The following is a 141,636-nucleotide window of genomic DNA, read 5'->3' as shown; positions in this document are numbered from 1 at the left end:
TATTGATAATGATGATAATGATGATGATGATGATTTTTGTGAGAAAAGAGGGATTATAAAAGACTGCTCCTAGCCAACCTTTTGCCCATGAGGGAAATCTACAGGCTCAGTCCTTGTGAAGCTGGGGTTTTGGGTTCCCAGAGGCCTCAACCACTCCTTTTCCTGTGATCTTGTGGCTGGGATGACAGTGCATCAGCAGAGGATGGATCGTTTCCTGCAGGCTCAGCCCACACTCCGTGTAGCAATCTTGGGGGATTTCTGTCTGGAAAACAGTCTGGCGGTTCAATCCACAGACAGTCCCCCAACCTTCCTCTATATCTTATAGAGGAGGTGGGAAAACGAGGAACACTTGAATGAGAGGCCGTGCATATACGAGTTGCCTACAAAATCTGTCATTTTTGGAGGTATTATTTGAAGGGAACGTTTATTTATTTATTTATTTATTTTGAGACAGAGTCTTCCTTTGTCATCCAGGCTGGAATGCAGTGGTGCAATTGTAGCTCACTGCAACCTTGATCTCCTGGGCTCAAACCATCCTCCTGCTTCGGCCTCCTAAAGTGCTAGGATTACAGGCGTGAGCCACCACACCCAGCCATTAAATTTATAATGAAACTTTGGCCAGGCTCGGTGGCTCACGCCTGTAATCCCAACGCTTTGGGAGGCTGAGGCTGGCAGATCATCTGAGGTAGGGAGTTCGAGACCAGCCTGGCCAGCATGGTGAAACACTGTCTTTACTAAAAATACAAAAATTAGCTGGGCGTGGTGGCAGGCGCCTGTAATCCTAGCTACTCGGGAAGCTGAGGCAGGAGAATCACTTGAACCTGAGAGGCAGAGGTTGGAGTGAGCCAAGATCACACCATTGCACTCCAGCCTGGGCAACAGAGTGAGACTCCGTCTCAAATAAATAAATAAATAAATAAATAAATAAATAAAATAAAATTAGCCGGGTGTGGTGGCAGGCACCTGTAATTCCAGCTTCTTGCTACTTGGAAGGCTGAGGTAGAGAACTGCTTGAACCCAGGAGGTGGTGGTTGCAGGGAGCCGAGATCATGTCACTGCACTCCAGCCTGGGTGACAGGCAAGACTCCATCTCAAAAACAAAAAAAAAAGCCAGGCATGGTGGCCCACGCATGTAATCCCAGCACTTTGGGAGGTTGAGCTGGGTGGATCACGAGGTCAAGAGATTGAGACCATCCTGGCCAATACGGTGAAACCGCGTCTCTACTAAAAATACACGGCATTTTCTGTTCTTGTCTTTACAAATTATCCCCTGACTCATGATAGATACATGACTTGGCCACATCCTTTGCTGTGTGAGCCACTTTTTTTTTGAGACAGAGTCTCGCTCTGTCACCCAGGCTGGAGTGCAGTGGTGCGATCTCAGCTCACTGCAAGCTTCGCCTCCCAGGTTCACGCCATTCTCCTGCCTCAGCCTCCCGAGGAGCTGGGACTACAGGCGCCCGCCACTACGCCTGTCTAATTTTTTTGTATTTTTAGTAGAGACGGGATTTCACTGTGTTAGCCAGGATGGTCTTGATCTCCTGACCTCGTGATCCGCCCGTATCAGCCTCCCAAAATGCTGGGATTACAGGCGTGAGCCACCTTGCCCGGCCGGCAGGAGAATCTCTTGAAGCCGGGAGAAGGAGGTTGCAGTGAGCCAAGATCACGCCATTGCACTCCAGCCTGGGTCACAAGAGCAAAACTCTGTCAAAAAAAAAGAAAGAAAGAAAGAAAGAAAATTTAAGGCCAGGCACGGTGGCTCACGCCTGTAATTCCAGCACTTTGGGAGGCTAAGGCGGGTGGATCACTTGAGGTCAAGATTTCGAGACCAGTCTGGCAAACATGGTGAAACTCCATCTCTACTTAAAAAAATATAAAAATTAGCTGGGCGTGGTGGTGCATGCCTGTAATCCCAGCTACACATGGGGCTGAGGGAGAATAATCACATGAACCTGGGAAGTGGCGGTTACAGTGAGCTGAGATCTCACCACTGTACTCCAGGCTGGGTGACAGAGCAAGACTCTGTTTCAAACAAAAGAAAATTTAGGCCAGGCACAGTCGGCTCACGCCAGTAATCCCAGCACTTTGGGAGGCCGAGGCAAGTGGTTCATGAGGTCAGGAGTTCAAGACCAGCCTGGCCAATATGGTGAAACCCTGTCTCTACTAAAAATGCAAAAATTAGCCAGGCAGCCAGGCTCAGTGGCTCATGCCTGTAATCCCAGCATTTGGGAGGCCGAGGCGGGTAGATCACAAGGTCAGGAGTTCAAGACCAATCTGGCCAAGATGGTGAAGCCCCATCTCTACTAAAAATATAAAAATTAGTTGGCCGTGGTGATGCATGCCTGTAATCCCAGCTACACGGGGGCTGAGGCGGAAGAATCACTTCAGCCTGGGAGGTGGAGGTTACAGTGAGCCGAGATGGAGATTGCAACACTGTACTCCAGCCTGGGCGACAGAGCAAGACTCTGTTTAAAAAAAAAAAAGAAAAAGAAAATTTAGGCCCGGCTCAGTGGCTCATGCCTGTAATCCCAGCACTTTGGGAAGCCAAGGAGGGCGGATCATGAGGTCAGGAGTTCAAGACCAGCCTGGCCAACATGGTGAATCCTCGTCTCTACTACAAATACAAAAATTAGACGGGCATGGTGGTGGGCAGCTGTAATCCCAGCTACTTGGGAGGTTGAGGCAGGAGAATCGCTTGAAGCCAGGAGAAGGAGGTTGCAGTGAGCCAAGATCACGCCATTGCACTCCAGCCTGGGTGACAAGAGCAAAACTGTCTCAAAAGAAAAAAATAAAAAGAAAGAAATAGAATTTAAGGCCAGGCACGGTGACTCACGCCTGTAATCCCAGCACTTTGGGAGGCTGAGGCGGGTGGATCACTTGAGGTCAGGAGTTCGAGACCAGCCTGGCCAACATGGTGAAACCCCATCTCTACTTAAAAAAATACAAAAATTAGCTGGGCATGGTGGTACATGCCTGTAATCCCAGCTACACAGGGGGCTGAGGCAGAATAGTCACTTGAACCTGGGAGATGGAGGTTACAGTGAGCGGAGATCACACCACTGTATTGCAGCCTGGGCGACAGAGCAAGAATCTGTTTCCAAAAAAAAAAATTTAGGCTGGGCTCAGTGTTTCACGCCAGTAATCCCAGACCTTTGGGAGGCTGAGGCGAGTGGATCAGGAGGTCAGGAGTTCAAGACCAGCCTGGCCAAGATGGTGAAACCCTGTCTCTACTAAAAATACAAAAATTAGCTGGGCGTGGTGGGTGGTGCCTATAATCCCAGCTACTCGGGAGGCTGAGGCAGAGAACTACTTGAACCCGGGAGGCGGAAGTTGCAGTGAGCCTAGATCGCACCATTGTGCTCCAGCCTGGGCAACAGAGCGAGACTCCACCACAAAAAAAATTAAAAAAAAAAAAGAAAATTTAAAATCTGGTAACACGCAATAGTAAAAAAAAAAAAAAAAAAAAAAAGAAGACAAAGCTGAGAGCAGTGGCATATGCTTATAGTCTCAGCTACTCTAGAGGCTGAGGCAGGAGGATACCTTGAGTTCAGGAATTCAAGTCCGGCCTGTGCAACATAGAGACCCCTATCATATCTAAAAATAATAAAATTGAAGACAATCTATCCATCAATTGGGAAAAGTTAATTAGATTACCATAATTAATACTATGGGATACTATTCCACCATAAAAAGCGTGAGTTAGATCGAGTTAGATCTGTATGTCCCTATGGAAGAACTACCACAGCATTGTTGAGTTAAGAAAGCAGGCCAGGTGCAGTGGCTCACGCCTGAAATCCCAGCACTTTGGAAGGCCAAGGCGGGTGGATCACGAGGTCAAAAGATCGAGACCATCCTGGCCACCATGGTGAAACCCCATCTCTACTAAAAGTACAAAAAAAAATAGCCGGGCGTGGTGATGCACACCTGTAGTCCCAGCTACTTGGGAGGCTGAGGCAGGAGAATCACTTGAACCTGGGAGGCAGAGGTTGCAGTGAGCCGAGATTGCGCCACTGCACTCCAGCCTGGCAAAAGAGCGAGACTGTCTAAAAAAAGAAAAAAAAAAAAGCAAACTACAGTATAAAGTGGGTTACAGAAAGTCTCAATGATGTATTCATATGTAAAAAATTAAAGGAGCTGCACACTTAAATGTGCACTATTTATTGTAAGTTATACCTCAATAAAAGGTTTTCTTTAATCTTCATAAAATTTTGGGGTGTGTGTGTGTGTGTGTGTGTGTGGTTAGAATGCAGTAGCTCGGCAGGGCGCAGTGGCTCACGCCTGTAATACCAGCACTTGGGAGGCTGAGGTGGGTAGATCACCTGAGGTCAAGAGTTCAAGGCCAGCCTGGCCAACATGGTGAAACCCTGTCTCAACTAAAAGTACAAAAAAATTAGCTGAGCATTGTGGTGGACGCCTGTAATCCCAGCTACTTTGGGAGGCTGAGGCAGGAGAATCGCTTGAACCTGGGAGGTGGAGGTTGCGGTGATCCGAGATCGCGCCATTGCACTCCAGCCTGTGCGACAAGAGCCAAACTCTGTCTAAAAAAAAAAAAAAAAATTGCAGTGGCTCACACCTGTAATCCCAGCACTTTGTGAGGCTGAGGTGGGAGGACTGCATGAGTTCCAGACCAGCCTGGGTAACGTCTCAAGACCTCATCTCTATTAAAAAAAAAAAAAGAAAGAAAGAAAGAAAAAAAGATCTAGACAGATGAGTAACACATTTTTAACAGCAGTTACTTAGTTATCCCTGTGCAATTGCATGAGAAAGTGAAGGAAGATTCTTTCACTTTTTGCTTTATACTCTGTCACATTATTTACAGTTTAAATAAGCATATTTTGCTTTTGTTATCAACAACAAAGAAATAGAAAAAAAAATCCTTTGTCTTCTGTGGGGTTCCCTAAATCACTCCATTGACATTCCTGCTGCCTTCAATGGCTCTCTGTGGGAAAAGAAAATGAAGTGAACATCTGTCAAAGGCTTCATGCAAATTGTGCCTACTCCAGATAATGTGATTGCTGATTTCCCTCTAATTTACATTAAGGAAATTGAACTTTTGGTTGAAGTCGGTCTTCTTTGAAGAAGGAAGCAGACGACATTTAATGCTATGGGCCTATTGTCACTTCAGCACTGCTCTCAGGAAAGAATTGGGATCTGGTGGCAAAGATCGGCGTGAACCGTATCACTTTTTAAATGCCTAAAGGCTGGTTTTGAGAGGCAGCTAGTGAGAAAGCTGCCTCTGCAGCCAGGCCCCTCCCTGGCGGCCCGAGGCTCCGTCCGGTCCCCTGTGTCGTCGCTGGGGCAGCTGGCGCCCTCCGGCGAGGTAAGGCCAGGACCAACCGGAACAGCGCCCTTCCTCTGCAGCCCGCCTACTGACGTGCAATCCAGGATCTACGTGGGTATAGAGGGAAGCTGGGCCCACGGAAGGCAGAATGGCCAAAGAGATGGATATAAAGTGGAGCGGGGAAAGGAGGACACCCTAACAGTTTGGCAGCTCACTGTGCCAAGCGTTCATCTTCCAGAATAATGTAACTAATGTAGGGTATATGTTCTCCATTAGTTCATAAAGGAGGGGTGTCACACAAAGTTTACCTTCTTCCCCCAGCCCCATGAAAATTTCTTTAATATTTTTGTTTAATTTAAAAAGTAACATATGCCAGGCACGGTGGCTCACGCCTGTAATCCTAGCACTTTGGGAGGCTGAGGCAGACGGATCACGAGGTCAGGAGTTCGAGACCAGCCTGATCAACATGGTGAAACCTCGTCTCTACTAAAAATACAAAAATTAGCCAGGCATGGTGGCGCGCGCCTGTAGTCCCAGCTTCTCAGGAGGCTGAGGCAGGAGAATCGCTTGAACCTGGGAGGCAGAGGTTGCAGTGAGCTGAGATCAGGCCACTGCACTCCATCCTGGACGACAGAGCGACTCCGTCTCAATGAACAAATAAAAAGTTACATATGTTTGTGTAAACTATTAAAACAACACAGAAACAAACCCATACAGTTGGCTTATTTTACTTAGCATGATGTCTTCTAGGTTCATCTATGTTGTAGCATGTGTAGAATTTCTTTCCTTTTTAAGTCTGAATTATATGGATATTTATTATGTTTATCCCTTCATCTGCTGATGGACACTTGGGTTACTTCTACCTTTTGGCTATTGTGAGTAATGCTGCTATGAACCTGAGTGTTCTATAAAGAACTTTTATTTGTCAAAACTATGTCATGCCATGCCAGGCGTGGTGGCTGACCCCTGTAATCCCAGCACTTTGGGAGGCTGAGGCAGGCTGATGATTTGAGGTCAGGGGTTTGAGACCAGCCTAGCCAACACGGCAAAACCCCATCTCCACTAAAAATACAAAAATTAGGCACATATGCTTGCTTGAACCCAGGAGGCGGGGTTGCAGTGAGCCAAGATCCTGCCACTGCACTCCAGCCCAAGGTGAAAGAGTGAGACTCTATCTCCACAAAACAAAACAAAACAAAACAAAACAAACTGTATCATGCCATAGGTTAACAAAATAGTAGGTTAGGGAGTTTCTCTTAATAGAATTCTTCCAGGCTGAGTGTGGTGGCTCATGCCTGTAAGCCTGTTTCTCTACCACTCTACCTTCCCAGGAATAACTATCACTAACAAATGGTACTTGTCAATTCACACTTTTTGTTGTTGTTGTTGAGACGGAGTCTCGCTCTGTCGCCCAGGGTGGAATGCAGTGACACCATCTCAGCTCACTGCAACCTCCGCCTCCCAGGTTCAAGCAATTCTCCTGCCTCAGCCTCCTGAGTAGCTGGGATTACAGGCGCACGCCACCATGCCCGGCTACTTTTTGTATACTTAGTAGAGATGGGTTTTTGCCATGTTGGCCAGGCTGGTCTTGAACTCCTGACCTCAGGCGATCTGCCCACCTCAGCCTCCCAAAGTGCTGGGATTACAGTTGTGTGCCACCATACCCGGCTAATTTTTGTATTTTTAGTAGAGACAGGGTTTCACCATGTTGGCCAGGCCAGTCTCCAACTCCTGAACTCCAGTGATCCGCCATCCTCAGCCTCCCAAAATGCTGGGATTACAGGTGTGAGCCACTGAGCCCGGAGACTTTTTATTTTTATTATTATTATTTTTTTTAGGGTTGTTCTAGGTATGTTGCTCAGGCTAAACTCCAACTCCTGGAGTCAAATGATCCTCCCACCTCAGCTACTGAGTAGTTCTGACTACAGGTGCCAGCACTGAGCCCTATGTGCACCTTTTTTTTTTTTTTTTTGAAATGGAGTCTAGCTCTGTGGCCCAGGCTGGAGTGCAGTGGCCCGATCTTGGCTCACTGCAACCTCTGCCTCCTGGATTCAAGCAATTCTCCTGCCTCAGCCTCCCGAGTAGCTGGGATTACAGGTGCCCACCACCATGCCTGGCTAATTTTTGTATTCTTAGTAGAGACGAGGTTTCACTGTGTTGGCCAGGCTGGTCTCGAACTCCTGACCTTGTGATCCGCCCACCTCGGCCTCCCAAAGTGCTGGGATTACAACCGTGAGCCACCGTGCTCGGTCCCCCCGCTTTTTTTTTTTTCTTCGAAACAGAGTCTCACTTTGTGGCCCAGGCTGGAGTACAATGGCCAGATCTCAGTTCACTGCAACCTCTATCTCTCAGGTTCAAGCGATTCTCCTGCCTCAGCCTCCCAAGTAGCTAGGATTACAGGCACATGCTACCACGCCCAGCTAATTTTTGTATTTTTAGTAGAGACAGGGTTTCACCATGTTGGCCAGGCTGCTCTCGAACTCATGACCTCAAACAATCCACCCGCCTTAGCCTCCCAAATGGTTGGGATTACAGGGATGAGCTACCGTGCCCAGCTGCATCCAGACTTTTTTTTTTTTGAGACTGAGTTTTGCTCTTGTTGCCCAGGCTGGAGTGCAGTGGCACGATCTCGGGTCACTGCAACCTCTACCTCCAGGTTCAAGCAATTCTCCTGCCTCAGCCTCCCGAGTAGCTGGGACTACAGGTGCCTGCCACCACGCCCAGCAAATTTTTTTTGTATTTTTAGTAGAGATAGGGTTTTGCCATGTTGGGCAGGCTGCTCTCAAACTCCTGACCTCAGGTGATCCGCCCACCTTGGTCTCCCAAAGTGCTGGCATTACAGGCATGAGCCACCGTGCCTGACCCAAACTTTTTAATGTAAATATTGTATACACAAATATAGACACTGTATGTCATAGTGGTTAAGAATACAGGCTAACAATCAAACCTCCACATTGGTTTCCTCTAAGGTATACTGGGATAATAACAGATAATTAGATAGCTATTATTCTTTTTTTTTTTTTTTTTTTTTTTTGAGATGGAGTCTTGCTCTGTCACCTAGGCTGGAGTGCAGTGGCACAATCTTGGCTCACTGCAAGCTCCACCTCCCGGGTTCACGCCATTCTCCTGCCTCAGCCTCCCAAGTAGCTGATAATACAGGCGCCCGCCGCAACACCCAGCTAACTTTTTTTTAAACAAAGATGGGTTTATGTCACATAGAAGGTTATGTCAATGTACTATTTAAATGTTATTTTTAAAAATATTTATAGATTCACTGGAAGTAGCAAAAATAGTACAGAGAGTTCCAGTGTTCCCTTCATCCATTTTCCCCCAATGGTTACATCTTATATAATTATAGTATAGCCCGGCGTGGTGGCTCATGGCTGTAATCCCAGCACTTTGGGAGGTCGAAGCAGGCGGATCACCTGAGGTTGGGAGTTTGCGACCAGCCTGGCCAACATGGTGAAACACCATCTCTACTAAAAATACAAAATTAGCCAGGCGTAGTGGCGCATGCCTGTAATCCCAGCTACTCGGGAGGCTGAGGCAGGAGAATCGCTTGAACCCAGGAGGCGGAGGTTGCAGTGAGCCGAGATTGTGCCATTGCACTCCAGCCTGGGCAACAAGAAAGAAACTCCGTCTCAGAAAATATATACATAGTACAATGTCAAAACAAGGATATTGTCCGGGCACAGTGGCTCACACCTGTAATCCCAGCACTTTGGGAAGCTGAGGCAGGTGGATCACTTGAGGTCAGGAGTTTGAGACCAGCCTGGCCAACATGGCGAAACCCAACACGATATCTACTAAAAATACAAAAATTAGCCAGGCATGGTGGCGGGCACTTGTAGTTCCAGCTACTTGGTAGGCTGAGGCAGGAGAATTGCTTGAGCCCGGGAGGCAGAGGTTGCAGTCAGCCGAGATCGAGCCACTGCACTCCCGCCTGGGTGACAGACGGTGATCCCGTCTAAAAAAAAAATAAATTAGGAAATTGATGTTGGTACAATGTGTGTATATAGTTTTATACCATTTTATCATATGTACAGATTCCCGTAACCATCACCATAATCAAGATACAGAACTATTCCATCACCACAAAGATCTCCCTCATGTCATCTCTTTAGAATCACACACATACACCCCTATCTCCCTAAGCCCTGGCAATTACTAATGTATTTTCTGTCTATAATTTTGTCATTTTGAGAATGTTATATAAATGGAATTGTATAGTATGCGACCTTTTGAGATTGACTTTTCTGGCCAGGTGCGGTGGCTCATGCCTGTAATCCTAGCACTTTGGGAGGCCGAGGCAAGTGGATCATGAGGTCAGGGGTTCGAGACCAGCCTGACCAACATGTTGAAACCCTGTCTCTACTAAAAATACAAAAATTAGCTGGTCGTGGTGGTGGGCGCCTGTAATCCCAGCTACTCAGGAGGCTGAGGCAGGAGAATTACTTGAACCCGGGAGGTGGAGGTTGCAGTGAGCTGAGATCGCACCACTGCACTCCAGCCTGGGCGACAGAGTGAGACGCCATCTCAAAAAAAAAGAGATTGACTTTTCTCAGTCATGTAATTCCCTTGAGATCCATCTAAATTGTGTGCGTCAACATTCGTCCCTTTTATTGCCAACTAGTATTTCATTCTGCAATGTACTTAAACATTTTTTTATTGTAGTAATATACATATAATGAAAATGCTTTTTTTTTTTTTTTTTTTTAGATGGATTTTTGCTCTTGTTACCCTGGCTAGAGTGCAATGGTGTGATCGCTCACCGCAACCTCCACCTCCTGGATTCAAATGATTCTCCTGCGTCAGCCTCTGGAGTAGCTGGGATTACAGGCATGCGCCACCACGCCCGGCTAATTCTTTTGTATTTTTAGTAGAGACGGGGTTTTTCCATGTTGGTCAGGCTGGTCTTGAACTCCTGACCTCAGGTGATCTGCCCGCCTCGGCCTCCCAAAGTGCTGGGATTACAGTCGTGGGCCACTGTGACCAGACTCTGTTTTATATATATATATATATTTTACCAAGGGATTCTACCCACATTGGTAGAATCCCTCAGTATTTGTCTTTTGGAATACTGGCTTATTTTACTTAGCATGATGTCTTCTAGGTTCATCTATGTTGTAGCATGTGTAGAATTTCTTTCCTTTTTAAGTCTGAATTATATGGATATTTATTGTGTTTATCCCTTCATCTGCTGATGGACACTTGGGTTACTTCTACCTTTTGGCTATTGTGAGTAATGCTGCTATGAACTTGAGTGTTCTATAAAGTACTTTTATTTGTCAAGACTATGTCATGCCATGCCAGGTATGGTGGCTCACCCCTACAATCCCAGCACTTTGGGAGGCTGAGGCAGGCTGATGATTTGAGGTCAGGGGTTTGAGACCAGCCTAGCCAACATGGCAAAACCCCATCTCCACTAAAAATACAAAAATTAGCCACATATGCTTGCTTGAACCCAGGAGGCGGGGTTGCAGTGAGCCAAGATCCTGCCACTGCACTCCAGCCCAAGGTGAAAGAGTGAGACTCTATCTCCACAAAACAAACAAACAAACAAACAAAAAAACTGTATCATGCCATAGGTTAACAAAATAGGGAAAGTTTCTCTTTTTTTTTTTTTTTGAGACGGAGTCTCGCTCTGTTGCCCAGGATGGAGTGCAGTGGCACAATCTCAGCTCACTGCAAGCTCCGCCTCCTGGGTTCACACCATTCTCCTGCCTTAGCCTCCCCAGTAGCTGGCACCACAGGTGCCCACCAACACGCCCAGCTAATTTTTTGTATTTTTAGTAGAGAAGGGGTCTCACCGTGTTAGCCAGGATGGTCTCAATCTCCTGACCTCGTGATCCGCCCACCTCGGCCTCCCAAAGTGCTGGGATTACAGGCGTGAGCTACCACGCCTGGCCAGGAAATTTCTCTTAATGGAATTCTTCCAGGCCGAGCATGGTGGCTCATGCCTATAATCCCAGCACTTTGGGAAGCCAAGGTGGGTGGATCACTTGAGGTCAGGAGTTTGAGACCAGCCTAGCCAACATGGTGAGACATGGTGAGAACCACTGCACTCCAGCCGGGGTGACAGAGCGAGACTGTCTCAAAACAAAACAAAGCAAAATTAATAAAAGTGATTGTGGCGATGGACAAACAACTCTGTGAATATACTAAAATCCATCGATTCGTACTTTTTAAATGAGTGGATTGCATGGTATGTGAATTTTATCTCAATAAAGCTGTTAAAAATGATATTTAAGAAGCATAACAATCAATCACAATGTATGAACCCTGTTTACATTCCGATTCAAAAAACTATTAAAAATGAAGTTTATAAGACGATTGGAAATTTGAACAATGACTAGATATTTGAGCATATTAAGGGTATATTACTTTTTGTTTTTTGTGTGTGTGTGTGAGACAGAGTCTCGCTCTGTCTTCCAGGCTGGAGTGCAGTGGCATGATCTCAGCTCACTGCAAGCACCGCCTCCCGGGTTCATGCCATTCTCCTGCCTCAGCCTCCCGAGTAGCTGGGACTACAGGCATCCGCCACCACGCCCGGCTAATTTTCTTTTTGTATTTTTAGTAGAAACGGGGTTTCACCATGTTAGCCAGGATGGTCTCGATCTCCTGACCTCGTGTTCCACCCGCCTTGGCCTCCCAAAGTGCTGGGATTACAGGCGTGAGTCACCTCGTCCAGCCTGGGTTTACTACTTTTTAAAGCATGATAATAATACTGTGTATGGTTATGTTTACAGATGAAATGATATCTGGGATTTACTTCAAAATAATATAAAAGGTAAGCAAGTGGGCCGGGTGCGGTGGCTCACACCTGTAATCCCAGCACTTTGGGAAGCTGAGGTGGGTGGATCACATGAGTTCAGGAGTTGGAGACCAGCCTGGCCAACAGGGTGAAACACAGCCTCTACTAAAAATACAAAAATTGCCGGGCAAGGTGGCTCACACCTGTAATCCTAGCACTTTGGGAAGCTGAGGGGGGTGAATTGCCTGAGCTCAGGAGTTCCAGACCACCCGGGTCAACAGGGCGTCTCTACTAAAATACAAAAAATTAGCCAGGTGTGGTCGCGTGTGCCTGTATTCCCAGCTACTCAGGAGGCTGAGGCAGGAGAATTGCTTGAACCTGGGAGGCAGAGATTGCAGTGAGCCAAGATTACGCCACTGCACTCCAGCCTGGGCTACAGAATGAGACTCTGTCTCTAAAAAATAAATAAATACACTTTGGGAGGCGGAGGCGGGCGGATCACTCGAGGTCGGGAGTTCGAGACCAGCCTGACCAATGTGGAGAAACCCCGTCTATACTAAAAATACAAAATTAGCTGGGCATGGTGGCACATGCCTGTAATCCCAGCTACTCCGGAGGCTGAGGCAGGAGAACTGCTGGAACCTGGGAGGTGGAGGTTGTGGTAAGCTGAGATCACGCCATTGCACTCTAGCCTGGGCAACAACAGCGAAACTCAGTCTCAAATAAATTAAATAAATAAATAAATACATAAATACATAAATAAAAATACAAAACTTAGCCGGGTGTGGTGGTGGGTGCCTGTAATTCCAGATACTTGGGAGGCTGAGGCAGGAGGATCACTGGAACCTGGCAGGCAGAGGTTGCAGTGAGCCGAGATCACGCCACTGCACTCCAGTCTGGGCAACAGAGCGAGACTCCATCTCAAAAAAAAGAAAAGAAAAAAATGTAAACAAGTGGAAGTATTAATGAAACAAGACTTCTCACAGTTAGTAATTGTTGAAGCTGGATAAGGAGTGCATGAGAGCTCACTGTAATACATTTCCTCTACCTTTGTATATGTTGCAGATGTTCCATAATAATAAAAATGTATATCATAAATATCTTTTGTGTCAATACATGGAAACCTGCCTCATGCTCTTTGATAGGGGCATAGCCTTCCATATTTATTTAACTAATTCTCTATTAGAGAACTTTTGAATTTTTTTTTTTTGAGATAGTGTCACTCTGTCGCCCAGGCTGGAGTGCAGTGGTGTGATCTCGGCTCACCGCAACCTCTGCCTCCTGGGTTCAAGCAATTCTCCCGCCTCAGCCTCCAAAGTAGCTGGGATTACAGACGTCTGCCACTGCATCCGGCTGATTTTTGTTTTTTTGTTTTTTGTTTTTTTTTGAGACGGATTCTCGCTCCCAGGCTGGAGTGCAATGGCGCGATCTCGGCTCACTGCAACCTCTGCCTCCCAGGTTCAAGCAATTCTCCTGCCTCAGCCTCCCATGTAGCTGGGACTACAGGTGCCCGCCACCATGCAAGTCTCTTTTTTTTTTTTTTTTTTTTTTGTATTTTTAGTAGAGACGGGATTTCACCATCTTGGCCGGGCTGGTCTTGAACTCCTGACCTCGTGACCCACCCGCCTCTGCCTCCCAAAGTGCTGGGATTACAGGCGTGAGCCACCACACCCTGACTTTATTTATTTATTTATTTATTTGAGATAAAGTCTCACTTTGTCACCCAGGCTGGAGCGCAGTGGCATGAGATCTTGGCTCACTGAAACCTCTGCCTCCCAGGTTCAAGCGATTCTCCCCACCTCAGCCTCCTGAGTAGCTGGGACTACAGGCATGTACCACCAAACCTGGCTAATTTTTCTATTTTTAGCAGAGACAAGGTTTTGCCATGTTGCCCAGGCTGGTCTTGAACTCCTGAGCTCAAGCAATCCTCTAGCCTTGGCCTCCCAAACTGCTGGGATTACAGGTGTGAGCCACCGCACCCAGCCTTGAATTATTTTCAGATATTCAATATTCTAAACAATACTATAGGAAATATTATTGTACAAAGGTTTGTGCCCAATTAACTGTTTCCTTAGAATAAATTTCTTTTTTTTTATGCTTTTTTTTTGAGACAGAGTTTCACTCTTGTTGCCCAGGCTGGAGTGCAATGGCATGATCTCTGCTCACCACAACCTCAGCCTCCCAGGTTCAAGCGATTCTCCTGCCTCAGCCTCCCGAGTAGCTGGGATTACAGACATGTGCCACCATGCCTGGCTAATTTTTTTTTTTTTTTTTTCCTGAGACAGTGTCTCACTCTGTCACCCAGGCTGGAGTGCAGTGGCGCGATCTCGGCTCACTGCAAGCTCCGACTCCGGGGTTCACGCCATTCTCCTGCCTCAGCCTCCTGAGTAGCTGGGACTACAGGCGCCCGCCACGACGCCCAGCTAATGTTTTGTATTTTTAGTAGAGACAAGGTTTCACCGTGTTAGCCAGGATGGTCTCGATCTCCTGACCTCGTGATCAACCTGCCTCAGGCTCCCAAAGTGCTGGGATTACAGGCGTGAGCCACTGCCCCTGGCTAATTTTGCATTTTTAGTAGAGACCGGTTTTCTCCATGTTGGTCAGGCTGGTCTCGAACTCCTGACCTCAGGTGATCTGCCCGCCTGGGCCTCCCAAAATGCTGGGATTACAGGTGTGAGACACTGTGCCTGGCCTGTAATAAATTTCCAGAAGTGAAGATGCCAGGTCAAAGAATGTGCAGGTTAAAAAAAAAAAAGTTTTTTTTGCCAGGCGCGGTGGCTCACGCCTGTAATCCCAGCACTTTGAGAGGCTGAGGCGGGTGGGTCACAAGGTCAAGAGTTCAAGACCAGCCTGGCCAAAATGGTGAAACCGTGTCTCCACTAAATATACAAAAATTAGCCAGGCTTGGTGGCGGGCGCCTGTAATCCCAGCTACTCGGGAGGCTGAGGCAGGAGAATCGCTTGAACCCGGGAGGCGGAGGTTGCAGTGAGCCAATATCCTGCCACTGCACTCCAGCCTGGGTGACAGAGTGAGACTCCGTCTCAAAAAAAAAAAAAGGATGTTTTTAAATTTATGCTGAGATTGTTCTCTAGTTAAATTCTTGGAATTACTTGTTTTCTGATGCTCCCAGTAATACACTGGTCCTTATCAATCCTTTTCTTTTCTTTTTTTTTTTTTTTTTTTTTGAGACGGAGTTTAGCTCTTGTTGCCCAGGCTAGAGTGCAATGGCGCGATCTTGGCTCACCGCAACCTCCTCCTCCCTGGTTCAAGCGATTCTCCTGCCTCAGCCTCCCAAGTAGCTGGGATTAACGGCGCCAGCCACCACGCCCAGCTAATTTTTGTATTTTTAGTAGACAGGAACTCACCATGTTGGCCAGGCTGGTCTTGAACTCCTGACCTCAGGTGATACACCCGCCTTGGCCTCCCAAAGTGTTGGGGATTACAGGCATGAGCCACCACGCCCGGCCCCTTTTCTTTTCCTTTCAACCTCTTTTTTGAGGTATAACTTACATGCCATCAATTTCATTCATTTTAGGTGTACAATTCAATGATTTTTTTTTCAACACAGGTTGTAGTGAGCTGAGATTGCACCACTGCACTCAGTCTGGGGGACAGAGTGAGACTCCATCTCACACACACCAAAAAAAGTGTGTATGTGTATGTATATCCCCTATTGAAGGATATTTAAGTTGAGGAGTTGAGGTCCATATTGTTTTTTGTTTTTTTTTTTTGAGATGGAGTCTTGCTCTGTCACCCAGGCTGGAGTCCAGTGGCGCGATCTCAGCTTACTGCAACCTCCGCCTCCCGGGTTCAAGTGATTCTCCAGCCTCAGCCTCCCGAGTAGCTGGGATAACAGGCAAGTGCCACCACGCCCAGCTAATTTTTGTATTTTTTAGTAGAGACGGAGTTTCGCCATGTTGGCCAGGCTGGTCTCAAACTCCTGATCTCAGGTGATCCACCCGCCTTGGCCTTCCAAAGTGCTAGGATTACTGGAGTGAGCCACCGCGCCTGGCTGAGGTTCATTTTTTAGCACATTAAAAATAGTAGAATAGGGCGAGGCATGGAGGTTCACGCCTGTAATCCCAGCACTTTGGGAGGCCGAGGCAGGCTGATCCGTTGAGGTCAGGAGTTCGAGACCAGTGTGGCCAACATGGTGAAACCTTGTCTCTACTAAATATACAAAAACTAGGCCAGGCGCGGTGGCTCACGCCTGTAATCCCAGCATTTTGGGAGGCCAAGGCGGGCGGATCACGAGGTCAGGAGATTGATACCATCCTGGCTAATACGGTGAAACTCCGTCTCCACTAAAAATACAAAAAATTAGCCGGGTGTGATGTCGGGCACCTGTAGTCCCAGCTACTCGGGAGGCTGAGGCAAGAGAATGGCGTGAACCGAGGAGGCGGAGCTTGCAGTGAGCCGAGATCGTGCCACTGCCCTCCAGCCTGGGCAACAGAATGAGACTCCATCTCAGAGAAAAAAAAATACAAAAACTAGCCAGGAGTTGTTGCAGGCGCCTGTAATCTCAGCTACTGGGGAGGCTGAGGCAGTAGAATTGCTTGAACCCGGGAGGTGGAGGTCGATTGCAGTGAGCCGAGATCGTGCCACTGTACTTCAGCCTGGGCAACAGAGCAAGACTCTGTCCCAAAAAAAAAAAAAAAAAAAAAAGTAGAATAAATTCCTAGATGTAATATTGCTATGTCAAAGGATATGCAAACTGAAATTTTCGATAGATATTAACAGATTATTTGCTAAGGAAGTTGTACTCATTTACATCCCCCACCAACAGTGTTTCCCCACACCCCCAGAACATCCCTCATCATAAATGAGGTCATGCATAATTAAAAAAAAAAAAACAACCAGGATCTTTCTCTGTTGCCCAGGGTGGAGTGCAGCTGCATGACCATGGCTCATTGCAGCTTCGACCCCCTGGGTTCAAGCAAACCTCCCACCCTAGCCTCCTGAGTAGCTGGGATTACAGGTGCATTCCACTATACCCACCTAGTTTTTTGTTTTTGTTTTTGTTTTTGTATTTTTTGTAGAGACAAGGTCCCACACTGTTGCCCAGGCTGTTCTAAAACTCCTGAGCTCAAGTGATCCTCCCACTTCGGCCTCCCAAAGTGCTGGGATTACAGGCATGTGCCACAGTGTCCGGCCAGGCATTATTTTCTTTTCTTTTCTTTCTTTCTTTTTCTTTCTTTTTTTTTTTGGATAGGGTCTCACTCTGTCACCCAAGCTGGAGTGCAGGGGTATGTGATGCAATCTCAGCTTGTAGCAGGACAAGCCACAGACAAAACCTCTCAGACACCAAGTTGTAGAAGGGCTTTATTCAGCTGGGAGCATCAGCAAGCTACTGCCTTAAAATCCGATCTCCCCGAGTGCACAATTTCTGTCCCTTTTAAGGGCTCACAACACTAAAGATTTCACATGAAAGGGTCGTGATTGATTTGAGCAGGCAGGCGGTACGTGACAGGGGCTGCATGCACCGGTGGTCAGAGAGAAACAGAACAGGGCAGGGAATTTCACAATGTTCTTCTATACAATGGCTGGAATCTATGAATAACATCAGTTTCTAAGTTATAAGTTGATTTTTAACTACTAGGTTTAGGCCAGGCAGGCCCAGGCCTGGTTTCAGGCCTGGTGCCGGGCTGCCTGTCTTTGGTTTTACTTCTTTGTTGTTTTTTCTTAAAACAGGTACTGAGTATAAAATAATATAAAACAATATGAGAGGGTCTCTCTCTTCCCTCATTTACCCCCCTTTGAGACTCTCACTTTTTATTAGTGGGAGTTCTCACTTTTGTTTTTGCTACTTATGTCTTTTTGTGCAATAGATTGATAGTGATTTACATAGTATGCTTGTGCTGAAGCATTTTGGTGAACTAAGGTAGCAACGAAGTTTTTTATCATTTGGAGAAATACAGGTATAAGACAAGGGAGCAGTAAGCAGGTTCCTGTTACTATTATTATTTTTATTACAAGAGTTTTAAATTTTCCTATTGCTGGGAACCAATTTTCAAACATGGCTCCCGGACTGAGTCCATGCCACACTTGCACAGGTACATGTGCCAGTTTTGTTATATCTTTAACTGTATTCTCAACTACTTGCCCCTGATCATCTATGTGTAGACAATAATTAGTAAGGTTAAATTTTCTACAAACTCCTCCTTCAGCTGCTACCAAGTTGTCAAGAACTATTCTATTTTGATAGATAGCATTTCTCATCAGAGTCTCTTGCTGGGCAAGAACGGTCAAGGCTTGGCCGGTTTTATTAGTAATAATTTCTAAAACAGCTTGCAACTGTATGATTCAGTTGAGCATGTAGATAGGGGTTCGATATCCTCATGAGCCTTCTTGTGCCTAAGTGGCGGGTCTATAGTATTGTATGATTCTTTCAGAGGGCCATTCATTATTTTTCTAATCACTTATGGCTATGCTTCATTTTTTGCAGGAAGCATAGACTGGGAAGCCTAGAAGTTCACCTGTTTTTATGGGCAGTAAGAAGAAAGATGGCTTAATGGTGCCAATTATACAGCTGCCTGTCCTGATCAGGCAGCTTAGCATAAGCTCTGTGTCCACATATCCAGTATAACCTGGTGGGGGCCGTCCAGTCCTGGTGGAATTCTGGGTGGGCCCAAACAGTCTGCAACTTTGGAAATTTGCTGAATGGATTCCTTTCTGTGTGATTGGAACTCTACCATGTAACTGTTTTTGTGGTACCATTATACAGCTTTTGCCTAAGACAACTAAGCCACCTTACAGGATGAGTGAATCCTTTTCCTTCTCTAGCTATGCAATGCTGTCCAATAATTGAGACTTTTAGAACCCAAAAATTGTCAGGGTGGTTCTTTTGGGCTGGGAATTCATCAGGAACTGGGTCTGTAGGAACTAATTATCGGGCTTCCCATGGCCATTGATCTCTTGTTACAGTTCCTCCACAGACATAACATGAGGTGACTTGTAGAGACTGGGCTACATGTTCGGCTAATGGCAAAAACAAATTTTTAGTTTTTCCTGGAATCTCAGGTACTGGCACATTTAGTTCATCATGAAATACTGAAATACTGGTAGAAAATACTGGTAGAAAGTCTGAAATACTGGTTCTGGAGAGCGTTTTTGAACCTCTCCTTTTATTAGGATGCTTACACTAAGATCCAGCCCTTTTCCATCAATGCCTAATGTTACCTTTTTTTTTATTTTACTTGGGTCTGAGGGGTTTGTGATTATCAATTTTAAAAGGATGCAGCTCCCACTTGTGCAGGAGGGGCTGACTTTTCATTTTTGGAGCCAAACAGGATCTTTTTTTATTTTCTTTTTAAGTAGCCCAAATGACACAAGACCAGTATTGACACATCTCGCATAAATATGATTTTTGACAGATGTACTTATTTTCTGCTGTGTAACTTTTTTTCCAATCTAGAGAACCGCATCTTATCCCATGCTGTTTACTATTAATAGCAGCACAAGCATCAAATTTTAAGATTACATTTTTGGGGACCCCTTTTTCTTCTGTTCTAGCTATTACTTTACTTGTGTCACCTAGAAAAGGACCAGTCCTTAGTCTTACTTCAAAGACAGTGATCTTGGGAGGTTCAGAGGAGTCATAGCACACAATGGGCTGGTCACTGCCTGGATTACCTACTTTATACTGAGTGTTATTATACAAACAGGTTCCTTTTGGAGTTCTTAGGCATTCATAATAACTATAAAATAATATGACTGTAGCAATCTTTTGTCCTACCTCAGTGACCTGATGTATATACTGGGAACAGTTCTCAGTCTGAGGAAGGTCAGTTGAAGTCCTTACTGTACAAGTCCAAATTTTGAGGAAAATGAGTCCCGCAATGAGTTTCCTCATGCTTCGGCCATGTGTGTACAAGTCAGCTTCCGGGTGTGACTGGAGCAGGGCTTGTCATCTTCTTCAGAGTCACTTTGCAGGGGTTGGCGAAGCTTCTCCTATCCACGTACAGCTCCTAGTCTACTGATGTTTAAGCGTGGTCTCAGTGGTTGGGCCTACTAGAATAAACTGAGTCCAGTACTTCTACACAGTTATGTTTAACTGGGCTCTCTGATACCGGGAGCAAGGTGGCAGGGTTTAGGGTGTTGCAAACTTCAGTGGTTATGCGGCGATTTTCACAGAGCAAGCTTTGGTATCTAGTTAGTCTAGCATTCATTAGCTAATGGTTTCCTTTGTTATTTATTAAAATCACCATAGCATGGGGGGACTTTATGTTTAGGTTTTGTCTAAGAGTTAGCTTATTTGCTTCTTGTGCTAACAGGGCCCTTGCTTCCAGGACCCTTGGACATGGGGGCCAGCCTTTGGAAACCCCGTCTAGTTGTTTTGAGAGATAGGCCACTGGCCTTGGTCAGGGCCCTACATTCTGGGTTAAAACCCCAACTGCCATTTTTTCTCTTTCTGACACAGAGTGTAAAGAGTTTTGTCAGGTCAGGTAGCCTCAGGGCTGGGGCCGACATGAGTTTTTCTTTTTTCTTTTTTTTTTTTTTGGTTGATGAAATGCCAGGGTGAAAGGGATAGCCAAATGGACTAAAGCACAAGTGCCACACTAGTTATTTGGCAGAGTGCCCAGTAAAGGTCCACCACAATACCACCACACATCCACTCGGGGATGAACAAGGGCTGACTGATTGATAAGCTCTTGAAAATTCTTAAGCTCACTGCATCCCTTCAGGTCTCCAAGGAATGCTAAGTTTCCTCTCTGCCGTGAGAGACACGAAGTGAACTTAGTGTTGGGAGACAGAAGCTGCATGGCCCTCGGGGGCTGACCCACAGAGACTTCAGGATATAGCAGAGAGAGCTTGGCATGACTTATTACTCCAGGCTGTAGAATCCTGGAAAAGAGCTACCATGCAGTCCACGCCTGGTCGACTAGAGGACCACCTTAGTGGAAGGGGGACAATCAGGGCCTCTGGCCTGCCATGTGCACAAGCATAACAATTGCTTTTGTTTAATGTGCAGATGGAATATTTGATCCATTTCAACCAGGAATTTGCATCTTGGTATGCTGTCTTAATAGTACACAGGAGGCCTTATTACTTTTAAATTATACAACATTTTTTGCTTAAAATTTTTTTAATAAAATTTTTTCTTTTATGACTTTTGCAGACAATTTTTTTAACATGTTTTAACTTTTTGACTTATTACAAACATTCTTTTCTTTAAACAACCAGTTAATTTATTTCAGGACAAGAATTTATCATATAACTCTTTTTATATAAATTCTGCCTCTCCCCTTTTTTTTTGAAGATAACCATTCTTTTTTTAAAGCAAACTTTCTTTATGTGTTTGGACTAGACTGTCTAAGGCCACAAGATTAGAAGTTACCATAATACATGTTACACTGTTAACTTTTAGCAAACTTCACTTTTGTTGAAAACCTTATAAGTTTGTGATTTCAATTATCCTTTGCTATTAATAAGACCTTGTTTAGTCTAAATTAACTTAGAATTGGTATAGATGGCCTTTTTTTCTCTCTGCTGGTCTTTCCTTGCCTCTGCCAGCTGCTTATGCTGCTGTTCTCTTAACTACTGTGGGGAGGGGGGGAAGGGGATCTAAAACCAACTGTAACTGTCTATGTATAGAAACTGGTCTGGGTGCTTTGGCTTACAGGTTACCTTGTGCCATACCTTTGAAACAAGGGACCTCTCCAGGCTTTCTTCTGATAGCCAATCCACCTCTAATGCTAGCCAGTCTATTTCACACAAAGTTCTAAGTTTTTCTGGTGTCACAGTAACACCGTAATCTCCCTTAAATCTTGAAATTTTTTTTTAAACATAGTTCCCAGTGGGGTGGGCTTACTTTGCGCCTGACCCATATTTTTTTCTTCCGAGACAAAATACCATGCTCACACCACACATACTCACCACAAGACAAAGAATGGGTAAAGAGGGTACACACACACTTTTACCGTTTATACCAAACCAAAATCATGAAATTCAAAATCTGAATACCAAAAAATTTAAGCCAAGTGAAAACCAAAACTAAAGTATCCAGCAATTCAAGTCAAGTCAAAACCAGAACAAAAGTGCCAATGCAGGTACACCGTGGGTGATCAGGCCACGCTTCCACTCAGATGGAGTGGGGCAAGTTCCAAAGACTAGTCTTACCAAGTTTCAGATGTCCGGACTCCCAAGTGCCAGTTCCTTCCCGGTGTTCAGCCACTGTGTTAATCCTCCGCGGGGGCCTGCTACACGCTGCTCTGGCGAGGCATTCCACCAGGGCAATGTCCTACCCGGGAGCGCTCTTTGGATCGCGTCACTCAGGCTGGCCGGAGTCCCCCACAGGGACGCTCCACAGGGCAGGCTTAAGCCGCCTAAGGGGCTGCCTCGGCCGTCTGTCAGTCACCTTGCTTCCCGGTCAGGGAACCAAGAAATGTAGCAGGACGAGCCATAGATAAAACCTCTCAGACACCAAGTTGTAGAAGGAAGGGCTTTATTCAGCTGGGATCATCGGCAAGCTACTGCCTTAAAATCCCAGCTCCCTAAGTGCACAATTTCTGTCCCTTTTAAGGGCTCACAACACTAAAGATTTCACATGAAAGGGTCGTGATTGATTTGAGCAGGCAGGCGGTACGTGACAGGGGCTGCATGCACCGGTGGTCAGAGAGAAACAGAACAGGGCAGGGAATTTCACAATATTCTTCTATACAATGTCTGGAATCTATGAATAACATCAGTTTCTAAGTTATGAGTTGATTTTTAACTACTGGGTTTAGGCCAGGCAGGCCCAGGCCTGGTTTCGGCCTGGCGCTGGGCTGCCTGTCTTTGGTTTTACTTCCTTATTGTTTTTTCTTAAAACAGGTACTGAGTATAAAACAATATAAAACAATATGAGAGCGTCTCTCTCTTCCCTCAAGCTCACTGCAACCTCCCCTCTGGGTTCAAGCAATTCTTCTGCCTCAGCCTCCCAGGGATCTGGGACTACTGGCGCATGCTACCACATCTGGATGCTTTTTTTGTATTTTTAGTACAGATGGGGTTTCACCATGTTGGCCAGGCTGGTCTTGAATTCCTGACCTCAGACGATCTACCCACCTCGGCCTGCCAAACTGCTGGGATTATAGGCGTAAGCCAACCACACCTGGCCCCAGGCATAATTTTCATAGGTTTATTGGCCACTTGTATTTCTTGTTCAGAGACTTGCATGCCTGTATCTTTCTGAACTTTGGTTTCTTCATTTGTAAAAATGGGGATATAGACTCCTGGTAATCCTAAGCATGAGAATTAGAAGGTCAAGAATGAATTTCAAAGCTTGTGCAGTTCCTGCCTGCTTTTCTCCTACCCCCTGTGAGTGATAGTCTCATGCATTTTGGCTTCCTTTTTGAAGAGGGCTTCTGATCCTGGAGGGAGGACACTAGGAGCTTTTGCTCTGAGTGGTCTTTGGGCCCTTTTGGTAACTCATCGGAAGCCCTCAGCCAATGGTAGCAGTGACAACCAGGATCCTCATTTGCCTGTATTCCTAGGTCACAGCTTTATAGGGATGGCCAGAGATTCTGCTAATTAAAAACAAGAATCATTGAGAGGTATTGTAGGAGGCTCTAAATCGGACCCACCCACCCCCTCTCTGAAGATGCGTGTTTAAGAGGCAGGGTTGCCTACTGGGTGGAGGCCCCAGCACTGCCACTTATTTTGCTGAGTAATATTGGGCAAGTGGCTTCCCCATCTCTGAGCCGAGTGCTTTTATCTGTAAAATGGAAATAATAATGGCACTTACCCAATGGGATTGTTGTAGGCACTGATGAGCAAATGTATGAAGAGCACTAGGCACCTAACTAGGTAACTATTATTCTTCTTTAACAAAAGGTTTTATAACTTCTCTGCAACTAGCTCACTTAACATTGCTGTCAGTCAGTAAATTCCCTCTGGCAGTCTAATTGCAATCCCTCCTACTGCCATTTCAGGTCATTCACTTGAGTTCTGTAGTGAGGGGAGGTCATTTTTAAGGTCCTCCTATAGCTTTTTCTCTGTTCTCCCTGGTTCCAGGAATGGTCTGTCAAACTCTCTGGGGAGGGGAGGGCAGCACAAGGAGGGTACTCTTGGGGGCATCTTCCATTCTTTCTTTGCCCTGAACCTATCGCTGGAGACTCAGATACTATCTGCTGACGGTGGGGGTTGGGGAGAGGGGCAACAGGCGGCAGGGGTGGGATGGGGTTGGGGGTGGGGTGGACGAAAGGCCCACCTGGCCCAGCTTTAGTGTGTGGCTTTCCCTATTCCACTGGGGATTTTCACACGTCTCCTGCCAAAGGCCCAGGGGGCCACTGAGCCTTTCTAGAGAAGGAATGATTTGGCCAAGCTTGGAAGTGGGCCCCTGTCTAGGGCCTAATAATCATCAGAAAGGCCTTCCTGGCTAGGCTCCCAGGATCCCTGGAGCCTCCTAAGGGGCTTTCACATTCAGGATCTTCAGGCCTCGTTTGATCACTCCAGCCTGAGCTGGGGGTCTAGGCTGGGCCTCCACAGGCAGCCAAGCAATGCATAACAATGGCCTCCTGGGACTCAGCGCTCACCACACTCAGGGCCACATCTTAAGTACTTTGTAATAATAATAGCTTGCATTTACTGAGTGTTTATTAGGTACCAAACTCCTCACAACTATTCTGGGAGGAAGATACTGTTACAGACAAGGAAAAGAAAGCTGAAGGTTCTCAATTGCTCAAAATGATAGCACCACAAAATGCCCGTGCTGGGGCTCCAAAACCAGTGCTCCCCATCTGCCCATTCTCTTCCTCCTGTTGGCACTTTGGCCCCCCTGTCCTTCTGTATCAATAGTTTTCTCCAGGCCCCTCTCTCACCTCATCTCTGCCCTCCCGCCACACAACTGGGATTTTCAATACCCCCCACCATCAGTCATTGTCCCTCCAATTATTGAAGACACCCCTGAGGTCACAAAGGGATTAGATCCCCAGTCCCTCCCAGTCCAGCCACCCTGCCATCCTTTCAGGTGCCGCTGCTAGCCAACCCACCTAGAGATCAAAGGTTACTAGTGCTGAGAAGGGGCTCCGTCCATGCCTTCCTCATCCCAGGGTCAGCTGCTGGCCCTGGCCAGAATGTGGCTCTTCGAGAAGGTTGGGAAATGGCCTAGACTGAAGCTTTAACCCTCTTTTGTCAATTTCTCCCCAGGGTGGCCAGGTCTGGTCGACCCAGGCAACCCAACCAGCGGGGCTGAGGGTGGAACAAAAAGCTCTGGCTCCTCCACTAGCTAGCTGCATGGTCTTGGCCAAGTCACTCGTCTTCTTTGTGCTTCAGTTTCCTTAACAATAAATTAGGACTAAACATGACACCTTCTCCCTCAGGCTTTGGTGATGTAGGATACAATAAATTCCTCTTCAAAGCTTTTAGCCTGTTAACCTCCTTTAAAATTCAATAGGTGGAAAATTGTTAAGTACAATGAGTTCGTCTTCAAAGAACCAATATGTCAGTGTGTTCAACTTCCCTGTTCTTTTTTTTTTTTTTTTTTTTTTTGAGATGGAGTCTCACTCTTGTTGCCCAGGCTGGAGTGCAGTGGCGTGATCTCGGCTCCCTGCAACCTCCGCCTCCTGGTTTCAAGCGATTCTCCCTCCTCAGCCTCCCAAGTAGCTGAGATTACAATTTTTTGCATTTTTGGTACAGATGGGGTTTCACCATGTTGGCCAGGCTGGTCTCGAACTCCTGACCTCAGGTGAGCCACCTCCCTCAGCCTCCCAAAGTGCTGGGATTACAAGCATAAGCCACCACACCTGGCCTTTTTTTTAAAATAGAGTTTCACTCTTGTTGCACAGGCTGGAGTGTAATGGCACGATCTCAGCTCACTGCAACCTCTGCCTCCCAGGTTCAAGCAATTCTCCTGCCTCAGCCTTCTGAGCAGCTAGGACTACAGGTGTGTGCCACCATGCCCAGCTAATTTTTTGTACTGTTTTAGTAGATATGGGGTTTTGCTATGTTGACAAGGCTAGTCTCAAGCTCCTGACCTCAGGTGATCCACTCGCCTTGGCCTTCCAAAGTGCTGGGATTACAGGCGTGAGCCACTGTGCCCAGCCTAACTTTTGTATTTTTAGTAGAGACAGGGTTTCACTATGTTGGCCAGGCTGGTCTCGAACTCCTGATCTCAAATGATCCGCCCGCCTCGGCCTCCCAAAATGCTGGGATTACAGGTGTGAGCCACCGTGCCCAGCCAGATGCTTTCTTATTCTTATGCAAATGTACCTCCAAGACAAGTCCTCCAGGGACCCCTTTCCACCAGATGGGCCCCCTTGGTATTCCCTGGCACCCCAGGGGCCTGAGCTACCTCCTTTGGAGGTGCCAGCTCCTCCCCCAGTCTTTCTTTCTCCTATTGTCATCCCAGTCATTTCCCCTGTGCTCCCCTCTCCATTGTCTTCCGTTCAGGTGATGGACCCAGGCTATCTGTGAGAGGGCAGGGTGCCCATCTAGGTTCAAGGGGTCTATGGAAGATAACTACAGACATTTAATAGGGATAGTTCACATTTGTTGGGGAGATTGCAGAAGGCTTGTAAAATGAGCTTTGCTTCTTCAATAGCATCTTGGGTAAATAGCATCAGGTAAATATTTATTGATCACTCCCTACAGGTCATGCATGGCACTAAGCACTCTTGTAGCATCATCTGATGCCAGTCTAGGCTTCCAACCACTGCACTACATTGCCTACTCCTAGTTCACTTAACCCAGTTACAGCACGTCTCATGCCTTTTCCCCATGGTTTACTTGTCTCCCCCCATTAGACTGTGAGTCCTAAGAGAGAAAGGATGACGGGTTGGGTGCGGTGGCTCACGCCTGTAATCCCAGCACTTTGGGAGGCCGAGGCAGGTGGATCACCTGAGGTCAGGAGTTCGAGACCAACCCCGTCTCTACTAAAAACACAAAAATTAGCCCGGTGTGGTGGCAAGTGCCTGTAATCCCAGCTACTCGGGAGGCTGAGTCAGGAGAACTGCTTGAACCCGGAAGGTGGAGCTTGCGGTGAGCCGAGATCACGCCACTGCACTCTAGCCTGGGTGACAGAGAGAGACTCCATCTAAAAAATAATAATTAAAAAAAAAAAGAGAGAGAGAGAGAAAGGATGGCATTACTGCGGTACTGTATCTGCCCCGTATATCTGTCATCGGTTAGCCCAAGGTCTGGCACACATGTTGCTAAACACTAGGATTGAGATGGTTGGGAAGGGGTTTTCTATCCTGTGTCCCTCCCCTCTCTGAGGTTGGCCTAGTTGAGCGGAGGCTTTGGATGACCTGACTGGGAGACTGAAGGTCTTTGGGCATAGGCATGTGCATATTAGGTTACTGATAGGGTTCTGCTGGGATCTACATTTAGTCCTCACAGAGGCTGCCAGCTCAAACCCTCCATTAGCCTGCATTGCCCCTATCTGACTGGCCTCCTCACGTATACCTGCCTTTGATTTTCAGGGCACCTGATGCCAGTGGGCAGGTGATTAAGAGGCACCCATTCCCACAGCTGAAAATACTGCCCAAATGAGTGTGTGCAGTGCCTGCCCCCAAGAACCTATAAACCAGTTCTTTTTTTTTTTTTTTTTCCTTTGGGCTGGCGGGGGAATGGAGTTTTGCTCTTGTTGCCCAGGCTGGAACACAATGGCGCGATCTCGGCTCACTGCAACCTCTGCCTCCCGGGTTTAAGCGATTCTCCTGCCTCAGCCTCCAGGGTAGCTAGAATTAAAGGCATGCGCCACCTCGCCCGGCTAATTTTTTTTTTTTTTTTTTTTTTGAGACAGAGTCTGGCTCTGTCGCCCAGGCTGGAGTGCAGTGACGCAATCTTGGTTCACTGCAAGCTCTGCTTCCTGGGTTCACGCCATTCTCCTGCCTCAGCCTCCGGAGTAGCTGGGACTACAGGTGCCTGCCACCACGCCCGGCTAATTTTCTGTATTTTTAGTAGAGACAGGGTTTCACCGTGTTAGCCAGGATGGTGTCGATCTCCTGACCTCGTGATCTGCCCACCTTGGCCTCCCAAGGCTAATTTTGTATTTTTAGTAGAGATGGGGTTTCTCCTTGTTGGTCCGGCTGGTCTTGAACTTCCGACCTCAGGTGATCACTACAACCTCTGCCTCCCAGGTTCAAGCAATTCTTGTGCCTCATCCTCCTGAGTAGCTGGGATTACAGGTGTGAGCCACCACGCCTGGCTAATTTTTGTATTTTTAGTAGAGATGGGGTTTTGCCATGTTGGCCAGGCTGGTGCTGAACTCCTGACCTCAAGTGATCCACCCTCCTCGGCCTCCCAAAGTGCTGGGATTAAAGGTGTGAGCCACCACACCTGGTCAAGAACTTATAAGTCAGTTCTATCTGGATGCCTGACCTGGTTCCTGGGAGGTGGCCTCCTCGGGGCTTGGACACCTTAGAGAGGTGGGGGAAGTTCTCTTTTTTATTTTTTTTATTTTTTATTTTTATTTCTATTTTTTTTGAGACGGAGTCTCGCTCTGTCGCCCAGGCTGGAGTGTGGTGGCACAATCTCAGCTCACTGCAAGCTCCGCCTCCCAGGTTCACGCCATTCTCCTGTCTCAGCCTCCTGAGTAGCTGGGACTACAGGCGCCCGCCACCACGCCCGGCTAATTTTTTTGCATTTTTAGTAGAGACGGGATTTCACCTTGTCAGCCAGGATGGTCTCGTTCTCCTGACCTCGTGATTCACCCACCTCAGCCTCCCAAAGTGTTGGGATTACAGGCATGAGCCACTGCACCCGGACTCTTTTTATTTTTACTTAAAAATAAACAGTGAGTCTCACTCTGTCACCCAGGCTGGAGTGCAGTGGTGTGATCATATCTCAGTGCAGCCTCGACCTCCTGGGCTCAAGCGATTCTCCCACCTCAGCCTCCCAAGTAGCTGAAATTATAGTCGCACACCACTACTATTTTTGTAGAGACAGCGTCTCACTATGTTGCCCAGACTGGCCTCAAACTCTTGGGCTCAAGTGATCCTCCTACCTCAGCTCAAAGTGCTGGGATTACAGGTATGAGCCACCACACCTTTCTGGGAGCTCCCTTCCTTTTCTCCTTCCTCATCCTCTTCCCGTCCAATATCCCAGCTCACTCACCTCCCCAGCCATCTACCACCAACACACCCTACCCAGAAGAAGGACTATTATTGTCCTTAAAAGTCAGCATAGAGTGCTCAAGAATATCTATAATAATGACATAGTGTCCCTTAGTGTTTCCATTTTGTTACTGGTAAAAGAAGCAGCCAGGCGCAATGGCTCACACCTGTAATCCCAGCACTTTGGGAGGCCGAGGTGGGCAGATCACGAGGTCAGGAGATTGAGACCACCCTGGCCAACATGATGAAACCCCATCTCCACTAAAAATACAAAAATTAGCTGGGCATAGTGGTGCACACCTGTAGTCCCAGCTACTCGGGAGGCTGAGGCAGGAGAATCGCTTGAACCCAGGAGGTGGAGGTTGCAGTGAGCTGAGATCGCGCCTTTGCACTCAAGCCTGGACGACAGAGCGAGACTCCATCTCAAAAAAAAAAAAAAGCAGCAGCAGCAAAGATGTTCTGGGCATCTTAAAACTTTGGGATCATTATGGGGGAGGTGGTGCAGGTGGTATGTGTGATAGGAATGCTTTTATGTTGGGTCTCAAAATGTGAGGAGTGTTTAGGCAGGTAGAAAAGGTGGCAAAGGAGTGTTCAGGCCAAAGCCTGTGATAAAGCACACAAAGGACGTGGGAGATGACAAGAAACGAGATTGAAAGGGTTGTGCATGCCAAGCTAAACGTGTGGACTGATCCTGAGGGCAGTCAGAAGCCACTGAAGAGTTTGGGGCCAGTGAGTACATTCCAACAACAGAGAGAAGTGTTAAAATAGCTGATGTTGGCCGGGCACAGTGGCTCATGCCTGTAATCCCAGTGCTTTGGGAAGCCGAGGTGGGAGGATCGCTTGAGTCCAGTAGTTCAAGACCATTTAGAGAGACCCCAACTCTACAAAAAAATGAACAAAAGTAGCCAGTCGTGGTGGCATGCAACTGTGGTCCCAGCTACTCCAGAGGCTGAGGAGGAAGAATGGCTTGAGCCCAGGTAATTGAGGCTCAAGTGGGCCAAGATCATGCCACCGCACTCCAGCCTGGGCTCCAACCAGTTTCAAGAAAACAAACAAACAAACAAAAAACCGCTGATGCTCACTGAGCCTCTGCTTAGTACTGAAAAAGATGATTTCGTTTAGTCCTTCCAACACTCTTCCAGGGTTGTTAGTATTATTTCCATTGCGTTGTAAGGCAAACTGGGGTATGAGATTGTTTTCTCAAGGTCACTGCTAGGAGTTGGTCCTGGATCCTCTTCCTGTCATCATCCTGTTGGTCTGAGAGAGGGTAGGGGTCAGGGAAGGGCTCTGAGACGATGAGAAGACAGGACGGACAACCAGACGCCATGCCCGTCTAGTTGAGGGGGAGGATGGCAGCGCTCTCGAGGGTGAAGCACAGGTTTCTGACTCGGGCTCCTGGGAGGAGCGGGCAAAGGCGTGGAGATGTGAGCCACAGGCGCCAGCCAGTGGTCCCAGGTCCGAGACAGGACCTGCCGCCCGAGAGGCGTGGGAGCCGCACGGAGCAGCCGCCGCCTGCCTCTCTTGTCCTACTCTGGCGCGAGTCCATCCGGGCGGCGCGGCTGCTGAGAGCAGCGCCCTCTAGCGGAGGCCGGGCCTTGGCCCCGGGCCGGATGAAGTCACCGGCCGGAGGCATGCCGGGAACTGCGCCGCCGCGGCAGTCTTCACCCGCTGGGGGTGGTCTGGGCGCAGCTGCGGCCTGGCCTGTAGGGTCTCTGTCCAAACTGCGAGCCAGTGCACGCGCGAGTGTAGGGCCTCCTGACACGTCACCGAGAGCTCTGCGGTACCTTCTCCTGCCTCCCGCGGCCACGGTGGTCTCAGACCCCTCAGATCCCACATTGGATCCCTTCCTCCCGTCCTCACACTCCTCCGGCTTCTCTTACCACATTTTGGCCCTTCGACACCCTCGTGCTCCCCGCCTCATGCCTCATATCTCCGGGCCAGTATTTCATCGGGTCACCTCCACATCCCACTCGCTTCCCTCTGTCCCAACTGCCTGTGTCTTCATTCATGCCAACATCGACTCCAGGCTGGATGGCCACACCAGTCACCACCAGTCCGGCTCTTCAACGCATTTTTTGCCCTGCAGCTGGAGGAAGGAAATTTATTTATTTTATTTATTTATTTTTTTGAGACGGGGTCTTGCTCTGTCGCCCAGGCTGGAGTGCAGTAGCACTGTCTCGGCTCACTGCAACATCTGCCTCCCGGGTTCAAGCGATTCTGAGTAAGGGTATTTGTAAAGATAATGTTGTTCCTAGGATTGATGATCTTCAGCAGCCTTCCTTTCATATAAAGATCAAACTTCTCGGTCTGACCCACCAGCCTTTGAGGCCTGGACCCTGCACCCTCCAGCCCATCTTTCACAAAGCCTCCCTCTGGGTGGATCCACAGTCATCTGCATCAACATCACTGGTGGAGCTTGTTTAATACACAGATTCTGGGTCCCTGTGCCAGACCCATCAAATCAGAATCCCTGGGAGGGGCACGCATTTTCACCAGCTTTCCTTAGTTGAGACCCGCTTCTTGCAGCTCCGGAAAAATTACAGGGTTACTGTAATCCCAGCACTTTGGGAGGCGGAGGTGGGCGGATCTCTTGAGGTCAGGCGTTCGAGACCAGCCTGGCCAACATGGTGAAACCCTGTCTCTACTAAAAATACAAAAAATTAGTTCGGCATGGTGGCAGGCGCCTGTAATCCCAGCTACTTTGGAGGCTGAGGCAGGAGAATCACTTGAATCCGGGAGGTGGAGGTTGCAGTGAGCCGAGATTGCGCCACTGCACTCCAGCCTGGGCGACGAGTGAGTGAGACTCTGTCTCAAAAACAAAACAAAACAAAACAAACAAAAAAACCCAAAAAGCCAAAAACAGGGTTATCTTCCCTCCTAGCCTGTACACAGCACAGGAGGTGTAGTTTCCCCTTACTCAGACACTACACCTCCTCTGCTTCCTTCACATTGAGATTACAGGTCATCCCTCTCCTGCTCTTCTGAAGCCCCAGGCTTACTCCTAAAACAGCGCTTAAGTGGAGTTTTGCCTGTCTGCTTCTTTGTCCCCCAGTCAGAATGTAAACTCCTTATGGCAAGGGTTGTGTCTGTCTTGTTCACAGAGCAATGTGCCTGGCACAGAGAAGGGGATCAATAAATATGTGTTAAGTATTGAATTAATGAATATCTGGACATATTCCAAGCTTGAGACAATTCTAGCACCTGGCATCTGGTGAGAGAGAAGAGGAACTAGAATAAGCCATCCCTGGGGTGGAGGAGAAGAAGTGATTGGGGAGTATCGGGCCCTTCCAGTCCCCCTCCAGCTGTCACCCACAGGGGTCTAGTTTAAGGATGTATCTCCTCCCAAGGATGCCAAGGAGAACCTGTGTGCATATATCAACTTTCTTCTCTGTGGTCTCTGTGGACCTCTTGACCCATCTCTACCGCTCTACTGGGGCGTTGAGTCCTACCTGTACTATCCAGGGCAGCTAGGAGTGGCAACTTTTTTTTTTTTTTTTTTTTTTTTGAGATGGAGTTTCACTCTTGTTGCCCAGGCTGGAGTGCAATGGTGCGATCTCAGCTCACTGCAACCTCTGCCTCCCAGGTTCAAGTGATTCTCCTGCCTCAGCCACCCAAGTAACTGGGATTACAGGTGTGTGCCACCATGCCCGGGTAATTTTTTTTATTTTTAGTAGAGTCAAGGTTTCGTCATGTTGGCCAGGCTGGTCTCGAACTCCTGACCTCAGGTGATCCACCTGCCTCAGCCTCCCAAAGTGCTGGGATTACAGGTATGAGCCACTGCGCCCAGCTTCAGATGGCATCTTTGTACTCCAGCAGTACCTTGTCTCTCTGATTTTTGACCCATCAGAGAAATCCCAAGCCCAGTCTAGATAAATAAGCCATTACAGCCTCAAGAAAGCCAGGTTCAGACAGCAGGGCCAGTCCCTGCCCAGCCTGTAGGAAACCAGCCAGCTGATGCTGCCTAGAGCCAACACAGACCACCCTATACCCTGTGTTCTGGTCCTTCTCTGGATACAGAGTCAAGGAACTCTGACCCTGACCTCAAGTACGTTTCTCCCCATTTAATTGGGAGTTGTGGGAAGGATTTAAATTGAGCCTTAATTAGAATAAACATGATCATCGCAGCTGTGGTTCTTTTTTTTTTTTTTTTTTTTTTAATTTTTTTGAGACAGAGTTTCGCTCCTGCTGCCCAGGTTCAAGCGATTCTCCTGCCTCAGCCTCCCGAGTAGCTGGGATCACAGGCATGTGCCACCATGCCCGGCTAATTTTGTATTTTTAGTAGAGACGGGGTTTCTCCATGTTGGTCAGGCTTGTCTCGAACTCCCGACCTCAGGTGATCCACCTGCCTCGGCCTCCTATAGTGCTGGGATGGGATTACAGGCATGAGCCACCGCGCCTGGCCGGTTCTTTCTTTCTTTCTTTTTCTTTTCTTTTTTTTTTTTTTTTTGAGACAGTCTTGCTCTGTTGCCCAGACTGGAGTGCAATGGCACAAACTCGGCTCACTGCAACCTCTGCCTCCTGGGTTCAAGGAATTCTCCTGACTCAGCCTTTCGAGTAGCTGGGATTACAGGCGTGTGCCACCACACCTGAGCAATTTTTTGTATTTTTAGTAGAGACAGGGTTTCACCATGTTGGCCAGGCTGGTGTTGAACTCCCGACCTCAAGTGATCCGCCTGCCTCGGCCTCCCAAAGTGCTGGGATTACAGGTGTGAGCCACCACGCCTGGCATTTTTTTTTTTTTTTTTAGATGGAGTCTCACACTGTTGCCCAGGCTGGAGTACAGTGGCGTGATCTCAGCTCACTGCAACCTCTGCCTCCTGGGTTCAAGCTATTCTCCTGCCTCAGCTTCCTGAGTAGCTGGGATTACAGGCATGTGCCATCATGCCCAGCTGATCTTTCCGTATTTTGGTAGAGATGGGGTTTCACCACTTTGGCCAGGCTGGTTTTGAACTCCTGACCTCAGGTGATTCATCTGCCTCATCCTCCCAAAGTGCTGGGATTACAGGTTTGAACCACAGCGCCTGACTGCAGCTGTAGTTCTTACTAGATGCTGACCATGTGTCAAATACTGTTCTATACACTTGACACAGTCTCTTTCACACTTCAAACAATCCCTCTGCAGATTAGGAAACTGAGGCCCAGAGAGGTTAAGCCAGCCCATACACTTGAAGGGATGGGTGTAAAGCAGAGTGATTGAGAGGAGGGAGCCTGGGTGAGTTGGGAGGGATGCACACTTGGTGCAGCCCACAGATCCTCGGCTTTTTGGCTGGAAGGAAAGGTGCATGCCGGGCGGAGTCAGCGGTGATGTTAACGCTCCCTGCCTGCCAGGCTAGGGTGCTTGTGCTTGCTCCTCCAGGCTCCACACCAACTGGTTTCTTCTGTGTTTCTATCTTAGGTGACCAGTGCTACGGCTTAATGAATTGGAGCTGGGAGTCCTGGCTCTGGAACCTTAGGCAGGCTCCTGCACTCTCTTGGCCTCAGTGTCCTCTCTCTGAAAGGAGTGTTGCTCAGGCACTTCCAACCCAGCCCACGGGTCTCTCTATTCATAGCTTCAGAGCATGATTAAGCTCAGATGCAGAAGCAGCTTTAATTAACATCAGCCTTTTCCCAAAATAGCCCCTCCCCTGCCTCACAGGTGCCCTAGAACACAGGACAGGCACAGACGAGGGAGGTAAGAGAGAGCAGAGGCCCTTCTGTCTGCACAACCCTGAGCAGATGAATTTCTGGCCTTCTCATGCAGTCTTGGTTCGTTGCCCTGGTGGGTCTCCAGGCTAAAGAGAGAGTATCTATTCCTCCTTTTCCTCTTTCTAGTCTGTATTCATTCATTCATCCCTCAAAGGGGAGAGCCTTCTCTTTGCCAGGCCTGGGATACAGCCATGAACCAGATAGACAGCTGTCTCTCTCCTCGTCCAACTGGCCACCAGGTGTCACCAGTGCCAGTCACATGGCCTCTTGCAGGCCTGAGAAGTGATGGGCTGGATGGGGAAGTATGGATGAGTGAACCTGGCCAGCTCTGCTCAGCCAGCCTGAATTCCAGTTGGGCACGGTGGCTCACACCTGTAATCCCAGCACTCTGGGAGGCCAAGGCAGGCAGATCACTTGAGTCCAGGAGTTTGAGACCAGCCTGGCCAACATGCTGAAACCCCGTCTCTATTAAAAATAGAAAAATTAGCCTGGCACGGTGGCACGTGCCTGTAGTCCCAGCTACTCGGGAGCCTGAGGCACAATAATTGCTTGAACCTGGTAGGTGGAGGTTGCAGTGAGCTGAGATCGGGCCACTGCACTCTAGTCTGGGCGACAGAGTGAGACTCTGTCTCAAAAAAACTGAAAAAAGCAAAAACAAACGAAAAAAGCAAGCTCCTCAAGTGGAAAAAAAATCTATCTCCTCAATCCTCCCTCGCCATAAAGATACATTCATGGCTTCCTCAACAGCCCAGCTGGCGTGGGACCTTGGGAATTCACAACCTCTGTCCAGTCTGGAATTCTTTCTGCAGACTGTTCCTCATAGAGAGCCCACTAGCCTTCTTGTAAACCCCTTTGGTGACCACAGCTCACTACTTCACAATGCAATCTATGTTATTAGAAGTTTCTTCCTGATTTAAAACAAAAATTTGACATTCACTTTGACTTGTCCTACTTCTGCCATCTGTGTTCATAAAGAGGAAGGCTCTTCTGCCAAACCTGGCCCTGCAGGCAGTTTAAGGGATTGTTCCGGTATCCTGAGTTTGTTCATTTATTTGTTTGTTCACTTATTTGTTTGTTCACTCATTCATGACTCTATACAGAGCATTTGCTGTGTGCCAGGACTCGGGGCCATAGCAGAGAATAAATAAGGTTGAAGCCTGTCCTCCTGTGGTTTACAGTCTGTCCAAGAAGCCAACAACCAAACCAACAGTAATAATAACACATGGACATGGCCAAATAGGAAAGATGTGGGTGGGTGGACCTGGAACAGGAGGCAAGGCCCTCACCCACATGGGGACTGGGAAGACTTCCTGGGGCCATTTCCCTGTGGTTAGGCAGAAGGTGAGCAACTTCCATGAAGTTCAAAGTTTCAAAGAAAAACAGAGTTTTGCTGATGCTCTGAGCTTAGTCTGCTCACTGGAAAATGCAGCATCATGGGAAGGGATGGTGTGTTTGGAGGATGGAAGAGGGATGGGAAGAGCCATCTAAGCAGTGAGAGAGAGTACGGAGTGTCTGGAGGCAGACAAGGCCCAGTCTTGCGGGAGCACACAAGGGAGGAAGAAGCTATTGTGTCCGGAATTGGTTCCTTCCGGTGGGTTCTTGGTCTCACTGACTTCAAGAATGAAGCTGCAGACCCTTGCAGTGTTACGGTTCTTAAAGATGGTGTGTCTGGAGTTTGTTCCTTCAGATGTTCAGATGTGTCTGGAGTTTCTTCCTTCTGGTGGGTTTGTGGTCTTGCTGACTTCAGGAGTGAAGCTGTGATCCATTGCAGTGAATGTTACAGCTCTTAAAGGTGGTTCATCTGGAGTTTTTCATTCCTCCGGATGGGTTCGTGGTCTCGCTGACTTCAGGAGTGAAGCCACAGACCTTCCCAGTGAGTGTTACAGCTGTTAAAGGTGGCGCGTCCGGAGTTGGTTGTTCCTCCCAGTGGGTTTGTGGTCTCGCTGGCTTCAGGAGTGAAACCACAGACATTCGCAGGGAGTGTTACAGCTCAGAAAGGTAGTGTGGGTCCAAAGAGTGAGCAGCAGCAAGATTTATTGCTAAGAGTGAAAGAAAAAAGCTTCCACGGTGTGGAAGGGGACCCAAGCAGGTTGCCACTGCTGGCTCGGGTGGCCAGCTTTTATTCCCTTATTTGGCCCCACCCACATCCTGCTGATTGGTCCATTTTACAGAGTGCTGATTGGTCCGTTTTTACAGACTGCTGATTGGTAAGTTTACAAACATTTGGCTAGACAGAGCGCTTATTGGTGCGTTTTTACAGAATGCTGATTGGTGCATTTACAAACCTTGGCCGGGTGTGGTGGCTCACGCCTGTAATCCCAGCACTTTGGGAGGCTGAGGTGGGCGGATCATGAGGTCAGGAGATCGAGACCATCATGGCTAAAATGGTGAAACCCCGTCTCTACTAAAAATACAAAAAATTAGGTGGGCGTGGTGGCGGGTGCCTGTAGCCCCAGCTACTCAGGAGGCTGAAGCAGGAGAATGGCGTGAACCCAGGAGGCGGAGCTTCCAGTGAGCTGAGATAGTGCCACTGCACTCCAGCCTGGGCAACCGAGCAAGACTCTGTCTCAAAAAAAAAAAAAAAAACCTTTAACTAGACACAGAGTGCTCATTGGTGTGTTTACAATCCTTTAGCTAGACAGAAAAGTTCTCTAAGTCCCCACCCGACCCAGAAGCCCAGCCGGCTTCACCTCTCAATGCCCCCTCTAAACAGGACACCCCAACTGCTGTTGGGAATTGGGCAATGATCGCTCTAGCTACTTCCTGCTGGATAGGGGCGAAGAAGGGGCCTTGCAGTTGTAGTGTCCTCCAGAGGGGAACTCTTTAGGCCAGTGAAAGGGCCAGTGGGTAGGTCCAGGGGTCCTCAGTAGAAGTTGTTATTTGAGCTCATTTGGGGTTCCATTTGTAAGACCATCTGTAGCTTGATGGCTTCGATCCTAGAGGAAACAAATTTGACAAGGTTAAAAATACAGGGCCTGAAGGCGAGTAATAGCAAGATGGCTGCCATGGGACCTAGAAAGGGGAGAAGCCATGTTGCCCAACTCCAGAGGTTGGTATAAGAGTTTGAAAGGCGTTGTCTGATTTCAGAAGCCTTTTCCTGTAAACACCTGGTGGCATCTCGTACTATACCTGACTGGTTAGTGTAAAAACAACACTCTTCCTCTAAGAAGGTGCAGAGTCCTCCTTTCTCAGCAATGAGGAGGTCTAGGCCTCAGCAGTTCTGGAGACTCACTGCTGCCAAATAGTCTATTTGGGATTGTAGAGTAAGGATAGTTTTCGTTATCTCTTGCAAACTGTCTGAGAAATCCTTTGAGAGTGTGTGGTAGTAGGATAATGAAGTAGATAAACTGGCTATTCCAGTTCCTGTAGCGTAGCCATTCCTAACCCTATAAGTAGGGGTATTAGTTGTATGGCTCTGCGCTGATGGACTTGAGCTTTGAGGGGTACTGATAGGGTCTGATTTCCTGGGGCAATGTTAATGTTGGGACTTAGAAAGACTAAGGTGCAGGTGCCTGTCCAGTTAGTGGGGAGGCAGATATAGGTCGGTGTTCCACATAAGAAGAATATACCTCAGCTGGGTAGACAAAACTGGTTGTGTATGTTAAAAAGGTGTGCGAGTTTGTTGTTTTCATTTTTTCATACTTCTAGAGTACTTGCCAAGGTAGCTCCGGTGAGTGGCTGGAAAGGGATGTTGGGAGCAAAGTGAGTGGCTCCATGTGTTCTATTTTATTTTCATCCCAGCAGGAGCTACAGTATATAGTCCTATCGCAAAGAGTATGGTTAGTATGCTGCTTAATAATATGATGAAATAGTAAAAGGATTCCATTAAAGGGGCAAGGAGAGGTGTTAAAGATTATGTAGGTTTTCACTTATCTTTTTTAAGGAGGAAGGGGTTTTTCTTCAGGATCAGTGGTAGGAGCCTTTTTAGTCTGGGATGATTCCTTCCAAAATAGGAGATGCAAGTCCTCCAATGGTTCACAGGTATCAAGGCTGGTCTGGGTGATCTTGGGATTCCTGAGCTGATGGTCCCGCAGGTTCCTCAGGGGATGTCCAAAATTTAACTCGGGTGTGGTGAATCCAAGATTCCACTCCTGCCACCTTAACTGCAGTGGGGGTAGAGAGGATTATTGAGTATGGTCCTTCCCACAAAGAGTCCATAGATGGGGAGGTAGAGAGGAGAGATTTGACCAACACTGGATCACCAGGTTGAAACAACTCTGTTCCCTTTTCTCTGTGACATCCTTCAGGTAGGTTTTTAAGGTTTTGTTGATATTTTGCCAAAGAAGTTATATCTTTGACCAAGTTGGCCATTTCCTGATCAAGTAGGAGGTCATTTGTGAGAAAAGGTCGTCCCTACAGCATTTCATATGGACTGAACCCCATTTTGTGAGGAGAATTTCGGATTCTCAACAAGGCCATGGGCAACAGAGTAGGCCATGGGAGATGAGTTTCTTGTGTTAGTTTCCTTAAGTGCCTCTTGAGTGTTTCATTTGCCTTCTAGACCTTCCCTGAGAATTGTGGCCTCAAGGTGCAGTGAAGGTGATATTGTATCCCTAGCGCCCTGGAATTCCCTGAGTTATCATGGCTTTAAAGGCCAGACCATTGTCGCTTTGTAAGCTTTGGGGAAGCCCAAGTCTAGGAATTATTTCATGAATTAGGACTTTAATCACTTCCTGAGCCTTCTCTGTCTTGCAGGGGAAAGCTTCTATCCAATTTGTAAAGGTATCAACACAGACAAGCAAGTATCGAAATACCTTTGACTTAGGCATATGGGTGAAGTCTAACTGCCAGTCCTCTCCAAGATAGTGACCTATTCTTTGTTCCCCCAAAGGGGCCTTATGATGGACAAAGGTGTGGCACACCTCACAGGCTTTGACTACCTGTAGGATGGTCCGGAGGAGACTTGGCCCTATAAATAGGGATTCGGCCATTTGATGAGTGTTTTCAATACCCATATGAAAAATTTGGTGGAGGGTTTTAAGTATTTTCCACTGGCTAGCTTCAGGTATAAGTATCTTTCCTTCTTCTGTCGTTAACCACCCTGAGGGGAGAAAACTATGCCTCTGTGAAAGTCCCCATTCTGTTTCAGTCGGGGAATACTGGGGCTTAATCTCCTGAAGGGGGTTGTTCCATACCAAGGGTCCTTCCCTAGGTGTTTCTAATGGGAGGTTCCACCTGGCGGCAATTTTTGCCTCAGCATCTGCCTGACAGTTTCCTTCTGCCTTTTCTCCTTCACCTTTCTGATGGTTTTGGCAGTGTAAGACTGCCACCTCCTAGGGTTTTTGCACTGCATGCAATAACTCCATAATTTCCTTGTGGTATTTACTGGGGGTTCCCCCAGAGGTTAGGAACTCCCTTTCCTTCCATATTGCAGCATGGGCATGTAGTATTAGATAAGCATACTTGCTATCTGTATACACATTTATTCTTTTTCCCTTTCCCAGTTCTAAGGCTCGGGTAAGTGCCACTAGTTCTGCTAACTGGGCACTGGTCCCTGGGGGAAGAGGCTTACTTTCAAGTACAGTTATATCACTAACTATGGCATAACCTGCCCTTCGTATCCCATTCTCCACAAATGAACTTCCATTGGTATATAGGTTAAGGTCAGGATTAGCTAAGGGGACTTCTAAGAGATCAGCTCGGGCGGCATAAGTCTGGACTATAATTTGTTGGCAGTCATGCTTGATTGGTTCCCCATCCTCTGGGAGAAAAGTGGCAGGGTTGAGGGCCACGCATGTATGTATTTGAAGCACCAGTCCCTCAAGGAGTAGTGCCTGGTATCTAAGTAGGCAGTTGTCTGATAACCATAAACTTCCTTTGGCAGCTAGTATGCCATCTACATTATGAGTAGTCCAGACTGTGAGATCCTTTCCTTGTATTATTTTGATAGCCTCTGACACTAAGACAGCCACCACCGCAACTACCCTTAAACAGTGAGGCCAGCCTTTTGCTACTACATCAATTTCCTTATTTAAGTATGCCACTAGTTGTGGGTTGTCCCACAAGTCTGAGTAAGGACTCCAAGAGCTATCCCTGCTCTCTCTGTGATGTATAAAGAGAAGTTTTGTCCTGTGGGAAGGCTTAAACCTGGAGCTTGTACTAGGGCCTGCTTTAAGATTTTGAAGGCTGTTTCTGCCCCTGGTTCCCATTCTTCTAGATGAGTATTTGCCCTCTGGGTCTCCTTGATTAGAGTATAGAGGGGCCTGGCTATCTTTCTGTATCTGGGGATCCATAGTCGGCAAAAGCCAGTGATTCCAAGGAACCCCCGCAACTGTTTTAATGTCTTGGGCTGAGGATCAGCCAGTATAGGCTGTATTCTTTCCTTACTAAGGGCCCTGGTCCCTCTGGCTAAGATTAGGCCTAGATATTTATCCTGCTATAGGCAAGGCTGGGCCTTCGACCTAGATGCCTTGTACCCTTGATTAGCTAGAAAGTTCAAGAGGTCTAGAGTAGCCTGCTGGCATGAGGCTTCTGAACTGGTAGCCAAAAGTAAATCATCCACATACTGAAGGACCAGAGTGCCTGGACTTGAGAAGTGGCCTAGATCTTGGGCCAGTGCCTGACCAAACAGGTGAGGGCTATCCCTAAACCCTTGGGGCAAGACAGTCCATGTAAGTTGGGATGTGTGGTCTGTGGGATCCTCAAAGGCAAAGAGAAACAGGGAGTCAGAGTGCAGGGGAATATAGAAGAAGGCATCCTTGAGGTCCAGAACAGTGAACCATTCTGCTTCCTCTGGTATTTGAGAGAGCAGGGTATAGGGGTTGGGTACAACTGGATATAGAGGAATTACTGCCTCATTGATGAGTCTAAGATCTCGCGCTAGTCTCCACTGACTGTTCAGTTTTTGTACTCCTAGAATTGGGGTGTTGCAGGGACTGCTGCATTTCCTTACTAAGCCTTGAGCTTTTAAATGTTTAACAATATCCTGTAATCCTTTATGAGCCAGGCCTTAAGGGATATTGCCTTTGATAAGGAAAAGTGGTGGGGACTTTTAGCCTGATTTGGACTGGGCAGGCATTTTTTGCCCTTCCAAATTGTCCTTCCAATACCCAGATTTCAGGGTTGATTCCTTCCTCAAGTAGGGGACAACAAATGGGTAACTTGTTCCCCATATTCATGTAGATAATAGCTCTAGCTTTGGCTAATATTTCCCTCCCTAATAAGGGTGAGTGTGGGAATTTCAGGCATAACAAGAAAGGGATGTGAAAAGAACAAAGTCTCCCAGTTGCAAGCGAGGAGGTGGGAGAAATACCTGATTACAGGCTGTCCCAGGATTCCTTGGATGGTAATGGACCTTGAGGACCGTCATCCGGGACAGGAGATTAAACTGAGAAGACCATGCCAGTGTCCAAGAGGAAGTCAATTTCCTGGCCCTCAATGATTAAACATACCCAGGGCTCAGTGAGGGTAATGACATGAGCTGGCACTTGCCCTGGGCACCCTCAGTCCTGTTGTTGGATCATCTAGTTGGGGGCTTCTGGCCCAGAGAACCATTGCACTCTGGGGCCTTTTGCCTTCCAGTGATTGCCAGTGGACATGGACGAGGGGGTGGCTTGTTTCTCACTGGACAATCTTTTTTAAAGTGCCCTTGTAAATCATACTGATAACAGGCCCTACTGGGTGATTGGCCTGCTCCATTTTCTGTCCTTTCTGAACCAACAAGGTTTGTTTGTCTGAGGGCCATGACTAAGGCTGTGGCCTTTCTCTGATCTTGCTTTTCCTTTTGGGCCTATTCCTCTTGGTCCCTATTATAGAACGCAGAGGTTACTAAGTTTAATAATGCCTCCAGATTTTGTTCAGGGCCCAGGGCTCGCTGTTGGAGCTTTCTCCTGATATCTGTGGCTGATTGGGTAATAAACTTATCTTTTAGAATCAATTGACCCTCTAGTGAGTTGGGTGACAGGGGAGTATATTTTCTTAAGGCCTCCCATAGCCACTCAAGGAAGGCAGACAGATTTTCTTCCTTTCCTTGAGTTATGGTGGACATCATTGAATAATTCATGGGCTTTTTCCTAATTCTCCTTAGTCCTTCTAGAACACAGGTCAACAGATGTTTACAACTCCAGTCCCCATGATCTGAGTCAAGGTCCTAGTGGGGATCATACTGGGGATGGCTTGCTGACTGGTAGGGAATTTGTCCACTTCTTTAGCTGTCATTCTATCATTTACTTGTCTAAGATACCAGGTATCTCCAAACTCAGCTAAAGCTGCATTCTTTTCATTAAAGGCCAGGGTTTCCTCTAACAATAGCATGACATCTCTCCAAGTGAGATCGAAGGTTTGCCCTAGACCCTATAGGACATCTATGTACTTATCAGGATCATCTGAAAACTTCCCCAGGTCTGCCTTGATCGGCTTTAAATCAGAGAGGGAGAAGTGGACATGTACCCGGGTTGGGCCAAATTCCCCTCCCCCTACAGCTTGAAGAGGACATAACCGATAGCCTGGGGTTTTTTGTGGTCCTTTGGAGATTTCTTTGCTTATTTCCTTCTGGGCAGGGGAGATTAGAGGAGGCTTATCATTAATAGGAAGGGGAGCTATAGGGAGGCTAGGATATGAGGGTATGCTGAAAGGTCCTCCTGTGGGATGTAAATTGCAAGCTTTGCATAGTTGTCTATTCTCCTTCAATGAAAAGAAAGCTTGGACATAAGGTATTTCAATCCATTTGCCTTCTCTCTTATAGAAAAGGTCAAGCTGCAGGATAGTATTGTAATTTATACTTCCCTCAGGGGGCCATTTTTCCCCTTCAGAGAGAATACTGGGGCCACACCATAGTGCAGACAAAAATGAGCTGCCTCTTTTTCAGGGTTTGCAGGTCAAATTGGTCCTAATGACTTAGGATGCATTTCAAGGGTGAGCCTGTTGATGCCTGAGTGTTTCCCATCTGAAAGACAAAACTGCCCATGGTTTTGGTTTGTTTGTTTCTCCCCCTGCCCAAGAATCTGCAGTGGTCCCTGGACACTGCTGATCAGAATAGTTGCACTCACTGACGCAGCAGCAGAAACACCTCTTGCCCAAGAACCCGCAATGGTCCTTGGACCCTGCTGATCAGAATAGTTGCACTCACCAATGCAGTAGCAGAAACACTAGTTTTCCTCCTAGACCACAAGGAGGACTGAGGAAGGTCGGATTTAGTGGCCCTTACCAATGCATTCTCAAAAACCTGCACCGTTGCCTGTCCTCCTAGACCACAAAGAGGACCAAGAAAAATCGGATTTAGTGGCCCTTACTGACGCATTCTCGATAACCTGTTAGAATCCTAAGCATTCTCCTGTTAGTATTGGGACTTTACCCCTGTTCTATAAAGATGCTATGCCCCAAAAATGAAGTGGAGGGCCATACTCTGAGGGAGGGAAGGGATCTCCAGAGTTGGAAGTGTGATGCCTTTTGTCCTCACTTATATGAATAGGAAGGATAAAGTCTCCCCATATCCTAGCTTCTAAGGATATCCTAGCTTTCTAAGGCTCCCCATATCCTAGCTTCAGAAATAGCTTTTGTTAGTCCTGTTTGTCTGAGGAGGGATCCTAAAATTCCAGATATTCCCCCCTACAATGGGGCTTTGGGCAAAAATTATGTCTTTCTGATTGGTGAGACCGGGTGCCTAAAGAAGGGACTCTCGTGAGTCCTGAAGTTTATACTAGAAATCATTCTTATGGGAGAAACTAGAAAAGCACCAGAGATAGGGAGTGATTTTTAGAAGCAGGACTAGCCTCAGAGAAGAGAGGCGAGAGGAAGTTTGTCTGACAGGCATTAGGACCCAGGAGGCAACGGTCAGGATAGATAGGATAGACGGGCGAGTCTCTCTTGGGCGACGCGACTTTCAGAGTTCCACTCATGGCCGCAGGGTCAACCAACTTGTCGGGACCTGGGAGCTGAATGGCTTTCCTCTGTGTTGACCCTTGGCTCAGCCCAGAAGTACAGGAAAAGCGGAAGCTGGTTCCAGGCAAACCAACGCTCCCAACTCTGAAGAGTCGGGGGTTGTCAGAGAGCCCTTTCCCAGAAAGCCTGACACTCTTGTCTTTAGTCCGGCAGCCACGCTATTCGCTTTTAACTGGCCAACAGGTGCCCAGTATTTAGCCCCCAAATTCTAAGGAAAAATAGGACAGAATAGCAAGCGAAAGGGGTCCGATGGTACTCACCACTTGGCGATAGGCGATAGTCCCATCTGGGTAGACAAAATGTGTCTGGAATTGGTTCCTTCTGGTGGGTTCTTGGTCTCACTGACTTCAAGAATGAAGCCGCAGACCCTCACGGTGAGTGTTACAGTTCCTAAAGATGGTGTGTCCAGAGTTTGTTCCTTCAGATGTTCAGATATGTCCGGAGTTTCTTCCTTCTGGTGGGTTCATGATCTTGCTGACTTCAGGAGTGAAGACACGGACCCTCGCAGTGAGTGTTACAGCTCTTAAAGGTAGCACGTCTGGAGTTGTTCATTCCTCTCAATGGGTTCGTGGTCTCGCTGACTTCAGAAGTGAAGCTGCAGACCTTCCCAGTGAGTGTTACAGCTCTTAAAGCTGGCATATCTGGAGTTGTTTGTTCCTCCCAGTGGGTTTGTGGTCTCGCTGGCTTTAGGAGGGAAGCTGCAGACCTTCACAGTGAGTGTTACAGCTCAGAAAGGTAGTGCAGACCCAAAGAGTGAGCAGCAGCAAGATTTATTGCTAAGAGCAAAAGAACAAAGCTTCCACGATGTGGAAGCGGACCCAAGCAGGTTACCACTGCTGGCTCAGGTGGCCAGCTTTTATTACCTTATTTGGCCCCGCCCACATCCTGCTGATTGGTCCATTTTACAGAGTGCTGATTGGTCCGTTTTTACAGAATGCTGATTGGTGCATTTACAAACCTTTAGCTAGACAGAGCGCTGATTGGTGCGTTTTTACAGAGTGCTGATTGGTGCGTTTACAAACTTTTAGCTAGACACAGAGTGCTGATTGGTGTGTTTACAATCCTTTAGCTAGACAGAAAAGTTCTCCAAGTCCCCATCCAACCCAGAAGCCCAGCCAGCTTCACCTCTCACTATGAGGGAATCGGCCCAAGATGAAGGAAGAAGCCCCTTTGGGCCCCTGAATGCCATCTCAATGACAGTGTTCAAGGCCCAGATCTAGCCTGATGTGGGTCACCTCTCTTGCAGGCACTGCATTTCCACTAACATGGCCCAAGGAAACATCAGCCTTTAGTTTCTATTTTTTGAGACAGAGTCTCTCTCTATTGCCCAGGCTGGAGTGCAGTGGTGCAATTTCAGCTCACTGAAACCTCTGCCTCCCAGGTTCAAGAGATTCTCCTGTCTCAGCCTCCCAAGTAGCTGGGATTACAGGCTTGCACCACCATGCCTGGCTAATTTTTGTATTTTTAGTAGAGATGGGGTTTCACCATGTTGGTCAGGCTGGTCTTGAACTCCTGACCTCGAGAGACTCACCTGCCTCAGCCTCCCAAAGTGCTGGGATTACAGACGTGAGCCACCACATCCAGCCAGCATCAGCTTTTTTTTTTTTTTTTTTTCAGACAGAAGTTTGCTCTTGTTGCCAAGGCTAGAGTGTAATGGCACGATCTCAGCTCACTGCAATCTCAGCCTCCCAGGTTCAGGCAGGCAATTCTCCTGCCTCAGCCTCCCGAGTAGATAGGACTACAGGCATGTGCCACCATGCCTGGCTAATTTTGTATTTTTAGTAGAGACAGGGTTTCTCCATGTTGGTCAGGCTGGTCTCGAAGTCCTGACCTCAGGTCATCCACCTGCCTCAGCCTCCCAAAGTGCTGGGATTACAGGCGTGAGCCACTGCATCTGGCCCAGCATCAGCTTTTTGATCATGACTCGAAGTACACCTGTGGCCCTTCAAAGCTCTCAAGGATTCTTCACTCAAACTGCTGAGAGACCAAGATACCCCCATCTTGGGATCACACAGCTGTGTTAATGAACCTAAGACTGAATTTATTTCCATTTTTCTCTTATTCCCTTTTTTCTCTGTTTTGATTATACAAGCAATACACGTTCATTTTAATAAAAAATTTAAAATATAATGTTTATTATCTTATAGTTTCTGAGATTCAGGAATTTGGGAGTGGCTTACCTGGGTAGTTCTGTCTCAGGGTTTCTTATGAGAGTGCAATCAGGATGTCATCCAGGGATGCAATCATCTGGAGGCTTGACTAGGGCTGGGGGTTCACTGCCAAGGTGGCCGGTTCATGGACCTGGCAAGATATTGCCAATTGTTGATAGGAGGCCTTGTAGCTCCACCACTTGGACCTCTTCATGGGGCTGCTTGAGTGTCTTTATGGCAGGGCAGACGACTTTCACCAAAGCAAGTGATCCAAGAAAGAGATCAAAGAAGAAGCCACAGTGCTGTTTAGGACATACTTAGTTCTATATTTGGGAGTGGAATTAGGCTTCCCCTTTTGAAGGGAGAAGTATCAGATAACTTGTGGATTTTTTTTTTTTTGGTAGAGACAAAAATCTCACCATGTTGCCCAGGCTGGTCTCGAACTCATGGGCTCAAATAATCCTGCCTCGGCTTTCCAAAGTGCTGGCATTACAGGGATGAGCCACCTCACCAAGCCTGTAGACTTTTTTTTTTTTTTTTTTTGAGACAGAGTCTCGCTCTGTTACGCAGGCTGGAATGTAGTGGGACGATTCCAGGTTCAAGTGACTCTCCTGTCTCAGCCTCCTGAGTAGCTGGGAGGACTACAGGTGACTGCCACCATGCCCGGGTAATTTTTTTTTTTTTTTTTTTTTTGAGATGGAATTTTGTTCTTGTTGCCAGGCTGGAGTGCAATGGTGTGATCTTGGCTCACCACAACCTCTGCCTCCTGGGTTCAAGCAATTCTCCTGCCTCAGCCTCCAGAGTAGATGGGATTACAGGTACATGCCACCACCCCTGGCTAATTTTTGTATTTTTAGTAGAGATGGGGTTTCTCCATGTTGGTCAGGCTTGTCTCAAACTCCCGACCTCAGGTGATCCACCTGCCTCTGCCTCCCAGAGTTCTTGGATTACAGGCATGACCTACCATGCCCAGGTGTAATTTTTGTATTGTTAGTAGTTACAGGCTTTCACTGTATTGGTCAGGCTGGTCTTGAACTCCTGACCTCAGGTGATCCATTTGCCTCAGCCTCCCAAAGTGCTGGGATTACAGGTGTGAGCCACCATGCCCGGCCTAGACACACCTGTAATCCCAGTTACTTGGGAGGCTGAGGCAGGATAAGCACTTGAACCCAGGAGGCAGAGGTTGCAGTGAGCTGAGATCCTGCCACTGCACTGCAGCCTGAGCGACAGGCTCTGTCTCAAAATAAATAAATAAATAAATAAAACTAAAAATAAAAATTTAAAGGTACAAAAGTGCAAAAGCATATGCAGTTAAAAGTGAGTCTTGGCCAGGTACAGTGGTTCACGCCTGTAATTCCAGTACTTTGGAAGGCCGAGGTGGGCAGATCACTTGAGGCCAGGAGTTCCAGATTAGCCTGGGCAACATGGTAAAACCTCTTCTCTACAAAAGATACAAAATTTAGCCAGGTGTAGTGGTGCACATCTGTGGTCCTAGCTACTCGGGATGCTGAGGTGGAAGAAGCATCTGAGCCCAGGAATTCAAATTCGAGGTGATAGAGTGACCCTGTCTCAAAAAAAAAAAAAAAAAAAAGACCGGGCATGGTGGCCCACTTCTGTAATCCCAGCACTTCAGGAGGCCGAGGTGGGCAGATCACACGAGGTCAGGAGTTCAAGACCAGCCTGAGCAACATGGTGAAACCCCATCTCTACCAAAAGCACAAAAATTAGCCTGGCATGGTGGCACACATCTGTAATCCCAGCTATTCGGGAGGCTGAGGCAGGAGAATTGCTTGAACCCAGGAGATAGAGGTTGCAGTGATCTGACACAGTGCCCTTGCACTCCAGCCTGGGCAACAGAGATTCTGTCAAAAAAAAAAAAAAAAAAAAAAAAAAGACATATAGATTAGTGGAAAAGAATTCAGAATCCAGAAATAAACTCTCACATTTACAGTCAGTTGATTTTTTTTTTTTTTTAAGCTGGAGTCTCACTCTGTTGCCCAGGCTGGAGTGCAGTGATGTGATCTTGCCTCACTGCTAACTCCGCCTCCCAGGTTCAAGTGATTCTCCTGGCTCAGCCTCCCGAGTAGCTGGGAATACAGACGTGTGCCACCACATCAGGCTAATTTTTGTATTTTTAGTAGAGATGGGGTTTCACCATGTTGGTCAGGCTGGTCTCAAACTCCTGACCTCAAGTGATCCGCCACCTTGGCCTCTCAAAGTGCTGGGGTTACAGGCATAAGCCAACGTGCCTGGCCCTGTCACAGTTGATTTTTATTTTCAGCAAGGGTGCCAACATAATTTAATGTGAAAAAGAATAGTCTTTCCGACAAATGGTGCTGGGACAACTGAATATGTACATGGAAGAGAATAAATGTGAATTCCTGTCTCACACCACATAAAAAAGAACTCGAAATGGATCAAATACCTAAATATAAGAGCTAGAACTATTTACACTCTTAGAAAAAGACATGGGCATAAATCTTTGTGACTTGCTCAGGCAAGATTTTCTTAGATATGGTACCAAAAGGACAAATAACAAAAGAAAAAGTAGGCTGGGGGCAGTGGCTCACTCCTGTAATCCCAGCATTTTGGGAGGCAGAGGCAGGCGGATCACCTGAGGTTGGGAGTTCGAGACCAGCCTGATTAACATGGAGAAACCCCATCTCTACTAAAAATACAAAATTAGCCAGGCGTGGTGGTGCATGCCTGTAATCCCAGCTACTTGGGAGGCTGAGGCAGAAGAATCACTTGAACCCAGGGGGCAGAGTTTGCGGTGAGCCAAGATCCCACCACTGCACTCCAGCCTGGGCAACAAGAGATAAACGCTAACTCAAAAAACAAAACAAAACAAAGCAAAAGGTAGATGAATTGGATTTCACCAAAATTAAAAACTTTTGTGTTTCACAGGACACCATGAAAACAGCAAAAAGATAACCCAAAGTAGTGAGACCCCGTCTCTACAAAAAATAAAAAATTAGCTAGGCATGGTGGTGCGTGCCTGTGGCCCAAGTTACTCGGCAGGCTGAGATGGGAGGATCACTTGAGCTCAGGAGTTTGAGGCTGCAGTAAGCCGTGATCATGCCACTGCAACTCCAGCTGGGGTGACAGCAAGATTCTGTCTCAAAAAAATAAATAAAGATTGCTGGGAGCAGTGGCTCACACCTGTAATCCCAGCACTTTGAGAGGCTGAGGCAGGTGGATCACTTGAGGCCAGGTGTTTGAGACCAGCCTGGCCAACAGGGTGAAAGCCCATCTCTACTAAAAATACAAAAATTAACCAGGCATGGTGGTTCATGCCTGTAGTCCTAGCTACTCGGGAGGCTGAGGCAGGAGAATCACTCAGAAAATCTCAGGAGGCAGATGCTGCAGTGAGCCAAGATCATGCACTGCAATCCAGCCTGGGTGACAGAGCAAGACTCTGTCTCAAAAAAAAAAAAAAAAAAGAAGAAGAAGAAGAAGAAAAAATTTAAAACTAATATATCTGATAAGTAACGTATCTAGAATACAGAACTCTTATAATAAAATAATAAATTATTACAACAATAAAAAGATAACCCAATTAAAAAATGAGCAGGGTGTAGTAGTAAGCACCTATGATTCCAGCTACTTGGGAGGCTGGGGTGGAAGGATCCTTGAATCCAGGAGTTTGAGGCTGTAGTGCACTATGATTACATCTGTGAATACCCACTTCGCTCCGGCCTGGGCAACATGGTGAGACCCCCTCTCTAAAAGAAATTTTTTCTTTTCTTTTTTCTTTTTATTTTTTTTAAGACGGAGTCTCGCTCTGTCACTGCCCTGCTGGAGTACAATGGCATGATTTCGGCTCACTGCCACCTCCGCCTCCTGGGTTCAAGTGATTCTCCTGCCTCAGCCTCCTGAGTAGCTGGGATTACAGACATGCACCACCACGCCTGGCTAATTTTTTGTATCTTTTTTTAATGGCTGTTATGCTTTTAATGGTGGCATACACAAAATTCATCAATGCAAAAGATGTTTTACATACTCATAGACATAGTGATTAATGTAAATTATATCTTGACAATGTAAAGTACAGTGTGTTTGGCCTCAGAAAAGAAAGTAGAGAGTTAGCTGCAACTTAACATAACTGGAAAGGCTCTTTATGTTGTTTTTGCTCACCACCTTTATTATGATACTTCTAAATGATATCTGGGGAGGGAATTAAAAAATAAGACAAAGCTCTTTTCAGCTGTGGTTCAAAGAACTCTAGTGAAGCTGTATGGCAATGACATTGTGGGACCATGAAGTTTCCGTAGAAGTATTTCCAATAACAGGCAGTTAAGAAGCTTAATAGTTTCAAAGTCTGGAAAGCAGTAAAGATATCTTAGAGAATTTAAAAACATAAACTCCACTTCTCTCCTACAGAGACATTTTAAAGCATGGACATAACTTTAAGGAGATTGAGAAAACATCAGTAGTTTTCATAAAGCTTCAATGAATACCCCAAGGCACAAGTGTTGAAAACGGCCTGTTCACTAGAACATCACTTTTGGAGATACAGGTATGCTGTGCTTGCAGTGAGAGGACGACTTTATCCCTAGTTTAAAGCACCGGGTGTCAAGCTCAGCTTCCATTTACACAGGATGCACCAATAATCCCTATGATAGTGAATCGTTCAAGTACTATTTCCAATAGGTCTTTTGCCTGTTTGCTTAGTCAGTATTGGGGTTCTTTTAAACTCTGTGGGTCTGAATTTTTTTTTTTTTTTTTTTTTGAGACAGAGTCTCACTCTGTCGCCCAGGCTGGAGTGCAGTGGCGCAATCTCGGCTCACTGCAACCTCCGCCCCCAGGGTTCAAGCGATTCTCCTGCCTTAGCCTCCGGAGTGGCTGGGATTACAGGCACCTGCCACTGCGCCCAGCTAATTTTTGTATTTTTAGTAGAGATGGGGTTTCGCCATCTTGGCCAGGCTGGTCTTGAACTTTTGACCTCGTGATCCACCTGCCTCGGCCTCCCAAAGTGCTGGAATTACAGGGGTGAGCCACCACACCTGGCTGGGCTGTAGAATATTTTAAAAGGTTAGAACTACCTCAAAAATAGTGTTGAAATAATACCGAGCCCTTTTAAAAGAGCTCACTGCATTTTTAAATAACATTTATGGAAAGAAAGAAAGACAAAATTTGCAGTAGCTGAGTTCCTTTCAAGTGAAAAGTAATAATGTAGAACTAACATGTAGGCTAAAATGTTTGGTAATTAATGTCAAAAATTGCCAAGATTATTAATATATATTTTGGTAATCACCATTGGGCAGGTTAATTTTTTGTGCAAAATACACTATATATTAATAGAACAGGAAAATCATTATTTCAGACCACTAACAGAAGAAAACCCACAGCAAGAGAAGCATCTATAGGGCAATTAAATGTTAGGGAATTTACTATCTTTAGAATACATCAATACACTTTGATTAGAGAAATATTTCATTTTTAAAACTAGAGTGTTTTAATGTACTTTTAGTAACAACCCAATCTAAGGAGTCTTGGAGGCTTGTGAAAAAGACATATCCACAAAGATGCTGCATTTCTAGTGTGTGGGTGAATTAATACTTCTGTAAGGAGGAAGGAACTGAATCACCTCAGCATCAATAAACAGCATTTTTCTTTTAAACAATAACTCATAATCTGATGACTCATTTTGCTTTACTAGTTCAAAATTAGGCAGAAGAACTAAGCTAACTGGTCAGACCCAGAAACACAATGATTTGGCAAGCCGCAGTCACTTAGCTCATGATGTGTGATAATCGGCAGAAAGGCTGCTCAACTCTTGTCCAATCCTTCACATCTGTAGAGGAGTTTGATATAACCACTTCTCTTTATCAACTTTAAGCTACATACAGGCAAAGAGATCACAAACTGCAGGGAGGTGGTAATGGTCTCGGGGGAAGTTATGTTTCTCCTGTAGAGGTTAATTAAGTAATACTTCCTGGGTCTTCTTCCAAAGCAGCCACTTGTCTTCTCCAGAGGATAACTGGCTGAGATTGCGCATCTTCTCTCCTGGCAGGACCCAGTCAGCTGTGTTAAAGGGACACCAGGAAGTGCTCATATGGGCTTTTTAAGCTTTTGTTTGCCAGTTCTGTCTTCAGTGCTAGGCACTTCCTTGGGACTTCCTTCTTTGTATAGGGGCCTGATAAGCCACTCCAACAAGGGGTTGTTCTTTATGACTTGGAAGGAATCAGCAATTCTAGAAGGAACCACTGCCTTTGGTGCTTTAGTTTGTTCTATTAATTCTTTTCTAGAAGGACAGAGCCACATATTCAGGGAATCTTTATGCTTCTCAGGCTCAGGTGTGGGTTCCACGGGCATCCCATTTTTATCCTTTCCTTCTTTCTTCAGAAGCCACTTACACAGAGCCTCCTTCTCACAGCTCTCATCACACACACACTCTGCAGAGCTTGTACAGGGCTCATTGGCTCTGCACACCTCTTCTGCCTTACATGGGTCCTGATGGTTCTGGACAAGCCAATCCTCTGTAACCATGCTGGGGGTGGACAATGGTTTCTTGGCCTCCAAGTGGTCATTCAGACACTTCAGATTGCCCAGGTTTTCAATCCCCACACTTTGGGGCTGGTTTCCCTGACAGTTGGTACAGGAGTCAGTCTTGACAAGCCAATCATTCACATTATAGGACTGGAATAAGAGCTTAAACTTCTCACTGGTTTCACAAATGCCATTCTCAGGCTTCCTCAGCTTATGGGATTCCTGGGGAGTCACCAGCCAATCTGATAGGTCCATCTCATCTTGATCAGGAAGCTTTAGATCTTCAAACTTTTCCATTTCAATGGAGAAATGACTAGTAGTGGAATGGCTGTTACAGTTTTGATAACTTGGTTTTTCAGGAATTTCCTGTTGCTGACTCTTGAGGAGCCAGTTTTCTAAGCCCTTTAGGTTTCCCCAGACATTACTGAAGAAATTGCAGGCTCTGGAAGAAGTCTGGCTATTCTCCAAGGTCTGCTTTTGGGTGAGCCAGTCCTGGGGGTTGGTGCTGGGTATGTAAGGAGCCTGATGACCACTGGCAGGTTGGCTCCCAAGCAGCCATTCGCTGAGAGGGACAGCTACAATACTGGATGCTGACTTCTGCTCTGGCATTGGGTTATAGCTTCTCTTGTCCAGGAAGGGCCCAATATTTGATGAACTAGCATGAGCCATGAAGTGCTCAGGAGTCTGAATGATTTTGAGAGACCCAAATGTGGTGATGGTCTGGCGCAGAGCACTTGTGTCAGCTTCAAAGAGCAAGATAGTTGAATCTTTAGGCTTAAGGGTCAAACTGCCCAGTCTCTTCAGGCACGCAGACTTGATTGGCTAGATCTTTGTTTTGGGTACAGTCCAGTTGATGAGTAAGAAAATTGAACTGGCCCAATAACCACTAGAGCTACTGAGCCTGCTGTTGAAGTGTCTCCTCTTTAAGCTGATAGATGAGGTCTACCTGTTCATATAGCCACACCTCACAACTTCTAAGACATTCCAGGTGACAGCTTATGCAACTGTGAATCTGAGCTTTGACCTCTCTCAAGTTATCTTTAATTTGCTGTTCAGCCCGGAGAACTCCACCAATAGCAAGCTCCAAGCCCTCCATGCATCACTACACCTCAAAAGGGGTTCTATTTATTTATTTATTTATTTATTTATTTATTTTTGAGACAGAGTCTCGCTCTGTTGCCCAGGCTGGAGTGCAGTGGCGCGATCCTGACTCACTGCAAGCTCCGCCTCCTGGGTTCAGGCCATTCTCCTGCCTCAGCCTCCTAAGTAGCTGAGACTACAGGCGCCTGCAACCACGCCCAGCTAATTTTTCGTATTTTTAGTAGAGACGGGGTTTCACCGTGTTAGCCAGGAGGGTCTCGATCTCCTGACCTCGTGATCCGCCCACCTCGGGCTCCCAAAGTATTGGGATTACAGGTGTGAGCCACCGTGCCTGGCCTCAAAAGGGGTTCTCTATTACTGGAGCTGCCACTCTGGTCTTAGAAGGTATTCATTCTGCTCACTGCTCCAGGTCCGAGTGCCTCTCCGAGCGATCCGAGGGGACCTTGGGTGGGCTGAGACACGGACCACACAAACCTAGGGCCCAAAGCAATTTTTTGTATTTTTAATAGGGATGGGGTTTGGCCACATTGGCCAGGCTAGTCTTGAACTCCTGGCCTCAAGTGATCTGCTGGCCTCGACCTCCCAAAGTGCTGGGATTACAAGCATGAGCCACTGCTCCCAGACTAAAAAAATTTTTTTCTTTTGTCTATAACCTTTAGATTTATTTTTATATTTATTAAGCAATAAGCAAACAAATAGTAAGAGTTGGGGGAGATTACCTAAAATGGTTTTCTTTTGGAATAGTTTTCTAAAAAATCAAATAACTGTTATTATTTTAAGTTGCATGGGACTGAAGCTGCACCTGGAAAGGAATTTCATTTTCATGACCTGCAAAATTGGTTAGGCAATGAGCTATTATTCCCCCCTCCCTGTGAACACATTTATAAACTTCGATGGGGGCAAATTCCATCTAATACTCTGAAAACCATTTCTCATCTCATAATTTACCCAAATCATGTGCATGACTGCAAGAGGAAATAAACAGAAATCTTTAGGCATACATAAGCCACAATGGATTATTAATCTTGTACAGACAATCCAGCATTAAGGCTAAGTTGATCTTTTAAACATTTTATGGAAAACATTTGACATTTTCACTAGAAAAGCCCACAAGCTATCATAACCCCAAAGGCATACAGCCGTGACAGGCAGGGCTCCATCGGGCTCCTCTTGAACTGGGCACCCCTTCACAGGTAGAAAAGCAGGAACACACACGTCTTCGCTTCCTGCTGCTCTGCACACACATCACAATATCTGGCAGAAGGTGGTTTCTGTCTTCCTTGGAGACATTAAACACTTTCACGTCATTTCTGTTTCTGATTTCTTCTACAACGGCCAGTGACTTTCCTTTAGGGACTGGGATTGTGCCAGCGATTATAGTCCCTGGGGTAGATAGCATCTGACAAACAGCTTGGATGAAAGGCTAACTAAAGAGTTTCATTTTCCCACTCTCATCAGTGACGCACACTCTCTGCCCTGGGCCACTGCTGGAATCTGCATTCCTCAAGATAGGGAGCGCCAACTGCTCAAAATAAGTCAGGTTAACCACATAATGCCCAACTTGGCATCCACATTTTCCAGGTGGAGGCTCTAACCCAACTCTAAATAAAGGCCCCTGGATGCCGGACAACATGATGACATCAAATCCTATTCTCCCTCCCTGTCTGACTTCCTTTCTATAAAATCCACTGGGGTCACGGTCAGGGTTGCAGTAGAGTTGGGGTTGCAATTCAGGTCAGGTCCAGGTCAGGGTCACGATTCAGGCCCTGCTCACCCTGTACCGTAGGCCCCCAGCAATTTTTTTTTTTTTGAGATGGAGTCTCACTCTGTTGCCCAGGCTGGAGTACAGTGGCATGACCTTGGCTCACTGCAACTTCCACCTCCCAGGTTCAAGCGATTCTCCTGCCTCAGCTTCCCGAGTAGCTGGGATTACAGGCATGCATCACCACACCTGGCTAATTTTTGTATTTTTAGTATAGACGGGGTTTCGCCATGTTGGCCAGGCTGGTCTTGAACTCCTGACCTCAAGTGATCCGCCCACCTTGGCCTCCCAAAGTTCTGGGATTACAGGCGTGAGCCACTGCATCCGGCCCCCAATTTTTTTTTTTTTTTTTTTTTTTTTCTGAGATGGAGTCTCGCTCTGTCGCCAAGTTGGAGTGCAGTGGCATGACCTTGGCTCACTGCAACCTCTGCCTCCCGGGTTGAAGCGATTCTCCTGCCTCAGCCTCTCAAGTAGCTGGGATTACTGGCACCCACCACCATGCCCAGCTAATTTTTGTATTTTTAGAAGAGACGGGGTTTCACCATGTTGGCCTGGCTGGTCTCGATCTCCTGACCTTGTGATCCACCCGCGTCAGCCTCCCAAAGTGCTGGGATTACAGGCGAGAACCACCGCGCCTGGCTCAAAATTTTTTTAAAATAAAAAAATAAGATATCACTTCACATACACTAGATGGCTAGAATTTAACAGGCAGAGAATAGCAAATATTGACTAGGAGGTAGAGAAACTGGAACCCTCACACATAACTAGTGGCAAAGTAAAATGGTGCAACCACTTGGAAAGCAGTCTGGCAGTTCTTCAAAAGTTTATATATAGAGTTGCCATATGACCAAGCATCCCCTCACCCAGATACATACCCAAGAGAAATGAAAATGTGTGTCCACACAAACACTTGGGCATGAATGATCATTGCAGCATTATTTATGATAGTTAAAAAGTGGAAATAACTCAATTGTCCTTAACTAATTAATGGTCAATAAAAGTGGTATATCAATGGAACATTATACACAATGGAATATTTTTGGCAACAAGAAGAATAAAAAGAAATGAAGTACTGATACATGCTACAACATGGGCAAACCTGTAAAACATGATGCTAAGGGCAGGGCGCAGTGGCTCAGGTCTGTAACCCCAGCACTTTGGGAGATCAAGGAGGGTGGATCACCTGAGGTCAGGAGTTCGAGACCAGCCTGGCCAACATTGTGAAACCCTGTCTCTACTAAAAATACAAAAAATTAGCTGGGCATGGTGACTCGTGCCTGTAATCCCAGCTACTCAGGAGGCTGAGAGAGGAGAATCGCTTGAACCCAGGAGGCGGAGGTTGCAGTGAGCTGAGATCGCACCACTGCACTCCAGCCTGTGTGATGGAGCGAGACTCCATCTCAAAAATACACACATAAAAAACAAACAAAAAAAAACCATGATGCTAAGAAGCCGGACACAATCACATATTGCATGATTCGATTTATGTTGTGTCCAGTATAGGCAAATCTATAGATACAGAAAGCAGATTAGTGGTTGTCTGGGGATGAGGTAGGGGTGTTGGTTGGTGGTTGGGGGTTGATGGTTATATTAGTCCATTCTCACACTGCTATGAAGAAATACCCAAGACTAGATAATTTATAAAGGAAAGAGGTTTAATTGACTCACGGTTTTGCATGGCTGGGGCGGCCTCAGGAAACTTACAATCACGGCAGAAGGAAAAGGAGAAGCAGGCACCTTTTTCACAGGGCAGCAGGATGGAATGAGTGTAAGCAGGGGAAATGCCAGACGCTTATAAAACCATCAGATCTCGTGAGACTCACTCACTATCATGAGAACAGCATGGGGGAAACCACCTCATCATCCAATTACCTCCACCTGGTCCCACCCTTGACATGTAGGGATTATGGGGATTACAATTCAAGATGAGATTTTCGGTGGGGACAGAGCCAAACTATATCAATGGCTAAAGGTACAGGTTTCTTTTGGGAGTGACAAAAATGTTCTAAAATTAACTGTGGTGATGGTTGCACAACTATGTGAATATACTTAAAACCATTGAATTGAATAGCATGCTTTAAGTTGGTGAGCCGTATAATATATGACATATCTCAATAAAGCTATTATCAAAATGAGTAAATAAATAAATAAGACTGGGCGCAGTGGCTCATGCCTGTAATCCCAGCACTTTGGGAGGCTGCGGGGGATGGATCATCTGAGGTCAGGAGCTCAAGACCAGCCTGACTGACATGGAAAAACCCCATCTCTACTAAAAATACAAAATTAGCCAGGCATGGTGGTGCATGCCTGTAATCCCAGCTACTAGGGAGGCTGAGGCAGGGGAATTGCTTGAACCTGGGAGGTGGAGGTTGCAGTGAGCAGAGATCGTACAATCGCACTCCAGCCTGGGCAAAAAGAGCAAAACTCCATCTCAAAAATAAATAAATAAATAAATAAATAAATAAATAAATAAATGGTAGATCTCTGCACTTGGCTAGATACCTCCTTCCAACAAAATGTGGGTCCATTGTTCACTTCCTGAAGATACAGCAGCTCAGCCAGCCAGCTGTGCTTCCCTGCCCCCAATCACACCATCATCTAGCCCCTCTTTCCTCATTATGTCTACTAGGATAGCATCTTGTTTAGGGAAGACCACGACACAATAGTTAATTCCATGATGGGACAATAGAATTATAACAGAGGGGCAGCTGGAGTCAGACCCAGAAGCCACCCCTGGATTAGACATCAAATCTCTGTGTCTGCAGGAGAGGTGATTTGAGCCCAAGGTAGAAACCAAGGTAAGAGGGGCTGGCAACTCCAAGAGTGTGATTGTCAGTGGTGATAATGATGGTGATGGTGCTGGTGGTGGTGATAAGAGTTAGCAATTACTGGCAGGGTGCAGTGGCTCACACCTGTAATCCCAGAACTTTGGGAGGCTGAGGTGTGTGGATTGCTTGAGCCTAGGAGTTCTAAGCCAGCCTGGACAACATGGTGAAACCCCATCGCTACAAAAAAAAAAATACAAAAATTAGCTAGGCATGGTGGTACAAGTCTATAGTCCTTGCTACTTGGGAGGCTGAGATGGGAGGATTGCCTGAATCTGGGAGGTCAAGGCTGCAATGAGCTGTGATTGTCATTGCACTCCAGCCTGGGAGACAGACCCTGTCTCAAAAACAAACAAACAAGCAAAAAAAACAAAAACAAAAAATGACTGGGCAAGGTGGCTCATACCTGTAATCCCAGCACTTTGGGAGGCCGAGATGGGTGGATCACTTGAGGTCAGGAGTTCAAGACCAGCCTGGCTAACATGGTGAAACCCCATCTCTACTAAAAATACAAAAATACAAAAATGGTGGCATGTGTCTGTGGTCCTAGCTACTCGGGAGGCTGAGGCAGGACAATCGCTTGAACCCAGGAGGCGGAGGTTAGTGAGCCGAGATTGCACCACTACACTCTAGCCTGGGCAACAAAGTGAGACTCCATCTCAAAAAAGATAAATAAATAAATAAAATAAAAAGACTTAGCAGTTACTGAGCATTTACAAATCAGGTCTGCACATGCATTTATGCATTTTTTCTTTCCATTCTCAAAACAATTGTGTCAGATAAAAGATGTTGCTATCCCCATTTTAGGTATGAGGAAATTTGGGTTTAAAGAGGTTGCATATCTGGGCCAAGGTCACATAGCCAGAAGAAGCAGAGGCCAGATTGGAAACCAGGTCTACTGTGATCAACTGATAAAATCCCCCCAATGTCCCTATTCTGGTAGGATTAAGGGGCACTGAGGTTGTGTGGGCAAAAGAGTGGCTCCGTAGAGGCCAGAGGCCTCCCTACCCCATTCACACTCTGTCCAAGGCCCAGAGTCCCCTGAATGAAAGCATGGGGGCTTATTTCTCACTGGGACCACTGATAATGAGTTTCAGGGAAGACTCGTGAAAGCTGTAACTCAGCTGGAAATAGAAATGAGAGCCAGCCCAGACCAGCACTTCCGGGGTGTCTGGAGGGAAGAAGCAACTACCAGAGGAAGGAGCAGGCTGTGGAGCAGAGTGTGGGAACTCAGCACCACCAGCCTGAGAGCTGCAGCCAGTAAGCCAGGCAGCCTGGAACTTGGGCCTAACTTCCCTCCATGGCCCTCAGCTTCCTCTTTGGAGGACCAGATGGTCAGTCTGGAAGAGCTGTGATGTCCCCGCTTGTCAATACAGCTGATGTGTCTTACTGCTGAGGACAATCCCATGAATGCAGCTGTTGTGATGCTTCCTAGGTACTGAGGCCCTGGCCACAAGCCACAAGGGTCCCACCCACCCTCCAGTCCCGTTCTTATACCACTGACCCTGTTATGAATTAAGTTGTGTCTCCAAAAAGATAATGCTGAAATCCTAATCTATGGTAGTTGTGAATGTGACCTTACTTGGAAATAGGGCCTTTGCAGATGCAATTGAGTTAAGGTGAGGTCATTAGGGTAGGTCCTAATCCAGTGACTGGTGCTTTTTTTTTTTTTTTTTTTGAGACAGAGTCTTACTCTGCCCCCAGGATGGAGTGCAGTGGTGCAATCTCAGCTCACTGCAATGTCCACCTCCTGGGCTCAAGCAATTCTGCCTCAGCCTCCTGAGAAGCTGGGATTACAGGCGTGAGCCACCATGCCCAGCTAATTTTTTTTTTTTTTTTTGAGATGGAATTTCGCTGTTGTTGCTCAAGCTGGAGTGCAGCGGCATGATCTCGGCTCACTGCAACCTCCGCCTCCTGGGTTCAAGAGATTCTCCTACCTCAGCCTCCCGAGAAGCTGGGATTACAGGGGCCTGCCACCACACCCACCTAATTTTTTGTATTTTTAGTAGAGACGGGGTTTCACCATGTTGGCCAGGCTGGTCTCAAACTCCTGACCTCAGGTGATCCATTTGCCTCGGCCTTCCAAAGTGCTGGGATTACAGGCATGAGCCACCGCACCTGGCCTTTTCTTTTTTTTTTCTAGAGATGGGGTCTCCCTGTGTTGCCCAGGCTGGCCTTGAACTCTAGCCTCAAGCAATCCTCCTGCCTCAGCCTCCCAAAGCACTAGGATTACAGGCATGAGCCACTGTACCTTCACCTGGTGTCTTCATAACAAGAAAGGCTATGTGAAGACAGAGACACAGAAGGGAGAATGCCATGTGACGAAGGAGGCAGAGGTTGGGTCCAGACACACCTGGGACTACCAGAAGGTAGAAGTGGCAAGGAGAGATCCTCCTCTAGAGCAGGAGTCCCCAGTCCCTGGGCCTTGAACCAGGACTGATTTGTGGCCTGTCAGGAACCGGGCTGCAGTGGGTGAGCGAGCATTACAGCCTGAGCTCTGCCTCCTGTCAGATCAGTGGCGGCATTAGATGCCCATAGGAGCGCGAACTCCATTGTGAATTGCACATGCGAGGGATCTGGGTTGCATGCTCCTTAGGAAAATCCAACTAATGCTCGGATGTGAGGTGGAACAGTTTCACCCTGAAATCATCCCCCTTCCCATCCATGGAAAAATCGTCTTGCAAGAAACCAGTCCCTGGTGCCAAAAAGGTTAGGGACCGCTACTCTAGAGATTTCAGAGGAAGTGTGGCCCTACCAACACCTTGATTTTGGACTTCTAGCCTCTGGAACTATGAGAGAATAAACATCTGTTGTTTTTAGCCACAAAATTTGTGATACTTTGTTATGGCAGCTCTTGGAAACTAAAAGAGACTCCTCCACATGCTTACATGCCCCAGTTGCACCAGCCATTGCTCTGTTCCTCCACTGCCCAGCTCCTTCCCACTCCAGGGCCTTTGTGTGTGCTGCTCCTTTCAGAATGTTGCACACCCACCCGCCCTCCATCACTCCCATCCTCCTTCCAAACTCAGGGTAAATCGCCGCCTTCAGGGAAACCTGACCCTGGGTATTCCAATTTCCACTCACGGCAGCAGGCTGAGTGCATTCCTTGTAGCCCTGCCACATCTGTAGTTAACTACTTACTCATACAGTTGTGTTCTGCCCATTTCCCCTGTCCAGCTGTAGGTGCCATGACAAGTACTGACCTGGCACGTGCACCAGCAGTCCTATCCCATGCAGAGCACGGTACACACAGGGATAGACTGCATGGATTAAGGGTGTGCGGAAATCCTGGCCTGGCACTGGAAGGCCCAGGCTGTGGGGCCTCTGCTCCCTTCGCAGCCTGCACTCCCTCCCGCACCCTGCAGGACCTTTCTCTCCAGGCAGGCCAGGCTAGGCTGGCTTCCCGGCTTCCCTGGACCCCACCATTCCCACTCCTTTTGGCCAAGCCCCAGCTTACTTTGTCTGAATGACCTGGCCTCAGTGCCTTCTGCGCCTGCAAGGTCTGCATTAGAGCAGGTTCAGACTCAGGGAAATGAGCCCAGAGTAGCAGGTAGGGCAGAGGGGAGGGAGAGGGGACAGACGGGAGTGGAAGGAGGTCTTAAGACTGAGACAATGTTGGGATTCTCTCTCTCTCTCCCCCTCTCTCTCTCTCTCTCTCTCTCGAGACTAGGTCTTCCTCTGTCACCCAGGCTGAAATGCAGTGGTGTGATCATAGCTCACTGCAGCCTTTAACTCCTTGGGCTCAAGGGATCCTACTGCCTTGAGCTCCCAAAGCACTGGGATTACAGGCGTAAGCCACTGTGCCCAGCTGGATTTTCTTTACGGCATATTTTAAACATTAAACAGGTCAGGCATGGTGGCTCACGCCTGTAGTCCCAGCACTTTGGGAGGCCAAAGTGGGAGGATCACGAGGTCAGGAGATCAAGACCATCCTGGCCAACATGGTGAAACCCCGTCTGTACTGAAAATACAAAAATTAGCTGGGCGTGGTGACACGTGCCTGTAATCCCAGCTACTCTGGAGGCTGAGGCAGGAGAATCGCTTGAACCAGGGAGTCGGAGGTTGCAGTGAGCTGAGTTCGCACCACTGCACTCCAGCCTGGCGACAGAGCAAGACTCCGTCTCAAAAATTTAAAAATAAATAAATAAATAAACATTAAACAAATGATACATGTTCAATGTAGGGAAAAGAAATCTTAGAAAACATAATGAGCAAAAAAGGACAATAGAATAAAAATCACCCATATTCCAACTGCACAGAGTAACCTTTGTTAGAACTTTGTCATATATTCTCCTGGATCTTTTTTTTTTTTTTTCTGAGATGGAGTCTGCCTCTGTCGCCTAGGCTGGAGTGCAGTGGCACGATCTTGGCTTACTGCAACCTCCGCCTCTCGGGTTCAAGCGATTCTCCTGCCTCAGCCTCCCAAAGATGGCCTCGATCTCCTGACCTCGTGATCTGCCCGCCTCAGCCTCCCAAAGTGCTGGGATTACAGGCATGAGCCACTGCGCCTGGCCTTCTCCTAGGTCTTTATGTGAGCCTATTGTAGAGGAGAGAAAGTGTAGGGAATTCCCTGCATTCTTAGGGCATGATTTTGAAAAACCAGAGTTTCCAGGAAGCCTCATTGCTCCTCTGAGGCCAAGGCATCTATCAATGTGTGTCTTCCCATGTCTGGTCATGATGTGGGGAAGGGTTCAGGGCGAGGACCCCTCTGACCTGGACAGGAATGAACTACTGCTGCTCTGCGGGTGCCATCCTAGCCTCACTCTCCAGGCCTGCCCCTTCTTTGAAGCAGCTTACTGCAGCCAGAGACACTTCCCACCCCAAGGGAACTCAAAGCTTGTGTCAAGGCCAAGGAAAAATTCCCCCTCCGCCCTCTGAAGGCTTGCTGAAAATCACTGACAAAAGGCAGATTAACAGGAGGAAAAATATACAAATTTATTTGATCAGAGTTTTATGTGTCACAGAGGCCTTCAGAATGAAGACCCAAAGACAGAGGGCAAATTGTCTATTTTTACGTTTAGGTTCATTAAAGTATGGACACCCTTGTTGAAATATAATTGGACAGAAAGGGTATGCTCTAATGCTAATAGAATGAGTGGGGAAACCCAGCCACGCCCATCTGTCTAGATTCTTCTTGGCCTCTCTGAGCGTGTGTTCCTTCTTTCTGAGTGTGGGGCAGGGCCCTCTCTGGAAGGGGGATTTTATAATCTACACTCAAACAATGTAGGTCAGACCTTCCCTTCCCTTCCTTCCTTTCTCTCTCTCTCTTTTTCTTTCTTTCTTCTCTTTTTTTTTTTTTTTTTTTTTGAGACGGAGTTTTGCTCTTGTTGCCCAGGCTGGAGTGCAATGTCACGATCTTGGCTCAGTGCAACCTCCGCCTCCCAGGTTCAAGTGGTTCTCCTGCCTCAGCCTCCCAAGAAGCTGGGATTACAGGCATGCGCCATCACGCCCAGCTAATTTTTTGTATTTTTAGTAGAGATGGGGTTTCTCCATGTTGGTCAGGATGGTCTTGAACTCCTGACCTCAGGTGATCTGCCTGCCTTGGCCTCCCAAATTGCTGGGATTATAGGAGTGAGCCACTGCACCCGGCCTTTTTTTTTTTTTTTGAGATGGAGTTTGACTTTTGTTGCCGAGGCTGGAGTGCAGTGGCATGATCTCGGCTCACCGCAAGCTCCGCCTCCTGGGTTCAAGCGATTCTCCTGCCTCAGCCTCCTGAGTAGCTGGGATTATAGGCACCCGCCACCATGCCCAGCGAATTTTTTGTATTTTTAGTAGAGACGGGGTTTCACTATGTTGGCCAGGCTGGTCTCGAACTCCTGACCTCAAGTGATCCATTTGCCTTGGCCTCCCAAAGTGCTAGGATTACAAGCATGAGCCATTGCGCCTGGCCTATTTTTTTTTTTTTTTTTTTTTTTTGAGATAGGGTATCACTCTGTCACTTAGGCTGGAGTGCAGTGGCGCCATCACAGCTCACTGCAACCTCTACCTCCAGGGGTCAAGTGATGCTCCCACCTCAGCCTCCCAAGTAGCTGGGACTATAGGCGTGTTCCGTCATGCTTGGCTAATTTTTTTTTTTTTTTTTTTTTTGTAGAGAAGGGATCTCCCTGTGTTGCTTAGGCTGGTCTCAAACTTCTGGGCTCAAGTGATCCTCCTGCCTTGGCCTCCCAAAGTGCTGGGATTACTGGAATGAAATCAAGGCACAGAGCAAGCTGGGCTTTGGAGCAACCCACCAGGCTTCAAGTCCCCACTCTCAATTACTTAAACCAGTTATTTCACCTCCCTGAGCATCAGATTATCCATCTATAAAATGGGGCTAGAATTATACCTACCTGACAGGGTGGCTGGTGAAATGATATACAAGTGAAGTGATATATGCAACACTTGGCATAATGTCTGGAACAAGGTAAACACTTTATTATTATTATTATTATTATTATTATTTAGGTTGATGCATGGGGATTTTATAACCTACACTCAAACAATGTAGGTCAGATCATTTTTCTTTTCTTTTCTTTTCTTTTGAGACAGTCTCGCTCTTGTTGCCCAGGCTGGAGTGCAGTGGCCTAATCTCTGCTCACTACAACTTCCGCCTCTCAGGTTCCAGCGATTCTCCTGCCTCAGCCTCCCAAGTAGCTAAGATTACAAGCGCCCACCACCACGCTGGCTAATTTTTGTTTTCAGTAGAGATGGGGTTTCACCATGTTGCTCAGGCTGGTCTTGAACTCCTGACCTCAAGTGATCCACCCATCTCGGCCTCCCAAAGTGCTGGGATTACAGGCATGAGCCACTGTGCCAGGCCCGCAATTACTTTTGCTCCTACCTAATATCATCCCCACAACCGCCTTCTGGGCAGAAACCGGCAGGCTCTCTTGGAGAAGTCACAGGCGTGGCCATTTCCTGCAAAGAGCCAAACCCCTATTCCTCTGTGCCCCTCCTCTCCCACCAAGTGCTTTATAAAAATAGCTCTTGTTACCGGAAATAACTGTTCATTTTTCACTCCTCCCTCCTAGGTCACACTTTTCAGAAAAAGAATCTGCATCCTGGAAACCAGAAGAAAAATATGAGACGGGGAATCATCGTGTGATGTGTGTGCTGCCTTTGGCTGAGTGTGTGGAGTCCTGCTCAGGTGTTAGGTACAGTGTGTTTGATCATGGTGGCTTGAGGGGAACCCGCTGTTCAGAGCTGTGACTGCGGTGAGTGTTTCTAAACACCCTTGGTTTGGGGGTAGCAAAGGGCAATGGAATGGAGGCTTTCTCAAACCTCACCCCTGACCCCAGGACTCAGGCCCAGCTCATCAGGGCTTTGAGGGAAGGTTCCTACCTCCCTTCCTGAGGAACAGGAAATACCCTCCTTCCCAGCACCAGTAAAGCTGCGGTTTGGAGAAACGCCAGGGCTAGAGTGTTGTGGAGAAACCAATCGTTGTTAACATCTCATTTTCAGGCTGCACTCAGAGAAGCTGCCCTTGGCTGCTCGTAGCGCCGGGCCTTCTCTCCTCGTCATCATCCAGAGCAGCCAGTGTCCGGGAGGCAGAAGGTAGGCTCAAGATCAGCCTGGCAGAACGCCAAACCTAGGGCCCCTGGCACCCAGAGGCGAGGGGATGCCTGCTGGCTGCCCTGTCCCCACTCCCTGAGCTCTGTTTTCCACTTTGTTGACTAAGGTCCTCCCTGGGGTGGGTTCCGGGGACAGGGGAACCCAGGTCCCCAAGGGTTCTTGGTTGGGTAGGGCTGCACAGGACAGCTTCAAGTCTGGGTCTGGGATAGTTGCTGCCTTCTTTCTTCACCACACCTGTGGTCTCCCTGGGTCTTGGTGGGGCGTGTATGTGCAGGCCCTGCTCTGTTTTCAGCAAACCTCGCTGAGACAGGAGCTTTGGGGTGACTTATTCCCAGCCTGCCTCCTAGAGGTGTCTCTAAGAGCAGCCTCTGGGAGTGGCTGGGCACCAGGGAAAGGGGAACTGGGAGGAAGTGCCCAGCCAGAGCCTCAGTCCCAGAAGGGCAGGAGGGCAAGGGGAGAATGGTCATGGATTTCTTGGTGCCCACAGATGCCCCACTCCAGCCTGCATCCATCCATCCCGTGTCCCAGGGGTCACGGGGCCCAGAAGGCAGCCTTGGTTCTGCTGAGTGCCTGCCTGGTGACCCTTTGGGGGCTAGGAGAGCCACCAGAGCACACTCTCCGGTACCTGGTGCTCCACCTAGCCTCCCTGCAGCTGGGACTGCTGTTAAACGGGGTCTGCAGCCTGGCTGAGGAGCTGCGCCACATCCACTCCAGGTGACTCACTGCAGTACCCAGGGACGGGGTATCCAACATGTGTCACTCCCTTGATGCCTAGCCCTGCCCCTCCTTGAACCTCTCCGGCTGAGCTGGGCTGGGGGCTGGGGTCTGGGGTCTGGCTGTCACTCACAGGTACTGGGGCAGCTACTGGAGGACTGTGCGGGCCTGCCTGGGCTGCCCCCTCCGCCGTGGGGCCCTGTTGCTGCTGTCCATCTATTTCTACTACTCCCTCCCAAATGCGGTCGGCCCGCCCTTCACTTGGATGCTTGCCCTCCTGGGCCTCTCGCAGGCACTGAACATCCTCCTGGGCCTCAAGGTATGACACAGGGGGAGGTAGAAGCTCTGGCCAAGTGGTGGCTGTGGCTGGTATGACCTGCCCTGAGCTGAGTACTGGGAGTGGGACTGGTTTAAAGGCTGGAGTCCATGGAGTAGAACCTATAATGTCCTGGAACAGTGGGTTTGGCAACGGCAAAAGAGGGATCAAGTCAGGAGCAGGTTGGGAAGCCTTGGAGGAGGAGGAGGAGTTCTCTGGGTGTCCTTGATGGAGGCCCCCCAGCCCCATCCTGCTGTCCACAGGGCCTGGCCCCAGCTGAGATCTCTGCAGTCTGTGAAAAAGGGAATTTCAACGTGGCCCATGGGCTGGCATGGTCATATTACATCGGATATCTGCGGCTGATCCTGCCAGGTGGGCCATCCTCTCTGCCCCCATTTCTCGATCTACAAAACAGACACTAAGACACACAGCCTCTTGTGTTTCTAAACACACAGAACTCACTATATTTTTCAAAGCATTTTCATGTCTACCAAATCCTTTAATCCCAAGGCATGAAGGATGTTGCTATGATGCCTAGTTTGCAGAAAGGAATATGGGGCTTAGAGCCATTAAGTGACTTGCCCAAGGTCACTTGTGAATTCTTTTTTTTTTTTTTTTTGAGAAGGAATCTCCCTCTGTCGCCCAGGCTAGAGTGCAGTGGTACCATCTCGGCTACTGCAACCTCCTCCTCCCAAGTTCAAGTGATTATCCTGGCTCAGGTTCCCGAGTAGCTGGGATTATAGGCACCCACCACCATGCCCGGCTAATTTTTGTATTTTTAGTAGAGACAGGGTTTCACCGTATTGGCCAGGCTGGTTCGAACTCCTGACCTCAAGTGATCCGCCTGCCTTAGCCTCCCAAAGTGCTGGGATTACAGGTGTGAGCCCAGCTGTAAATTCTTTCAATAAATATTTACTGCATGCTGTGTGCTCTCATGTGCCTTTTCTAATTCACACCCTGTGAGGAAGGAATAATCTTTATTCCTGTTTTATTTTATTTATATATTTTTTAAAAATAAGAGGGTTTTGCTATGTTACCCAGCCTGGTCTCAACTCCTGGGCTCAAGCAATCCTCCTGCCTTGGCTTCCCTAAGTGCCGAGATAACAAGCAGGAGCCACCAAGCCCATACCTATTTTAGATTTTTTTTTTTTTTTTTTTTTGAGGCAAAGTCTCACTCTGTTGCGCAGACTGGAGTGCAGTAGCACAATCTCAGCTCACTGCGACCTCTGCCTCCTGGGTTCAGCCTCCCAAGTAGCTGGAATTACAGGTCCCTGCCACCATGCCTGGCTTTTTTTTTTTTTTTTGTATTTTTAGTAGAGACAGGGTTTCACCATGTTGCCCAGGCTGATCTTGAATTCTTGACCTCAAGTAATCCACCCACCTTGGCCTCCCAAAGTGCTGGGATTACAGACATGAGCCACTGCACCAGCCTTCGATTTTTTTTTTTTTTTAAGATGGAGTTTCACTTTTTCACCCGAGCTGAAGTAGAGTGGCACAATCTGGGCTCACTGCAACTTCTGCTTCCCAGGTTCCAGTGATTCTCCTGCCTTAGCCTCCCAAGTAGCTGGGATTTTAGGCGCCTGCCACCACGCCCTGCTAATTTTTGTATTTTCAGTACAGACGGGGTTTCACCATGTTGGGTAGGCTAGTCTCAAACTCCTGACCTCAGGTGATCCACCCACCTCGGCCTCCCAAAGTGCTAGAACTATAGGCATGAGCCACTGTGCCTGGCCTTTTTTTTTAAGTGCAGTTCTGAGAGGTAAAGTGATTTATCCGATATCACATAGCTTAGAGAGAGGAAGAGAAAGGATTTGAACCCAGGTTTGTCCAGAGCCTGGACCCTAGACCACTGCACCGTGGAGCCTGTGGTTGTTGTTGTTGTTGTTGTTTTGAGATGAAGTCTCTTTCTGTTACCCAGCCTGGAGTACAGTGGTGACAAGATCTCAGCTCACTGCAACCTCTGCCTCCCAGGTTCAAGTGATTCTCCTGCCTGAGCCTCTTGAATAGCTAGGATTACAGGCACATGCCACCATGCCTGGCTAATTTTTGTATTTTTAGTAGAGACAATGTTTCACCATGTTGCCCAGGCTAGTCTCAAACTCCTGACCTCAAATGATCCACCTGCCTCAGCCTCCCAAAGTGCTGGATTACAGGCGTGAGCCACTGTGCCTGGCCTAAGCCTGTGTGTTTTATTCTTCTGACTTGCAGGCTAAAGCGGCAGCTCTTCCATATCTCATTGCTATCTCCTAGGGCTTCTGCTAGGAGACTGATCTGGGGCTAGAGGCCTCCCTCTGTGCACACGAGAATGCTGGAAATGTCACCTCTCAGGGCTCTGCCTGCCTCTCAGCCCTGAAAGCCATGGTGGAAAGGGGTGGCGCTGACATAGACATCTGAGGAAAGAAGTGAGGGAGGGTAAAGGGTGGTGCAGTAAGAGGAGGGGTGGGGAGGGCTTTTGGAGGCGCTGCCCCTCCTGGCCTCCTGTACAATGAGAGTGCACTGGACTCTCCATTCTCTGGCACCCACACACTGCGGGGGCCAATGACCTGGGTCTCACTCCTGAATCAGGTGGGAGATAGGGTTAGCAGGAATGACTTCTTGGGCTTCCCTGCCTCAGAGCTCCAGGCCCGGATTCGAACTTACAATCAGCATTACAACAACCTGCTACGGGGTGCAGTGAGCCAGCGGCTGTATATTCTCCTCCCATTGGACTGTGGGGTGCCTGATAACCTGAGTATGGCTGACCCCAACATTCGCTTCCTGGATAAACTGCCCCAGCAGACCGCTGACCGTGCTGGCATCAAGGATCGGGTTTACAGCAACAGCATCTATGAGCTTCTGGAGAACGGGCAGCGGGTAAGTGTGCAGGGGAGTGGGGGTCCCTGAGGAGGGGTCAGGACCCCAGAACCCTGGGCCCTAGCCAAGCACTGATGAAAATTCACTGCCCTTCTCTGAGCTGTAGTGTCCCTAGCTGGTCCCAGGTCTGGGCAGGATTCAGCTCTGAATGATAATGATGAGTAACATTTATCGAGCACTTACTACAAGCTGGATGCTATTCTGGGTGTGTCATCTGATCACCTCATGGAATTCTCACCACCACCCTATGGGGTAGGGACTGTTAGCATTCCCACTTTACAGAGGAGAACACTGAGGCTCAGAGACACCGTAGGAAAGTGGACGATTTAAACTTGACTTTACCATGCTCTTGACCATAAAGCTGCCCCAGACGAAGGCTGTGAGAACATCTGAAGGATTCATGTGGGTGCAGGGGAACCCAGACCAGAGTTGAACCCAGAGCCCAGCCCCAGACCTGATTCCCAGCTGGAGCAGTTGACAGCCTCGGGTCTTGCCCTAGGATCTTAGGAGAAGGATCTGTGAAGAGTAAATTTAGCCCAGCCGTGTCCCTGATTTCAGAGTTGGATATCAGAGGCAAAGGCAGGCCAGACAGCATAGACCCCATTAGGGTGGCCACCTCCCAGGACTCTATCGTTACAGGCTGAGGGAGTGGGGCCTCAGCCCGTGTCACTGGGGGCCAGAGCCTGGACTGGACCCTCCATTCTCCATCCGCCTGGCCCCTGGCTTAGTCTGGTCTTCCTCTTACCTCCTCTAGGCAGGCACCTGTGTCCTGGAGTACGCCACCCCCTTGCAGACTTTGTTTGCCATGTCACAATACAGTCAAGCTGGCTTTAGCCGGGAGGATAGGCTTGAGCAGGCCAAACTCTTCTGCCGGACACTTGAGGACATCCTGGCAGATGCCCCTGAGTCTCAGAACAACTGCCGCCTCATTGCCTACCAGGGTGAGGGGTTGGTAGGGTGAGGGGTTGATAGGCTGGAGGGCAGGAGGAGTCAGGGGTCCCAGGGTCTCCCAAAGAGTCAGAAGGGGCTATGGAGCACCATGCCCTGGGCCTATCCTTCCTTCCCTGGGAGAAGCCCCCTCTTCCCAGCACACCAGATTGCTTTTTAGGTCTTTGACTGTAATCCCTCAGGGTAGCCTGAAGAGGGGGGTTCTAGGGGCCTCTCACTTCATCTAGGATTCCAGAGGAAACAGAAGAGTCCCAGGCCAGTATGTACTGGGCACAGGAGACTAGGGCTGCAGCCTCGGCTCTACTACTCCCTCACTGTGTGACCTCGGGCAGGTTTCTGCTCCTCTCTGAGCATTAGCTTTAAAAGTAAGAGGGTGGAATTTCATTCTCTCTGAAATCACTTTTTTTTTTTTTTTTTTTTGAGACGGAGTCTCACTCTGTTGCCCAGGCTGGAGTGAAGTGGCTCGATTTCGGGTCACTGCAACCTCCACCTCCCGGGTCCAAGCGATTCTCCTGCCTCAGCCTCCCAAGTAGCTGGGACTACAGGCGCCCGCCACCATGCCCAGCTAATTTTTGTATTTTTGGTAGAGACGGGGTTTCATCATATTGGCCAGGCTGGTCTCGAATTCCTGACCTCATGATCTACCTGCCTCGGCCTCCCAAAGTGCTAGGATTACAGGCGTGAGCCACTGTGCCGGGCCTGAACCACTTCTACCTCTAGGATTCTATGAAACTCTAGTCCCAGTGGCTGGGGCTTGGGTAGGAAGGGGGGTAGGGAGGGTTAGGGGATCTTCCCAGCAAGTTCTCTAGGTGTGTTTGAGTGGGAATGGGTAAGATCCTCACTACTCTCTCCCCTATCTCCCTGTTCCAGAACCTGCAGATGACAGCAGCTTCTCGCTGTCCCAGGAGGTTCTCCGGCACCTGCGGCAGGAGGAAAAGGAAGAGGTTACAGTGGGCAGCTTGAAGACCTCAGCGGTGCCCAGTACCTCCACGATGTCCCAAGAGCCTGAGCTCCTCATCAGTGGAATGGAAAAGCCCCTCCCTCTCCGCACGGATTTCTCCTGAGACCCAGGGTCACCAGGCCAGAGCCTCCAGTGGTCTCCAAGCCTCTGGACTGGGGGCTTTCTTCAGTGGCTGAATGTCCAGCAGAGCTATTTCCTTCCACAGGGGGCCTTGCAGGGAAGGGTCCAGGACTTGACATCTTAAGATGCGTCTTGTCCCTTGGGCCAGTCATTTCCCCTCTCTGAGCCTCGGTGTCTTCAACCTGTGAAATGGGATCATAATCACTGCCTTACCTCCCTCACGGTTGTTGTGAGGACTGAGTGTATGGAAGTTTTTCATAAACTTTGGATGCTAGTGTACTTAGGGGGTGTGCCAGGTGTCTTTCATGGGGCCTTCCAGACCCACTCCCCACCCTTCTCCCCTTCCTTTGCCCGGGGACGCCGAACTCTCTCGATGGTATCAACAGGCTCCTTCGCCCTCTGGCTCCTGGTCATGTTCCATTATTGGGGAGCCCCAGCAGAAGAATGGAGAGGAGGAGGAGGCTGAGTTTGGGGTAGTGAATCCCCCGGCTCCCACCCTGCAGCATCGAGGTTGCTGTGGACTCTCCTGCCGGGCAACTCTTGCGTAATCATGACTATCTCTAGGATTCTGGCACCACTTCCTTCCCTGGCCCCTTAAGCCTAGCTGTGTATCGGCACCCCCACCCCACTAGAGTACTCCCTCTCACTTGCGGTTTCCTTATACTCCACCCCTTTCTCAACGGTCCTTTTTTAAAGCACATCTCAGATTACCCAATGTGAGTGTGTCGTCTTTTTCCTGCTGGACTCTGACCGATATAACAGATGGGAATTACTGTCCCTAATGTCCAAACCTGCCTGCACATGCATGCCTCCCCGCACCCCTCCTCATCTTGGTACAGGGCAGCAGGGTGCTGGGTGTCATTTACCATCTGGACAGAGCCTACCAGTTGGGCTGAGGGCACCTGTCCTTTCAGTGCCTTTCTCTTCAGTGAGAGGCTTGGGGAGCAGGGACCATAGGCTGGCCTGAGCCAGCACACAAATGATGCCATGAAGGAACACAGCTGTGTCCTGGGCAAGGGGCCACTCAAAGGAGCAGGTGTCACTATAGGTGCCAGATGAGAGAGCCTGCAAACGGACAAGGGGGAAAGAGTTTGTGTGATGAGATGGGACAGTCCCTGGAGGGCCTTGGACAGCACAGCCAGCTGCCGTGCCATACCTTCCACCATCACGGTTACAACTGAGCCACTGATTCAACACTGTGGTGGCGCAGCTGTCCCCATCTGGGAGGGAAGGCAGCCCATCTCTGTTAGTTCCATTTGTCTCACCAAGCTGGGCTCCTTCCCTCCCTCCCACCTTTTTTTTTTTTTTTTTTTTTTTGAGTTGGAGTTTCGCTGTTGTCACTCAGTCTGGAGTACAACGGCACGATCTCGGCTCACTGCAACCTCCGCCTCCCGGGTTCAGGCGATTCTCCTGCCTCAGTCTCTTGAGTAGCTGAGATTACAGACATGCACCACCATGCCCGGCTAATTTTGTATTTTTAGTAGAGACGGGGTTTCGCCAGGCTAGTCTTGAACTCCTGACCTTGGGTGTTCCTCCCACCTTGGCCTCCCAAAGTGCTAGGATCACAGGCATGAGACACCGTGCACTGTGCCTGGCCTGTTTTGTTTTTTTTTGTTTTTTTGTTTTTTTGTTTTTGGTCACAAAGGCTCAATATACATTTCTGAGTACAGCATCACTGTGGAGAAATGCTCCACACAGACACACATGGGTTAGAAGGAACTGGCTGCCCCTAAGGACAGCAGAGCCAAGGGAGTCAAGGGGGAACAGTCCCCACTCTCCCTAAGTATCCCACCCTGTCCTCAAGGCCTGAAGATCCTCCATCATCACACCAGTGCCTTGTATACTAGAAACCAGCCCAGAATCAAAGGTCTTTCCAATCCATCCAGTAACTGTCATGGGGCTTAGGCTGTGGAGTCTGATGGCCCCAGCTTCAAATCCTGACTCCACCACTTAGGACCTGTGTCTACTTAGGTATCTTGTTAACCCTCAGTTTCCCTAAGTGTAAAACGGGGATAGCAGTGGCCCCTCCCCTGGAGGTTGTTGTGAGGAGTGAATGGTATCATATCTGTAGGTCCACAGAGAAGCCTGGTGTCCAGCACTTAGCTGACCCACAACAAGGGGCAGCTATTAACACTTTAGCTGCCTCTCCCCAGTCCCAAAGGAGGCAAGCCTGCCCTCTGCACACACTGCAATCCCCACCTCTGTTCTTTTTTATATTCTATTATTTCCCAGCCTCCCTGACTGTGCTGGGGTCTTGCCAATGCCCCCAGGGGACTTCTTGTCCCTAGGAGTTCCCCAGGGTAGAGCACCAGAGGTCCTGCCATAAATGTCTGTCTGCATGTTCTTGACTGCAGATGAGTAAGATTCAGAGGTGCTGGGGAAGGCAGTGCCACCAGCAGGCACTGAGCCACTAGGAGGCCCAGTTTTGTCTTCCTGGCTTCTGGATGCATCATCCTGACCCCCCTGCTGATTAGACCCAGGCACTCCCACAGCTGGGAGTGGTCCCCACCCCACTCCTTCCTTCCCAAAACAAGTTCCATGGAGCTCCTTTTCCTTTCCTGTTTTCTCATCAGCCGGAAAGATCTGGGAAATGTCCTGTGGTACATTCTAGGCTTGTTCCAACAGGCCCAGGCACACAGAAAGTGGGAGGCAATGAGAGGCTCCCAAATTCCCCCATCCCTTCTGGAGAGGCAAGACAGAGTCAGTGGGGGCCTTTGAAAGCCAATCTTTGAACTATAAATTGTGCTTGGGCTTACAAGGACTTTGGAGCTTGTCAACAAGGTCTGGGCCCTAACAGCCGAAGGACTGCCCCTGACTGACTGCCCCAAGGAGAACAGATGTTCGTCACTTCCCTAAGACCAGTGAGCCTAAGGGAAGGCAGATCCCAGCTTCTCCGCCTGGGCTCTCCCTGGCTGGCCTTTGTAGGATGAGGGCCGCTCCACGGGGCCTCTGACATTCCTGCTTGGGGGGAGTTGGATTCACATTACAAAGGAAGGAGATTAAGCATGCAATGAAGGGGCAGAGACTCAGAAAAGGAGATTCAGGGGTCTGGTGGTCCCTGAAGAGGAGGGAGGGACTTTGTGAGGTGGCCTTGGGCCCTGGGAAGGCCCCCCGCAGCATGTTTCTGGGCAGGGCCCTCAAGCTTTGATTTCTCTTGCCCACCACAGGGCTTTCTCTATCAATGTTCTGAGAGAGCAGCTCCAGCTGAGTCCAGTGTGCCCTTCCGACGCTCTGATGCCCAGGCTCCAATTTGCTTTTGCCCTAGTTCTCTGCCCGGTTTCTTGTTCTGAGCTAGGTCAGGCTAACTTTCCAAAGTCTCCCTCCTACAGACAAGTGACTTCATCGATGCTGGGCCTGGGTCCATCTGGCGCAGGGCAGGAGCCAGGGACAAGAGGGCCCGGTGGTGCTTCTTCAGGACTGTCTTGGGGGCCCAGCACCCGCCAGTGGATGAGATAGATGCCACCATCTGGCTTTGGGGTCGGTGGCTCTGTAGGGAGAGTGGCATGGCCCTGGTGCAGCCTTGGCCCAAAATGGACTGCCACTATGATGCAGACTGCCAGCAGAACAAAGACAGCGACAATGACGGTGACCACAGGCAGCCCGTCAACTCGAGGTTGTTCCCAGGTGCCACTTAGCACCTCCGGAAGCTGCCTCTGGGGGTCCTGCTCTGATGAACTGTTCACAGCTGGAGAAGGCCAGGAGTAGTGGCCAGCCTGGGAGGAGAGTGGCAGAGAGGGAGGGTGACATGGATGTATACACACAGAAAAAGACCAAAATAGAAAGAGACAAACACCCAAAGGAACCTGAGGCGGGGGGTTGAGGGCGGGAGGGACCAGAGACAAAGACAGAAAGACAAAAAGTCAGAGTAAAGACCTGGAGAGAGGCAGAGAATACAGAGGTAAACCACATGGCAGCAGAGACGATCAAAGAAAAAGGCAGAAAAGGCAGAGGGGGATACAGAGAGGGAGAAAGAAAGAGGAAAGGGGAAAGAAAAAGGCACATAAAAACAGACAGAAATAAAGATACAGACAGAGACAGAGAAAAAAGAAACAGATGCAGGGAGACAAAGACATTCAGACAGGGACAAAGAGAGTGCTGGCTTCATCACAGTCCAGCGCATACAGTTTGGCCCCCCAAGTTTCCTCCCACTGGCCCCTTTTCCCAGGTCTCCAGCAAAATTCCTAAATAGATCCTGTGCCCTGGGTCGGGAGTCTTGGCACGCTATGGGCTGCTGTCCCCACATCCTAGGCAGTGGGCAGAGAGCACCTGCTTCTTAAAGTCCTGGGGAAAGGGGGTCCTTGTCCAGCATTTTAGGCTCCCCTTACTCCCCACTCACACAGAAGACAGACAGGTGGTGCCCTGGCGGCGGGAGAGGTAGAGGTAGAGGTAGAGGGGACGTGAACTTAGAAGGCAGGGGGATGCCTCATTCCATAACTGTACCCCCACCACCCTGCCGAGGTCTCAACATCAGGTTCTGGGGTCCTGGAGGAGAGGGGGTGCCCAGTGTGGACTCCTGGCTCTGCCCAGGATCGATTGTGGAGACCCTGTGCCAGTCTTCCTCTGTCCAAGTCCCAGTGTTCTACCAAAAGCTGGGGGTCACGATCCGTACCCCTGTCTGACTCCACCCTGCTTGGTATTAGATGGGGGTGGTGGCATTGTAGTTAAGGTAGCAAACGGCAAAACTGTAAACCCTAGAGCTGAGGTCCTCACAGGCCCAAGAAACTTTTCCTCCCTAGCTTCCCCTTCCCAGATGGGCCATCCTGGAACAAATCTTAGCGGGTGGAGCCCCTTTCTCTAACCCTGCACTCTCAGCATGGCCCTCCCCATGGGTAGGCCAGGAAAGGCTTCCCAGGACAAACCCATGTCCTTTAGCCCCTCAGTCCCCTTGTCCACACTATCCCATCTCCCACATGCATCCCTTTGTCTGTGGAAAGGCACACCCCCCTCCCTACCTTGCAAGTGTCTCTGGGTCCCAGGCCACAAAGTTCCCAGGGCAGGGGGTGGGGAAGCAGCTCTAGATGTGCAGAGGAAAAGGGGAAGCTGAGGCTGGTGACAGACAGGGGGACCCTGCAGGGAGTCAGCCCAGCCTGGCAGGAAGGGGTGAGTCTACCTGGTGCATTGTCCGGGCCGACACAGGGCTCCCTTGGGACTGGCAGCCAGCTGGGTAAAGGAGGGCTGGCCACCCTAACTCAGCCCCTACCCGGAGCTGCCACGTCTGCGGGGCCCATGGGCACACACCCTGTGCACACACTCTCACCGCTCTCCTGCGCTTGCACTTCCTTCCGGGAACATCTGGGCTACCTTGGGCTCTGCCCTTAACACTGATAGTACCTTAATCTTCCTCCTTGGCGCCTCCTTTCATGCCCCCTGCCAGCTTCAGGAGCCTGGGTGTGCCTGACCACCCCTCCTCCACCAGATCTCAGAAGCCTGGCCAGAGCCCCAACCTAATCTGCCCCCCACCAAGTCATGCTGGCTCCTCGCCTTAACCGATTTCCTGGAGTTATTGTCCTTTGATCTTTTCTTTCTAAATGCAATATTTCTTTTTTTTTTTTGAGATGGAGTCTCGCTGTGTCGCCCAGGCTGGAGTGCAGTGGCGTGATCTGGGCTCACTGCAACCTCCGCCTCCCGGGTCCAAGCAATTCTCCTGCCTCAGCCTCCTGAGTAGCTGCGATTACAGGCACCCACCACCATGACCAGCTAATTTTTGTATTTTTAGTAGAGACGGGGTTTCACCATGTTGGTCAGGCTGGTCTCGAACCCCTGACCTCGTGATCCACCCACCTCGGCCTCCCAAAGTGCTGGGATTACAGGTGTGAGCCACCGTGCCCAGCCTCTAAGTACAATATTTCAAACACAATGGAAACTGCAGATACATTCTCTCTTTAATAAATACATAATAAGTCTCTAAATCTCCAAGGCTCAACCACCAGCTCTGTCTTCTCTCAATAGTTTGTCACATTTATTTTTAAAATATTAATATTACAATGAAAACAGAAGCCCTCACTTCCTGACCTCTCCCCTCCTTCTCACCACAGGGATAAACATCTCATAGAATTTGATGTTTATTGGCCGGGTGTGGTGGCCCATGCCTGTAATCCCAGCACTTTGGGAGGCCAAGGCAGGAGGATCACTTGAGGCTAGGAGTTCAAGACCAGTCTTGGCAACATAGTGAGACCTTATCTCAACAAAAAATTTAAAAATTAGCTGGGTGTGGTGGTGTATACCCATAGTCCCGGCTACTTGGGAGGCTGAGGTGGGAGGATCACTGAGCACAGGAGATCAAAGACCATGAGCCATGTTCGTGTCACTACACTCCAGCCTGTGCAACAGGGGGAGACCCCATCTCAAAAAAATAATAATAATAGAATTTGATGTTTATTATTCTCACACAAGGCATTGTTTTCCCTTTTTTCTTTTGGTTTTTATAAATATGAATTCTGTATTTCTTTGCATTTGCCTGAATGCAACTTCATTTGAGAGTATGTATGTGTTTTAATGTGTCCAAGTCACAAAAACTGCCCACCAATCTCTCCTCTCTCTAGAGACAGTTTTTTTTAGCCGCAGCTAACTCTGTGGGACCAGCCATCCCTCATTCTGTCCATTGCTGTGCACTCACCATCCTCCCTTCCAGTCTGGAGAGCCAGAGACACCCTGGGAACTCCCCTCCGCTGGAGTCTTGATCCAGGATGAAACAGAATGTAGCATCCTGGTTCCTTGTCTCTCAGCCGAGCTGCCCACATCCTGACATCCAGGGCCCCCACTCAGACCTCCAAGTTCACTTGAGCCCAGATCCCTGGGCTGCTGACCTGATCTGCAAAGTGAGCGGGACCTATTGCTGGCTGACCTTGAAGCCCCTGGCTGACCCCCTCCCAACGGGATCAAAGGCTCTGCTCATCCTCTGCTTCCCACCTTGGTCCATTTAGACTTTAGCCAGAGGGAATCTGGACTCTGCCACGGGTCCTGAACTTTGGCCACTGCTATTCACCTCCTGCCTCCTCAAGACACATGTACCATTGCTCTGGCAGATACCTCCACTGGGGCTCCAGTCCCTGTGTCCAAAAGCCCAATTTTTGATCCTTCTGATGACTACTTCTTCCCTTTCCTCCCTCATTAATCCTGGATCTATCTCCTAAAGGGCTTCCGAGATGATAATACGGTGGAACTTCTGGGACCAGACTACAGCCCCAGCCTTCTGTGTCACTTCTCTACCACTGCTGTGAGCTGCCCACCCATTCCTGCCGTCTAAACCTTAAACATCTGTTATAGCTTAGGTCAAGTGTGGCCTCCTCTAGTGACGAATTTTTCAGCCCTGTACTTGAGTAACTTGCTTTCTTTTCCTTAAGCCTTACAGCATAATGTTTCTTACCCGCTCCTAACATTTGTCACACTTTGTCTTATGTAACAGGTATGTGGAGGCTCATCTTTCCAGGAACCATGACTCTTTTTTTTTTTTTTTTGAGACTTAGTCTTGTTCTGTCACCCAGGCTGGAGTGCAGTGGCGAAATCTCGGCTCATTGCAACCTCCACCTCCTTTCCATCTTTCCGGGGGAGGGTGGAAGTGGCTTTGCTGGCCAGAGGAAGGCAAAGAGCAACCCTTCTTTCACTCTGTCACCACCAAAGGCAGGCAGGCTGAGGAGTCTGCAGAGGGAGCCGAAGGACAGGGGCCTGTGGGAATACCCTGAGCAGGCCATAGTGGGGTTGCCATGATAGACTCAGGGCAGGTCTGAGAGGCGGCTGACTTTTGAGGTCATCGGAAACTCTGGGCTAGAGTTGGGTAAGTAAGGAGCAAAGGCTGCTTTCCTCTACCACACCCCACTTCTAGCCTTGTAAAAAGCTATAGGTCTGTAAGGAGTGTGGGGTTTCTTTTTAGGGTAATGGAAATGTTATAAAATTGATTTTATTTGGGGTGAGTGAACAACTCTCTAAATATATAAAAACCACTGAGGCAGCCGGGCCCGGTGGCTCACGCCTGTAATCCCAGCACTTCGGGAGGCCGAGGTGGGCAGATCACAAGGTCAGGAGATCGAGACCATCCTAGCTAACACGGTGAAACCCCATCTCTACTAAAAATACAAAAAATTAGCCGGGCGTGGTGGTGGGCGCCTGTAGTCCCAGCTACTCTGGAGGCTGAGGCAGGAGAATGGCATGAACCCGGGAGGCGGAGTTTGCAGTCAGCCGAGATCATGCCACTGCACTCCAGCCTGGGCAACAGAGCGAGACTCTGCCTGAAAACAAACAAACAAACGAACCACTGAGGCTGGTGTGGTGACTCAGGCCTGTAATCCCAGCACTTTGGGAGGCCGAGGTGGGTGGATCACTTGAGGTCAGGAGTTCAAGACCAGCCTGGCCAACATGGTGAAACCCCATCTCTACTAAAAACACAAAAATTAGCCAGGCTTGGTGGCGTGTCTGTAATCCCAGCTACCCAGGAAGTTGAGGCAGGAGAATAGCTTGAACCCGGGAGCCAGAGGTTGCAGTGAGCCGAGATTGTGCGGCTGCACTCCAGCCTGAGCAACAGAGGGAGACTGTCTCAAAAAAAAAAAAAAAAAAAGCCACTGAATTGTGCACTTCAAATGAGGACGAGTGAGAGGGTGAAGAAGGCATCCACATGGTGGGGAAGGAATGGGAGCAGAAATGGGAGCTTGGTTACTGAAAGGGGAGTGATCCAATAAGTAAGTATTTAAGGATCATGGGAGTCAGAGAAGGGCCTTAGAGACGCTACTCCCTAGCACCAACGAGCACACTGACAACTCAGACCTCGGTTTCTTTCTTTTGAAAAAATTTGTTTTTTTGAGACAGGGTCTCACTCTGTGGCCCAGGCTGGAGTGCAGTGGCATGATCTCGCTCACTGCAGCCTCAACCTCCCAGGCTCAAGTGATCCTCCCACCTCAGCCTCCTGAGTAGCTGGGACTACAGGCACACACCACCCCACCCGGGTAATTAAAAAAATTTTTTTGCACAGATGATATCTCACTATGTTGCTCAGGCTGGTCTCAAACTCCTGAGCTAAAGCGATCCTCATGCCTAGGTCTCCCAAATTGTTGGGATTGCAGGTATGAGCCACTGTGCCCGGCCCTCAGTTTCTAAATATCATTTGCACCAAAAGGAATGAAGACCCCTTAAAGAAACAGCCGATTCCAGGGCTGGGGCAGGTGAAGCACAAGAAGTGCCTGGAAGCCGGGTGCAGTGGCTCACACCTGTAATCCCAGCACTTTGGGAGACCGAGGTGGGTGGATCACTTGAGGCCAGGAGTTTGAGACCAGCCTGGACAATATGGTGAAACCCCGTCACTACTAAAAATACAAAAAGTAGCCAGGCTTGGTGGTGTGTGTCTATAATCCCAGCTACTCAGGAGGCTGAGGCAGGAGAATCACTTGAACCTGGGAGGAGGAGAATGCAGTGAGCTGAGATCATGCCATTGCACTCCCCCTGGGCAACAAGAGCGAAACTCTGCCTCAAAAAAAAAAAAAAAAAAAGCCTGAAACATCTTATTATGCCAGAAAGTAAGGAAGTGCTCAAAAAATGATGGAGACGTGTCAAAAGGACACAGAAGCCAGCTTGTAGGGGCTAACAGTGGCCAAAATGGAGACAATTTGAGCATCAGAACAATAAATGATTTTATTCCAACCTAGTGAATAAAACAGAAATACATGAGTTTATATACAGATATAGAAAATATCTCCTCATAACATCTCTATTAATTATAAAGGATAAAAGTGTAACTTTAGAGTGGAGAAAACTGGCTGTGGTGGGCTAACTTGTGGCCCCCAAAACGATATGCCCATGTCTTAATCCCCAGAACATGTGAATGTTACATTATTTGGAAAAAGGGTCTTTGCAGGCTGGGCATGGTGGCTCATGCCTGTAATCCCAGCACTTTGGGAGGCCGAGACGGGCAGATCACCTGAGGTCAGGAGTTCAAGACCAGCCTGGCCAACATGGTGAAACCCTGTCTCTACAAAAATACAAACATTAGCTGGGCATGATGGTGGGTGCCTGTAATCCCAGCTACTCGGGAGGCTGAGTCAGGAGAATCACTTGAACCCAGGAGGTGGAGGTTGTAGTGAGCCGAGAAGCAGGAGAATTGCTTGAGCCCGAGAGGCAGAGGTTGCAGTGAGCTGAGATCACGCCACTGCACTCCAGCCTGGGTGACAGAACGAGACTCCATCACAGAAAAAAAAAAAATTGAGCCAGGCATTGTGGCTCATGCCTGTAATCCCAGAAATTCAGGAGGCTGAGGCAGGAGGGTCACTTGAACCCAGGAGTTCAAGGCTTCAGTGAAGTGAGATTGTGCCATTGCACTCCAGTCTGGGTGACAGAGCCAGATCCTTCTCTCTTTTTTTTTTCCTTTTGAGTCAGGGTCTGGCTCTGTCTTCCAGGCTGGAGTGCAGTGACACAATCTTGGCTCACTGCAATCTCTGCCTCCCAGGTTCAAGCCATCCTCCCCATTCCAGCCTCCTGAGTGCTGGGACTATAGGCATGTACCGCCAAACCTAGCTAATTTTTAGCAGAGACAAGGTTTTGCCATGTTGCCCAGGCTGGTCTCAAACTCCTGAGCTCAAGCAGTCCTCCCTCCTTGGCCTCCCAAAGTGCTGGATTACAGGCGTGAGCCATCACACCCAGCCCTGAGACCCTGTCTCTTAAAAAAAAAAAAGGAAAAAATAATGCATTATTTGATAGGATGCAAAGAGAGAGACTCAACATTGCTTCTTTGATGTCACTGCCAAGATAGATAGCCCAAATTTTAATTAATTAATTAATTAATTAATTTTTTTGAGACAGGGTCTCACTCTGTCGCCCAGGCTAGAGTGCAGTGGCATGATCTTGGCTCACTGCAACTCCACCACCTGGGTTCACGCCATTCTCCTGCCTCAGCCTCCCAAGTAGCTGGGACTACAGGCACCCGCCACCATGCCTGGCTAATTTTTTGTATTTTTTGTAGAGACGGGATTTCATCATGTTAGCCAGGATGGTCTTAGTCTCCTGACCTCGTGATCCGCCCACCTCGGCCTCCCAAAGTGCTGGGATTACAGGCATGAGCCACTGCTCCCAGCCTAGATAACCTAAGTCTTATGAGGAAACATCAGAGAAACCGAAATTGAGAGAACTTCTATAAAATAACTGTACTGTAACCTTCAAAAGTGTTTAGGTCATGAAAATCAAGGAAAAGCTGAGCTATTCCGGATTGAAGGAGACTGAAGAGACTTTCAATGAGTAATTCTGGGCAGGATCCTTTCACTATAAAGGACATTATTGAAACAACTGTCAAAATTTGAATAGGATCTGAAGATTAGATGGTATTAATATGTTTATATTAATTTCCTAATTTTGATGGCTGTATTGTGATTATGTAGGAAACTGTCCCTTGTAGGAAATACACAATAAACTATTCGGGGTGATGGGGCATCCTGTTGACAATTTACTCTGAACAACAGTTCAGGGAAAAAAGTTCTGTGTAATGTACTTCCAACTTTTCTTGTGACTGCTTCAAAATAAAATATTAAGAAAATAAAGAAAAAAGGGCTAGGCATGGTGGCTCATGCCTGTAATCCCAGCACTTTGGGAGGCTGAGGTGGGTGGATCACAAGGTCAGGAGTTCGAGACCAGCCTGGCCAACATGGTGAAACCCTGTCTCTACTAAGAATACAAAAATTAGGTGGGCGTGGTGGCGTGAGCCTGCAGTCCCAGCTACGCTGGAGATTGAGGCATGAGAATGGCTTGAACCTGGGAGGTGGAGGCTGCAGTGAGCAGAGATCTTGCACTGCATTCCAGTATGGGCAACAGTGAGAGACTCTGTCTCAAAAAAAAAAAAAAAAAAAAAAAAAGGAAAGACAAAAGGATACCATTCATTTAAATGATTGTATATGTATATGCATATTGTCAAAGACTGGAAGGCAAATAGACTGGAAGGGAATTAATAACAATAATATAATTAATATTAAGGAGGTAGGATTGTTTCTGACATTCCTCTGCTTTCGAATCTTTTTTTTTTTTTTTTAATTTCAGTTATGGAGTCTCACTCTGATCATAGCTCACTGCAGCCTTGAACTCTTGGGCTCAAGAGGTCCTCTCGCCTTAGCCTCCTGAGTAGCTAGGACTACAGGCATGCACCACCATGACTGGCTAATTAAATTTTTTTTTTTTTTTTTTTTTTTGTAGAGACAGGGTCTTGCTGTGTTGCTTAGTCTGGTCTCAAACTCCTGGCCTCAAGAAATCCTCCTGCCTCAACGTCTCAAAGTGCTGGACTGTAGGCATGAGCCATTGCGCAGCCCTGACCTTAAATCTTTTGAGTTTAGTTCAGTAAATATGCGCTGAGGACCTGCTATGTGGCAGGCATTGTGCCAGGTCCTAGGAATATTGAAAAAAGTCACAATGCTGGCTTGCAGTCTGCAACAGAGAGAATCCTGGGATAAGGATGAGTGCTGCTGGATGCCGAGGACAGGGGACACCTCACCCCAATGAGGATGCAGAGGGAGGAGTGCTTCAAATAGGGACTCTTGCTTTTCTATTAAGAATAACGATACCAGACTTGGTGGCACATGCCTGAAGTCCCAGCTACTTGTGAGGCCGAGGCAGGAGGATCACTTGAACCCAGGAGTTTGAGTCCAGACTGAGCAATATAGCAAGACCCCATCTCTCTCTCTTTTTTTTTTTTTTTTTTTGAGACGGAGTCTCGCTCTGTTGCCCAGGCTAGAGTGCAGTGGTATGATCTTGGCTCACTGCAAGCTCCACCTCCCAGGTTCACACCATTCTCCTGCCTCAGCCTCCCCAGTAGCTGAGACTACAGGCGCCCACCACCACACCTGGCTAATTTTTTGTATTTTTAGTAGAGACGGGGTTTCACCATGTTAGCCAGGATGGTCTCGGTCTCCTGACCTCATGATCTGCCCACCTCGGCCTCCCAAAGTGCTGGGATTACAGGCGTGGGCCTCCCAAAGTGCTGGGATTACTGGCCAAGACCCCATCTCTTAAAAAAAAAAAGTAAAAAAGGAATAATAATCATGCGTATAGGGCCTCTCTGAAAGATGTGGGGAGTCCTATCTGCATTGGGATCCCTGAGGAGGGAGAGGAATGTGGAGAATTCAGAGTCCAGGGAGCATGGGCGGCTGGTGGGCTGGGCTTCCAGGCTGAATCATGGGAAAGGAGAACCTGGTCTGAAACAGTACTGGGCGGGATTGGTGTTAGATTCCAGGAAAACCCCCAGGTGGTCTGTGGTGGAACCTGATGGACCCTCAGAAGGGAAGAGAATGGGGATGGGGCCAGGTTGCCATGGTTGGTCATTGTGCATAGGCACTAGAGGCCATGCTGGGTGGGCACAGTTGCTGCTGCAGCCTCACATCCTCATCTGGACATGGCTGAGCAGGGCCCCTGGAGCTGGTCCCAATGTGTTTCCTTCTATTCTTTTGACAGGAAGCTCCTGGAGAGCCAGTCCCCACCCCCATCCCGCCCCAGCACTCCCTCTCTCTTCTCCACTATGGACAGAGCCTCCACTGAGCTGCTGCCTGCCCGCCACATACCCAGCTGACATGGGCACCGCAGGAGCCATGCAGCTGTGCTGGGTGATCCTGGGCTTCCTCCTGTTCCGAGGTAAGAGGTGCCTGCCGCTTTCCCATGGCAATTCCTCTCCACAGCTGGCCATTCTAGGCATCGGTCTCTTTCTCAGGAGACACATGCTTTCCATCCAGGGGCTGTGCCCAGGGGAAATTCCAGAGCCTTTCCATGAAGGAGATCAGTTGGATTGGGGGGTCCTGATTACCAGGCAGGGGTAAAATGGAGCTACGGTTAAACCCTCTTGTGGGAAATTGTCCTGGGGGAGCTGGGCTCCCCATAAAGGCTGGCCTCCTGAATCGTGGGAGGGAGCTGTGTTAGTGCAAGACCCAGGCCCAAAGCTCCTTCTAGGATGTGCTCAGGCTACTCATGACCCTCACCCTCTGATCTTGGGGCAGGGCTGACGACGGCCACTCTCTCAACTGTTCTAACACAAATCCTCTGCACCATGGGCTTCACAGGGGATCTGTTCTCTCCTTTCACATGAGGAGTGGCAACCTAGGAATTCCTAATGTTGATTTTAAAGTTAAATCACAGCAAGAGGGACTCAGGTTAGACACAAAGAACTATTCACCAAGGAGGATGTGCTTAACATTCTCACATCCAGGGGGCTAGAGTAGATGACCTCCAGAGGATGCTACTTGGAAATGGCACCTCTCTGACAGGCTCTGCCAGCCAATGAGTTGTGAAGCCGCTCATAGGGGTCCTCTCATCAGGGAGCAGTTGCTGGGAATCATGACGAGTCCAGGGCATTCTGACTCACAGGGCAGCAACTTCCCTTTGACCATTCCTGCTCTGCCCCCACCTCACCCTCTACAAGTCCTCTGTGCTCAAAGCAGCAGAAAGAGTGCGCAAGAGGGCTCAGATGGGGAGGGGTGGTGGCCCCTCGTCGGTGGTGGGTAAGAGGGCCTGAGTACCAGAACACTGGCTTCCGGAGATGTCAGGCATTTCTCTAAAAGTCCATGAGCTGGAGGACAAGATTCTGATTGTCCCCCATCCCCTCCTACCCCCTCCATGACAGAGTCACAGGTCTGGGGCTGGGGGACAAGGCTGTTGTGGAAACTGCAGGTGAAGCTCATGAGGTGGCATTTTCACAGGCCGAGACTTTTCCCAGCCTCCCTACCCACTGTTTTCTCCCAGGCAAGTGCCAGCACTCTCAAATGCCCTGTGTCGGCTGTACCTAAGCTGCTATCACCTGCCCCGAGTTTCCTAACCCTTCATCCTGAAGTGTGCAGAGCATTTCCTGGCTCCTTCATCTTGGTGGACTGAGGAATCCTGAGCACATTCAGGCCCATAAAGGGACTTGACTATGGATACCCAGAGGCAGGGCAGACTTGAGACTTGGAGGATTTGAGAGAACAGGGCAAAAACAAAAGTGTCTGGCCTTCATTGAGCATGTCAGGCACTGCGTTAAGTGCTTCATATGCATTTTCCTTCCTTCACAACAACTTGCAAGGTACTGATACCACTTGCATTTTACTTAGTTATTTTTGAGACAGGGTTGCTCCATTGCGCAGGCCAGAGTTGCAGTGGCATGATCATGGCTCACTGCAACCTTGACCTCCTGGGCTCAAGCAATCCTCCTGCCTTAGCCTCCTGTGTAGCTGGGGGCTACAGGCACACACCACCACACCCAGCTAATTTTTGCATTTTTTTGTAGAGACAAGGTTTTACCATGTTGCCCAGGCTGGTCACTTGTACTTCAAAGTAAAGAAAACTGAGGCCTAGGTCAGACAGCGACAAAGCCAGGATTTGAACTCAGGCTTGCCAGGCTCGATTAAAATCCACGATTTTAACTTCTAAACTATGCTTTTGAGGAAAAAATGGGGAGGGGTGTGTGTGGAGATAGACTAGAAGGGGATAAAGCAGACAGAATTAGAGAGGGGAGACCTGGGAAATCAAAAATTCCTGTGGCTAGAGCTCTTTGGGAATCTGCAGGCCCAGTGGTAAGAGACACCCTCGGCTGTAGACACAGATGCTCCCTAAGTCCCTCCCTTACCCACAGAGAAATCTTTGTTGGTGACAAAAAGTTTGGGTAGTGGGAGGGGCAAGAGGCAAAGAAAGAGCAGGGTCTTGAAGCTTGTGACTTTGGAACTCCTCCCAAGCCACTGAATAATTTTCTTTCTAGATAAATGCAGGAAGGCAGTTCCCTGTGCCTTCCCTGTACCTTCCCACCAAAAACTAAGTTATAACCTTACAGCATTTAGATAGTACATTAGGCCAGGCTCGGTGGCTCACGCCTGTGATCCCAGCATTTAGGATGCTGAGGCGAATGGATCACCTGAGGTCAGGAGTTTGAGACCAGCCTGGCCAACATGGTGAAACCCCATCTCTACTAAACATACAAAAATTAGCCAGGCATGGTGGCAGGCACCTGTAATCCCAGCTACTCAGGAGGCTGAGACAGGAGAATAGCTTGAGCCCGGGAGGCGGAGGTTGCAGTGAGCTGAGATCGCACCACTGCACTCCAGCCTGGGTGACCAAGAGCGAAACTCTGTCTCAAAACGAAAAAAAAAAACCAAAAAATACATTAGATATGCTGGATTAGTAACTGATACATGTTTTCAGGACATGCCTTGGGTTAAAAGGATTCTCCCAGGGTCCTCCCCAGCTAGAAAGGGTTTTCTCTAGCCTGGGCTTCCTATAAATTTTGACTCCCCTCTTGACCATCCCCCTCTCCCCAACAAGGGAATGGGGCTCTCAGAAATGGTGATCTAGAAAAACATGGCCCAGGGTTTGGTAATTTTACACTTGGAAGCAATTAATTCTACACTATCCAGATGATAGCCCCATGGAGGAAGGCAGTGGCTTAAGGAAAATAAGCAGAGCAGCAGGCTGCCACAGGCTGGGGTGGGCCCCTGGCACCCGGCCGCCTCTGTCCACCCAGGCCTGGGCTGAATGCTCCCCTGATGCTGAGAGACCAAGGGAGCAGCAGAGCCAGGCCAGGGGCTGTAGTCCCTGCTCAAGCAGAGGGACGGGAACCCAGCTGGGCGGCTCCACTTCCCCACGTTGTTTTCCTTTCACATTGTTCACAGGTTTCAAGAATGATTTCATTGTGGAAAATGAGCAAATACAACCTGACCTTTCAGGTTCCACATACACAGCGGGACACACACAAGGGCACACGAGCATGCACACACATTTGCATAGAGCCCCGCAGACACACGTGTACATACAAAAAAGCCAGTGAGGGCTTCTGATTGGGGACTCTTGGTGACTGACCCCTCTCTGGGTTTGGTCAATAACAAGCATTTCCTATGTATCCTCTGCCTGTGAGAGTGAATGGGTTGCTCATGCTAGAGCTTCCCTGCCTCCTATGTATACCTCAGAACTTACTTTCTGCACAGGCCCCTACCTCTAGGCAAGATACAAGCCCTAATCCCCATCCCCATCTCACTCACCTTCCCGTCTCTCAGCCCCTTCCCTGGGGACAGGACCAGGGTGACAGTAGCTTAAGGTAAACATTAGCCTAGAGACCTGGAGTCCTGGGCCCTTCCTTGTCTAGGTGTGGCAGGTCATTGATCTTCTGTCCTTAGAAATGTCACTAGTTTAAAATAACCTTCTCCTGACTCTGCATCAGGTTGGTAAAATGCCCATGTCAGATTGAAGAGACAGGGAAGGACTTCGGGACTCTGAGCCATGAGGTGGTGGTGATGTTCCTATTGAGTCACAGTCTCAGAGGATGCCAGCACCGTGAGCCACAGCCCACATCCTTTAGTCCTCTGCCTAGTGTGTCTGCCTTCCAGCATGGTAGGCTTAGAAAGCCAAAACGTTTTTTTCTGTTTTCTTTTCTTTTTTTTTTTTTTGAGACAGAGTCTCACTTTGTCTCCCAGGCTGGAGTGCAACGGCACGATCTCAGCTCACTGCAACCTCCACCTCCCGGGTTCAAGCGATTCTGATGCCTCAGCCTCCCAAGCAGCTGGGATTACAGGCGTGTGCCATCAGGCCTGCTAATTTTTGTATTTTTAATAGAGGCAGGGTTTCACCATGTTGGCCGGGCTAGTCTTGAACTCCTGACCTCAAGTGATCTACCCACCTCAGCCTCCCTAAGTGCTGGGATTACAGGTGTGAACCACCGCACCTGGCCAGTGTTTTCTTTTCTTTTTTCTTTCTTTTTTTTTTTTTGTTGAGATAGGGTCTCCACCTGTTGCCCAGGCTGGAGTGTAGTGGTGCAATCATAGCTCACTGCAGCCAGCCTCAACCTTCTGGTCTCAAGCAATCCTGCCACCTCAGCCTCCTGAGTAGCTAGGACTCCAGGTGTGCACTACTGTGCCTGGAGAATTAAAAAAAAAAAAAAAAACAACAAAACAAAACTTTTTTTTAGAGACAGGGTCTTGCTATGTTGCCCAGGCTGGGCCAGAAGGCATTCTAAGGGTTCCTCTCTAGGCTCTGTGCTGGGCAGGGGACTTACCAAGCTATGTGTTTTGCTTTCTCTTGCAGGCCACAACTCCCAGCCCACAATGACCCAGACCTCTAGCTCTCAGGGTAAGATCAAACACGTGGGTCTACTCCAGCGTGTAGGCCTAGGAGCTTAGGAAGGGTGAGAGGAGCTCTATGCCAATTTAGCCTTAACTTCAGGGGGCTGGGGCTGCGGCTGGAGCGGGAGCTCTCAGGACTCACCAAGGCTGAGCTCATCTAAGGATTTTTTTTCAGCCTAGCTGAGTCTAATGTACCTTGAAAGAAAAAAGAGGTGAATGGTTGGGAATGAGGGGTGGGGGATGGGGTAGGGAGAAAGACACACAGATCTAGGGAAGAAGAGAGGGAGATGGAACAGTAGGAGGCCGTGCACCCCTCAGCCTCAGATGTTCTGTTTCAGGAGGCCTTGGCGGTCTAAGTCTGACCACAGAGCCAGTTTCTTCCAACCCAGGTGAGTGAGTGCGGTTGCTGAGGTCCCTGCTCCTGCCCTACACCCATTCATTCAGACCTGCTTGGAGCCCAGGGGTTCTTGGGTGGGATAGGGAGTGTGGTGTCACTAAACCTACCCCACCTCCCACTCCCTATCTGCCTCTGTCCTTGCAGGATACATCCCTTCCTCAGAGGCTAACAGGCCAAGCCATCTGTCCAGCACTGGTACCCCAGGTACTGTGTCATTCAGACTACAAATGCCATCCAGGGAGGGCCCAGTGAGGACCCCAACAGTTTCTGCTCTAAAAGAGAATATAGACTGGGGCAAGCGGGAACAGACAAGGAAACAGACCCTCACACTGATGATGACATGCAGGGTGAGAAGGGCTGCAGTGGGCACCAGCAGAAGTGTGGGAGCCCAGGCACATGTCAGTCACTTCGGACTCGGGGGCCAGGGATGACTCCCAGAAGCAGCTTCTGAAGCCAAGCTGAGAAGGGGTCAGCTGAGCATGTGGAGGCTGTGGGGTAGAGAGTAGTGGGGCTTATTCCAGGTGGGGTGGAGAGTAGTGGGGCTTATTCCAGGCAGAGGGAACTGCCCAGAGGTGAACAAGAGAATGGCCCCTTCTAGAACTGAAAGCAGGAAAGAAGAGGAAGATTTTGGACTGAAGAGCCCACCCGGTGCACATGCCGGCCAAGGCCCTGAGCAGGCCCGAGTGTGCTTCCTCATTCACGGCAGCTCCAAAGAAGGCTGCGCAGGCCCCCATGGCAGCCAGTAAACCCGTGACGCCGAGGGCAGGCACCGTGGACGGGCTCTCCCCGACCTGGTTGGGCCTAACTTGGGCCAAGCCACAGATGTACACATCAGGACTTGTTGAGTGCCCAGGGCGGGGGGCAGCGGTGAAAAACACTGGGTTCCATCTGGATGGGTTCCTTCTGCCCTCTTCAGGAGGCCACAGGGGTCAGGACCCACATCAGTGGCACCCTGGTTCAGGAAAGAAAGAGGTTTGGTGGGGCGTAGAGACAGAACCTTGGGCCTGGTCACAACGAAGGTAACAGGAGCTTAGACTTGAGACTGAGAAAGGCATACCCAGAGAGGAGAGGGAGGAGAAGGATACCCCAAAATGAAGGAAAAGGAAGGCAGAAAAGGCTGAGAAAGAGCTAGAGTCCTCTCAGGCAGGGAAGACTGGCCTTTGCTTAGCAGCGAGGGAGAAGAGCTGCTGGGGGATGCTCCCATCTTGGTCATGCTGTTTCATGGTGCAGGCGCAGGTGTCCCCAGCAGTGGAAGAGACGGAGGCACAAGCAGAGGTATGTCCTGCTGCACTCACCCTGAAGAGAAGTCGGCAGGAGATGTCTGTGACCCTTTCTCTCATCTTATCCCTTGGCTCTCAGATTTTTTTATTCTCCCAGACTTATTTGGGAAGGGGAAGTGAGGAGAGATAAGTGGAACAGCAATTGGGCCTGAAGTACAATGGGTTGAGGAGGGAAGACACAGGTGACATAGCACCTTTTTTTTGTTGAGAAGGAGTCTTGTTCTGTCGTCCAGGCTGGAGTGCAGCGGTGCGATCCTGGCTCTCTGCAACCTCCTCCTCCTGAGTAGCTGGGATTACAGGCATGCACCAAAAGGCCCAGCTAGTTTTTATTTTTTGTTTTTTGTTTTGAGACAGAGTCTCGCTCTGTTGCCTATGCTGGAGTGCAGTGGCACAATCTTGGCTCACTGCAACCCCTGCCTCCCAGGTTCAAGAGATTCTCCTGCCTCAGCCACCTAAGTAGCTGGGACTATAGGCACGCGTCACCATGCCCGGCTAATTTTTGTATTTTTAGTAGAGATGGGATTTCACCATATTGGCCAGGCTGGTCTTGAACTCCTGACCTCATGATCTGCCCGCCTCGGCCTCCCAAAGTGCTGGGATTACAGGTGTGAGCCACCGTGCCCGGTCTTTTTTTTTTTTTTTTTTTAGGAGTGATGGGGTTTCACCATGTTGGTCAGGCTGGTCTCAAACTCCTGACTTCAAGTGATCCACCCATCTTGGCCTCCCAAAGTACTGGGATTGCAGGCATGAGCCACCGCACCAGGCCAACATAGCAGTTTTTAAGAGGGCCAGAAATCTGTGCCCCTTAACAGGCAGCCTGGCTTATTGGAGCCTTGCCTGAGCAGAAACATTCCTCCCACCTCAACCCTGGCACAATACAGACAGCTCTATTTTGCCCAGTCTGACCTCCTAGCTCTGCAGCATAAATTCCGGTCCTTCCCTAGGGGGAAGCGGGAGGGAAGCTAGCTCTAGCTTCCCTGTGTCAGTCCCCTTCGCTGATGCCCCTGACTCCACTCCATTTTAGACACATTTCAAACTGTTCCCCCCAATTCAACCACCATGAGCCTGAGCATGAGGGAAGATGCGACCATCCTGCCCAGCCCCACGTCAGAGACTGTGCTCACTGTGGCTGCATTTGGTGAGAGCGGGAGGAGAAGGTGGGACATAGGAGGGAACCCTAACCCCTGGAATTGACTTGGACTCTGGGTCTGGAAACGCAAGTTCAAATCTCACCCATTTGTTCCAGGAGGTTCTGGCTGATGAGGAAGACCCTTGTGGGAGGGGGGCCCCTGCCCCTCCAGTCAGCTCTTCTTGGCTGTGCTGGGTTCCATGTTCTCATGCAGGGATGGAGTCGGGTGGAGAGCCCACTCTGGCTAGGGGGCGGCAGGGTGAGAGCTCACCTGTTCAGCAGAGAAGTGGAACTCACTTTGCTCCTGGAGCCTGTCTACACAGTACTTATCTGGGAAGGGAATGCCGGACTCTTGTTGGCCCCTTTGTCCCCCCAACTGGCCCCCTTCACCCCATTCTTTTCTCTGTTCAGGTGTTATCAGCTTCATTGTCATCCTGGTGGTTGTGGTGATCATCCTAGTTGGTGTGGTCAGCCTGAGGTTCAAGTGTCGGAAGAGCAAGGAGTCTGAAGGTGCGTGCCCTGCCCTCGGGGACCCTTTTCCCCTCTGCTGGCGGACCCAGGGCTAGAGCCCCAGCTCACACCAGCCTGCATCTGCCACTCCATGAGCTGGAGGGTCCCCAGGTGGGCTTTGAGAGGAAGGCTGGACTTCTGAGTTACAGCATGTGAGCCCCAACCTGTGCCTTTGGCTTTTTACAGATCCCCAGAAACCTGGGAGTTCAGGGCTGTCTGAAAGGTAAGACCGTCAGAAAAATCTTCTATCTGACACCCAGACCCCAACTCCCAGAGGGAACCAACACTTCCTGCCTTCCACACCCACACACCCACACACCACACACCTTCACACATCACACACACACCCACACACACCTCAAACCACCACACACCCTACACCTCACTACACACACCCACACACCACACACCACACACATTACATACATCACACATCACACACAACCCCCATGTTATACACACCTCCCACACACCTCAAACACACCACATACCACACACCCCGCTAGACACACATCTCATACACCACACGACCCCCCCACACACTCCCACACACCTCAAACACACCACACACCCCACACCCCACTACAGACATACCCACACACCACACACACACACACCCCACTCATCAGACACACCACACACCCCACACATCACACACCACACACACACCCCACACATACCTCAAACACACCACACACCCCACTACACACACACACCACCACTCCACACACCACGCATATCCCATACTATACACACACCCCAACACACCTCAAACATACCACATGCCCCACATCCCACACTACACACACACCCACACATCTCATACACACCCCACATACCACACACCACACACCTCATACTGTACACACCACCCTCACACACACCTCAAACACACCACACACTGCACCTCCCACACTACACACACATACCCACACACCACACATCCCCCACACATCAAACACCACACACACCCTGTACTATACACACCACACACACACACCACAAACACACCACACTCCCCACACCCCACACTATGCATACACCACACACACCCCACACATCACACACCATACACACAACCCATACTATACACATGCCCCACACACCCACACACCACACACACCCCACACGTCACACACCACACACTCCACACCCCACACTACACACACACCGACAAACCACACCCCACAAACCACACACACCCCGTACTATACACCCCTCCACACACACACCTCAAATACACCACAGGCCTCACATCACACACACCACACCCTACACACATATCATATACCACACACACACCCCATACTATACACACACACACACACCACAAACCTACTACACTCCCCACACCCCACACTATGCATACACCACACACACCCCACACATCACACACCATACACACAACCCATACTATACACATGCCCCACACCCCCCACACACCCACACACCACACACACCCCACACGTCACACACCACACACACTCCATACTATACATACCTCCCCACACACATCACAAACACACCACACACTCCACACCCCACACTACACACACATACCCACCTACCACACACACCCCATACTATACACCCCTCCACACACACACCTCAAATACACCACAGGCCTCACATCACACACACCACACCCCACACACATCACACACACACCCCCCATACTATACACACACACGCACACCATAAACCTACCACACACCCCACACCCCACACTATACACATATACCCACACACCCCACACATCATACACACACACCCCTACACACCACACACAACACATCCCACACCCCACACTACTCACACATACCCATATACTACACACACACCCCACGCGCATCCACATACCACACACACCCCATACTATACACACACACCCCATGCACATCCACATACCCCACACATCCCATACTATACACACACCCCCACATACACTACAAACACACAACATATCCCATACCCCACACTACACACACACCCACACACCACATACACCCCATGCACCACACATACACCCTATACTATACACACATCCCACATACATCATAAACACACAACATGCCCCATACCCCACACATCCACAGCACAAACACACACACCCCACACCCTATACTACACACACACACCACATACATACATCCTATACTACACACACACCCCACACCCCATACCCTACACACCCACCCACACCATACCCACCCTCATACCCATACTATACACACCCACCCTCCCCACACACATACCCCACACACCCTCCCAAACCACACACACACCACAAACACATCACACATACCCACATCACACACCCCACACCCCATACCCAACATACCCACCCAGACAACATACATACACCACACACCCACACACCACACACATCCCCCCACACCATACACACACATCCCCCCATACCATACACACAGACACCACACACACACCACACCACACACACACACCCCATACCCTATACTACACACACACCACACACTTCATACTATACACACTCACACCACGCACCCACCCAAACCACACACACATCACACACAGACACCCCGTACCTCATACTACACACATACCTCATACTACACACACACCACACACCCACCCAAACCACACACACCACAAACCCACACACCACATAAAAAACACATATGTACCCCATATTATACATACACACAACATATACACCTTACATCACACACACCACACATACACACTCCCCCACACATCACATACATGACACATAACACTCCCATACCATACACACACACCCCACACACCCCATACCACACACACACCCCATACCACACACACCCCACACCACATACACACACACCACACATGCATTACACCACACACACACACAACACCTCACACCACATACCCCATACCACACATATACACCCCTCACACCACACACACATACCACACACATACAATCCTGACAGGCTCCTCTGAGGCCAGGGCTGGGGTGGGCAGGACAGGGGCAGACCTGAAAGGGAACAATCAAGTGACAGGAGATGGACTGAAACTCTTCAACACCAGGGCTAAGCCTCTATAACCCCATCATGAAAAGTGTAGGAATTCAGATTCTAATATAAAAAGACATTATCTCTAAGCTTAGGAACCACTTATTGAATACTTATTATGTGCCGAACACAATGGTATATATTTTATAATATTATCTCAAATCTTTATAGCAATTATTCAAGGTATATATTACTTTTTTTTTTTTTTTTTTTTTTTTTGGACATGGAGTCTTGCTCTGTTGCCTGGGCTGGAGTGCAGTGGTACAATCTCAGCTCACTGCAACCTCTGCCTCCCAGGTTCAAGTGATTCTCCTGCCTCAGCCTCCCGAGTAGCTGGGACTACAGGCATGAGCCACCACACCCAACTAATTTTTGTATTTTTAGTAGAGACAGGGTTTCACCATGTTGGCCAGGCTGGTCTCAAACTCCTGACCTTGTGATCCACCAAAGCGCTGGGATTACAGGCATGAGCCACCACGCCCAGCCTTTTTTTTTTTTTTTTTAAGGAACAGGCTTGCTCTGTTGCCCAGGCTGGAGTGCAGTGATGCCAACAGGGCTCAAATGATCCTCCCACCTCAGCCTGTCAAGTAGCTGGGACTACAGGCATGTGCCACCATGCCCAGCTAATTTTTAATTTTTTTAATAGATATAAGATGTCACTATGTTGGCCAGGCTGGTCTCAAACTCCTGGTCTCAAGTGATCCTTCTGCCTCAGCCTCCCAAAATGCTGGGATTATAGGTGTAAGCCAAGACATTACTCCATTATACATTTTAAAAATTGAGGCTTTAGGCCAGGCGCGGTGGCTCATGCCTGTAATCTCAGCACTTTGGGAGGCCAAGGTGGGTGGATCACGAGGTCAGGAGTTCAAGACCAGCCTGGTCAAAATGTTGAAACCCAGTCTCTACTAAAAATACAAAAATTAGCTGGGCACGGTGGCAGGCGCCTATAATCCCAGCTACTCGGGAAGCTGAGGCAGGAGAATTGCTTGAACCCAGAGGCGGAGGTTGCAGTGAGCTGAGATGGTGCCACTGCACTCCAGCCTGGGTGACAGAGCAAGACTCCGTTTCAAGGGGGAAAAAAAAAATTGAGGCTTTAGCGGATGCGATGGCTCACACCTGTAATCTCAGTACTTTGGGACACTGAGGCAGGTAGATTGTGTGAGCTCAGGGGGTCAAGGCTGCAGTGAGCTGTGATCGTGCCACAGCACTCCAGTCTGGGTGACAGAGCAAGACCCTGTCTCAATAAAAACTAAAAAAATAAAATTGAGGCTTTAATAGAGGTTGTAACTTGGTAAAGATCAAACAAGTAGTAGGTAGTAAAACCAAAATTTAAATGCAAGTCTTGGCCAGGTGCAGTGGCTCACACCTGTAATCCCAGCACTTCGGGAGGCCAAGATGGCTGGATCATTTGAGGTCAGGCATTCAAGACCAGCCTGGCCAACATGGTAAAATCCTGTCTCTACTAAAAAATACAAAAATTAGCCGGGCATGGTGGCACGTGCTTGTAATCCCAGCTACTCAGGAGGCTGAGGCAGGAGAATCGCTTGAACCCGAGAGGTGGAGGTTGCAGTGAACTGAGATTGCACCATTGCACTCCAGCCTGGGCGACAGAGTGAGACTCCATCTCTAAATAAATAAATAAATGCAGTCTTTCAGTCTTCAAAGCACACTCGCATTTCATTATGATCCACCACCAAAATATAGATTTTTTGAGACAAAGGTCTAAGGCTCAACAACCTCACAGTTCCTTGACTCCCCATTGCCCTGCCCTCCTCCTCTCTTTAACCCAGACCCCCTTCCTCCCCCAGCTGCTCCACAGCCAATGGAGAGAAAGACAGCATCACCCTTATCTCCATGAAGAACATCAACATGAATAATGGCAAACAAAGTCTCTCAGCAGAGAAGGTACATTTTTCTGTTTCCTGCCTTCCTTCCCCAAATTCACCTTTCCCTTCCTCCTCCTACTTTCAGGCCAGAAAGGAGATACTTTCAAAGACTCTGGCTTTTCTCCCCTCTTCTGTACCCCGCCAATCCTAAAAAGTTCACCCTTCCCCATTATGCATTTATTTTGCAGGTTCTTTAAAAGCAACTTTGGGTCCCCATGAGTCCAAGGATGATGCAGCTGCCCTGTGACTACAAGGAGGAAGAGATGGAATTAGTAGAGGCAATGAACCACATGTAAATTATTTTATTGTTTCATGTCTGCTTCTAGACCTAAAGGACACTAGCATTGCCCCAGATCTGGGAGCAAGCTACCAATAGGGGAGACTCTTTCCTATATGGACAGCTGCTGTGGAAATACTGCCTGCTTCTCCCACCTCCTCAGAGCCACAGGAAAGAGGAGGTGACAGAGCGAGAGCAAGGAAAGTGACGAGGTGGATTGATACTTTCTACTTTGCATTAAAATTATTTTCTAGCCTGCAGTCTAATTACTTTTGAGGTCTATGCTCCCATGCACATTTCTTAACAGTATGTTCTAGCAGCTTTTGGGCCTTGTTTCCTAGACCAGACATACATGCAGGTTTCTGCCCCTATGGGCAGCTCTCTGAGAAACTTGGATGGTCGATAGAAGGGACTTTGTGTCAGGTTTTATCAAGTTCACCTGGGTTTTGTTGTTGTTGCTTTTGTTTTTTTCTTGAGATGGAGTCTCACTCTGTCTCCCAGGCTGGAGTGCAGTGGCGTGATCTTGGCTCACCACAACCTCTACCTCCCGAGGGTTCAAGTGGTTCTCCTGGTTCAGCCTCCTAAATAGCTGGAGCTACAGGCGTGTGCCATCATGCCTGGCTAATTTTTGTATTTTTTTAGTAGTGACAGGGTTTTACCATGTTGGTCATGCTGGTCTCGAACTCCTGACCTCAAGTGATCCACCCGCCTCAGCCTCCCAAACTGCTGGGATTACAGGTGTGACCCACCACACCCAGTCATTGTTTTTGGGGTTTTTTTTCCCCCTTCTTCTTCTTCTTTATACTAGCCTTGCTAAAGCAAAGGCTCAAAAAATTAGCTAAAAACTCAAAAACTCTCCACAGGAATCTTTAGTAAAAGGTGAAAGATTTATATGATCTGAAGAGAAACCAGAGTATCACCTGGTTTATTTTTATTAGTAGGGTTGAGGCGACTGACTAACCACTCCAATAGAGGAGAGAAACAAGGGGCTGTAAACAGTGACCAGTCGTCATCAAGAAAGAAGTTTTGACTAGGAAACTTCTTAGGGAAGTTCCTAAGTCACCTCTTGGGGAGAGGTGAATGAGAAAAGGGCAAATGTCCTCTGCCTGCCCCCGGGTAGACATGCATCACTTTGGTCTTAGCTATGGGATGAACCCTGGGAAGGTTTGCGGTGAAGATAGGTCTGTGACTTCATCAACACAAACCCCACCCACTTTACCCCATACAACAGTTATCTTGTGTCCAAATATAGAATGAAAGATTGTAGAAATACTGGAAAGTCATTTAAAGAGAAGGAGGAAAAGAAAGGAGGTGTCTGCTTTCTTAGTCTTAGTCATGTTTACCATGACCCTAGTCTGGAAATGAATCTTGGGGAAAATCAAGGGAGGAGTCATCCATGTGTGTCTTTCGGGAGTATTTAACTTAATTGGCAATTTGGAACATAGGGAGAACACAGCTTACTCATTCTGAAGCAACAATATGCTATTTTTTCCTGATTCAGACTTCTCAAGGCGATGAGAGAGACAGGCTAGAACAACAAGTTTCATCCCCTCTGTCTCATTAAAATTATTAAAATGAGACTGTAGAAACCGAGTGAGCAGGGCATAGTGGCACATGCCTGTAATCCCAGCACTCTGGGAGGCCAAGGTTCAGGAGGATCGCTTGAGGCAGGAGTTCAAGACAAGTGTATTAGACCATTTTCACACTGCTATAAAGAAATACTGGGTAATTATAAGGAAAGAGGTTTAGTAGACTCAGTTCCGCATGGCTGGGGAGGCCTCAGGAAACTTACAATCATGATGGAAGGGGAAGCAGGCACCTTCTTCACAAGGCAACAGGAGAGAGAGTGAGCAAGATCAGGAAAAACTGCCGTATAAAACTATCAGATCTCGTGAGAACTCACTCACTACCATGAGAACAGCATGGAGGAAACCACTCCCTTTATCCAATCACCACCCACCTGATCCCTCCCTCGACATTTGGGGGTTATGGGGATTACAATTCAAGATGAGATTTTGGTGGAGACACAGAACCAAACCATATCAACCAGGCTGGGCAACATGGCAAGCCCTTGTCTGTACAAAAAAATACAAAAATTAGCAGGGTGTGGTGGCACATACCTGTGGTCCCAGCTACTCAGGAGGCTGGGGATCACTTGCTTCTGGGAGGTAGAGGCTGCAGTGAGCCATGGTTGATTGCACCACTCTCCTCCAGCCTGGGTGACAGGGTAAGACGTGAAAGAAAGAAAACAAAGGAAGAGAAAAGAAAGAAAGAAAGAAAGCGAGAGAGAGAGAGAGAGAAAGAAAGAAGAAAGAAGAAAGAAAGAAAGAAAAAGAAAGAAAGAAGGAAATAAAGAGAGGGAAAGAAAGAAAAGGGAGGAAGGGAGGGAGGAAGGGAGGAAGGGAGGAAGGGAAGGAAGGAAGGAAGGAAAAAAAGAAAAGGAGAAGAGAAGAGAACTTACTGTATTCTAAAATCCCCTAGGACAGGGCCTGTAACCTGCCCATGTCTGTAGCTCCTGCATGACACACTGTGCCCAGCACTTCCTAGGTAATCTAAACTGGCTCTTGGATGAAGGAAATCTGATCATAAGATTGGGCTCTGCCACAGACTTTGGGTGCAATTGTCCCCCTCCTCCAAGCCTGTTCTCTTATATCTTTACTTTTTTTTTTTTTTTGTACCACTGCTGGAGTGCAGTGGTACAATCATGGCTCACTGCAGCCTTGAGTTCCTGAGCTCAACCAATCCTACCTCAGCCTCCTAAGTAACTGGGACTCTTGGCATGAGCCACTGCACCTAGCTAATTTTTTTAAATTTTTTGTAGAGACAAGCTCTTGCCGTGTTGGCCAGGCCAGTCTCAAACTCCTGAGCTCAAGTGATCCTCTTGCCCTGACTTCCCAAAGTGCTAGGATTACAGGCATGAGCCACCATGCCTGGCGGGTTTTAAAGTGAGCTGGCTGGACGACTTGGCCTTCACTATCTTTTCTCATTCTTACATTCCACAGTTCTATAGACTCTGGACATAGGAAAAAATGAATACAATGTGCTAAGTAGAGATCACTCTGGGTGAGAGCCAGAGACAAGTCGCAGGCAGCTCTGGACAAGCCTTTCACATTCTCAGGAGTTCCATTTCTCCTGTGTATTAACAGGGAAGAATGCGCCCTATCTGGCCCTGGCTACCTCACAGGCTAGTGGCTAGGTAAAATGGGATAATAAACATGGAGATACTTGGGAAGTGAGCAATTGTAGCAGACAGCTTGGAGTAGGGCACCAGCACCCAGGTCCCACTTCAGGATCAAGGCGCTTGTTCCCCAGCTGTGGGATTGTTGGCTGCTGAGGACTCACGGCTGGTTGATGATTGGCTGATGGGGGCTAAGAGTGGGGATGAAGACCTGGACCCCTTGCCTCAATTCCTTTGCCCCCATTCCTACTTCCCTTACTCCTCATAGCTGTTGTTCCAGGGGTGCTCACTAAGAAACCTTTAGTATGCAAATCTCAGCATCTCAGAGTCTATTTTGTGGGGTACCTAACCTACGAAAGCAATACTGCAGTATTTTTTGAGGGGAGGGAAGACAGGGTCTGGCTCTGCCTCCCAGGCTGGAGTGCAGTGGCATGGCACAATCATAGCTCACTGCAACATCAAACTCCTGGGCTCAAATGATCCTTCTGCCTCAGCCTCCCAAGTAGCTGGGACTATAGACATGTGCCACCACAACCGGCTAATTTATTTAAATTTTTTGTAGAAATGAGGTCCTGCTACGTTGCTCAGGCTGGTTACAAACTACTGGGCTCAAGACATCCTCCCCCCTCAGCCTCCCAAAGTGCTGGGATTATAGGTGTGAGCCATCACACCTGGTTAGTTGTTTGTTTTTTGTTTGTTTTTTTTTTTGAGATGGAGTTTCACACTTGTTGGCCAGGCTGGAGTGCAATGGCACGATCTCCACTCACTGCAACCTCTGCCTCCCAGGTTCAAGTGATTCTCCTGCCTCAGCCTCCTGAGTAGCTGGGATTACAGGTGCCCGCCACCACGCCTGGCTAATTTTGTATTTTTAGTACAAAAAATGGGATTTCACCATATTGGGCAGGCTGGTCTCGAACTCCTGACCTCAGGTGATCCGGCCACCTCAGCCTTCCAAAGTTGTGGGATTACAGGTGTGAGCCACCACGCCCGGCCTTGGCTAGTATTTTTTAAATAATTCATATATATTTGATTCAAATCTCACAGCCAACAGCACATGACTTAGTAGCCACTTCTGGTCCAACATCCACCATTGGGATGGAACCCTTCAGGTGACATAACAATGTCTAGGATTCTGTTTGTGCTGTTGTTATTCTGCCTGCCATGGGCACTCAGTACAGCTGCTCATCATACTGGACTAATCAGGTCAAGGACATGGGGCTTCATTCTAGGTAACTCAGCTGACATCTTCATTATAAAACCACACATTTTCCTCTGACTCTGGGCAATGACCTGCATATATAAGCTGTTAGTCATAAGGTATTTATATGTGGGGGAAGAGGGAGACAACTGGTATTAATAATCTTTGAGATTGAAAGGCTTTTACCCTGACACTGACACCGCAGTACCACATAAGCCATGTGGATTTTCCTGTTGCTAAGTAACTCTATCCTTTGGGAAGGGGTTGAGGATGAATTAAATGCTGAATTCTGCTCTGGAGCAAACTCTAATAGAGAGGTTTCTCCTGAGGAGCCTACTATTTATGCAAATCCAAGACCCCACCTCTGACAGGAAATCTGAGTGCAGCCTTCTGCAGCCCTTGCAGCTTCCTTGAAACCCTATCTCTTCCTTCATGTCTAGACAACAGGATGATGATTGTTTACAAGATGACTTCCTCCCTTTTCTCACACAGGACTACACGGTCCTTAAACAGGAACAGGTGGCGGGGATTGGGGGCTAGCTGCAGAATGTCCTTCTCTCATTTTTTCCCTCATCCTATGGGAGGGCAACCAATAAACCGGCACAGACACACAGGCCCAGTGGGACAGGAGGATCATTTACTCAGCTTCTTTCTTCTAGGGCTGGATGGGGCAGCATCTCAATCATATAGGGCACAGGACAAACCTCAGTATCGCCAGCAAGAATCCATTACAGTTCAACATGTAAGTAAGTGGAGGCGCCTGTAATCCCAACACTTGGGAAGTCCCCGGGGGCAGGATTGCTTGAACCCAGGAGTTCCAGACCAGCCTGGGTAACATAGTGAGATCCCATATCTTAAAAAAAAAAAAAAAAAAAAAAAAAAAAAAAGAGCCAGGCATAGTGGGCATAGTGGCATGTGCCTGTGGTCCCAGCTACTCAGGAGGCTGAGGTGGGAGGATCGCTTGAGCCCAAGAGATCAAGGCTACAGTGAGTTGTGATAGCGCCACTGCACTCCAGCCCGCGTAACAGAATAAGACCCTGTCTCAAAAAAATAAAGTAAGTGGAGAAAACTGAGAGAAATCTGAGGCTGGCCCTAAGGTAAAATGGTTTAGCAGATGAAGGATCATTGCAGGCCCCCCTGACCTAGTTCTGGCACACAATTTCCCCAAGCCCAGCTAGTACTACTCTATTAAATTTGAATGTGCTGGAAAACACTGTGTGATTCTGTCCACCAGTCTTTTCCTGGGTTTGTGGATGTCCTCCTTTCTCTCTTCGTCAAACTTCTTTCCACATCTACCTCCTTCTCTTTGAGAACTGCCTTGGAGACCCCAATTTCTCTTCCCTTATCTCCTTCCCAGTTACCCTCTCACTTTTCCTGCGGGTCCTTTTCAACTGGCATCTCCATCCTATACTCTTTGGGCCCACAGCTTCCTCTTTTACAAAACACAGAAATTGAACTTTACAGTGAGGATTATTTTTGCTGACTAGTTGATGAGTTTAAGCAAAAACTGGCACAGAAGTATTCTTAATTTTGAGCTTTAGAGTTTCGCGTTAGTCCAAGTGATGCGATCATAAAAAAAAATTCATCCAGAAGTGTTAGTTGAGGTGTAAACAAACTGAAGAATACATGTGGATACTTGGCAATATTTGAGAAGGTCATAATGCTAAACCATTTTTGTTACTGTTCTAGAAGTAAATGAAAAGAAGTCTGGAAAAGAAGGGGATGTAAGGTTTCAGAGCATGAGGAGAGAGGATGCTTAGCTACCAGACAGCAGCTAAGATTTGGGAAGAGGCCCCAGCTTCCCAAATCTTGTCCAATACTCTTGAACCTAGGCTCTGCTCCTAGATAGTCTCATAATTCATAGTTGCTCCTCTCAATCCAGTTAACCCCTACAGTGCTCTAACAGCCCACTCTCAGCCAAACACCTCTGACTTCATGGTATTCTAACATCTCCAGGTAGTACCTCCAGACCTTTTCCCTGTGCCCCTGGACACCAAGGTCCATCCCACCCTCAGCTGTCCATCTTCTAGAGCAGGCGGTCTAGCCTCCCCAAACCAGAAGAACTTCCTTTTTATATTCAACCACCTGATGGATGTCCCTGATCAGGTCCCTCAGCTGCAGAGCACAAGAAGGACCTTCAGGATCCAGCTTTCTGTGAGTACACTGCTCCGTGGATTAGTTAGCTGGTCATAGGTCCAGTGTCCTAGAGCTGAGCTTTTGACTCATCTCATGGTTCTGGGGCCTCCTTTGCCTCTCAAGTTTAAGGACATCCATAATTCATTGGATTTAGGATGACCCAAAACCTTCTCATACTAGTTCACTTTTGCCATCTTCTTCTGTTTCTGAAAGGGAGAAAATCACCAGTTTTAGTGGCTGGATTCAGGGGTGAGGGTGCATGGACAAGCAGCTTCCCAGCCCTTTTTGGTAGTGTTTTGCTTCTTGTCTTATTTGCAGGTAATGATTGCCAGATAGACAGGAATGGGGTCCAGTTAGTTATATCCAGGACCTTATGATATACCCCATATACACCCCTTTGCTCCTAATTTACAATGTCAAACTATAAAAAATGGTTTCTCTTCCTCTGAGCCAGTCTGTAACAGTGGTCAGCATTTATTAAACACATACTACATGCCAGATGAGGTGCTAAAAGCTTTGCAAGCATTATCTTATTATATCCTACGGCAATCCTATGCAGATTTTTTAACCACTATGCTAAATTCCTCCTCCTAAATTAAGTGAAAATGACCAAATTTCTAGACAACTGTTACTTTCTCAGTGCTTATGGGGGTGGGGATGAGGGAAGAACACTGACTTTAAGTGCTCCAGGAGAAATTGATATTACAAATGACACAAGCCTTTAGTGGTCAACTGGTTTGGTAGTTTTCAAACATGTAGGTTTTCTTTCCTTTAGTAGACCACAAAATACAAAACAGAAAAAAGCAGAGCTTCTTTGATTGAAGAAGGGTGAGGTGCTAGTGCCTTCCCTGCTATGCCTTCCTCCCCGCTCCCACTCCTCAATAGAAGATTCCAGAGACATCTGCACATTAAGCCTTAAGGATTCCTCAATTTAAAAACTGATAATTGAGGCCGGGTGTGGTGGCTCACGCCTGTAATCTCACCACTTTGGGAGGCTGAGGCGGGCAGATCACAAGGTCAGGAGATTGAGGCCATCTTGGCCAACATGGTGAAATCCCGTCTCTACCAAAAATACAAAAATTAGCTGGGCATGGTGGCGTGCAACTGTAGTCCCAGCTACTCGGGAGGCTGATGCAGGAGAATCGCTTGAACCAGGGAGTCAGAGGTTGCAGTGAGCCGAGATTATGCCACTACACTCCAGCCTGCCGACAGGGTAAGACTCTGTCTCAAAAAGCAAACAAACAAAACTACTAATTGAATCCAACCTTCTCGTTTTATAGGTGATGAGACTGAGGCCAAAGAAGAAGGAAAAAGGAGATGTTCAGGATCACGCAATGATTTGTGGCAAAACCCCAGCTATTAATATAACACCTATACAACTTCTAGACCAGTGCTTTTTCCACTTGAAAGGCCTTGTTATCTGAGTTTTGTTTTTTGTTTTTTTTCTGAGACAGAATCTCACTCTGTCGCCCAGGCTGGAGTGCAGTGACGCGATCTTGGCTCACTACAACCTCCGCCTCCCGGGTTCAAGCGATTCTCCTGCCTCAGCCTCCTGAGCAGCTGGGACTACAGGCACACGCTACCATGCCCAGCTAATTTTTGTATTTTTGGTAGAGACGGGGTTTCACCATGTTGGTCAGAATGGTCTCGATCTCCTGACCTCGCGATCCGCCTGCCGCGGCCTCCCAAAGTGTTGGGATTACAGGCATAAGCCACCGCGCCCGGCCGTTCTCTGAGTTCTTAAGTGGGCATAATGTCAGTGATGCCAGGGCCATGACTGTAGGCAAGGGCTGGAACTGCATGCCCTTTGGTGCTTTTACCCTTCCAAGTTTATGTCCAGGAATATACATCTCTCCCCAACTGCCTAAGTAGGTGCTAGTTGATATCATGATTGATTTGGTCTTCTTGGGTAAGACCTCAGTTAATTCTGGGTAATTTTTTGTTTGGGGATGAACTGTAGCCATCCACCTATGAAGAAAGTGTTGCTTTTATTCTTTGCTAGGTTCCATCCATACCTGGATGAGGAACAGCAAGAATATTTATTTCCTCATTTCCATTTTACTAATCTCAATGTCTGGTCCTTCAGAAAAGAAACGAATGGGCTAAAGAGATAACTAGACTGGAAGAGAGGAGAAAAGTGTCAGAGGGGTGTTGGAGTAGGATGGGTTGGAGGAAGGACAGGAACAGCAAAGATGGAGGCTCTTCATGCCGGCCCCAATACCTTTCCATGTCTTCTTTCTCCACCCCGATACCCTCTGATGTCCAGTGCCTGAGGAGCTGGGGCAGTAGGGACATACTGAGATTGCCCTCCAACCCCATAAATCTACATCACTTTTCTATTTTCCTGACTCAAGCTTCCAAAGGCTGGGTTCGGCATCCCCAAAACCCATCTCTGAATCTCTAGGGCCTACCATTGACTGCACAGAACAGGCATTAGCGTATGCTTCAAAAAGACATCCCTGAGGAGCATAATAGTCATACTGTCACCCTCTAGCCTATAGTTTGCGAAGCCCTTTCCAGGCAGGACTTCAGTCGCCCCTCTTTGGATGTCCCTAGGGTTAGGCAGGGCCGAAGCCACTATCCCAACTCTACAAATGAGGAAAAGCCAAGAGCCGTGCTGCAGGCAGCTGGCAGCTGGCAGCAGCACTCTTCCACAGATCTCCTGACGAAGGTCGAGCACTTCTCTGCATCTCCCACGGTCTCTGGCGCAGAGCCTGCCGGGAGTTGTAGTCCAGTGCCCCGGGAGCTCATATGGACTGGACTACAATGACCAGCGTGCCCCGCGCTCCGCGCCCCCTTCTCTTTCAGCCTCGGGCGCGGGGGAGGCTCGGCGGACCTGCTGATTGGGAACCGATATGGCGGCGACTCTGGGCAGCGGGGAGCGCTGGACGGAAGGTACTAGGTCCCCGCCTGAACGAGGGATAGGGCGGCGTTCGGGAGACATCAGGGATGAGGATCCTGAAGACGCACAAGGGCTGAGATCCTGGGTCTGAGGTGATGGATAGAGGCCTGTGAAAAGATGCTGAGCCTGAGTAGGGTTGCGGATGGGGTAGGGAAGCTGGGGACCCACCGCGAGCCCAGAGTCACCGGTGACGACTTGTTGCCTCCGGCCCCCAGCCCCGCCCCCGCCCCGCCCAGGGCCTGCAGCTGTCAGGCCCCGCCCGTGCCAGGGTGACTGGAGGGCCCGTGGGGTGCTGTGGTCTCTCCGCAGCTTGCTAACCTGGCCCTTATCTTTCGCCTAACTGGGCCACCTGACCTTCAGTCCCTGTTTGATCATGTCGCTCCAGCCGGCATCAGGACCAGCCTTTTCCACCCTACAGTCAGGCAAAAAATATTGATCCAATACCTATTGTGTGCCCCGCCTAATGCTGATTCTGCAGTGGGGATTTGACTGACATGGGTCCCTTAGCTCACAAAACTCGCAGCCCACTGAGAGAGTTTGACGACTGAACAGCCAATTACAAAACGGGCGAATAATACAAAACGCCTGGGCTACACAGCAAGGTCAGGGATTTGGAGAGCACACTTACAAGGCACCTAACGCAGACTGGCTGTCAAGGTAGGTTTCTTGCAGAAAGTGTTACAAATGGTGACAAGAAGGATGCGTCGGAGTTAGCCAGGCCGACTTAGAGGAAGACTGTCCAGGAGCAGTGGGTGGAGGTAGCTGAGGGATGTTAAGCGGAAGAAAGATGTTAAAGCCTTTCTCAGGTCCTCCAGAGAAGACATGAGTGCTCTGCCCCTTTTGACTGTATTGCTTATGACCCTCTTTACATTCTGCAGGTGTTGTTATTGAATCTTCTCCCTTTAAACCAGGGGTATCCAATCTTTTGGCTTCCCTGGGCCACATTGGAAGAAGAATTGTCTTGGGCCACACATAAAATACACTAACTGACGACTAAATAACTAACTGATGACAGCTAATGAACTTAAAAAAAATTGCCAAAAAAAATCTCATAATTTTTTTTTGTTTTGTTTTTTGTTTTTTTTGTGTGTGTGTGACGGAGTCTCGCTCTATCACCCAGGCTGGAGTGCAGTAGCGCGATCTCGGCTCACTGCAAGCTCCGCCTCCCGGGTTCACGCCATTCTCCTGCCTCAGCCTCCCGAGTAGCTGGGACTACAGGCGCCCGCCACCACACCCGGCTAATTTGTTGTATTTTTAGTAGAGACGGAGTTTCACGGTGTTAGCCAGGATGGTCTCGGTCTCCTGACCTCGTGATCCGCCCGCCTTGGCCTCCCAAAATGCTGGGATTACAGGCGTGAGCCACCGCGCCCGGCCCTCATAATGTTCTAAGAAAGTTTACGAATTTGTATTGAGCTCAAAGCCGTGCTGGGCCACATGCCACCTGTGGGCCGCGGGTTGGACAAGCTTGCATTAAACTAACCTCTTTGTGGTCAGGAGTAGGTCTTACCCATCCGCCCTCTTGATCTTCTAGCCAAGTTCCTTGGTATATATTAGTTCTATAATTGTTAGTGTAAAAGAATTGAACTCCTCTCTACTTTAAATTTTAGGGGTGGGAGGCACTGCAGCAAAAAATACTATTTTACGAGCAGTGTCTCTTCTGACCGTGGACCACAGAGAAACATGTTTATTCAGCTTTGTATGAGTGCTTAAAAGTCAGCATGACACCTCTAGCCCTGGCCATCATGCTTACCTTCTCATGCTTACGAGCAGCCTCCCAGAGAGGAAAGGCAGGTTGCAAAGTTGATTTTCAGGGTCAGATGGAGACCTAATGGAGGGGCTGTTGTTTTGCAGCTTACATTGATGCAGTTAGAAGAAACAAATACCCAGAAGACACACCTCCTGAGAGTCATGACCCCTGTGGCTGCTGTAACTGCATGAAGGCACAAAAGGAAAAGAAGTGTGAGAATGAGTGGACTCAGACCCGGCAGGGTGAGGGGAACTCCACGTATAGTGAGGAACAGCTGCTTGGGGTACAAAGGTGAGCATGTGGTGAGATTAAATGAGTGATTTTATGGAAAGTGCTTAGAAGAGTGCCTGGATGTGCTATGTAAGTATTGACTGATGATAATGATGATGATGATGATAATTGAAGCATACTAGCTTCTTGACCTCAGAGGGAAGACTGAGTAGAAGTGGAATATTAGGGTATAACATGAACTGACTACCCTGCTTCTACTTTAAGAGAGGCAGCAGAAACCGACTAGACACAACACACATCTACAGGACATTCTTTCAACAACAACAGAACGATTTTCTTCTTAAGGATACATAGAATATTCTCCAGGATAGACCATATCTTAGGTCATAAAACAAGCCTCAGTAAATTTAAAAAGATTGAAATCATACAGTGTATGTTCTCTGAAATCAAAAACAAAGGGAAATTTGAGAAATTCACAAATATGTGGAAATTAAACTACAAGCTCCTAATAAGCAAGCAAGTCACAGAATAAATCACTAGGAAAGCTAGAAAATGCTTTGAGATGAGTGAAAATGAAAACACGACGTACTAAAATGTATAGGATGCAGCTAAAACAGTGCTTAGAAGGAAATTTATAGCTCTAAATGCTTATTTTTTTAAAAAAGACTCCAAATCAGTAACCTAATCTACCTTAAGGAACTAGACAGCCTGGACAATACAGTGAAACCCCCTCTCTTCCAAAAAATTTATATATACAAAAATTAGCTTGGTGTGATGGCACCAACCTGTAGTCCCAGCTACTTGGGAGGCTGAGGCAGGAGGATTGCTTGAACCCAGTAGGTTGAAGCTACAGTGAGTCATAATCGCACCACTGCACTCCTGCCTGGACAGCAGAGCAAGACCCTGTCTCTCAAAAAAAAAAAAAAGAAAGAAAGAGGGATATCCCTACCAATCTAAATACTATGAACAATTGTGTGCCAACAAATTAGATAACCTAGATAAAATCAGCAAATGCCTAGAAAGACACAAATTACTGAAACTGACCCAAGAAAAATGGAGGCCAGGCATGGTGGGTCACACCTGTAATCCCAGAGTTTTGGGGGTGCTGAGGCAGGAGGATTGCTTGAGACCAGGAGTTTGAGACCAGCCTGGGCAACACAGCAATACATTATCTCTAAAAAAAGAAAAAAAAATACTTGGGCATGGTGGCACATGCCTGTGGTCCCAGCTACTTTGGAGACTGAAGCAGGAGGATCACTTGAGCCTAGGAATCTGAGGTTACAGTAAGCTATGGTAGTGCCACTGCATTGCAGCTTGGGTGACAGAGACCTTATTTCCAAAAAAGAAAAAGAAAAAAAAAAGGAAAACCCAAGTAGACCTACAACAAATAAGGTGATTTAATTAACAATCAAAAAAATTCTAGCTGGACATGGTGACTCATGCCTGTAATCCCATTACTTTGGGAGGCTGAGGTGGGAGGATCACTTGAGCCCAGGAGTTCAAGACCAGCCTGGCCAACATGGCGAAACTTCATTAGTACAATAAAAAACAAACAAAAAGACCCCACAAAAATTAGCCGAGCATGGTGGTGCACACCTGCAGTTCCAGCTGCTCAGGAGGCTGAGGTAGGAGGATTGATGGAGCCTGGAAGGGCGAGGCTACAGTGAGCACCACTGCACTCTAGTCTGGGTGACAGAGGGAGACCCTGTCTGAAAAAAAAACAAAAAAAAACAAAACAAAAAAACTTCCAATGAAGAAAAGTCCAGGCCCAGCTGGCTTCATTCTTTGAGACCAGTATTAACTCTGTAACCGAAACCAGACAAAAATATCATGAGAAGTCTAAACTATCAACCAATATCCCTTATGGATATAGATTTTAAAATATTCAATAAAATACTAGTAAAACAAATACAGCAATGTAAAAAGTATTATATATTTTCACCAAGTGGGATTTATCCCAGTATTGCAGGATTGTTTAACACACACAAGTCAATCAATGTAACATACCATGTTAATAGAATAAAGGACAAAAATCACACGATCATTTCAATAGGTACAGAAAAAGCATTTAACAAAATCCAACACTCTTTTTTTTTGAGATGGACTCTTGCTCTGTCACCCAGGCTGGAGTGCAATGCCACGATCTCGGCTCACTGCAACCCCTGCCTCCCAGGTTCAAGCGATTCTCTGGCCTCAGCCTCCTGAGTAGCTGTGACTACAGACACGCACCACCATGCCCAGCTAATTTTTGTATTTTTAGTAGAGACGGGGTTTCACCATGTTGGCCAGGATGGTCTCGTGACCTTGTGATCTGCCCGCCTCGGCCTCCCAAAGTGCTGGGATTACAGGTGTGAGCCACTGCGCCCAGCCCCAACACTCTTTCATAATAAAAACACTTAGCTAGGAATAGAAGGGAACTTCCTCAACCTGATAAAGTCCATCTACAGAAATCCACAGTTAACATCATACTTAAAGGTGAACAACTAGGTGTTTTCCCACCAAGATCAGGAACAAGACAAGTATGTCTGTTCACTCTTGCCACTCTGTTCAACATTGTACTAGAGGGTCAAGCCAGGGCATTTAAGCAAGAAAAAGAAATAAAAGCCATCCAAATTGGAAAGAAGAGTAAAACTACATCCACAGATGACATGATCTTGTAAATGGAAAATCCTAATGAATACACACACACACACACACACACACACAAATACTGTTAGAACTAATAAACAAGTTGGACAAAGTTACAGGATATAAGATCAATATACAAAAATTATCATTTTTCTATATACTAGCAATGAACAATAAAAAAATGAAATTAAGAAAATATAGTTGAGGCTGGGTGTGGTGGCTCATGCCTGTAATTCAAAACTTTGGGAGGCTGAGATAGGAGGATCTCTTGAAGCTAGGAGTTCAAGACGAGCCTAAGTGACATAGCGAGGCCCTGTCTCTACTAAAAATAAAAATTTAGCCAGGTGTGGTGGCATGCACCCAAAATCCCAGCTACTCAGAAGGCTGAGGTAGGTGGATCCCTTGAGCCCAGGAGTTCGAGGCTGAGGTGAGCTATGATCACCCTACTGCAATCCAGCCTGGGTGACAAAGCAAGACCCTGTCTCTATATATAAAGAAATAAATAAATAGTTTTAAAAAAGAGATACAGTTGGCCTTTGAACAACACAGGTTTGAGTGGCATCAGTTTGAACCATGGATTTTTATATGTAAATTTTAAAAGATAAATACATTCGAAAAATTTTTTAGATTTGCAGCAATTTGAAAAAGTGGCTCACACCTGTAATCTCAGCACTTTAGGAGGCCAAGGCAGGAAGAATACTTGGGCTCAGAAGTTCGAGACCAGCCTGGGCAACATGGCAAAACTCCGTCTCTACTAAAAATACAAAACTAGTCAGGCGTGGTGGCGCACACCTGTAATCCCAGCTACTTGGGAGGCTGAGGCGGGAGAATTGTTTGAACCCAGAAGGCAGAGGTTGCAGTGAGCTGTGATTGTGCCATTGCACTCCAGCCTGGGAAACAAGAGCAAAACTCTGTCTCAAATAATAATAATCATCATCACCATCTCACAAACCATGGAGCATGGACATACCAAAAAAATTAAGAAAATTATATGAGTGCATAAAATATATCTAGATTCTAGTCTATTTTATCATTTACTGTCATAAAATATACACAAATCTATTATAAAAAGTGAAAATCTATCAAAACATATGCTCACAAACACTTAAGAGACTACATGGTACCATCTGCATTTGAGAAAAATGTAAACATACAGGTGCAGTATTAATCACACCTGCATAAAATTAACAGTAGTACTGTACTACTGTAATAATTTTGTAGTTAGCTCCTGTTGTTATTTTGCTGAGCCTCAAGTATTGGGAGTATCTGCTTAAAATGCCACATGATGCTAATCATCTCTTTGTGAGCAGTTTGTCTCTTGAGTAAATTATGTATAGCAGTAAAAAGTGATCTCTTGCAGTTCTCCAGTTTTGTTTTGTTTTTTTTTGAGATGGAGTTTTGCTCTTGTCACCCAAGCTGGAGTGCAGTGGCACGATCTTGGCTCACTGCAACCTCCACCTCCCAGGTTCAAGCAATTGTCCTGCCTCAGCCTCCCAAGTAGCTGGGATTACAGGCACCCACCATCATGCCCAGCTAATTTTTGTATTTTTAGTAGAGATGGGGTTTCACCATGTTAGCCAGGCTGGTCTTGAACTCCTGGCCTTGTGATCCACCTGCACTTAATGCCAGCAGGTAAGAAAACATTGCACTTTTTGCAAAATACCTTTTCATCTCATATTGAAAATGAAGCTTTTATATGGGTGCAGGACTGCTATAAGAAAGGCATACAGTCCATGATGTGATTATTACTTATCGCATGCCTGAGCTCAAGGCTTCCACTCACCTCAGTCTCTCAAAGTGCTGGGATTACAGGTGTGAACCCTGCGGCCAGCCCTACCTCATCAACTTTTTAGTGCAGACAAAAGTGCCCTATTCTGGAAAAGAAATGTCACAAAGGACATTGTATTAGTAAGGACGAGAAGTGAGCATCAGGATATAAGGCAGGAAGGGATAGTCTAACTCTGCTATTTTGTGCAAATGCAGTTCAGTTTATGATGGGGGCTGCCATTATATATAAAGCTGCTAACCCCTGAGCCTTGAATGGAAAAGATGAACACCAGCTGCCAGCCTTTTGGTTGTACAGCAAGAAGGCCTGGGCAATGAGAGCCCTTTTTCTGGACTGGCTCCATTGGTATTTTCTTCGTGAAGTCAGGAAGTACTTTGCCATTAAGGGACTGCCCTTAAAAAGTTCTTTTGGATTAACTCAGGGTTATGGTGCATGCCTGTAGTCTCAGCTACTTGGGAGGCTAGGCAGAGAATTACTTGAGCCCAGGAGTTGGAGGCTGCAGTGAGCTATGATCGTGCCACTGCACTCCAGCCTGGGTGACAGGGACCCTACCCTGTCTCTAAAAAAAAAAATAAGTTCTGTGGCCAGGCGCGGTGGCTCACGCCTGTAATCCCAGCACTTTGGGAGGCCAAGGTAGGTGGATCACAAGGTCAGGAGTTCAAGACCATCCTGGCCAACATGGTGAAACCCCGTCTCTACTAAAAATACAAAAATTAGCTGGGTGTGGTGGCAGGTGCCTATAATCCCAGCTACTCGGGAGTCTGAGGCAGGAGAATTGCTTGAACCTGGGAGGAGGAGGTTGCAGTGAGTCAAAAACATGCCATCGCACTCCAGCCTAGATGACAAGAGTGAAACTCTATCTCAAAAAAAAAAAAGAATGTGAAAAGTCAACCCACAGAATGGGAGAAAACATTTAAAAACTGTATATCTGATAAGAGACTTTATCTGGAACGTACAAAGTTCTCTTGAAACTCAACAATAAAAAGACAAATAACCCAATTGGAAAAATGGGCAAAGGGTCTGAATAGGCATTCCTCCTATATATTCCTCCATATATGAATAAAGAAGATATATATATGGTTAGTAAGCATATGTAAACTTGTTCAACATTCATTAGTCATTAGGGAAATGCAAATCAAAACCACAATGAGATATACCCACTGGAATGGCTATAGTCAAAAAGGTGGATGATAAGTGTTTACAAAGAAGCAGATAAATTGGAACCTTTGTACATTGCTGGTAGGAATGCAGCCAGTTTGGAAAACAATATGGCAATTCCTCTTAAGGTTCAGAAGAAAATTAAGATTATTGACCTAGCAATCTACTCCTAGTATATTCCAAGAGAAATATAAATATACTTCCACAAAAAAACTTGTACATGAATGTCCATAGCAATATTATTCATAACGACCCCAAAGGGGAAACAACCCAATGTCCATTAACTGATAATGGACAAGCAACATGGGGTATATCCATACAATGAAATACTATTTTGTAACAAAAAGGGATGAACAGATTCATGCTACAACATGGATGAACCTTGAAAAAATTACAGTAAGTGAAAGAAGCCAGATACAAAAAGCTACATGTTATATAACTCCTTTTATGTAAAATATTCAGAATAAGCAAATCTATAGAGAGGAAAGTAGATTAGTGGGTCCCAGGGGCTGGGGGAAAAGTGGGAGTGACTACTAATGAGTATAGAGTTTCTTTTTGGGGTGATAAAAATGTCCTGAAATGAGATAATGGTGATAGATGCACACCTCTAAAAATGTATTTAAAAACTAATGAATTGTACATTTTAAAAGGGTGAACTTTATGGTACGTGGATTATTTCTCAATAAAGCATTATTAAACAAATAGTAAATTTAGGAGAGGGAGTCCTGAGTGTCTGCCATGGAAGCAGAGATTGGAAACTGGGCTGGGGATTCAAAGACTCCCCATGGGCAGCTCATGTGGAAGGGATCTGCTGACAGCCCAGACCCTGCATTAGAGTCCAACCTGTGTTACTGACTTACGATGAATTTCCCAACGAAGCTCCGAATCTCTGCCTGCCTTACTGAATTATATAGTAGCAAAAGACTGAAGACCTTCTCAATACAAATTAGTAGGTAATGTATATATTATACATTGATACAATGCAATAATATTTAGATTTTAAAAAGAATGAGGTAGGCCAGGCGTGGTGGCTCATGCCTGTAATCCCAGCACTTTAGGAGGCCAAGGCAGGTGGATCACTTGAGGTCAAGAGTTCGAGACCAGCCTGGCCAATACAGTGAAACCCTGTCTCTACTAAAAATACAAAAAACTAGCTGGGTGTGGTGATGCAAGCCTGTAGTCACAGCTACTCGGGAGGCTGAGGCAGGAGAATCACTTGAACCCAGAAGGCAGAGGTTGCAGTGAGCCGGGATCGCGCCACTGCACTCCAGCCTGGGCTCTGTCTCAAAAAAAAAAAAAAAAAAAAAAAAAGAGGTAGATATATAATACTAGGTAACATTTATTTAGTATTAAATGCTCTCAAGCACTTTGATGAAGACTTTATTTAATCACAATATCAACTCTGTGAAATATAATTATTAGCCCATTTCAGAAGATAACACCAAGCTATAGAGGTTAAGTACACAGCAAAATCAAAGCTAAACCAAGGCATTTTGACTCCAGAGCTCATCTCTAATCCAGCAGTTCTCAAAGGGTGGTTGGGGAACCCCAAGACCCTTTTAGGGTATAGGTCTGCAAGTTTAAAACTGTAGTCATAATGATACAAACATGTTACTTGTCTTTTTCACTAATTTTCTCATGATTATACAGTGGAGTTTTTGAGAGGCTACATGACATGTAATTACATCATCACTGTTTAAAAATTTTTTGTTTTCATTTCTGGTATAGTAGATGTGGACTGATAGAAGTCATATAAATGAAAGCTCTTTTGAGGTCTTCAGTAATTTTTTTTTGCTTCCTGTACCATGCATATCAGTAATTTTTAAGAGTATAAAACGTTGCTGAGATCAAAAGTTCAGAACTGCCACTCTAATCTAAACTACTGTCTAGTCTAAACTATTATTCTATACTTCTCATCTCTATATGTTAAGGATTGATCTCCAAGATAAATTGTTTTTTGTTTGTTTTTTAGAGACAGGATCATGCTCTGTTGCCCAGGCTAGAGTGTAGTGGAACAATCATAGCTCACTGCAGCCTCAAACTCCTGGGCTTAAGTGATCCACCTGCCTTGGCCTCCTGAGTAGCTGGAATTCCAGATGCAAGGCACCATGCCTGGCTAACTTTTTAAAATTTTTCATAGAGATAGGGTCTTACCATCCTGCCCAGGCTGGCCTCAAGCTCTTCGCCTCAAGCAGTCCTCCTGCCTCAGCCTCCCAAAGCACTGGTATTACAAGAGTGAGCCACCACGCCCAGCCCAAAATAATTTTTTTTTTAAAGCAAGATGTAGAAAAGTGATAATAATATGTTTCCATTTAGGCAAGAAAAAAATGGAGAGGACTATACCTGTACTCTCTGTACATAGGATCCACAGAAAACTTCTAATGATGGTTATCCCTGTGGTGGGAAACTGGGGGACAGAGAATGATGAAGCAGGAGAATTTTTACTGTATAAACTTTAGTTCTGTTGGCTCTTTTTCTTCTATCATGTGTATGTTAACTTTTTAAAAACACAGTTTAGCCAGGCACGGTGGCTCACACCTGTAATCCCAGCACTTTGGGAGGCCAAGGTGGGCAGATCACAAGGTCAGGAGTTTGAGACCAGCCTAACCAATATGTGAAACCCCATCTCTACTAAAAATACCAACATTAGCCAGGCCTGGTGGCGCATCCCTGTAATCTCAGCTACTCGGGAGGCTGAGGCAGGAGAATTGCTTGAACCTGGGAGGCAGAGGTTGCAGTGAGCTGAGATCGCGCCATTGCACTCCAGCCTAGGCAACAAGAGCAAGACTACGTCTCAAAAAAAAAAAAAGCAAAAAACACAGTTTAAAAAGATAGCCATAGGAAAAAGAGAGAAAAAATTATAAACAAACAGGGTGATTAACTGTTTCTTCCAGCTTTGCTGTCCTATAGTTCATCTCTCAGGATCTTAGCCTGAACCTTGGTGTAACAATTAGCATACTTGTTCTACTCACTTGCAGGGATATAGGAAGAGTAAACAGTAGATGTAAAAGTACTTTGAAAGGCATTAAGTTCTGGGTGGGAGAAGGACATTGTTAATGAATTTGAATGTTTCATTAACGTGTGCACTAATTTTCTTACAGGTTTGTTTTGGGTCCCACAGATTGGAGGTAGGATCGATGTATTATCTTGCAGTTAGTTGTACAAAAGGGACCTTTATAGACATAGATGCGTGTGATTTTTTTTAGGATCAAGAAATGCAGAAATTACTATGAAATTCTGGGAGTTTCTCGAGATGCCAGTGACGAAGAGCTTAAGAAAGCTTACAGAAAACTCGCCCTGAAATTTCACCCTGACAAGAACTGTGCTCCTGGAGCAACAGATGCTTTCAAAGGTCTGATCCTGAACCAATGCTCAATGGTGCCCTTGTCATGGTTGGTCATAATAAGTTGCTTTTAGCCTTCCCCATAGTTGTTTTATAAGGCCATAAGGAGGGTTTTTTCCCCCTGCCACACCTCTTAAATAGTGATAATCAGCATAGCTCCCACTTGATTTTACCTAGGCTGGAGTGCAGTGGTGACATCTCAGCTCACTGCAACCTCCACCTCCCGGGCTCAAGTGATCCTCCCACCTCAGCCTCCTGAGTAGCTGGGACTACAGGTGAGCACCACCATGCCCGGCTAATTTTTGTATGTTTTGTGGAGATGGGGTTTTGCCATGTTGCTCTGGCTGATCTCAAACTCCTGAGCTCAAGTAATCTGCCCGCCTAGGCCTTCCAAAGTGCTGATATTACAGGCATGAGCCACTGTGCCCGTCCTCCATGATATTTTAAGAAATATATTCTTCAGGCTGAGCGCAGTGGCTCACACCTGTAATCCTAGCACTTTGGGAGGCTGAGGTGGGAGGATTGCTTGAGCCAGAGGTCAAGGCTGCAGTGAGCTGTGATTGCACCACTGCACTCCAAGTCATTATTACAGGCAAAGATCTTCAGTGAATGCTAAAACCATTGAGTGCTAGGTAGTTGTCACCTATGGGGTATTCTTGCCAAAATGTTTGACCTGAATCTAATAATGAGGAAACAATCAATATGAAACATTCTACAAGAATACTGATCTGTTCTTCCAAAAAATTTAACATAATGAAAAACAAAAAAGGTGGGACAGTTTTAGATTAAAAGAAACTAAATGCTATACTTGATCTTGCATGGATGCATTGGATGATAATGGACTGATGTTAATTTTCTTAACTGTGATAATGGTGTTGTGATCACATAGGAGAATGTCTTTCTTCTTGGGAGATATATGTTGAGGTATTTAGGGGCAAGGTGACGTAATATCTGTGGCCTATTTTCAAATGGTTCAGCAAAATAAATGTATACTTATTACAATACATATGTACATATGTATATATAGAGTTGTGGGTAACAGAGTGGCAAGGCAAACATTTAACAATTCCCCAGGTAAAAGAATCATGAAGAAATACTCTTTCTGTGTTTCTGACAGTGTTGACTGAATTACAGATAGGGAGTGGGGGATGCCTTAAAAGATTTTTTTTTTTGAGGTTTCTGTTGATTGGTGCTACTGATTGTATGTTTAAATGAAATTGGGCAAGGTTTGCACATTTGTACATAGAAAGGAGACATGTTGGTAAACATATGTAACTATGCAGCCTTTGAACCCTCCTTGAGACATTGGAAATACATTTCTTAATTTCAGAAAATATTTGTCTAAAGTAAACTGAAATAAGACTATGATGAAGACTTTGTTTTTAGTCAAGCAGGAAGGTTTCTACTAAGATTGTTTCAGAAGAGAATTCAGGAAATTTTTTGGACTACAAGTTAAAATATCACTACTGATGTGTGAACTGTTTCCAACATAAACTATTGCACTCAAGTGAAATAAGAACACTTTTTTGGCCAGATGCAGGGCTCACACCTATAATCCCAAACTTTTGGAGGCCAAGGTGAGAGGATCACTTGAGGCCAGGAATCTGAGACCAGTCTGGGCAATGCAGCAAGACCCTATCTCTAAAAAAATTTTTTTTAAAGTAAAGAGCACTCTTTGTGTGTGTGTGTGTGACAAAGTCTCACTCTGTTGCCCAGCCTGGAAGGCAGTGGCATGATCTCGGCTCACTGCAACCTCCCAAAGTGCTGGGATTATAGGCATGAGCCACTGCACCCGGCCAGAACACATTTTTTATGAATGAGAGTGCTGACCAGTTGGAGAACATTTCCCCAACATGCCTGGGACTTGTGGTGACTGGGAACCCGAACTGAGGGGGGCTTCCTAACTTCTAGGACAGCTGGGATGACTCCAGGACTGTTGATTGGGAGTTAACTCACTGCAGCAGTAGTTCTTAATTCCTGTGATTCCAATGTTGTTGTTTCTGGCGATCAGGGAAAACCTGAAGGGCAAGCACTGTGGAGAACTTTCTAGGCCCAAGCATCTCTTCTTGGGCCCCTGCAAAGTTGTCTAGCACGAGTCACCTCTAGGCTCTTTGTCACTGCTGCTGTGATCACTCTCAGCCATAGCAAAGACTGTGTCCTCATGTGCTGCTTCTTGTTGGTTGCAGCAATAGGAAATGCATTTGCAGTCCTGAGCAATCCTGATAAGAGACTTCGCTATGATGAATACGGAGATGAACAGGTGACTTTCACTGCCCCTCGAGCCAGACCTTATAATTATTACAGGGATTTTGAAGCTGACATCACTCCAGAAGAGCTGTTCAACGTCTTCTTTGGAGGACATTTTCCTACAGGTTAGTCTCCCCAAATTATCATTCTTAAACACATTTCTTTATTTATGGCTCTCAGCAAGCTTCTGTTTGAAAATCTGAATAGAGGTACAATGGTATGATGGAAACAGCAAGGATCTGGAATCAGTTGAGCAGGAGTTTGAGGCAAGTCTCCAGCCTCCAGCTGTGCATAATTTTGACCAAATCATTTAGTCTCTCTGACCCTGTTTCCTCTCCTGAAAAATGGGGCTGTTAATAATACCTACTTCACAGGGTCACTGTGAGCATTAGATATTTTTAAGTGCCTTATAAATAAGTAACAAAATGCCTATTATTGTTGTGTAAAATAGCACTTACAAAGATAGAAGATAGGAAAGTACCCCCCAGCAAGTTGGAAGTTTGTATAATTCAATGCCCAGGAAGTAAATTGAATTTTATGAGTTGCTATTAAAAGATACCAGTGACACAATATGGTATTGGGCACGGAAGCAGACGTGAACATGCCAGATAGGATTCATGGCCCAAATGCTCTCTCTCTTCTAGCCTTTTGGGGTTCTCTCTCACTAGTTGCAAAGGTCTATTTAAATGAAGTCAGGAGAGCTCAGCACGCTTTAGCTCCAGCTGGTTCACTTGGCTTGCCTATTGTCTTATTTTTCTACTGGGTAAAATAGGCCAATACTCTATCCTTAACAAACCTAGCTGGGAACAAGGACCTTGAAAAAGGCAAGGAAGGGTCAGGTGCGGTGGCTCACGCCTGTAATCCCAACACTTTGGGAGGCCAAGGTAGGTGGATCGCTTGAGTTCAAGAGTTCGAGACCAGCCTGGCCAACATGGTGAAACCCCATCTCTACTAAAAATACAAAAGTTAGCCGGGCATGGTGGCGGGTGCCTGTAATCCCAGCTACTGAGGATGCTGAGGCAGGAGAATCACTTGAACCCAGGAAGCAGAGGTTGCAGTGAGCCGAGATCACGCCATTGCACTCCAGTCTGGGTAACAGAGCAAAACTCCATCTCCAAAAAAAAAAGAAAAAGGCAGGGAAGGAGTGTTTGCCATATCCCATACCATGTATTTCTTTTTCTTTCTTTTCCAGGAAATATTCATATGTTTTCAAATGTGACAGATGACACTCACTATTACCGTCGACGGCACCGACATGAGAGGACACAGACTCAGAAGGAGGAGGAAGAAGAGAAACCTCAGGTACCTAGGGAGGGAGGAGCGCTGCTGCCCATAAACAGTTGTACTTGGCCAACCTGGATGGTACATGGTCAAGTTTTAGAAGTTGAACTTGAGATATGTTGCTTTAGGAAAGATGTGCTTTAGGAAAGCAAAAGCAGTGGTTAGAAGAGCTGAAAAATTGGCCTAAATAGGCAGAATGGTATCGCCTCCCTCTGCCCATTCTTGGGTGGCTCTCCCAGAATCTCAGCAATCTGTGGGGCTGACTTCATCAAGGCTTTTTTTTTTTTTTTTTTTTGAGAGAGGGTCTCACTGTCACTCAGGCTGGAGTACAATAGTAGAAACACAGCTCACTACAGCCTCAAACTCCAGGGCTCAACCAATCCTCCCACCTCAGCCTCTCATGTAGCTGGGACTATAGGTGCGTGCCACCACGCCCAGCTCATTTTTTGTAGAGATTATTTCTCACCATGTTTCCCAGGCTGGTCACAAACTCCTGGGCTCAAGTGATCCTCCTGCCTTGGCTTCCCAAAGTGCTAGGATTACAGGCATGAGCCACCGCTCCGGCTTCAAAATTTTCTTGGCTGCAGAAAATAGGAATCCTCTTCAAAATATTTAGAACTAAAGGGGGTTTAAGGTAAGGGATCAAAAGAGTCTCATGAAGCTCAAGGACAAGAAGCACTGGGTCTCATGACAGACAGGAACAAGGAACTGGGATACTGTCAGGCTCCCAAGCAGCTGTGCTCTGCAGGACTCTTTGGGCCCAGATTGTCTCCAGTTTTCCTGCCACTCTTTGCCTCTGTTTTGTTTTCACCAAGCAGCTTTGCTTGTTCTACTTCCCCTTGCAAATAGCCAGTCTACAGTGCCTGAGAGTGTGTGTTCTTCCTTAAAGTGATGACCCAGAAGTGAAGGGTGATGAGTCTCAACCCCAAATTCCTAGGAGAGAAAACGTGATTACCTCTGCCAGAGTTGGATGTCCCCTGAGTCCAATCAGCTGTGGCTAAGCATGATGCTAACCTGGCTCCTAGAGCCCCACTCCTGTAAAAGGCACAGTCTGGGCAGGTTTACCTAGAGATGTTTGCTTCATTGGTCTTATTAATGGGGCTGCAGGGGGATTACTGGGTGTCAATCCAGGTTGTTGTTGGACCTCCTTCAGCCTGCTCAGCAGAGAGAGTAAAGGTTATTTGGTATAGATTGAGTATCCCTTATCTGAAGTAAATTGGACCAGTAGTATTTCAGATTTCAGATTTTCTTTTTTTTTGGATTTTGGAAATTTGCATTATACCATTATACATTTGACAATTCCTAATCTGAAAATCTGAGGCTGGGTGCTATGGCTCACACCTGTAATCCTAACACTTTGGGGGACTGAGGCAGGAGAATTGCTTGAGCCTAGGAGTTTGAGACTAGCCTGGGCAACATGGCAAGACCTTGTCTCTACAAAAATTTAAAAATTAGCTGGACACGGTGGTGTGCACCTGTGGTCCCAGCTTCTCAGGAGGCTGAGGCGAGAGAATCATCAGAACCCAGGAGGTCAAGGCTGCAGTGAGCCATGTTTGTGTCACTGTACTCTAGCCTGGGTGACAGAGCAAGACCATGTCTCAGAAAAAAAAAAAGGAAATCCAAAATGCTCCAAAGAGCATTTCCTTTAAGTGTCATCCTGGTACTCAAAAAGTTCTAGATTTTGGAGCATTTGTGATTTTGAATTTTCTGATTAGGACTGCCCAACCTGTACTTCTCAGCTGAAAGTACAGCCTTCCCAGAAAAGCCTGGGGCTTTGTGGATCCTCCTATGCAGTGCATTGATAATTTGTTGTTTTCTTTGGGGCAACTATCTTATTTTCAATAAGCTTTATATTGATAAAGAACACTTACAGGCCAGGTGCAGTGGCTCACACCTGTAATCCCTGCACTTTGGGAGGCCGAGGTGGGCAGATCACGAGGTCAGGAGATCGAGACCATCCTGGCTGCAGTGAAACCCTGTCTCTACTAAAAATACAAAAACTTAGCTGGGCGTGGTGGCGGGTGCCTGTAGTCCCAGCTACTCGGGAGGCTGAGGCAGGAGAATGGTGTGAACCCGAGAGGCGGAGCTTGCAGTGAGCCGAGATCGCACCACTGCACTCCAGCCTGGGCGACAGAAAAAAAAAAAAAAGAACACTTACAGCAAGTTGTTTTTTTTTTTTCTTTTTCAGACTACATATTCTGCATTTATTCAGCTACTTCCAGTTCTTGTGATTGTGATTATATCTGTCATTACTCAGCTGCTGGCTACTAATCCCCCATATAGTCTGTTCTATAAATCGTAAGTCTGATATTTCTAAATCTTTCTCAGTAACAGTCTGGGGGTGAAAGACTTGAAGGTTTTGCTGATACATTACTAACATTTCATTTCACCTTTTGCTGTAGAAAACACCGATTTGATGTTTAAAGGAACAGCTGGGTAGTCATGGTGCTGAGACTCAAAAATACTGAGGCAGTCTCCTGTGTGCCTCGGGAAATAGATTGTCTTGTTCTATAGTGACATCATCTGGTCAGCTGCAGAACAGCAGTAACTGGTTTTTGAAGGATCAGTAGAATTTAAGGTTTAGATGAACTCATTATCACACCATGGTAGAGTTAGAAAGACTCTGTTAAGCTGTTGATAGGACTGCTGCACCCTGTGGGTCTCGGAGCATAGTATTAATAATGGGGATCAAGTGATTATTTTCAATTTTTTTGTTTTTGTTGAAAATAGAGAAATTCCTTGTAATGCTTTTTGCATATAGATTATAAACTCTGATAGGATTTTTAAAAATTTCTTCAATTAATTCTTTCAGTTGATTCAGTTCCCAAAGTTTGGTCCCCAGACCAGCCATTGTCAGCATCAACAGGCAACATGTTAGAAAGGCAGATTCTAGGGCCCCTCCATATCCATTGAATTAGAGGCTCTGGGGGTAGGACCAGAAGTCTGAGTTTTAAAAAACCCTCTAGATGATTCTGGTCCACACTGAAGTTTGAGAATCACTAGATTATCTTTTTTGTTAATAATGAATAATAAATTATTATTCATTATTATAATTTAGTGGGAAAAAAACCTTTTAAAAGTAGAATTTATTAGACAATATATAACAGGAAGAGTCTTTGTCAGTGATCACTGTAGACAAGACCATCATTCCAGGTCAATCCAGGTCAGTATTTCCTTTTTTGTTTGTTTTTGTTTTTTGAGACAGAGTCTCACTCTGTCGCCTGGGCTGGAGTGCAGTGGTGCAATCTGGGCTCACTTCAACCTCCACATCCCTGGTTCAAGCAATTCGTGTGCCTCAGCCTCCTGAGTAGCTGGAATTACAGGCGGCATGCACCACCCCACCTGGCTAATTTTTATATTTTAGTAGAGACAGGGTTTCACTATGTTGGCCAGGCTGGTCTCAAACTCCTAACCTCAGGTGATCCACCCACCTTGGCCTCTCAAAGTGCTGGGATTACAGGCATGAGCCATCGCGCCCGGCTAGTATTTTCCTTTTACAGAGAGCGAAGCTGAGGCTGAAGGAGAGGTGTTTTTTTGTTGTTTTTGTTTTCGAAGCAGTCTTGCTCTGTCACCCAGGCTCCCAGTCTGAAGTGCAGTGGTGCAATCTTGGCTCACTGTAATCTCCTTCTCCCAGGTTCAAGCGATTCTCATGCCTCAGCCTCCTGAGTAGCTGGGATTATAAGCATGTGCCACCACACCTGGCTAATTTTTGTATTTTTTAGTAGAGACTGGGTTTTACCATGTTGGCTGGGCTGGTCTCGAACGCCTGACCTCCACCTTTCTTGGCCTCCCAAAGTGCTGGGATTACCGTCATGAGCCACTGCACCTAGCCTTCATAGAGAGGTTTTTGCCATCAGGCACACTGGCCCGATTCCCTCTGTTTCCCAGCTTCTCATGTTTTTCCATATGGCACTTTAGCTTTCTTTCTTGTGAGGCCAGCGGGGTAAGCACGGACCTGCTCTGTAAGCTCCCCCAAAACCTTAGAGTGAGGGGAGAGCAGTCATGGCTTCAGCTCTTACTCTAATTAGAGAGGATCAAAGGAGAGGGCCGGAAAAGGGCCAAATAAAATATAGCCCCTTTAATGTAGAATTTGTCCAGTTTGAAGAAAACCATTTCTGTCACATTGTTTTAACTTGAGTTTGAGGTCCCTTCTATGTTTCCTTATGGTTAGAATTAGTCAGCTCAGTACTCTTATTAATGTTGCTGAGCACCAGATACCTTTGGATGTCTTGGACCCACAGAGAGTTAGCTCTAAAGCATCATTGAAATCTTTTGTCTGAGTTTCTTGCAGTTCTCAGCAGCTATGTGCGAAGTACTTTTTATCATGTCCAAAATATTGCTTCTAGGTTGGTGTGAGCTATCTGGTTTTTTTTGTAAATAATTTGCTATATAACATAATCAGTTCATTCAACGAGCATTTATAATAGCCTACTCTGTCAGGTACCATACTAGATCCTACACAACATAAAAATTGTTTGTTTTAAGCATTCAGCATTCTACTTTTAGCACAGAGAGCAGTATAAGAGAGGTGAGTCCTTTAAGAGAATAAACTATTTATGCTGAAGCTGAATTCATAGTATGAACTTGCTTACATAATACAATTATGATGATGTTATACTTACAACTTTGCTAGGGAAATAAGAAGTGTTGGGTATATTAGAAAATGATATCTGCCTCTGCTCTATGAGCAGATGATGATGATGATATCTGTAAGGGCAGTGCTAAGAGTAATATTGCCAAATATTATGAGCTCACATGAGCCTCTCTCTCCTTGTTTCAGAACTTTGGGCTACACCATTTCTAGAGAAACTCAGAACCTGCAGGTGCCTTACTTTGTGGATAAAAACTTTGACAAGGCCTACAGAGGAGCTTCTCTGCATGACCTGGAGAAAACAATAGAGAAGGATTACATTGATTATATCCAGACTAGTTGTTGGAAGGAGAAACAACAAAGTAAGATACTGTAAAGGGGGCATTAGCTGGTGGCTGTGGTTCCCAGCAGGAGGCACCCCCAGCCTCCTGATCCTTCCTCTCTTCTTGTTTGAGGCTACGCATGTTTATGTGAACAGAGTCAGAGGACAAAGGCCATTCAGGATACTACAAAAAAGTAGGGGAAACTTATTGACAGGATACATGTGGCCAGGACTTGGAAATCTTAGGAATTTAGGCGGCACTAGTCACCTGTCTGCATGTCTGTCTCTCTTTGAGTCTCTACCTCTCTCTGCCAATCTGCCCCCTCTCCTCTCCCCACCAGCTGCCTTCCTTTCTTTCTTCCAGCTTCCCTTTTGCATAACCTTGTTTGCCATGGTTTACAGTGGTTGCCACCCTGCTTATCACTCTCTCAAATTCCCCAGTCTCACCAGTCAGTGCCCCTTTCTGCAGCACACACCTCTGTAAGTTCTTGGTGCTCACTGATTTGGTCCACAGTTTCCCAATTCCACACTCCCTAGAGGGAAATCTGATCGAGCCAGCCTAACTTTTTGAAACAGAACAAAGGTTTAGAGGTTTCTGGTATGGAATGAGGTGTCCCTTACCCTCACCTCCAGCTGGTTGTGGCCACACAGAACAAAAGCGACCCCCTGGGTCTGCCCCTTTGGGTGTGGCAGGCCTTCCCCCCTATTTCCCTCTCTGGAGACAGTGGGGATGATAGCATCTGCCACTGGCTTACAGCTCCAGCAAGTGTTACTAGGAGTGTCTGCAGCAGGGGTAGCCCCGTCTCAGCCAACAGCTTCACCTTTGGTCCTACTTGAATTCTACACACACATACCGCATTAGTGACTGTGTCTTCTAAAACTTGGTTTTGATTATTTTTATTTTCTTTTTTATTTTTCAGGAGGTACCCTTTTAACTGAAGTTTTGGCTCATGTTTAAAAAGCAAATTCTGACTCATTTCTAAAGCCTTATTACTGAGTATCATTAAATACCTAATGGAGTCTGATAAAATTAGCTCTTCGGTCACAGTGCTGCTAAGCCCTCATTGACCATCACACACTCCCAACCCCGCCCTCAAGTTAAGCTCTCCTTCCTCTGTGTTCTTAAAGCACTTTGTTCAGCCTGCTAACATAGTACCAATCACACAGTGTTAGAGTTCCAGGGATATATGTCAGTCTCCCCTGCGAGACTATGGGCTGTCTGGGAATAAGAACTTGGTCTTACTAATTTTGTGTCCCAGGGTTCTGGCACAGTCCTTGCTTCAGAACAGGTGCTCAACAAATGTCTTTTGAAGAGAGGATTCTCAGGAGTAGAAAACAATGAAAATGCTGAGGATTGTGAATAACAACAGCAGGGTTAGTGTCCTAGCTCACCCTTAGGGACCTGGTCTCTGCCCCGTATTTCTGTACGGCAAAGTCCTACTGTTCTCTCAAGGTGCATTAGGAAGTTGGTGAGCAATGACTCTGGGATATAAGAGGAAATTAAACAGGAAGAGGAAATTCCAATTTATTGAAAAACACTGAGGATTCAGGAAATACTCTACCCCATTGCTAAACTAGATTTTACAAGAATCAAAAATCAGGAAAGAATTTTAGAGCAGGATAAAGGCCTCATATTAAAAGGCAGTATATAGGCCAGGCATGGTAGCTCATGCCTATAGTCCTAGCACTTTGGGAGGCCGAGGCAGGAGGATCACTTGAGTCCAGGAGTTTGAGACCAGCCTGGGAACCCCATCTCTAGAAAAAGTATAAAAATAAGCCAGGTGTGGCAGCACATGCCTGTGGTTTCAGCTACTCAGGAGGTCGAGCCTGGGAGATCGAGGCTGCAGTGAGCTGTGATCACTCCACTGCACTCCAGCCTGGGCCACAGAGCGAGATCCTGTCTCAATAAAAAGGCAGTATATACATGGATCCAAATCAGGTGAAAGCCAGTATATGTCCTGAAAATCCCCATTGTCTGGGTCCTGGGAGGGCTTTGACTTTGTTGCTTTCTGCAAGAACTGGATGAAAATCTGCATTTCACATTCTTCAAACACCCCCCTGCCCCACATCTTCCTCTGTGGCAGTAAGATGCTGGAATTATACAAAGAGCTCATGGTAAGGATTGCACCAGAGGTAGTTTCTCAGCTTTTGTCCCCATCCCCATGAGGCCTAGTTCAGAGCTTCGGCACTCTCCAGGTATAAATAAAAATCCAGTGAGTGGCCAGGTGTGGTGGCTCATGCCTGTAATCCCAGCACTTTGGGAGGCCAAGGAGGATGGATCACCTGAGGTCCGGAGTTCAAGACCAGCCTGGCCAACATGGCGAAACCCCGTCTCTACTAAAAATACAAAAGTTAGCTGGGTGTGGTGGTGCGCACCTGTAATTCCAGCTACTTGGGAGGCTGAGGCAGGAGAATCTCTTGAACCCGGGAGGCGGAGGTTGCAGTCTGCTGAGATCGTGCCACTGCACTTCAGCCTGGGTGACAGAGCGAGACTCCATCTTAAAAAAAAAAAAAAAAAAATCCAGTGAGTAAGCATGATGCGTGTGCCCACAAGTTCCAAATGGCAGTTATCAGCACAAACCCCTTTAAAATCTATTTCTGGCATTTAAGTACAGCGGCTATGCAGAGCCTCCACACAACCCAAGTGCCATTTGAGAACAAGCAGCATCTGCCCTCTGAATCCAGCAGCAAGTGCAGCCAACAAGGTTAAATTTAGCACTTGGAGGTTGTAAAAATAAACCCACTTGAGAACAAAGTTCACTCTTGGCAAAATACCAAATGCAAACTGTTTTTAGCAAGGTTAGCCATTGACTTTTTAAATCTTTGTTTGGTTCATTTATTTTTCTCTGCTCTTCCTTAGAATGCTTAATCTGGGTGAAAAAAAAATTTTTTTTTTTTTGACAGAGTCTCGCTCTCTCGCTCAGGCTGGAGTGCAGTCATGCAATCTCGGCTCACTGCAACCTCCACCTCCCAGGTTCAAGCGATTCTCCTGCCTCAACCTCCTGAGTAGTTGGGACTATAGGTGCATGCCACTGTGCCTGGCTAATTTTTGTAGTTTTTAGTCGAGACGGGGTTTCAAGGATGTTGGTCAGGCTGGTCTCGAACTCCTGACCTCAGGTAATCCGCCCACCTCGGCCTCCAAAGTGCTGGGATTACAGGCGTGAGCCACCACACCCGGCCAATCTGGGCAAACTTTTATGAGTAATCCCTTACTATAAACACTAATTGTCCTGTTTACTTCTTCGCAGCTGCATCTAGATAGTAAACCTGATGCCAGGGCAAGTGGCCACACCACTAGGCTGGGCTGGACGAAGGTAGCAGGCAGGAACTGCCTCTTGGCCTAGCTGAGCTGAGCTGAGCTCCTGGCCCAGACTGGTAGAGGAGCACTTCTTTCCACACCCTTGAGCAGGATAACCTAGTGGGTAGAAGCTTAGGCTTTGAAATGGGGATAGAATCCACTTCCTCCTAGAGAGGTTGTGTGGGTTATGGAAGATGGTATGGGTGTAACTCTTAGCACAGTGTCTGGCACATAGAAAGTGCCTAATTTCTGGTGGAGTCCTGGCTTTACCTGGCTTTGCACTGTAGACTGGATGTAGCACCATCTCATGGGGCTTCATCATGAGGGCAGTTGGGATCTGTTGCGGTCTTTCAGCTGTTGAGACCAATCTGGGCTCTTTTGCAGAGAACCTTAGGAGAGGTTCTGGGTCTTGCTTCTCTTGGCAATTTGCCTGAGTCAGTTTATCTTTAAGGCTCAATGCTCTGTCCATCTGTTACAGTGGTATTCAGAGGAAGGGGAACTTTCTGCTAAGAAGAAAAGGTATTCTCTGGAACCTGCCACTCCCCAAAATTTTTTTAAATTACTTAGAATTTATTGAATATTAACAGAATTTGTCAAAAGTAGCATATTCTTCAAGTTGACCCTTTGTTCATTGAAGGATGAAAGGATTCACTGGCAGTTTGGAGAGAAGTTGCTCTAAGCTTGGTAGTGGGGATGTGGGACATGATTCCTTGAAACACTGACCTTGTACAAGGTCATTGCTCTGGAGCAGGGGTCTCTGAGCTGGTTTCAGTGAACTTTATGAAAAGCAATGTGATATTTTGAGAAAAGCAGTTATCTTTCATCAGCTTGTTAAAGTGGCCTTCAATGTAGAAAATATAAAGAGTCACTAGCCCTTAATGTTTCCTGGAACAAGATTTCAGGGAATGAGGCATTTAGAAAAGCTGAGCAAATGGAAAACCTGAGGAAATCATTTCAAAGAAAAGCAAAACCACAGAATCTGTTTCAATACTGGTGTAACTGTGACTCCAGAGGACTAAAGGCATAGACTGACTTCACAGAGGCCTCCTGGGCAAGGTTACCCACATGCCAAAGTAGCCTGAGATTGGAGTTAGTGCCGAGCCCTGGGCAGGATGCAGGAGCAGAGAGCTTTCATTTGGATATGGCCCATGATCCTCCATGACGCCCCATCACCTGCAAGGGTGACTGTGCCAAGGCAAGCCCTGGCTAGCAGGCACTGCAGGCACCCTCACCAAGCAGGGAGAGCACATTGTTCTGGAGCCTGGGAGACCCACTGCTTGCCAAGCAACTGCTGGGCTAGAGCCCAGGCTGTGCAGCCTCCATTGTAGAGGGAGGGTTTTTATGCATATCCACCCCTCACTCTGGAGTCCTGCACTTAATCTGCACTTTGGGCCTTACTTGGGGGTAAATAGCATCATTGTGCGCAGAAATGCCAGACAGTGTTTTGTGTTGATAGAAACGTATTCAGAAAGCAATGCCCATTGTTCCCCCTGGCTAAATAATAATTCCGTTTCCAGGCAGTTTGCTGATTAATCAGACAGGTGTCTTTCGTTCCACCAAGAAAAACAAAATCTGTCAGCAAGATGATTAAGAATAGATAGGCATATTTCAAAACAATTAAAATAGCATTTTTACAAGTCTGGTCCTTTAAACATTGAGTAGCTGCCTGCTGTTGGAGGCTTTCAGGAAACACACACTACATCCAAGCATGCCATCCTGTTAATACGCAATACGTCTCTAAAGGTGCTCTTCAGGCATTCCTCCCTGAATATGTCTGAAACCTCACAAAAGAATAAAAAATAGAGGCAACCAAACCACCGTTGAGTCGGGAAACACAGCAGAGATTATATTCTGGTTAAAAATAGAATGACCTTCTCCACCATAAAGAGAAAATGAAATTAATTTAGTCAAGGAGACAAAGGTCACCGGATCCAGATGATTCAACTTTTAGAAAGGCCCAGCTGCCTTTGGCCTTTGAGTTGGGGACCCTACGTGTGGTGAGGGAATGAACAGCGCCAGTAGTGCCCTGGCCTTCTGTGGACGCACACCCGGCAGCAGTAGGCTCTGTGTGCCTTCGCACATGTGAGTTATGATGCAGCAATGCAGGAGAAGAATAAAGCAGCTGTCTGTTTCAGATGACAGGAATAGGCCACTGGACTCCATTCTCTCCCAGCTGCTGTTGGAATCCCGTTTGTAGGAGGCTATAGGGTGGTCTCACTGCACATGCGCAGGTTTCCTAAGTCTGGTGCCAAATGTTTTCTTGGTAAGAACTAAGTCCAGTGCTTTTATAAGAGAGCACAGATACTGTTGGACTGCAGGGTCACAGGTGCCCTTTAATCCTCCACACCTGGTCTAGTACCTAAGACGTGTTTTGTGAATAAATGATTAAATGTTTCTTATATTTAATTGTAAGAAAAAGCTTGAAATGAAGTAAAAGGAGCTTTGACTCCAGAAACATTGAAATGAAACAAAGGAGTTCAGCCCTCGATGAATTGGTTACCTCTTTTATCTTTCAGAGTCAGAGCTGACAAATTTGGCAGGATTATACAGAGATGAACGATTGAAACAGAAAGCAGAGTCGCTGAAACTTGAAAACTGTGAGAAACTTTCCAAACTCATTGGCCTACGCAGAGGTGGCTGAGAGGATAATGGTCCTACGCAGGGCTGGGGTTTTGCTACTTGTTCCTATTTATGTTCCTGATTCCATTTTATAATACAAAACTAGGTAATGATGAACACTTTACTATTTGCTAACTTCGTTGGTTGGGCAGAGTGGCAGGAGCATGGGCACGAGAGCCAGATGTGTCTTCACAGGATCCTTCCTGGGGAGTGGCTCCAGGGGCCAGGAGTAGTTCATCTAAGTTAAATTAATGGCAAGGCATTGGATTCAGTCTCCCTGCTCCATGCCTACCCTGCCTATGTGAATGGAGTTCAGGGCATCCCAGAGCAGATCCATGCTTTCTTCCTTCTTCCCTTCTTCAGTGAAGTCTTAAGAACCAGGCATTCCTAGGCTTAGCCAAAGCTTAATATTAGTTATTTACACTGTCTACCAAGAATTATACCTCTCCCTTCATTAGAGTCATCATCTCCGCCAAGATTTAGCCTTTGGAACATGTTCCTGCCCAGCTTTCCATTTTCTAGGGGAATATGGAGAAATTTAAACTATTGTAGTCAGTAGTTTTCTATTATTCCAATCTCTGCTCAGTTAGTAGCATTAGCAAACTGCCTAATTTGAGATTCCTTTATTTCCTGAACCCTCTCTCTTTTAGAGAGTCCAGAAATTAAAACTACTGAGCAGCATCTGGAGGCGGGGGCCAGGGTGAAGGTATAATGCAAGACCGAGCCTCATCTCCTCCACGAAGCCTCCCTACTCCATCATAGAACCCAGAGAATGTCCCTTCGGTCATTTCCCCTCAGTATCATCATTGGTGTCATCGCACTTGGGCTGAGTTCCTACATCCCACAGAGGCAGATGGTCAGACCCAGGAGGAGGCATTGCCAGCTCTCCAGGCTGTTTGCTCAAGCCTAGAGATAGAGGAGACAGATCCTCTCTCCTTGGATATGGGGGTCTAGCTTTGGCCCCAGCAGCCACTTTGTTTAACCCAGTATCCTATAGTTTGTGATTTGAGATGATTTTTCATTCATTCAACATTTATTGAGTGCCTACTATAAAAGCAGGGGCTCTCACACATATTTTCTTACTTAAACCTCCTCACAACTCTGAAGTAGATGTATTATCCCTGGTTCTATGAATGAGAACATTGGCCCAGAGAGGATGACCCAGGTCTTGTAGTGGCAGAGCAAGACGGTAGGCTGAGTGTCAAGTAGAAAGTGGGAGAGCATCCTCATGTCTCAGGTGATTCTAGCCAGACTGGCAAAGCAGAACCTTTCCTGAGGATGCCTCCGTCCTCCCCAACCCCATGACCCCTCATCTTTTCTGTGGCAATCTTGCATCTGTTCAGGACAACATCCCTGCTGCTCTTTAGGAAGCAGGACCCTGTCTAACATAAATTCTGTACACAAAATAAGAGGTCCCTCACAGGCAGGCAGCCCTCCCACTGGTGACTAGGAAGAATTCAGTCACTGCCTGGGCTGTGTGGTTCTGGGCCTTCCTGTGGAGCTGAGCTGCCTGAATTATCATGACTCTGAACTTGGAAGGATCATTAAGTGACTGTAGCCTACACTCCATGCTTCATATTGGAAGAAAAGTTTCTGGTAGAGAGTCGGCCGGGTGCACTGGCTCAAGCCTGTAATCCCAGCACTTTGGGAGGCTGTGGCAGGTGGATCACCTGAGGTCAGGAGTTCAAGACCAGCCTGGCCAACATATTGAAACCCCATCTCTACTAATAATACAAAAATTAGCCAGGTGTGGTGGCACATGCCTGTAGTCCCAGCTACTCGGGAGGCTGAGGCATGAGAATCGCTGCAACTTGCGAGGTGGAGGTTACAGTGAGCTGAGATCACGCCACTGCACTCCATCCTGGGCAACAGAGTGAGACTCCATCTCAAAAAAAAAAAAAAAAAGAGTCTACATTAAACAGATTCCAAAGTAAAGTTTCTTCATCCCAATGCATGGCCATGATTTACACAGACGTGCCTAGCATGGCTTATCAACATCTGAACGGTTGTTCCCTACCATGCCTCTGCAGGCATTCCACAGAGTCAGGAGATGGGTTCACAGGTAAAGATTGGGGGCTTTAGTGGCTTGTAGGGGACAACTGCTCAGTTGCAGGGAGAGGGAGCATTTCTAGAAATAGCCAGATTTTGCTGCCCAACTAGATCTGTCCTCCTGGTTTTAGGGGGCCCTTCTTGATCCCCCCTGAGTGACTGAGGGAGGTTACATTGTAAAATATGTCCATGAGCCAAACAGGCTTATGGAAAGTTCTTCTACACACAAAAAAATCAAAGCTCTCCTCTCCCCATCCCCAACCACTGCTAGAAAATTGGCCATAATGAAACTGACTTGACAGGTTAAAAGACCCTGTCCTAGATGCCCAGGAATCAGGTAGTCACACATTTTATGGACTTCATGGCAGCGATGAGTAATCTGTGATGATACTAAATAGAGGCAATAATAACTAACTCCATTAAATGTCATGCTGATTGTCTGTTTTTATAGCACCGATGGTACTGTTTTATTTATTGCCAATAGACCACAACATTCACATCTGTTTTTCCTCAAGGGAACCGTATTTGCTTTTGGTTGAAGGATTTATCTATTTGATACTATCCAGAATATTGTTAAGCTATAATTTCCTGGGTTATATTTTAGATGGGTTGTCTGCATGGTGGTAAAATAAGCTTTTTCCTCTCGCCTACATCCTTTGGAAGATCTCCTGATCATACATAACTAGGTAGGGCTTATTCTTGCTGTCGGAGCTTGGCACCCAGCTCTAGACTGTTTCTTTGAGCATTACTGCAGATTGGAGACGTGTGTGATAGGAGCAGGGCTCAGAAATAGGGCTTGAGGCTCAAGCAGAAACTGAAGCTCTCATTCAAATGAAGATGCTCTCTCTACTGCATGATCGGCAGTGAGAAAAGGAGGATGAAAATCCTTCTCATCACAAAGAGCTTGAAGGAATCCACGTCCCCAGATTAGCAACCCTAGAGTTCATCTGCTCAGGCCGGGAAATGTGTAAGCTTCCTTGATCAGCTCCAGGCCTCACAGCACGGGAGCAGTGACCAGTAAGGAAACGTCACTGCTGTGCTTTCTGTTGGAAATTGTTAGAAAATACAGTGAACTGGCCAGGCACAGTAGCTCATGCCTGTAATCCCAGCACTTTGAAAGGCTGAGGCAGGCAGATCATTTGAGGTCAGGAGTTCAAGACCAGCCTGGCCAACACGGTGAAACCCTGTCTGTACTAAAAATACAAAAATTAGGCGGGCATGGTAGCACGTGTCTGTAATCCCAGCTCCTCAGGAGGCTGATGCAGAAGAATCGCTTGAGCCTGGGAGGCAGAGGTTGCAGTAAGCTGAGATCACATCATTGCACTCCAGCCTGGGTGACAGAGCAAGACTCTGTCTCAAAAAAAAAAAAGAAAGAAAAAAGAAAATACAGTGAACTCCAGATGCCACTGGAACATGGGTTCCAGCAGCCTGGCCAAGCTATGTGTCATTCTTTTTCCTCATGATACCCAGGATGGGCTTTGTGAGGAGGCACTGTGCGGTTCCAGTGGCTTTCTGTTACAGCTGGCCACACCATACAAGCAAGTACATCATCTGCATGCACTGCTCCTCACAGGAGCTTGCACTTCATTCATATTTATTCTGCCCTCATTTAAGGTGTAAGCTTAGTGTCCTAATATATTTATTTTTGGAAAGGGCCAAGTTACAAAACATCTTTTTTTTGAGGCTGCACTGTTGATATGTCATGCAGTGGCCACCAAGAAAGTATATACTCGTGTTAGATACTGATTACATCATTTACATCACGCTCAGTATTTGGAATTAAAGATGTGAATGTTCTGTGACCAGAGTAGGGATGACACAAATGGAATCAGCTCCTGGTGGACTAAGAATCTTGAAAAAATCTGGCCACCTCATCCACTACATCTGGATTGAGTGTACTGCAACAAAGAAAAACATTAAACAATTTTATATTAAAAGAATGGCTACTTTTCCTTGGTTCTTTTACCTTTGCCCATGGCATCCTTGGCCACTGCACATCGCCTGACTCCCTTGGAGCCACTTCCGACTAAAGAAGCTTTTGACGCCTGCTCCAGTCTTCCCTCACCCGTCAGTGGGATTATTTGCATTTAGAATAGTAGATAGCATTGTTGGCATCAGTTCCACATTTTCTATCAGATAACAGCAGTTGCAGTACCTCACAGCCAATATACAGATCAAAACTACACTTAGCATCAGAAATTCAGGTGTTATCCCAGTTCCTTGCTGGCTTTGGTCCTAGTGGCCCATATTTAGGAAAGTTTTGGTTTAAAAATATAGTAAATGATATTTACATGATCCTAACTGGTCATGATAGCTTTCATTTGAAAAAGAAAGTGAGATGAGATTCAATTCAGCAATGATTGAGAACTTACTCTGAGCCAGGTGGGCTGGGTTTTTGGAATGGGGGTCAGGGAACAGGTGAGGCCCAGCACCAAGACTCCTGGAGCTCACATCTAATGGGGAGGCCAGGCTTTCCACAGCACTCCCCAGTGCAATGAATAGCTAAAGGGAGACCAAGGGGACCACAGACTGTATAACAAAGGGATTTAACCCAGTCTGAGGGGTCAGTGAAAGCAACTCTGAGGAAGAAATATGTGAAATATAATCACCCTTCCTACAGAGATGAGTAGATTTTTATTTAGTGAAGGAGAACGGAAGCAAGACTTCCAGTGCTCCCATTACCATCACTAGCACTTCCACCCATCCAAGTGCCAAAGTCAGCAACCCAAGCCAGGCACGGTTTTGCACACCTGTATCCCAGCTACCTCCAGAGGCTGAGGTGGGAGGATCACTTGAGGCCAGGACCTTGAGACCAGCCTGAGTGATATAGCAAGACCCCGTCTCTAACAATAAAATTAAAAAGTTGGCCAGGCACAGTGGCTCACACCTGTAATCCCAGCACTTTGGGAGGCTGAGGTGGGTGGATCACCTGAGGTCGGGAGTTTGAGACCAGCCTGACCAACATGGAGAAACCCCCATCTCTACTAAAAATACAAGAATTAGCCAGGCATGATGGCGGGTGTGTGTAATCCCAGCTATCAGGAGGCTGAGGCAGAAGAATTGCTTGAACCTGGGAGTCGGAGGTTGCAGTGAGCCGACATTGCGCCATTGCACTCTAGTCCGGGCGACAGAGTAAGACTCCGTCTCAAAAAAAAAAAAAATTAAAAAGTCAAAAACCCAGGAAACTTTGTGTGGTAGACTTAATTTGGCATCCCCTAATATTTATGCCTTTGTGTAGTCCCTTTTCTAATCGGGGCTGGCCTTTGACCTTTAACCAACAGAATGTGGCAAAACTGGCAGCTTCCATTTTTGTACTTGGAGGGAAGCCAGCTACCATGTAAATTCAACTACCTGAGACCACTACACTAACCAAAGGAGAAGCCATGCAGAAGAGAACCCAGCAACCAAGCTGACAGCAAGAACTGAGGACCCAAACACATAATTCAAGTTGAGCCATTTGTGTTACCCCAGATGATGGGCAGAGCAGAAATGTGCTGCCCCACCAAGTCCTGCTCAGACTGCAGAATTGTGAGCAAATAATAAAATGATTGCAGCCATTTTTTTGCAGGTGCAGTGGCTCATGCCTGTAATCCCAACACTTTAGGATGCTGAGCCAGGCAGATGGCTTGAGCCCAGGAGTTCAAGACCAGCCTGGGCAACGTGATGAAACCCTGTCTCTACTGAAAAATACAAAAATTAGCTGCATACCTACAGTTCCAGCTACTAGGAAGGTTAAGGTGGGAGGATTGCTTGAGGCCAGGAGGCGGAGGTTGCAGTGAGCTGGGATCGTGCCACTGCACTCCAGCCTGGGCGACAGTGTAAGACTCTGTCTTTAAAAAAAAAAAAAGAAAAAAAAAAAGAAGTTGCTGTTTGAAGCCATTACATTTTATGGTGGTTTTTAGCAATAGACAGCCAAAACACCTTTTCCTTGTCCCCATATTCCCTCTCTCTGTTAAGTTCCATCAATTTTACCTCCAGAATATCCTAAACCTACTCTCATCTCTGACACTATCTGACTCTCAAACTACCATCCACTTTCACTGCAGTAGCCTTCTCGGTTAAAGTGGTCTCTGTGCACTTACACAGCCCCACTCCAATCTGTATACCTCACTGCAACCAAAGAGATCTTTTCCAAGCATAAATTGGATCACGTCATCCTCTTGCTTAAAATATTTCAGTAGCTTTCTTTTGTCCCTAAAATAAAAATCACCAAAATCCTTAGCATGGCCTACCTTGCTTAGCAAGGCTCTGCCAAGTTCCTGGTCTCTACCCACTACCCAAGCCCCCTCTTGCCCTATAATCTTTTTCTTTTATGCCATGCTACCCTTTAATTACTACACTCTACCAGCCCCTTTTGCCCCAGGGACTTTGTATACACAAAGTATACACTGCTTCCTCTTTCTGGTATCCCTACCTACTCATCTGCCCCTACCCTCTTTGCTAAGTGCTTCCTAGTTACCTTAATAGGCTTCAGCTCAAACATCACTTCCTCACAGAAGCTTTCCCTTGCACAGAATCTTAGCCCCACCTGGCTAAGTTTCTCTTTAGATTTATCTGGTTGTTTGATTATTGTCTGACTCTTCCCACTAGACTAAGTTCCTGACTGGTTTTACCTGAAATGAACCTTGAAGGGAGTGGTGCCCCATCTGTCATAAGGATTTGCTCTAGAAGTGCAGCCCAAATTCTTTGACACTACTCCCATTGAAAGGTGGTGGGGTAGGGGGGGAATCTGTGTGTCCTCCTCTGGAATCTAGACTCACTCCTTGACCAATAGAATACAGCAAAAATGACACTATGCCAGGTATCAGGCCCAGGCCTTAAGAAACTGGCATCTTCCATTTTCTGTCACTTTGAATGATTTCTCTTTAACCCAGTCTTCATGCTATCAGAAAGTCCAGGCAGCCTATGGAGAGGAACCAAGACCTTTGGTCCTCAGCCCTAGCAGAGCTCCCAGCTGATAGCACCAACTTGCCAGTCACGTGAGTGAGCCATGTTGGAACTGGAACTTCTAACTCCCCGTTGAACCATCCCAGCTCACACTGCATGGAGCAGAGATAAGCTTTCACCATTGAGCCTTGCCAAATTCCAGATTCATGAACAAAATGATTTTTTTCAATGACTTAAAAAAAATTGGGGGGTGGTTTATTATGCACCAATAGATAACCAGAACATCAGCCAAAATGACAAGCCTGTGCAGAAAGGCAACCCTTCCCTGGCAGGATCACAGAGCTGTTTGTGATGTCATGTCATCCTGAGTCTCACTGAGTCCTGGTTGACCAGGAGCCCAAAGTGCCTTTCAGCATATAGAGGAGTCTGTGGCAGTGCTCAACCAGGGTGACCACCCCTCATGTCCATGCCAGGAAGCAGGTGCAGACCTGGATCCAGGGTTCTCTCTTGTTCATAAGCTTCCACCCCCAGGTGGCTGCTGGAGCCTACTGCTCTCCAGGGTTTTGCCCCAAGTACGCAGAGAGCAGCCTGTTCCAGCTGGTGAAGGTGGATGTTGGATATCAAGGGACATCAAGCAGTGCCTCATGAAAGATCCTAGGGAGGAAATGCAGTTCTTGGGGAAGGCTCAGGAATCACTGCCCCAGAGGAATGTGCAGCTTTGTGCAGGGTGATTCAGGTGAACATTCACATTTGGTACACCAAGTTCTGAGAGGGTCTGTGCTGAGGCACACAACCTACACAGTGCCCTCTAGGCACACACTTTCCAGTACAGTAGCCAGTAGCCACACATGGCCATTTAAACTAAAAATTTAAAAATTTTAAAGAGCCATGATTAAGGTGATCTTCAGAAAATAATAAAAAAAAATTTAAAGCAATTTCTCAGTCACATGAGCTACGTTTCAACTGCTGAAGAGCCACATGTGGCTAGTGGCTATTGAATAGTGCAGCTGTAGAACATTTTCATCACTAGAAGTTCTATTGAACTGTATTGTTCTAGGCCCTTT

The 141,636-nt window shown here is 47.4% G+C and overlaps 4 protein-coding genes, 1 non-coding gene and 2 pseudogenes across 21 annotated transcripts; 3 read left to right on the top strand and 4 right to left on the bottom strand.

Moving 5' to 3' along the window:
• Nucleotides 1-52,576: 52,576 nt before the first annotated feature.
• On the bottom strand, nt 52,577-54,779 carry LOC100613349 (nuclear receptor coactivator 4-like; annotated as a pseudogene).
• Nucleotides 54,780-54,899: 120 nt separating this feature from the next.
• On the bottom strand, nt 54,900-56,113 carry LOC100609438 (cancer-related nucleoside-triphosphatase-like; annotated as a pseudogene).
• Nucleotides 56,114-65,054: 8,941 nt separating this feature from the next.
• Nucleotides 65,055-73,138, top strand: STING1 (stimulator of interferon response cGAMP interactor 1). 6 transcript variants are annotated; one of them, XM_063811541.1, is made up of 9 exons: nt 65,055-65,368; nt 65,976-66,098; nt 66,406-66,498; nt 67,004-67,230; nt 67,366-67,549; nt 67,810-67,918; nt 70,161-70,399; nt 71,154-71,340; nt 72,218-73,138. In XM_063811541.1, exons 4-9 carry the CDS (start codon nt 67,004-67,006, stop codon nt 72,409-72,411), a joined length of 1,140 nt encoding a protein of 379 aa, XP_063667611.1. In that variant the 5' UTR covers nt 65,055-65,368; nt 65,976-66,098; nt 66,406-66,498; the 3' UTR covers nt 72,412-73,138. The 6 variants fall into 6 exon arrangements, with proteins under 6 accessions (XP_063667611.1, XP_063667610.1, XP_001135484.1 ...); XM_063811540.1 differs by having other exon boundaries at nt 65,057-65,368; nt 65,976-66,158; XM_001135484.6 differs by lacking the exon at nt 65,055-65,368 and having other exon boundaries at nt 65,561-66,158.
• A 2,510-nt stretch (nt 73,139-75,648) lies between these two features.
• On the bottom strand, nt 75,649-77,547 carry SMIM33 (small integral membrane protein 33). The gene is made up of 2 exons (XM_054685395.2): nt 77,539-77,547; nt 75,649-76,141 (listed from the first exon to the last, which is right to left on the bottom strand). Exons 1-2 carry the CDS (start codon nt 77,545-77,547, stop codon nt 75,752-75,754), a joined length of 399 nt encoding a protein of 132 aa, XP_054541370.1. The 3' UTR covers nt 75,649-75,751.
• Nucleotides 77,548-85,874: 8,327 nt separating this feature from the next.
• On the top strand, nt 85,875-99,231 carry ECSCR (endothelial cell surface expressed chemotaxis and apoptosis regulator). Of its 2 annotated transcripts, XM_016953918.2 has the most exons (10): nt 85,875-86,015; nt 90,417-90,461; nt 90,793-90,843; nt 90,996-91,055; nt 92,082-92,126; nt 93,156-93,269; nt 93,672-93,770; nt 93,957-93,993; nt 98,617-98,713; nt 98,883-99,231. In XM_016953918.2, exons 1-10 carry the CDS (start codon nt 85,955-85,957, stop codon nt 98,889-98,891), a joined length of 618 nt encoding a protein of 205 aa, XP_016809407.1. In that variant the 5' UTR covers nt 85,875-85,954; the 3' UTR covers nt 98,892-99,231. The 2 variants fall into 2 exon arrangements, with proteins under 2 accessions (XP_016809407.1, XP_016809408.1); XM_016953919.3 differs by lacking the exon at nt 92,082-92,126.
• A 546-nt stretch (nt 99,232-99,777) lies between these two features.
• LOC112209401 (U5 spliceosomal RNA) lies at nt 99,778-99,888 on the bottom strand. Its single transcript, XR_002944129.1, has one exon. It is a non-coding gene; the product is annotated as a U5 spliceosomal RNA (small nuclear RNA).
• A 3,388-nt stretch (nt 99,889-103,276) lies between these two features.
• DNAJC18 (DnaJ heat shock protein family (Hsp40) member C18) lies at nt 103,277-136,138 on the top strand. Of its 11 annotated transcripts, none has more exons than XM_054685211.2 (11): nt 103,277-103,378; nt 104,007-104,089; nt 105,304-105,501; nt 106,764-108,378; nt 110,237-110,423; nt 119,142-119,287; nt 121,465-121,650; nt 122,718-122,827; nt 124,995-125,104; nt 127,587-127,759; nt 133,534-136,138. In XM_054685211.2, exons 4-11 carry the CDS (start codon nt 108,339-108,341, stop codon nt 133,656-133,658), a joined length of 1,077 nt encoding a protein of 358 aa, XP_054541186.1. In that variant the 5' UTR covers nt 103,277-103,378; nt 104,007-104,089; nt 105,304-105,501; nt 106,764-108,338; the 3' UTR covers nt 133,659-136,138. The 11 variants fall into 11 exon arrangements, with proteins under 11 accessions (XP_054541186.1, XP_016809401.1, XP_016809400.1 ...); XM_016953912.3 differs by having other exon boundaries at nt 103,278-103,378; nt 104,007-104,093; nt 108,292-108,378; XM_016953909.3 differs by having other exon boundaries at nt 103,285-103,378; nt 108,292-108,378.
• Nucleotides 136,139-141,636: the final 5,498 nt, after the last annotated feature.

Source organism: Pan troglodytes, chromosome 4, assembly GCF_028858775.2.
Source record: "Pan troglodytes isolate AG18354 chromosome 4, NHGRI_mPanTro3-v2.0_pri, whole genome shotgun sequence".
Lineage (NCBI taxonomy): Eukaryota > Metazoa > Chordata > Mammalia > Primates > Hominidae > Pan > Pan troglodytes.
The sequence above is the reverse complement of the archived record's forward strand: the minus strand, read 5'-3'. Positions and strand labels throughout refer to the sequence as shown.

What these genes read in the sequence shown, in the direction of transcription:
- STING1 (XM_063811541.1), top strand. Translation starts at nt 67,004, where the DNA reads ATGCCCCACTCCAGCCTGCATCCATCCATCCCGTGTCCCAGGGGTCAC. An exon ending in TCTGCGGCTGATCCTGCCAG is followed by an intron (nt 67,919 to 70,160) that starts GTGGGCCATCCT and finishes TCCCTGCCTCAG; the next exon opens with AGCTCCAGGCCCGGATTCGA. An exon ending in TTCTGGAGAACGGGCAGCGG is followed by an intron (nt 70,400 to 71,153) that starts GTAAGTGTGCAG and finishes TACCTCCTCTAG; the next exon opens with GCAGGCACCTGTGTCCTGGA.
- ECSCR (XM_016953918.2), top strand. Translation starts at nt 85,955, where the DNA reads ATGGGCACCGCAGGAGCCATGCAGCTGTGCTGGGTGATCCTGGGCTTC. An exon ending in AGACGGAGGCACAAGCAGAG is followed by an intron (nt 92,127 to 93,155) that starts GTATGTCCTGCT and finishes ACTCCATTTTAG; the next exon opens with ACACATTTCAAACTGTTCCC. An exon ending in GAAGAGCAAGGAGTCTGAAG is followed by an intron (nt 93,771 to 93,956) that starts GTGCGTGCCCTG and finishes GGCTTTTTACAG; the next exon opens with ATCCCCAGAAACCTGGGAGT.
- DNAJC18 (XM_054685211.2), top strand. Translation starts at nt 108,339, where the DNA reads ATGGCGGCGACTCTGGGCAGCGGGGAGCGCTGGACGGAAG. An exon ending in TATAGTCTGTTCTATAAATC is followed by an intron (nt 125,105 to 127,586) that starts GTAAGTCTGATA and finishes TCCTTGTTTCAG; the next exon opens with AACTTTGGGCTACACCATTT. An exon ending in TTGGAAGGAGAAACAACAAA is followed by an intron (nt 127,760 to 133,533) that starts GTAAGATACTGT and finishes TTTATCTTTCAG; the next exon opens with AGTCAGAGCTGACAAATTTG.